The 144,179-nt window shown below is 43.1% G+C and overlaps 5 protein-coding genes across 8 annotated transcripts in view; 4 read left to right on the top strand and 1 right to left on the bottom strand.

The window, feature by feature from the left end:
- The first annotated feature begins 19,500 nt into the window (after window positions 1–19,500).
- Window positions 19,501–23,960, top strand: LOC120057194 (galectin-9-like). 3 transcript variants are annotated; one of them, XM_039005677.1, is made up of 11 exons: window positions 19,501–19,943; window positions 20,468–20,556; window positions 20,711–20,918; window positions 21,095–21,220; window positions 21,571–21,612; window positions 21,819–21,893; window positions 22,091–22,129; window positions 22,340–22,372; window positions 22,492–22,580; window positions 23,014–23,170; window positions 23,455–23,960. In XM_039005677.1, exons 1-11 carry the CDS (start codon window positions 19,914–19,916, stop codon window positions 23,599–23,601), a joined length of 1,035 nt encoding a protein of 344 aa, XP_038861605.1. In that variant the 5' UTR covers window positions 19,501–19,913; the 3' UTR covers window positions 23,602–23,960. The 3 variants fall into 3 exon arrangements, with proteins under 3 accessions (XP_038861605.1, XP_038861606.1, XP_038861607.1); XM_039005678.1 differs by lacking the exon at window positions 21,819–21,893; XM_039005679.1 differs by lacking the exons at window positions 21,819–21,893; window positions 22,091–22,129; window positions 22,340–22,372 and having other exon boundaries at window positions 19,504–19,943.
- A 9,402-nt stretch (window positions 23,961–33,362) lies between these two features.
- Window positions 33,363–117,128, top strand: LOC120057192 (neurofibromin). The gene is made up of 57 exons (XM_039005675.1): window positions 33,363–33,422; window positions 39,424–39,567; window positions 39,659–39,742; window positions 43,249–43,439; window positions 45,882–45,988; window positions 46,127–46,194; window positions 46,642–46,717; window positions 47,058–47,215; window positions 47,303–47,476; window positions 47,612–47,740; window positions 47,902–47,976; window positions 48,617–48,748; window positions 50,322–50,447; window positions 50,779–50,892; window positions 50,996–51,075; window positions 51,225–51,348; window positions 51,591–51,837; window positions 53,497–53,570; window positions 53,691–53,774; window positions 53,910–54,254; window positions 54,456–54,595; window positions 54,709–54,831; window positions 54,972–55,055; window positions 55,168–55,284; window positions 55,411–55,592; window positions 56,000–56,211; window positions 56,429–56,590; window positions 56,826–56,929; window positions 57,192–57,327; window positions 57,780–57,842; window positions 61,590–61,748; window positions 68,495–68,592; window positions 68,689–68,835; window positions 69,332–69,478; window positions 69,621–69,731; window positions 92,624–93,056; window positions 93,338–93,678; window positions 93,848–94,050; window positions 94,187–94,380; window positions 95,768–95,908; window positions 100,833–101,112; window positions 101,358–101,572; window positions 101,753–101,814; window positions 102,247–102,361; window positions 102,814–102,915; window positions 103,297–103,437; window positions 103,597–103,723; window positions 103,798–103,929; window positions 104,558–104,693; window positions 104,815–104,972; window positions 105,192–105,314; window positions 105,421–105,542; window positions 105,702–105,802; window positions 107,444–107,586; window positions 107,697–107,743; window positions 107,828–108,044; window positions 112,304–117,128. Exons 1-57 carry the CDS (start codon window positions 33,363–33,365, stop codon window positions 112,444–112,446), a joined length of 8,253 nt encoding a protein of 2,750 aa, XP_038861603.1. The 3' UTR covers window positions 112,447–117,128.
- On the bottom strand, window positions 81,358–83,370 carry LOC120057193. Its single transcript, XM_039005676.1, has 2 exons — window positions 83,270–83,370; window positions 81,358–82,768 (listed from the first exon to the last, which is right to left on the bottom strand). Exons 1-2 carry the CDS (start codon window positions 83,344–83,346, stop codon window positions 81,994–81,996), a joined length of 852 nt encoding a protein of 283 aa, XP_038861604.1. The 5' UTR covers window positions 83,347–83,370; the 3' UTR covers window positions 81,358–81,993.
- Window positions 117,129–117,635: 507 nt separating the features above from the next.
- LOC120056575 (A-kinase anchor protein 1, mitochondrial-like) lies at window positions 117,636–136,572 on the top strand. Its single transcript, XM_039004763.1, has 11 exons — window positions 117,636–117,714; window positions 121,420–122,895; window positions 123,401–123,582; window positions 133,537–133,663; window positions 133,781–133,905; window positions 133,983–134,160; window positions 134,306–134,456; window positions 135,637–135,704; window positions 135,781–135,854; window positions 135,967–136,029; window positions 136,152–136,572. Exons 2-11 carry the CDS (start codon window positions 121,452–121,454, stop codon window positions 136,212–136,214), a joined length of 2,475 nt encoding a protein of 824 aa, XP_038860691.1. The 5' UTR covers window positions 117,636–117,714; window positions 121,420–121,451; the 3' UTR covers window positions 136,215–136,572.
- A 7,396-nt stretch (window positions 136,573–143,968) lies between these two features.
- LOC120057190 (RNA-binding protein Musashi homolog 2-like) overlaps window positions 143,969–144,179 on the top strand; it is a 350,186-nt gene continuing 349,975 nt past the window's right edge. For both annotated transcript variants that reach the window (XM_039005674.1, XM_039005673.1), the window contains exon 1: window positions 143,969–144,102. In XM_039005674.1, coding sequence (XP_038861602.1) covers window positions 144,041–144,102 — 62 coding nt within the window. In that variant the 5' untranslated portion in view covers window positions 143,969–144,040. The remainder of the gene's footprint in view (window positions 144,103–144,179) is intronic.

Below are 144,179 nucleotides of genomic sequence, written 5' to 3'. Positions count from 1 at the left end.
CAAAGTGCTTCACAGCTACGGCATGATGCTAGGAAGCTGTGTCTAAGAGCCAGTACAGCGAAACGAGTCCCCAAACGAAACACCACAGATCCCCCAAAAATGTGTAAATTAGCATTTGTACCCAACCTTCACTGCCAATACAGCAACAAAGCATGGCAAAGAAAATTAGGTCAATGTCATCACACTCCTGGAGAGCAGAGGGCATGTTGTGGAGAACAGAGGCCTTGTGGTGCACCCTGACCATCCTTGGTTGGGAGCCAGCCCAGATGGGATCCTTGGTTGGGAGCCATCCCAGATGGGATCCTTGATGCAACACAGCTCCTTGAGATCAAGTGCTCCTTCAAGAGTTCCACGTCTCTGACAGAATTTCTGAGTCAGCCAAATGGTGACATCAAAAGCTTGGAGAATGGACAGTACCTAATTTGTCCTAATGGGAAAGATGGACACAACCTTCAGGTGGGTGAAAATGGACAGTACCTAATTCGTCCCAATGTAGAAAATGGATACTACCTTCAGGTGGGTAAAAATGTTTAAGAAAATAGATTAGCTCTATTATTACAAGTATTGAACATTGTATTGTAAACTCAACTCTGACTAGTATGTGGCAATGTGCTTTCTTATTCCTTCTTTCAGACACAAGTGACCATGATATACCTGGGCTTACAGAGCTGCAAGCTGGTCGTCTGGACACTAAGCGAGCAAATAGAAGTGGACATTCCATTTGATAAAGACTACACAGATGCACATGTGCAACAGCTGCAGAAGTTCTACTTTTTACACATGCTACCTCAGTTGGCTGATGATTTGGCTGAAAAGAAGATACATCTCTGCCCAAAGTACCTGGTCTCTAAGTAAATGGGGGTGAGTAGTAGATTGAATATGCTGGGCATACACAATTCAATTAGTTTGAGCGTGCACTTACTTCATGAAGTACTGTTTTAATAAATATATTAAATAATACATAAGATACTAATAGATTAGATCATCAATTTATTAAAGAGATATACCTACACAAACACAGTGTAATGATCACCAGCTTATTTTTCATAGGACAGAATCAGTTAAAATAGTCAAGTTGGTACAGGCAGTTGTGAGCTGACAAATTATTTAAAACAAATACAGCTAACAGTTGGAATAAAATAATGTTACAAATGCTGACAATGTTTTGCAGTTCATTAATAGGAATAAAGTGATGTACATTTTAGGAATACATAAACAATCAGTGCATGTTAGTCATGTTGATTGTGTTAGACATTAGTGATGGGCATTCCGGCTCTTAAGCTCCCAAACGGCTCTTTAAAAAAAAATTGTTTTGTATTTTTTCAAGTCAAACAGTTTGCGATAGTTTGACTATGATTGGTGTTAAAACAATTCTAGTTAAATGAAAAATCATACTCTACCTTAACCACAATGTATTTAAAAATGCATTGGTTTGTTATGAAAAAGAATGCTATTAAACATTTAAAGTATAACTTTATGTATATAAACAAAGTGCATATAAATCTAACCATTCAAAACCAATACAATCTGAACAGCATAATAGAATATTGCACCATATCAAAGAAAAATAAATAATGTGCAAAACTGCAGCATCCCACTTAAAACATTAAACTGGTCCCTCTTTTCTCTCTTTTATTGCCATGTTATAACCAGCAGCACACGGCAATGCTGACCATATTTTGCTTTTATGAGAGATTTGCATTCAGAAATGCAAGCTGCCTCACTTCTGAGGGGCTGATGCGGTTTCTTCTCTCAGTAATTATTTGTCCCGTTTTCGAGAAGACCCTCTGAGGGAACGGATGTGGCCACTATGCAGAGTCTCTCTGTCATGACTTTAGTAAGCCGTGTGTAGACAGAGGCCTTGTTCCATTATGGCATCTGAGAGATTCCTTCGTACTGCTTCCCCAGTTGCTCTCTCATCAAACAGCAGATGTTTGTGGCACTAATGCTGGTGCTTCTGCTCCATCTGATCCCTCTTCTTCCTGTTGCCTGAGCCAGCTGACTGCTGGGGCTGTCCCTCCCTGCTGCTGAGGTTATTCTTTGAAGAGCCTCATCAATCACTCTGGCATCACTGAAGGCTAACTTCTTAAACCTGGGGTCAAGTGCAGCGGTTTCTGATAGCACGTGATTATATTCCATTCTGTGGAACTTTCTGTCCATTGATGAAGGGTGTCCAACTCTGTCACATGTCCTGTGGTTACATTTGCTTCTCTCTGGCGGCTAGCTGTGTTTCGCTGCAGACCCTTACACAGGAGTATCATTTTTGAGGCTGTCACATAGCTGAAAAGAGAGAACAGTAACTTATTAGTTCAGGTTCATGTTTTGTCTACTGAACACTACAATCTCATCTACTGCTCATATACATATATAATACTGAATTAAACAATGTAGTAATAACTGCTTACTGTACTTCTCTCCACTAAAAGGGTTTCAGGTGTCACGACTTCCGCCGAAGTCGGGTCTTCTAGCCATCATCGGGCCACTTTTCATTTTCCATTTGTTTTATCTTGTTTTCCTCACACCTGGTTTCAATCCCCTCAATCACTTGTGTATTTAACCTTCTGTTCCCCCAATGTCTTTGTGTGGGATTGTTTATTGTTTCATGTATGCGCACGTTAGACTGGTTGCGCTGGGTTATGTCAACCCATTTTGTATTTCGTGTTCGTTGTGCCGTGTGTTTTTGGTTTCTCCTAAATAAAAGGCTCTGTTTGCTACCCAATATCTGCTCTCCTGCGCCTGACTCCCTTACAGCCATTTACACATACCTAACAGAATCCCACACCACGACATGGAGTCAGCAGGAGCAGGTACCTATGGTAGCGGAGTCGGGGAGCGCATCCAGGAGCACACGGCATTGATTCACCATCTCGGTGCCACCATGGACCGCGTCGTCCAGACGATGGACCGCTGGGAGAGACAGGGAGTTCCTCCAGCACCTCCACAACAGGGGTCCCACTACTCGTCCCTCCTGTACCCGGTCCCAGTGTCTCGCCCTTCCCGGGGAGTATGATGGGACGGCGGCACGGTGCCAGGGTTTCCTGCTACAGATGGACTTATACCTGGGCACCGTTTACCCGGCTCCCTCGGGAAGGGAGAGGGTGTCCGCCCTCGTCTGGACGAGGAGCCCCCAGGAGTTCGCGCTGGAATTTCAGACCCTGGCTGCCGGAGCGGGATGGAACGACAGGGCCCTTATCGACCACTACAGTTGCAGCCTGCGCGAGGATGTCCGTCGGGAGTTGGCCTGCAGGGATACCACCCTCACCTTCGACCAGCTGGTGGACATGTCCATTCGGTTGGATAACCTGCTGGTCACCCGTGGACATCCAGAGAGGGCTCTGTCGATTCCCTCTCCCAGCACCACCGCTCCAGTGCCTATGGAGCTGGGAGGTGCTGCGCTCAGGGAGGCCGGAGGGGCTTTCACGTGTACCATCTGTGGCTGCAGAGGTCACACTGCCCTCTAGGGGTCGAGGCAGCAGGCAGAGTACTCTGGCGTCGTCCCTGGTGAGCATGCACCACTCTCATCCAGAGCCCTCTGTTTTTGCATAATTTATTTTCCTGAGTTTTCCCCGCATAAGGCGCTCGTCGAGTCAGGCGCGGCTGGGAATTTTATCAACAGAGCATTCGCCCATAGGTTAGGGATCCCTATTGTTCCAGTGGTTAGGCCTTTCCCAGTTCACGCTCTGGATAGTCGACCATTAGGGTCCGGCTTAATTAGGGAAGCTACCATCCCCCTGGGCATGGTGACACAGGGGGGGTCACGAGGAGAGAATCAGTCTCTTCCTCATTGACTCTCCTGCGTTTCCCGTGGTACTAGGCCTTCCCTGGTTAGCTTGTCATGAACCCACCATTCATGGCAACAGATGGCTCTCACGGGGTGGTTGCGAGAGTGCTCAGGGAAGTGTTTAGGGGTTTCCGTTGGTGCTACTACTACTTCTCCAAAAAGAAGGCGACTCAATCCCCCCATCGACGGGGGGGGGGATTGTGCGATAAATCTCCTGGTAGACGCTGCACTTCCCAGGAGTCACGTGTATCCCGTCACAGGCGGAGACGGTGGCTATGGAAACATATGTCTCCGAATCCCTGCGTCAGGGGTACATTCGGTCCTCCACTTCACCCGCCTCATCGAGTTTCTTTTTTGTGAAGGAGGGAGGTCTGCGCCCGTGTATTGACTATCAAGGTCTAAACCAGATCACGGTGAGGTATAGTTACCCGCTACCGCTCATCGCCACAGCAATTGAGTCAATGCACTGGGCGCACTTCTTCACCAAATGAGATCTCAGGAGCGCTTACAACCTGGTGTGTATCCGGGAGGGAGACGAGTGGAAGACTGCATTCAGTACCACCTCAGGGCATTATGAGTACCTCGTCATGCCGTACGGGTTGATGAATGCTCCATCAGTCTTCCAAGCCTTTGTAGACGAGATTTTCATTGACCTGCACGGGCAGGGTGTAGTGGTGTATATTGATGACATTCTGATATACTCCGCTACACGCGCCGAGCAGGGTGCTTGGTCGACTGTTGGGAGTGTGACAGCTAGACATCAAAAAAATCTTCAATGAAGTGACATGTAACCGACATGTAAGAAGTAGTTACCCTTGATGTCCAGCAGTCAGTGGTAAGGCAAACTGCAGTAGCTTTTTGGACTCTTTCCCACACTGAAGCCTGTGTGCTCTCATACAGTTGTGGAATAAGTGATTTAGAAAAGGTTTTCCTGCTTGGAATTGTGTACATTGGATTTAGACTATTTCTATAATTTCTAAAACCTCTGTCCTCCACGATCGAAAATGGCTGGAAATCGGTGGCAATCATTTTAGCCAATGGAATATCAATTTGGCCTTGTTTTGCTACAGATATAGACTTTGGCATAAACTGGTCCATAGAAGACTGCGTTGCTATGGGTCGCGGAGTAGGCCTACTTGACTGAGTGGATACATCTCCACGTGTGGAGGTGCTGGCTCCACCACTATCACTAGCAGGCCCGCTAGTTTCTCGAAGCTCCGCTACAGCTAGCTTCACAGTTGGGTGCACAGTTCGCATATGCCGGTGTAGGTTGTGCGTAGAACCGGCTTTATATGAGATTTTGTTTTGGCAAATTCTACACTGTAAGAAATTGTAATAGATATTGGTAACTTGTTTTAACAACTTCTCAACACTAGCTATACTTGACACAACATGCACCCATCCCCCACTATACCCCCACTCTTCGTACCCTTATAATAACCACAGACCCACACACACTCCCCTCCCCCATGAACAGGCCCCTGTTAAAACAAACGCACATGCATTCTGCTCGAGGTTGAGACTCTAAGACAAAGAACTGTGTTAAGAGCCAATGGAACGTCGACATCAGGCCCGGACAGGACTACCCACGACCCAGATCGACCAATCAGAAGGCCAGACTACCAGATCAACCTACTTCATTCAATGCATATATAAGCTGTACAATATGTTTAGCGGTCTCTTCTCCGACGATTCCATATGAATCAGACAGAACGGGGCCGTGCTGCACGCTTTGCCTGATATTTTTACACTTGAATAAAACTGCCTTATTATACAATTATACACCTCGTCCTATGTCTCAACTTGATCTCCTGTCTCTAGTAACTGTTTTATCAACAACACTGTGCTCTAACATCGTCTACATTATTAAATTGCATCCAAATGCTACTGTGCTTCCGACTCATTTTCCAGCTATTGTTTTCACAGCTGTCCTTCTCGCTCCTCGGGTTCTAAGTGTGTGACTGAGTGAGTTGGCTCGGCCCTCCCTCACGCATCTTTGGTTCATTGTTGACACTGCGTGTCTGATTGACAGGAACAACAGGTGAGGCTGTTAGTCTGAGCAGACAGAACGAGTGTGAGCGCTTGAGCATTTAGGCCTATATTATTTTTTAGATCCTTGAATTAGTTAATTATATTCATTTTAATATCTTAATTTTTGTATATTTTTCTAAATAGATTTGGGTTCTTCTGATATGTGAGCCGGCTCCCAACGTTCACCTACAAGAGCCGGCTCTTAGAGCCAACTCTTTCGCGAACGACCCATCACTATTAGACATTGTGTCCATTTGCTAGAAATAAGCTCTCATGTTTACAAGAGCTGCACAAATGTATCTTGTCAATTTTAGGGACCAAACGAATAGGCACAGTTTGAGAGAATCTTGTACACCTTAAGAAGCCTTATTTGTCGTTACACATGAATACGGACATTTGCAATGCATTGTGTGCGAGTGACCTGCTCATTTGTCAACTGGCATTGCTTGCGTGTAAATGCTGGTAAGACCAAGCGTACACTCCGTTCCTCTAGCAAGTCCCTAATTGTGAAGCCACGGCCCCCCATCACCAGCACGCAAATGGTTGAGAAACCCTGAGTTCTGTGTTATGAACCTATCGCTACATTTCCCACCATAAGCCTCTGTAATGAACATAACCATTCCTGTTGGAGCAGTAGCACTAGATATTTTACAGTATTACTGGCATAGTAGTGACTAAGATTCAGTTCTTGAGTCCAGATGTTTAGCCTTCTGCAAAACACTTAATGTGCAGTCAATAACACAAGTTGTTTTTGAAAAATCATCCTGAAAAACATGTGGCATAGTAGCCTTTATCGTCTCACGAGGCAGCCATGGAATGAGATCCTTGGTGTGCTCAGCAATGATATCTATCCATAATTTCAATGTTTTACTGACCAGACCGGGTGACCTTTTGAAGCGTCTTGCTAAATCAGCTATAACAAAGTTTCAAGTATCAACAGAATTTGGTCTACAACCGGCATTGTTGATGTGGGGGGAAAACCTTGTAAGCAAGACACGAGTTGAATTCTAGTAGTGAAATCCCTGTGTCCAGCAGACAGTCTGCATCATCTTTCAATGTAAGCGCCAAGCATAACGTTACATAGATTAGACAACGGAGATACTCCAAAAACATCCTGCTCAAAATCCTGGTAGTTGTCGATTTTTGGACTATGTTGTCTCTATTTTGCTTTATCATTGACTAAAGGAAGACAAGCTACCTAAATGTGACTTATCGGATAGTACTGAAGCAGGACATGTTTTTGAGTTACGTTTTTTGCCCAAAGCCTTGTATTTAAGCAAAACAGCTAAAGGTAGGCAATTTTTTCAGCCTGACTGGCTGTCATTTCAATGCTAGCGGTAGCCGCGCTAGCTCGCGATTAGCATGAAGACACTGAAAAGCTCACAAAGCAAATTTGGCTAGTGACAACCTTGTAAAACCTTTGCTAACATCTACAACATGTCAGCTTTAGAACAGAGTAGACTTTAATGTGCACGTTCACTTCGTTTTTGGAATATTTAAATTCCATCGAAGCTTATTAGGGTAAAATAACAACTTCAGGCATATACCCAGTACTATATAGTACTGCTTCAAAGGAATAGGATTCCCATTCTTTCCGCTTTATTATCACACAATTGTCTTGAAGAAGGGAACCATGAAGAGGAGCTTGGAGTGGGCAAGAGAGAGGCAGATAAAGCAGCAAAGAAGACCTGATTCATCGAGTATCACAGTTAATTTCGGTGATTCTCACCTGGTTGGCATGCACAACACGGCAATGTATGCAACATTAAGCCCAATCAAATATCCAATGTTATTAAAACATGTATCTCAATCTACGGTCAAGCAACGTTTAATGTCAGTTGCGTGAATGTTATGAACAATCTATGGTTCTTGGAGTCAATGAATCAATTGAAAGCGACTAGAATTAGAAATTATTTTAAAACCACTGTGCCAGTAAAAATTACCAAAAAATCTGCTCTTATGGTTGTTTACATTTTCAGACACTTCAAACCGACACTCAATGTTTGAAGTCAGGCAAAACTTCTTCAGCCACGGTAGGATGGAGTGCCGCTGGTTGTTATTTGACTGCCGTGTCTGTACCAGGAAAGGACGTTAGAATTTTGGTCCCCATGATATCGTAGCTTCTGACAATCTCCACTGCAGCCCAGTCGATATCGATTTTAAAAACTGGAACAATAGATATCGTGTAGCACATGGTAGCTGTGAGGATATGTGTTTTATGCACTATAGCCCACCACCTCATCATTTGTGATTGAATATTGTATGCTGTATCTGCTTTGTGCATGTGTGCCTGTGTGTGCTGGAAGTAACATTTTGCCCCAGATAGTGTGCTGAGAAGCTGTGGTTAACCTTGAGCGAGAACAGTATGCTTTCTATGCAGGTGCAAATAGCTCAACAGTGTTACAGAACTGTCTGACCTCAGTCTCTAGGGTGTGGGAGCGTAATCTACACAGCAACAGCGCCGGACATCTGGAGCGCCACCGACAGGCTAGTGAGTCTAAACCACGCTAAGCCTCTACTGTGATAGGCCAACGGACGAGTTGGAACTATCACAGTATAACAAAGGTTGATTGTATCATTTCGAGCCAGTTCTCTGCTTTACCCTGCGTGGTGATACAGTGAACCCGTATATACGAAAATTGCATTTACCATTTATCGCTTGTGTCAAATAAAAAAATACTTAAAGTATATTCGGTGACTCTGAATCACATTTTATCCTGATACCAGATTTGATTGACGCAACCCTTTACATAGCAAAAATTCACTGGACCAACTCCAGTTTGTCAATTATGCATTTTACATACGTCAGAGTGCGTTTTCTTTTATAGCTCTGCTTTCAACACCATCCTGACCCACAAACTTGTTAGCAGACTCAGGCCTCGGTGTAAACCCTGTAATAACACATTTGATTTTTTACATATTACAAGAATGTGTATCTCCAGAATGGACCCAACACCTAAACATGCTGACAACACTACCATAGTACACCTACCTGATCACCAGTGATCATGAGTACATGAAGGAGCTTTGGGACCTGACATGATGGTGATAGGACAACAGCCTCAGTGTAAGCAAAGTAGATGGTGAGACTTAAAGACCATTCTCCCATCTACGGTACATGGAGATGATCAGCAGCTTCAAGTTCCTGGGCACCCTGATATCCTTTTCACCCTTAGTCACTTCACTCAAAAAGTCCCACCAAATGTCCCACCAGTGCTTCTCCACTACCCTCATCAACTTGCTGCACCACGACCTATGTATCAACTACAGCAGGTGTGGGTCATTCCAGTCCTCGAGTGTCTGATTGGTGTCAGTTTTGCCCTAGCCTCAGCTAATCACCTAATCATGATCTTCAGTTTAGAATGTAATTTGATTAATCAGCTGTGTTTGTTAGGGATGGAGAAAAAGTGTGACACCAATCAGGCCCTCGAGGACTGGAGTTGCCCACCGATGAACCACAGTGTCTGTTTTTATTGCCATAACACATGTAAATGAAATGTTGTCCATATTTACTGTAAGATTTATGGTAACATTGCACATATTGTAATATTATAGTCCCTTGACATTCATGACTTAACTACTTTGCATAATGCCCAGTTTACCCACTACTAAGAAATCATACATTTATTAAAATATTAAAGCTGCATAATGTATTACCGTCCAATTGATTCTGGTTGGTTGTAATGTTTTTGAAAACTTTCACTACACAACTTTTTTTTGCTGATGGCCAATCTTGTCGCAAACTTTCATAATATCAATAATTTTGGGACACATCACCAATTAACATTGGCTGCAGTATTCCTGAACTTTACTAGATAGTCATGCAATAAACATTTTGGATAATTCCCCTAAAATGAATTCCCTTTAAATCAAATGTTATTTGTCACATGCGCTGAATACAACAGATGTAGACCTTACAGTGAAATGCTTACTTACAAGCCCTTAACCAACAATGCAGTTAAGAAAAATACAAAAATAAATAAATAACAATAATAATTAGAGCAGCAGTAAAATAACAATAGCGAGGCTATATACAGGGGGTACCGGTACAGAGTCAATGTACTGGGGCACCGGTTAGTCGAGGTAATATATACATGTAGGTAGAGATAAAGTGATATTAAAGTGACTATGCATAGATAATAACAAAGTAGCAGCAGCATAAAAGAGAGGGGGGGGTCAATGGAAATAGTCTGGGTAGCCGTTTGATTAGGGGTAGAAGCTGTTTAGAAGCCTCTTGCGCTCCGGTACCACTTGCCGTGCGGTAGCAGAGAGGACAGTCTATGACTTGAGTGGCTGGAGTCTTTGACAATGACACCAAATGTTGGTGACTCTAGAATTCCACTCTCCATTTCCTCCCTGAAGGCTGCGTAGGGTTGGGTGAATTGGTAGCCTTAAAACAATGCTGCATGTATTTGCTTCCGGGAAGATCCTGGCAGCCTCATTCTCTTGTTTGTGTAAGAACTGTGGCTGTGGCTCCACTGGCAATCCCAGCCTAGGAATGGCTGAAGCCACGAAAGTGAAAAGGAGAACCTTCTCTAGGGTCAAAGGGTATGTGTTTCCCTCTGAAAAAAGAAGGGAAAGGGAGGGGGGGACATTAAAGTCCATAAGTAACACTTATTGGAGAACACGATACAGGGGCAAAAACAGAGTGAACCTTGCTGCTCATTAACTTCAGCAGTGTTTGGAGATCAACACTTAAAAATAGACATTCAGAATAACAAAGCTCAGATACTTCCCACTATTCATCTGTAAAAATGTTACAAGACAGCGCTGTTCACTGCGGCTATGGCTGGGGTTTGCGGCTAAGGAACATTAGCAAACGAACTAGTAACTAATTTAGCAATCCAGCCATTTAAATACCAGCATTCATTTTAAAATATATATATATATATATTACTAGCTACATATATAAAATACTCCCTTGGCCTAATCAGACTTACAATATTAGCGACACATACTGTTAGGGTTGAGTGAATTCAATCTGGTATAAGGACAAGTATGACGATGAGTCACCGATTGTATACTATATAGTTTTTATTAACTAAGCAATAAATGGTAAATGCAATTTTCGTATATACGGGTTCAATGTATCGTCACGCAGGACAAGACAAAGGAACTGGGCAACACCCCAAACCCCCCCCTATATACTCTAACAGTTGTTAGTTCCTGCTTCAGAGCAGGCCTGTTAGAGTAGAGGTCCAGTGTGGTTTTAGACTTACTGGCCTATCGCTGGTGTTGGCGCTTAAGCTAGTCCAGCCCCTTAACGCTCCGGAGGGTCCGCTGATATCTTGATAGAGTGTTGCTGTCTGGCCCCTCATTCCTGTTGTTGCACTCACAGTTCCTGTTATCGTGTCTTTTCGGTACTTTCCCATTCTTGCTACCCCTCGTGATGTGCACCCCTCCCAAGATTAAAAGTCATGCAATATGTCTAGCCACACTTTGTTGCACAATTATAACACACACACACATATGTTCAATGTGCTTATCTCCCCCCCCATACAATCAATAAAACTCAGACCTCACAATACCGTTAGGGCTAAGTTAATTGCACTGCTGTCTCAGTGTCTGAGCATCCAACATAGCTGCATAGCCATAAACAGATCCGTCCTCTGTGTTAGCTAGCTGAACAACTTTATGATGAAGTAATAATAGCATTTAAAAAGAATCAATCTTGTCAAGAAGCCGAGTGCAGTCATTTAAGATCTGTTTGCACCGGATAAGGAAGTTCCTTCTCGACATCTTCAATTGTGGTGTTGTTGCTTCAAACTGACTGTACACCGATTAAAGAAATCTGGTTGAAAGGAGGAGCTAGGGAAATTGTCTGGTAAAATTAGCATATTAAAGAATGCGTTAAGTTATCGTGTGTAGGTGTATATTTAGCAGCTGTAGGCGTTAATTTGACATGTGCAGGAGCGCTTGCAGCTGTTTATTTAGCACCTTGGACCACCTGCAAGCACATTTGCACGCTCTTATTTGATGCGTGTAGGCGTTAACTTAACGAGTGACCGCGTTAACTTAGCGCCTGCACCTGCTTACTTTACACTCATAGCATTAAAAAGATTGCATTTTTAACACGTGCTTTATGACCCAAACGACGTTCCAAACAGTTTTCCAAGTGTCGACTAACTTGACTGTAGTAATTGAAATGGTGACGCTCAGATAAGAGAGCAACTGACACCTTTTATGCAAAGTACACCTGCATTGCGCAGCGGATTTTGCCGACTGGTGATTGCAATTCACTTCCCATTGAAAAGGTTTCCTTGCATTGTATCAGTTCCTTTGTGAGAATTAATATGTGAAAGCAATATATAAATTCACCTAAGTTACTCTAGGACCAGAGGTATTTAAGGAATTTAAATTGGAAAAGGATTGCATCTAATCTGAAGGCCACCACATGGGCATACCTGGCTTCACAAAGTGCCCATTTGTACGGAACGCCATTTGGGTCATAAAGCACGTGGTCAAAACGCAATCCTTTTAATGATATGCGTGTAAAGTAAGCATTAAAAAGATTGCGTTTTGACCACGTGTTTTATGACCCAAACAGCGTTCAATACAACTGGGTCAAGCCATCCGCTCTACAGTTTCCTCCAGAATTTGTGTGCGCCGAATACACAACACTTTATGGTATTACGTGTTTTCTGGATACTGAGTCGGATGCACTCATGCACAGATATAGACAATAGCTACAAATCATTCCAAGCAAACAGTTTGAATTACACTTACTCAATCTTCCATAATTATAACAAATCGTTTATTTAATTTTTGTGCTTTATCAAAAAATACTTTGATATCATGGTTAGAGTGAGGCAGCACTAGCCTAACGGGTGATGTTTAGCAAATGTTAAATTGTTAAAGCAAGATGTTTACAGTCATGGCATACAAACACAGTACACAAACACACGCACAGCAAGATCTAAGTGAGCTTGAGTTGACACTGTAATATACAATAAACTTGTGACCCCATCCTAATTATAAATATGATTGTTGTTTTAAAAACTATTGTTTTATTAATTTAATTTGATTAAAAACAAAGCATAGTCTCCTATCCCTTCCCCTCAATGAAGGTGTCAGCGATTGTGTGCAGATATGTAGCGGAGTCAGGCGCAGGACACGGGTGTTGAGCAACACAACGGAGTTTACTCAAAATACAAGCAAAATTCCACATAGGAATAATAACAAACACACTAGCACATACAACAACCACTAACGAAACAAACAATCACAGACAGAACAGAAATGTATGCCAGAGGGTTAAATAAGGAACATGATAGGGGAATTGAAACCAGGTGTGTGTAATACAGACAAAACAAAACTGAAACATGGATCGGTGGTGACTAGAAAGCCGGTGACGTCGACCGCCGAACACCACCCGAACAAGGAGAAGGGCCGACATCGGCGGAAGTCGTGACAGTACCCCCCCCTTGACGCGCGGCTCCAGCAGCGCGCCGACACCGGCCTCGGGGACGACCCGGAGGGCGAGGTGCAGGGCGATCCGGGTGGAGACGGTGAAACTCCTGTAACATTGAAGGATCTAGAATGTCCTCCACCGGTACCCAGCATCTCTCCTCCGGGCCGTACCCCTCCCACTCCACGAGGTACTGAAGGCCCCTCGCCCGACGCCTTGAGTCCATGATGGCTCGTACAGTATACGCCGGGACCCCCTCGATGTCCAGAGGGGGCGGAGGAACCTCCCGCACCTCAGACTGCTGGAGCGGACCAGCCACCACCGGCCTGAGGAGAGACACATGGAACGAGGGGTTAATGTGATAATCAGGGGGGAGTTGTAACCTATAACAAACCTCGTTCAGTCTCCTCAGGACTTTGAATGGCCCCACAAACCGCGGACCCAGCTTCCGGCAGGGCAGGTGAAGGGGCAGGTTTCGGGTCGAGAGCCAGACCCGATCCCCCGGTGCATACACCGGGGCCTCACTGCGGTGGCGGTCGGCGCTCGCCTTTTGCCTCCTGATGGCCCATTGTAGCCGCACATGGGCAGCGTTCCATGTCTCCTCTGAGTGCCGAAACCATTCCTCCACCGCAGGAGCCTCAATCTGGCTCTGATGCCATGGTGCCAGGACCGGCTGATAACCCAGCACACACTGAAAAGGTGATCTCCGCCCAGGGGATGTAAACCGCCCACTCCCCCGGCCGGTCCTGGCAATAGGACCGCAGAAACCTACCCACATCCTGGTTGACTCTTTCCACCTGCCCGTTACTCTCGGGGTGGAAACCTGAGGTAAGGCTGACCGAGACCCCCAGGCGTTCCATAAACGCCCTCCAGACTAGACGTAAATTGGGGACCCCGATCAGAAACTACACTACTCAAAAAAATAAAGGGAACACTAAAATAACACATCCTAGATCTGAATGAATGAAACATTCTTATTAAATACTTTTTTCTTTACATAGTTGAATGTGCTGACTACAAAATCACACAAAAATTATCAATGGCAATCAAATTTATCAACCCATGGAGGTCTGGATTTGGAGTCACACTCAAAATTAAAGTGGAAAACCACACTACAGGCTGATCCAACTTTGATGTAATGTCCTTAAAACAAGTCAAAATGAGGCTCAGTAGTGTGTGTGGCCTCCACGTGCCTGTATGACCTCCCTACAACGCCTGGGCATGCTCCTGATGAGGTGGCGGATGGTCTCCTGAGGGATCTCCTCCCAGACCTGGACTAAAGCATCCACCAACTCCTGGACAGTCTGTGGTGCAACGTGGCGTTGGTGGATGGAGCGAGACATGTTGTCCCAGATGTGCTCAATTGGATTCAGGTCTGGGGAACGGGCGGGCCAGTCCATAGTGTCATGACGTAGGCCTAGGGGTAGGTTTATGACAGTCATAAATACCTCTTTCCCCCCTTTTCCCTCTCCCTACTATAACTGATGTGACATAAGAAAACCCCTTGGTTAACATAGAGATTCTGGGAACATCAGAAGTGGGGGGAAATGAACTATATTCTGGTAATCCGACCAACTGAACATATGCGGTGGTACTTAAGGTATATTATGTCAGTTCGGTTGCCCTCTGACACATTCTCATCAATGATAGAATGACATAAACTCTACTGTGGAAAGTCTAAACGTCAGAGGTATCGGATTCACATGGAATTGTTGTTTAATTCAAATGTTTGAATATGAAATTATTTGTGAAGAGATTAAATGTAATTTTAGCTTCCAAATGAGAGATTTGGGGTTTTCATAAGTTTGGCTTCTGCTCAACCAGGGGCCCGCCCCTGTGAAGAGACATGGGTTATAAACTTTTCAGACACACCCCTCTCCCTCCACTATAAAAGCCATTGACAAAAATATAACTTCCTGTTCCGGGTACATTTAGGATGACGATCCGATGTCAGAATGGTTCAGATAATAACTACAGAACTAAGCCAACATCAGCATGGACTTTGGTTGTAAATGGTATGAACTTTGAACTCGTATTCACTACAGAAGTGATACCTCCTAGCCGTTGAGTTGGCAACAGCTGCTACAAACGCAGGTTAGGAAGGACAGTCAGAGTATCCCGTCTACTACACACAACGTTACTCCAACGTATCCAGTGACCACCAGAGACATTCTTCAAAGGACAGAGGACTCGGGTTGGCGATACGGTCTTCCATCTACCACCAACCTACTGAAGCGCAGCTCAGAGTAAATATTTATTGCATTTTCCTTCTTCAAATGGGCGGTAATTTAGAATGCATAAGATACTGTATTTACGATAACACAGCTTCGCCTATGTTCCAGTCTCCCGCTCTTTCACTAAAATCCCGCCCCTTTTCTTTGTGTAACAAGCTGTCATATCTATTCCGCCCGCTAGGGACGTTTTTCTGTATGACGGCAATTTGTGATCAAGTTATGATTTAATTGTTTATGTGTGATTCTGTGTGATTAGTTAGGTATTTAGTAAATAAATAATTAAACCCAATTTTGTATTGCTGATTCAACTTGTTAGCCAGGATTCTTGCAGATAACCAAGGATTTACCACTTTCAGATGAGACTGAATAAAATGACGATTAATGTGACTGCTATGGATGTAAAATATTACTAAATCTTTAAGAGTTTATTCGGAAGATAACAGCTCTATAAATATTCTTTCGTGGTGTCCCTCTCTAGTTAATTATATTTACATGATTAGTTCAATCATTAATTACGGAGAAATTATTTTATAGAATAGCATGTCATAGCAATTAATCTGGCATAGCCAAAGACACGACAATAGCATCAATGCCTTCCTCTTGCAGGAACTGCTGACACACTCCAGCCACATGAGGTCTAGCATTGTCTTGCATTAGAAAGAACCCAGGGCCAACCGCACCAGCATATGGTCTCACAAGGGGTCTGAGGATCTCATCTCGGTACCTAATGGCAGTCAGGCTACCTCTGGCGAGCACATGGAGGGCTGTGCGGCCCCCCAAAGAAATGCCAACCCACACCATGACTGACCCACCGCCAAACCAGTCATGCTGGAGGATGTTGCAGGCAGCAGAACGTTCTCCACGGCATCTCCAGACTCTGTCACGTCTGTCACATGTGCGTGTGAACCTGCTTTCATCTGTGAAGAGCACAGGGCGCCAGTGGCGAATTTGCCAATCTTGGTGTTCTCTGGCAAATGCCAAACGTCCTGCACGGTGTTGGGCTGTAAGCACAACCCCCACCTATGGACGTCAGGCCCTCATACCACCCTCATGGAGTCTGTTTCTGACCGTTTGAGCAGACACATGCACATTTGTGGCCTGCTGGAGGTCATTTTGCAGGGCTCTGGCAGTGTTCCTCCTTGCACAAAGGCGGAGGTAGCGGTCCTGCTGCTGGGTTGTTGCCCTCCTACGGCCTCCTCCACGTCTCCTGATGTACTGGCCTGTCTCCTGGTAGCGCCTCCATGCTCTGGACACTACGCTGACAGACACAGCAAACCTTCTTGCCACAGCTCGCATTGATGTGCCATCCTGGATGAGCTGCACTACCTGAGCCACTTGTGTGGGTTGTAGACTCCGTCTCATGCTACCACTAGAGTGAAAGCACCGCCAGCATTCAAAAGTGACCAAAACATCAGCCAGGAAGCATAGGAACTGAGAAGTGGTCTGTGGTCACCACCTGCAGAACCTTTCCTTTATTGGGGGTGTCTTGCTAATTGCCTATAATTTCCACCTGTTGTCTATTCCATTTGCACAACAGCATGTGAAATTTATTGTCAATCAGTGTTGCTTCCTAAGTGGACAGTTTGATTTCACAGAAGTGTGATTGACTTGGAGTTACATTGTGTTGTTTAAGTGTTCCCTTTATTTTTTTGAGCAGTGTAGTTCCATGTAGTCATGGCTCTATCTAGTACTGTGCGCCTCCCATAGTCTGTTCTAGACTTGGGAATTGTGAAGAGACCTCTGGTGTAGAGGTCAACCGATTGATTGGCATGACCGATTAATTAGGGATGATTTCAAGTTTTCATAACAATCGGTAATCTGCATTTTTGGACGCCGATTATGGCCGATTACATTGCAATCCACGAGAAGACTGCGTGGCAGGCTCACCACCTGTTATGCGAGTGCAGCATCAAAATGACCTTATGGCTGCAAGGAGCCAAGGTAAGTTGCTAGCTAGCATTAAACTTATCTTATAAAAAACAATCAATCTTCACATAATCACTAGTTAACTACACATGGTTGATGATATTACTAGGTTAACTAGCTTGTCCTGTGTTGCATATAATCAATGCGTTGCCTGTTAATTTATCATCGAATCACAGCCTACTTCAACTTTGCCAAACGGGTGATGATTTAACAAAAGCGCATTTGCGAAAAAAGCACAATCGTTGCACCAATGTACCTAACCATAAACATCAATGCCTTTCTTAAAATCAATACACAAGTATATATTTTTAAACCTGCATATTTAGTTTTTCAAAAATCATGTTAGCAGGCAATATAGAGTCAGGGTATATGCAGCAGTTTGGGCCTCCTGGCTCGTTGCGAACTGTGTGAAGACCATTTCTTCCTAACAAAGACCGTAATTAATTTGCCAGAATTTTACATAATTATGACATAACATTGAAGGTTGTGCAATGTAACAGCAATATTTAGACTTAGGGTTGCCACCCGTTCGATAAAATACGGAACGGTTCCGTATTTCACTGAAAGAATAAACGTTTTGTTTTCGAAATTATAGTTTCCGGATTTCACCATATTAATGACCTAAGGCTCATATTTCTGTGTGTTTATTATATTATAATTAAGTCTATGATTTGATATTTGATAGAGCAGTCTGAGCGGTGGTAGGCAGCAGCACGCTCGTAAGCATTCATTCAAACAGCACTTTCCTGCGTTTGCCAGCAGCTCTTAGCAATGCTTGAAGCACAGCGCTGTTTATGACTTCAAGCCTATCGACTCCCGAGATTAGGCTGGCAGTACTAAAGTACCTATTAGAACATCCAATAGTCAAAGGTATATGAAATACAAATGGTATAGAGAGAAATAGTCCTATAATTCCTATAATAACTACAACCTTAAACTTCTTAACTGGGAATATTGAAGACGCATGTTAAAAGGAACCACCAGCTTTCATATGTTCTCATGTTCTGAGCAAGGAACTTAAACATTAGCTTTTTTACATGGCACATATTGCACTTTTACTTTCTTCTCCAACACTGTTTTTTGCATTATTTAAACTCAATTGAACATGTTTCATTATTTATTTGAGACTAAATAGATTTTATTTATGTATTATATAAAGTTAAAAGAAGAGTGTTCATTGTTCATTCAGTATTGTTGTAATTGTCATTATTACAAATATATATATATATATACAAATCGGCCGATTAATCGGTATCGGCTTTTTTTGGTCCTCCAATAATCATAATCGGTCTACCTCTACTCTGGTGGCATGTCTTTTGGGGTATGCATGGGTGTCTGAGCTGTGTGCTAGTCGTTTAAACCGACAGCTTGGTGCTTTCAACATGACAATACCTCTCACAAATACTAGTAATGATGAAGTCAATCTCTCCTCTAGTTTGAGCCAGGAGAGATTAACATGCATATTATTAATGTTTGCTCTCTGTGTACATCCAAGGGCCATCCGTGCTGCCCTGTTCTGAGCTAATTGCAATTTTCCTTAGTCCCTCTTTGTGGCATCTGACCACATGACTGAACAGTAGTCCAGGTGCGACAAAACAAGAGCCTGTAGGTCATGCCTTGTTGAGAGTGTTGTTAAGAAGGCAGACCAGCGCTTTATTATGGACAGACTTCTCCCCATCGTAGCTACTGTTGTATCAATATGTTTTGACCATAACAGTTTATAATCCAGGATTACTCCAAGCAGTTTAGTCACCTCAATTTGCTCAATTTGTGTGTGTGCTGTGTTTGTAAGTCATGACTGTGAACACATCTTGCTTTAACAATTTAACATTCGCTAAACGGCATACCCGTTAGGCTACTGCAGCCTCTGCGACCTCACCTGTGATATCAAAGTCATTTTTGATAAGGCACGAAAATATAATTTACGATTTGGTATAATTTTGATTATGGAAGATTGAATAAGTGCGGTTCAAACTGTTTGCTTGGAATGATTTATTGCTATCGTCTCTATCTGTGCATGAGAGTGCATCCGACTCAGTCTCCCTACCAGAAAATACGCGAAGTGTTGAATTCAGCAGGAAACTAAAGAGCGAATGGCGGATGGCTTGACCGCATTTCAATTACTGTAAAACAACGATGACCGCATGAGTCATTTTCAGAGAAACGAAACTAATGGAAGAGGAAACAAAAAACGAAATAATTTACGAATGCCTCGTTCACACAACTGGGAACTCGAAAATCTCCGGCATCATTTTGTTCAAAACAACTCGGAACTCGGAAAAATTACTAGCTCCGACCTGGAAAAATCGATTTGAACGGTCATCCAACTCGGAATTCCAACTGGGGAACGTGTGCCTCTTTCTAGAGTTCCGACTTTCCGACCTGAAGGTCACTGACGTCATGATTTCCCCTCGTATTTTTCCGAGTTTCCAGTTGTTTTGAACGTGGCAGAAGAGAACCGCCGGACCTCTATGTGCTGCACTCTCTAGATTCACCAAACAGTCGCACAGACATATCAGATCCACACTCGAGCATGGCTTGTCAGCAACCCTTCTTCAATCCGGTAAGAATTCTAATTTGACAGTATTTACATTTATTTTTTTAGCCCCCATTATATGTGAGTTTCAGGAGTCATTTTGGGGATTCTTTTTGGTGTAATGTTCCACCATATTTTTATATTCTGGACCCACAGATTGCACATTTTTCTTCTAGCCCAGCACCCACTAGCACATCCGGTGCAACTAAAATAAGTTTTAATGGGTCTGTTAGTGATGAGTTTAGTGGACTAGAACAGGACTGAAAAACATTGAATAGGTCTGGCTATATTTCCTGTCATTTTCATATCCACCTTTGACACCTAAAAACTTAAGTGATTGATATAATTAATGAAAGAAGGTAAGGAGAAAGGAAACTATAACCGTTTAGATTGTTGTTGGCTACACAATGCTTGATGTGGCCATTGTTAACGTTTAAAGTTTTCAACTAAGTCTATTGCAAAGTCCCTCAGGCAGACTACCTAGCTACAAGCTGGTGAACGACATTAGCTACCCAGCCTGGTCAAGTGTTGTTTTTTGCTTCATGTCCTAGAGAGTGCCATTCACTGGCCGTATCCAGGGAGCTCTGCATGAGGGGAAGACCATCACTGTGACAGGGAGAGTCCTGCCAGGATCCCAGAGGTAGACCTACCTAGTAGAACTCTAGTAGAGTCTCTTTTTGACTGTATGACAGCCATGTCGTCTTTAGCTCAGTCTTGTCACTCACTATCAGCACAGAAGGGATCTTGTTAAACCTAATCACTTTCAAATATGGCCCCCTTTTTTCTCTCTGTAGGTTTCATGTGAATTTGCAATGTGGCTCAAGAGGAAATCCCGACATCGCCCTCCACTTCAACCCCCGATATGATGGCTCCAAAGACGTTGTGGTCTGCAACACCATGCAGCACTCTGAGTGGGGCCCAGAGGAGCGTGAATACCCTGCATCCATGACCCGGGGGGCCAACTTTACCCTCATGTTCCTGGTCAACAGAGATTCATATTCGGTCAGGAGACTTTTATCACTGATGATTAGGCTACACATTTTTTTTTTTTTTACTGTGGACTCATTGAATTGCATTGTATCTCTGTTCTAGAGCAAAAAGATTCAAACCCTTATTCATTCTTTTTCCTCCATGTGCCATTGATTTTTTTGTCTCTACTAAATCCTGTCTTACCCTAGCTGATTGTGAATGGTTCCCACTTCATGGAGTACCTGCACCGGCTGTCGTTCTCCAGAGTGGACACCATCTCCGTGGATGGGGGAGTGGAGATCCAATCCATTGCCTTCGCTAACCCTGCAGTTACAGTGAGTATCTGACAGGTCCTCCGTTTGGGAGAATACTGTACATCTTTGCGTTCCAAAGGATCAGCTTTGCTGATCTTGGTCAGTTGTTTGGAATGCTACCCAGTTGGCAAAACAAGTTGCAACTTGCAATGGTCATGGTCGGCGTGTATAATGATTGTAATGATGTTTTGGGCATCTTTTTAGTGTCCAAAAAAAGTATTTCCCTCAGTTCCTACTTTAATCAAAGTCGCTACTTTAATCAAAGTTCCTACTTTAAACATTTAAATAAATAGTAATCAGACTTACATGTGCTGACCAAGATTATGTCCATATCCTACACAGAGAAATTAAATGTATTTTCTTTTCTCCAGTCACCTCCTCCCCAACCAGGATATCTTGTCCATCCACACAGTGTGAGTATTCTCCAGACAGACTGATCAACAGGATTCTTAGTTATACAAGTGTTACGAGTTTTAGTATTTGGATTTACATAAGGCCTGTAGTTGTATGGAAACACTTGTAATTAGTAATAAGCACATTACTACTAAGCACATTACTACATGTGTCCTCACAAAACAGTAGCATAAGCCATAACCCAAGAGAGACATTTTGTTTGCAGGGTCAACGGAACCAAGCCATGTCTCATCAAATTAAATCAGGTCCCAAAACTCCTCAATGGTGTAATGCCACACAGGTAGATTATAGCATGCTGGGTTGGAGGCTCATTTGGTGTATTTAGCTTTTTTCATTGTGGTGGGTGTTTTCATAAGATGACTGCATTTCATTCCATTCAGTCAAGTTTAGCTTTGAGGGTTGATCATGCTTTCCTTGTTTTCATGGTTTCCTTGTTTAATTTGATACTGGTTTGACAACTGTTTGTTTGATTTGTAGGCTTTCTCGGCTGCGTTTTGTGCCCCAGGATCTTTTCAGGTGCATTGCATTCAAATGAATCAACTTTTTAGAGTTCAAAATTTGTAGAGTAGAGGCCAACATCAGGAATTTGATTGGAGTCGTATCATTGATCTATATAAATGAATAAAGCTGAAATGAAAATGAAACTCTGACAAGATTAAAGTAGTTTAGAGACTGTACTGAAAGGTGCTATTCTTCAGATGGTAATGTACAAGGTTTATTTTATAGACACCCCCTCCATACACCCCCCAGCCATCCTTCGTAAGTACCCCTTCTTTAACCTACAGACTAAGTGTAGACTGAACAATTACATTAATTTATTTGGTATCGAAACCAATTGTTAGGGTGATATGGTGATGTTATGGATCCTGTGTTCTCAGGTTGTGCCATATAAAAATATAATGGTAGGTGGACTTTACCCAGGCAGAAACATCATCGTCCAGGGTGTGGTCAACCACAACGCTGATAAGTAAGTAACGCTTTCTCATTTTAAACACATCTTGCATTATTAATTTGCTTGTCACCTGCTATGGGTCGGAGTTGGTACTATGAATCGTGTACCTGTACATTACAGACAATACAGATAGATGGTAAGGAAAAAGGTCCTTTTTAGATTAGTCTGTCACCCTCCAAATGATTTGCATAATTCTTTCTTTCACGATTGTGTAACACTCACCTGCCAGAAAAGTTCTCCCTCTCTAGAAACAGTACATTACAGAGCTATACAGTACTATGTCATTCCTTCAGCATATCAATGGCCGACATGGGTAAGGGTGATACTCTTTGTAGGCTTACCTTTGCACACCCTTTCCTGTATCTACCACAGAGCGTTCATTTATTTGGTCACCTAACATATTCCTGGCCAAGCCTTATAACCATGATCATGGTCTTTATGGTTCCAGGTTCTGTGTTAACCTGCGTTTCAACTCGGGGGTGGCGCTCCACTTCAACCCCAGGTTTAATGAGAACATTGTCGTGCGTAATAGTCTCCTGAAGGGACAGTGGGGTCCAGAGGAGAGGAACGGGGGCATGCCCTTCTACAGAGGCCAGCCTTTTACGGTATAAACTCCATTATTGAACTGCTTTGCTTTATCTTGGCCAGGTCGCAATTGTAAATGAGAACTTGTTCTCAACTTGTCTACCTGGGTAAATAATGGTAAAATAAAAAAAATATATACCTGATTGTAGACTGTATTATGGAAGCTAACTATATTTTAATGGGTTTTTTTTGTGCATTGACAACAATTTGAGCTGAAATGAGTACTGAATGTGTTTTAGCTGCAATGGTACCGTGTGCTTTTCCTTGGATGAACTCAGCACTCATGTCAGGCTCTCTGTTTCAGGTGACCATTATGTGTGACACCAAGTGCTACAGGGTGATGGTGAATGGAATCCAGATGTTCAGCTACAACCACCGCCACTTCCTGCTCCAGCAGATAGATATCCTGGAGGTGGAAGGGGACGTGAGCCTGTCCTCTGTGCTGGTCTAAGTAATGACTCTGTCCTGTTATGGTTTGAGTCACATACACTGGGGTCAAAGGTCAACAGGGGTAGGATCTGATCAGAACATTATAAAGACCGATGAATGATAAGTCATGTCTTCTGTGTGTGGACATTTTCTGTGTTGAAAAACTGTGGCGTTTTGCTATGTTGCTGATGGCGAATGTGGATATCATGTTGGGCAAGATGTTTTCATCAATATTTGTATCTCTTTCATAAACTATTTAATTTAGAGTAGACTATGTAAAATATTGTCTTCTATTTATCAAATTCCACATACTTACTGTATGTCTGTTCTCTCTGTACCGACAATGTTTCCATAGCAAATAAACTTTAATATTGGAACTAAGATGTTGTCATAATTCTACATCACCCCCAGGGGGCAGAGAGGTTCTGATAAAATTACTAACTTTGTCCTGTTTTAGATTGTAGTGGGAGGGTTCAGATTTTTTATTAAAAGCTCAATTCTGAAGATTTTGACAAGGTAAATACTGATGACATTAATGGTGCTGTGAATCATTATAATTACATGAAGTGTATTCAAATGACTAGGAGTTCCAGGTGGTTAGAAATAGGCTAGTAGGCCGGTCGACAGATTGCTCTGGCTGGGATGTCTGGTCTAATCCATCGTCATCTACAGATTCCCCTCACTTGCTGCTACAAGCAAGTTGACAAATCTGAAGCCACCAGCAGAGGCCAATTGGTGATATACACTACAAAGACACGGCTGTTGCAACCAAATATCTCCAATTTGGTCTCCAGACTAAAGGACAAATTTCCACCGGTCTAATGTCCATTGCTCGTGTTTCTTGGCGCAAGCAAGTCTTTTCTTATTGATGTCCTTTAGTAGTGGTTTCTTTGCAGCAATTCGACCATGAAGGCCTGATTCACACAGTCTCCTCTGAAGAGTTGATGTTGAAATGTGTCTGTTATTTGAACTCTGGGGAGCTTTTATTTGGGCTACAATTTCTGAAGCTGGTAACTCTAATGAACATATCCTCTGCAGCAGAGGTAACTCTGGGTCTCCCATTCCTGTGGCGGTCCTCATAAGAGCCAGTTTCATCATAGCGCTTGATGGTTTTTGTGACTGCACTTGAAGAAACTTTCAAAGTTCTTGAAATGTTCCGTATTGACTGACCTTCATGGCTTAAAGTAATGATGGACTGTCATTTCTCTTTGCTTATTTGGTATTTTACCAAATAGGGCTATCTTCTGTCTTCTGCCTTATCCCTACCTTATCACAACACAACTGATTAGCTCCACAAATTAACTTTTAAGAAGGCACACCTGTTCATTGAAATGCATTCCAGGTGACTTCCTCATGAAGCTGGTTGAGAGAATGCCAAGAGTGTGCAAAGCTGTCATCAAGGCAAAGGGTGGCTATTTGAACAATCTCAAATTAGAAATATATTTTGATTTGTTTAACACTTTTTTTGTTACTACATCATGCCATGTGTTATTTCATAGTTTTGATGTTTTCACTATTATTCTACAACGTTGAAAATAGTAAAAATAAAGACAAATCCTGGAATGAGTAGGTGTTCTAAAACTTTTGACCGGTAGTGTATATTTTTTCTCTCACAAAGTACCTTTTAGCCATCCTTTTCATCTGTAGGCCTCCTGGCAGCCCTCCATCCTTACTGGATTAAAGGAAGAGGAGGGGGTGTGATGATTTACATTAAAGAACATATCTGATGTAAACAAATTGAGTGGTCATGTGATAATGAACTAGAATGTATTGGCCTGAACATTACACCCAAATGTATTTTACCCTTATTGGAATGTATAGGCCACCTTCCACCAAAAGTGTGTTTTTTGATCAGTTTAATAACATGCTTAGGGAATGTGATTTTGGGAAATAGGTCATCTTAATGGGAGATTTAAACATGAATTATGAAGACAAGTCTTGTTGGAAAACCCTCAAACGGATCACTAATACCTTTGACCTTACACAGCTAGTTAAAGGGACAACCAGGGTGACTTGTTGCTCTAAAACACAGATTGATTTGGTGTTCAGTAATAACCCAGAGAGAGTGACTAAATCATTCAATATGGTTACTGGGCTATCTGATCATAATCTGACACTTATAGCCAGAAAGCTGTCTAAGAGCAGGTTTAACCTCTTTACTGTTAGAAAGTCGGATCAACTAAGAATACCTAAGAGTGAATTAAACTATGAAAACGCAATTATGGGAATTAACTGGAATGATCTCTTGTCCTATACAGACGTGGAAGCTGATAGTCAGGTTTTTCTATCCACAATCCAGACTACAATAAATGGTTTCCGAAAGAAAATCAAATCCAAACCTGGCCAAAAGAGCACTCTTCCTCGGTTAAATGGAGAAATCTGGAAATTGATGAAAGAACGAGATTATGCTCTAAAAATAGCCATAAGATCCCAATTAGAGCATGACAGACGTAGGTTTACCATGTTGAGAAATAAGGTGATGAAAGAAATCAGACAGGCCAAGGCAAACGTTTTTATTAACATAATTGGTGAAGCAAAGGGAAATTCTAAATTGATCTGGGAAAATCTAAAAAAGTTAACAGGGAAAGATCATATTAACACTGCAAAAATACTAGAAATCATGTTGAATAACAATCTAACACAGGATGCAGTCGAAATAGCAATAGCCTTCCATTCCTACTTTATTGACTCTGTCAGGGTACTGACACAGAACCCCTCCACTGATTTCTTGGGCTCAGTGCTAGTGAATGACGCTCAACCCGTCTTCATCATAAGGGCGGTTTCTGAGTCAAAGGTGAACAAGGTGATTAGCTCACTAAATAACTCTAAAGCCAAAGATGTGTTTGGGCTGGACTCTACCTTTCTTAAAAACTACAAAGAGTCACTCATTGGTCCCATTACTAAGGTCACCAACACATCTATTGGTCTCGGGGTGTTTCCAAGGGTATGGAAGTCGGCCATAATAACGGCCATCTTTAAATCATGCGACCCTGCTGACGTGAGTAACTACAGGCACCTATGGTGTCAAAGGTTGTTGAAAAGTGTGTAGCAGAACAACTGATTGCCCACCTCAACAACAGCCCCTTCACATTACACTCCATGCAGTTTGGCTTCAGAGCGAAAACACTCCACAGAAACGGCCAACTGCTTTCTTCTGGAAAATGTGAAGTCCAAGATGGACAAAGGGGCGTTGTTGGGGCTGTGTTTCTGGACCTAAGGAAGGCTTTTGATACTGTTAACCATGAGATTCTCATCACAAAATTGTCCAAGTTAAACTTTTCCCCCGATGCCTTGAGATGGATGAAATCATACCTTGAAGGCAGAACTCAGTGTGTCAGAGTGAGCAATGAGCTGTCGCCCACTCTTAGCTATGATGTGGGCGTTCCCCAAGGGTCAATACTGGGGCCCCTCCTGTTCAGCCTGTACATTAATGATCTGCCTTCTGTCTGTACTGGGTCTGAAGTTCAAATGTATGCAGATGATACAGTGATATATGTGCATGCAAAGAGCAAACAACAAGCTGCACAAGAACTCACTACTGTAATGGTCCAGGTTACAAAGTGGCTCAGTGACTCGTGTTTGCATCTCAATGTGAAAAAAAACTGTTTGCATGTTCTTCACAAAGAGGGCAACAGATGCTACTGAGCCAGATGTCTATGTGTCAGGGGAGAAGCTCCAGGTGGTATCTGATTTTAAGTACCTTGGCATCATACTTGATTCCAACCTCTCTTTTAAAAAGCATGTGAAAAAGGTAATTCAAATAACCAAATTCAACCTAGCTAATTTCCGATTTATACAAAATTGTTTGACTATTGTTTGCTACAGAGGTAGCAAAACTGTACTTCAAATCTATGATACTCCCCCACTTAACATACTGCTTGACTAGTTGGGCCCAAGCTTGCTGTACAACATTAAAACCTATTCAGTCTGTCTACAAACAGGCTCTCAAAGTGCTTGATAGGAAGCCCAATAGCCATCATCACTGTTACATCTTCAGAAAGTATGAACTCCTGAGTTGTGAAAATCTTGTGCAATACACCGATGCATGTTTTGTATTCAAGATCCTAAATGGCCTGGCTCCCCCTCCACTCAGTATTTTTGTTAAACAGAAAACCCAAACATATGGCAGCAGATCCACAAGGTCTGCCATGAGAGGTGACTGTATAGTTCCCTTAAGGAAAAGCACCTTTAGTAAATCCACTTTCTCTGTGAGAGCTTCCCATGTCTGGAATACACTGCCATCAGACACACATAACTGCACCACATATCACACTTTCACAAAATGCATGAAGACATGGCTAATGGTCAATCAGATTTGTGAACATAATCCCTAGCTGTGTATTGCCACTATCCATGTTGTCTGTTGTCTGTAGCTTGTGAGGTGTGGAAACACTTTGCTGCTTTTATGAATTTTGTCTTGCTGCTTTTTGTTCTATGTTGCTCTGTCTGTATGCTACGTCTTGCTTGTCCTATGTTGCTCTGCGTGTGCTCACTGCTCAATGATTGTCTATATTGTAATTGTTTTTAATAACCTGCCCAGGAACTGCGGTTGAAAATTAGCCGGCTGGCTAAAACCGGCACTTTTACTGAAACGTTGATTAATGTGCACTGTCCCTGTAAAAATAAAATCAACTCAACTCAACTGCCACCAGTCATTTTTCACTGCGCTATTTAAGAGGTCGCTTGGTGGTTGCGTAGGGGTGCTTTCAATCTATGGTGTGCATTCGTGCATGTATAAATACATTATTTCTTGGGGGTGCTAGGCCTATTCTTTACAGGGCTTCAGCACTGTCTTGCCCCTCCCTGGAGCTGCCCATGACTGCCTGGTTGTACCAAAATGATTTAGACCAGTGCTGCACAAGTTGGCCTTTCTTTCACTAAAACAGATGCCTATGCAACATTCTTTAGATTAGTGAAATGAGTTCATTTTGCAGCATGTGATTTGATATGCTTTCTGAGGAGACCAAAATGGCATCTTATTCACAAAGAGCCCCTTCACACAGGGTCAAAGCATGGTAACATTACATGTCAACAAATTTGGATGACAAAGTATGTAAAATCAAAGTTTATTGGTCGCATACACAGTTTAGTAGATGTTAGGGTGGATTTATGCGAAATGCTTATGTTACTGGCTACTAACAATGCAGTAAAATGTCAATCAAGTACACAAATAATATAAATAATTAAAGAAATTTAAAACGAATCTAATTAACAACCCAAATAGCACTGTAAAATAATTTAATTTACAAAATACAAAGAATGGTATGTACAGCAGTAGATACAGTGAGCTCCAAAAGTATTGGGACAGTGGCTATTTTTTTGTTGTTTTGGCTCAGTACTCCAGCACTTTGGATTTTAAATTATACAATAACTATGAGGTCAAAGTGCAGTCTGTCAACTTTAATTTGAGGGTATTTTCCTCTATAGCGGGTGAACTGTTTAGAAATTACAGCACTTTTTGTACATTGTCCCCCATTTCAGGGGACTAAAACTATTGGGACAAATTCACTTATATGTGTATTAAAGTAGTAAAAAATTCAGTGTTTGGTCCCATATTTCTAGCACGCAATGATTACATCAAGCTTGTGACTCTACAAACTTGTTTGGTTGCATTTGCTGTTTGTTTTGCTTGTGTTTCAGAATATTTTGTTCCAATAGAAATGAATGATTAATAATGTATTGTGTCATTTTGGAGTCACTTTTATTGTAAATAAGAATAGAATATGTTTCTAAACACTTTACATTCATGTGGATGCTACCATGATTACGGATAGTCCTGAATGAATCGTGAATAATGTTGAGTGAGAAAGTTACAGACGCACAAATATCATACCCCCAAGACATGCTAATATTAATGTTCTCAACCTGCCCTCTATCGGTAGCACCATAGTGATGCCCTAAAGTGGTGATAAACACAGTCATTCTGGATTGAGGATACTGTTTAGTCGAAATTAAACTATAGTGCCTGGAAATACGCTGACGTTGCTCAAATAGTCAAATATACAAGGGCTGCATAGCGAACATAACAAATACAACTGTTTATATGGATTCTAATGACAATTTAAATTGGCATACGCTGCAGTGTATGGGAATTGACGCTGTTGACTGCGTCCCCTCTTGTGGTTTTGAGTGCTTCGAACACACCGACAGCTCATTGCATTTTGGTACACCAGTATTACATTCATTTCCAATGAAACGCTGCGTTTTCCTTGCAGCATTGCGTTGCAGAAGCAGTTGCAGTGCGTTCGGTGTGGTGCGTACGTTGACGTATGCGTCAAACTGTATGCGTAGACGTCTTGACAGAAATGGTAGCAGAAGGTGAATGTTGAACTTTTGTGGCATACATATCCAGATGATGCTGCGTACTATTTTGCGCAATGTCGGTGTGTTCGAGTGGCCTGCTTTCAGTACGTTTTTAATGTTCTGGAATGTTCAATTGAACGGAAACGGTGCTGTACTGAACTACCAGTTGAAAACCAGAGAGGTTGGGGAACGTTGTCAGCATGGTCACTTCCCCTTAAATGCATCACTTATTGTTTCAAGCCACACCCACCAAACGGGAGCAAATGCACCTCCACGTCTGTTCAAGAACGTACAAGAACGTTTTGGGGAAATGTGTTGTTCAGTTCAAACCGTTCTGCAACGTAGCAAACGATCAAGCGAACTGAACACACTTCTGATTTTATAGACTAGTAACATAGTAAACGTAAATCCGGGACACTCAAATGGGTATGTAATGTTCGGTGTGGTTACATAAGATTGATAGAAGGTTACTTACTAGCAACCCAAAAGTTACTGCTTGAATTTCACCACGGACAACTTTAGCATTTTAGCTAACTACTTACTACAACGCAAATCTAGCTTTGGCTTTGATAAATGCAACATGTAAAGTGTTGGTCCCATGTTTTATGAGCTGAAATAAAATATCCCATACATTTTCCATGTACAAAAAGCTTATTTCTCTTAAATTTTGTGCACACATTTTAGTGAGCATTTCTCCTTTGTCAAGATAATCCATCCACCTGACAGGTGTGGCGTATCAAGAAGATGATTAAACAGCATGATCATTACACAGCTGCACTTTGTGCTGTAGACAATAAAAGGCCACTCTAAAATGTTCAGTTTTGTCACACAACACAATTCCACAGATGCCTCAAATTTTGAGGGAGTGTGCAATTGGCATGCTGACTGCAGGAGTGTCCAACAGAGATGTTGCCAGAAAATTGTATGTTCATTTCTTTACCATAAGCCACCTCCAAAGTCATTTTAGAGAATTTGGCAGTACATCACAAGCACATGTAACCACACCAGCCCAGGACTTCCACATCCAACTTCTTTACATGCGGGATCGTCTGAGACCAGCCACCCGGACAGCTGATGAAATGGAGGAGTATTTCTGTCTGTAATAAAGCCCTTTTGTGGGGAAAATGCATTCTGAGTGGGTAGGCCTGGCTCCCAAGTAGGTGGGCCTATGCCCTCCCAGGCCCACCCATAGCTGCGCTCCTTGACCAGTCATGTGAAATCCATAGATTTGGGCCAAATTAATTAATTTCAATTGACTGATTTCCTTATAGGAACTGTAACTCAGTAAAATCATTGAAATTGTTGCATGTTGCATTTATATTTTTGTTCTGTATAGGTAAACAATAATTGTTCTTATGCAATGGATAGACTGTATCATAAGGTTGTCATAAGAAACACTATGTATATTATGTAACACTAGATACAGAACTTCCGACTTTACCAATTGGGGCGGCAGGTAGTCAAGTGGCTAGCCTCTTAAGGATTCGCCCTTTTCCCCCCAATTTTGCCTAAAATTACATACCCAAATCTAACTGCCTGTAGCTCAGGCCCTGAAGCAAGGATATGCCTATTCTTGGTACCATTTGAAAGGAAACACTTTGAAGTTTGTGGAAATATTAAAGAATGGTAGGAGAATATAACACAATAGATCTGGTAAAAGATACTACAAAGAAATAACCAACCGTTCTTTTGTATTTTTTTGTACCATCATCTTTAAAATGCAACAGAAAGGCCATAATGTATTATTCCAGCCAGGTGCAATTTAGATGTTGACCACTAGATGGCAGCAGTGTACGTGCAAAGTTTTAGACTGATCCAATGAACCATTTAATTTCTGTTAAAAAAATTGTATCAAGACTGCCCAAATGTGCCTAATTTGTTTATTAATAACTTTTCATGTTCAAAATTGTTCACTCTCCTCAAACAATAGCTGTAATAGCTACTGTAAATTGGACAGTGCAGTTAGATTAACAAGAATTTAAGCTTTCTCCTAATATCAGATATGTCTATGTAACAGTATAACTTTAAACCGCCCCCTCGCCCCGACACGGGCGCGAACCAGGGACCCTCTGCACACATCAACAACTGACACCCACGAAGCGTCGTTACCTATCGCTCCACAAAAGCCGCGGCCCTTGCAGAGCAAGGGGAAACCCTACTTAAGTCTCAGAGCAAGCGACGTAACTGATTGAAATGCTAGTAGCGCGTACCCGCTAACTAGCTAGCCATTTCACATCCGTTACACTCACCCCCCTTTCAACCTCCTCCTTTTCCGCAGCAATCAGTGATCCGGGTCAACAGCATCAATGTAACAGTATAACTTTAAACCGCCCCCTCGCCCCGACACGGGCGCGAACCAGGGACCCTCTGCACACATCAACAACTGACACCCACGAAGCATCGTTACCCATCGCTCCACAAAAGCCGCGGCCCTTGCAGAGCAAGGGGAAACCCTACTTAAGTCTCAGAGCAAGCGACGTAACTGATTGAAATGCTAGTAGCGCGTACCCGCTAACTAGCTAGCCATTTCACATCCGTTACATCTATGTCCTGGGAAATGTTATTGTTACTTGTTTAGCGACGGGACTTGCAACCTCATGCTAATCGCATTAGCCTACGTTAGACTGACTTGCCTAGATAAATATAGGTACAACATTAAAAAATATATATATCATTAGCTATTAAGGAACTCCCTCCCCTTTTCTCGCGCATTCAGCCCCCCACTCCTCACTCCACAGACACATTCACAAATAGCAGCCAGTAGGCTACTCTATTCATACTGTAGGAACGAAAGGCTCATCTGTAGGTGAATGAGGGAAATATATTTTCTAAAGAACAATCTGCTAAGAGATCATTCATAGGTTGAAAGGCAAGCCCATTATCCTTTCTTAAATATTAACAATTAAATATTTCCTAGGAGAAAAGAGGCAGGGAGGGACATAACAGGAAAAAAAGGTTACACAACAGCGTAGAATACCAGCACATATTACGGACTGGAGTGTTATATTGTACATATTGATGATGTACACAGATCGAATGGCTATCTGGTCTACTGTTACCATGCATTTTTCTTATAATGTAACTGCAAAATGTTTATGGTTCTGTTTCTTCTGATCTAAAATCACAAGGCAGTGTGACATCACCGTTTTGTTATCTAAAGCCTGTCATTGATGAAAACACACGGCATTGGTCCAATCCCCCGTTTTTACATTCATACTAGTCGCCGCAAAGATTCTTGCAACGCACGCGCAGTAATGTTAGCTGTTTCTCAAAGCAGCATCAGTGCCTGCTTCATTTCATTGAGAAGGAGGATTCAAACTTCCGGTACTGTCATGGCGACATGGTGGTGTGTCTGCTAAAATAAAGAAAAATAACCCCATCAACATCGGATTTTGAGCATTAACTGGTTGCAAATTGCAGAGGAATCATTATTTATACGGATAATTCAGGTGGCCCATCGCGGCTCGCACCCGGCCGGCCATGGCGGCGCATAAACCCGTGGAATGGGTTCAGGCCGTAATTAGTAGATTCGACGAGCAGGTAAGAATAACACATCGTATCAGACATTGTGCCTCTGCCTTGTCCCTGTAACATCATGGAGGTCGTGGCTTTAGCGACGGGATCATTTGAAGAAAGCTGCAATGTCATGACTGGTGTGTTTTGTGGGGATCTAGCTAGCTAGCTCGCCTGCTCAACACACCGCTCCTGCAGAGCCGCATCATCACACACAGGACTCGGGAGCAAGTGACAGCGACAGAGAGGGCGAAATAGCACATGGGCAAATTTATCCCAAACATTTGAGATACCATTTAAAATCCATAAGGATAATACCACGAGGATGTACTCTCTATATAAACAAAGGAGTCGACAGAGTACGCCTTTTGCTGTTTAAAAGGAAGAACTAGCTAGATGTAGACTTAAGCAGCGAGTTGTTAGCTTGGTTAGCAATGCATTCAGCTTCTGCCAGTAACACTGTGCTAACTATAGTTAGCTAGCTAGCCACTGCGAGCTTTGTTGCTAGCCAATTTGTCAACCTGAAGCTAGTGTCCAGTAATTAATGTGCAAATGCAATTTCCATTTACCTACCTAGTAACTCATCGTGGACTACAAATCAAATTGTTTGTCTATACTATAAGTTGTTTGTTTATAGCCTGTTAGCTATTACAGTAGCAGCTAGCTAGTCATATCCTGTGTTATTTTAGCTGCGTCCAGTTTGTTTAGCCTACAGTGTGTGTGTGGACTTTTCTATGCAGACTGACAATCAGGTCTCATCCATTGTATTGGGAAACATTGGTGATGATGGGTATCGAAGCTTGTTTCTGAATGAATTTATTGATCTACTTTACTCCCCTCGCAAAATCTCACCAATGTCTTAATTTTCCTTCTCGTTCATCATAGCTATCCTATATGATGCAGTATCAGTATGGGCTATGGTTGTACAGTACTAGGCTTGTATGCAAAGCAGTGATTTCATTGTATTATCCTTACATGTGTTGCTTTCCCATGTTGACGTTTACATTGTAATGTATAGGCCTAGTTAGTCTGTGTAATTCTGATCAGTGACGTTTGTAGTATATTGCAGTATACACGGAGTGTACAAAACATTAGGAACACCTTCTCTTTCCATGACAGACTGACCAGGTGAAAGCTATGATCCCGTAATGATGTCACCTTCAATCAGTGTAGATGGGTAGGAGACAGGTTAAAGAAGGATTGTTATGCCTTGAGACGTGGATTGTGTGTGTGTGCGCTATTCAGAGGGTAAATGGGCAATACAAAAGATTTAAGTGCCTTTGAACGGGGTATGGTAGTAGGTGCCAGGCGCACCAGTTTGAGTGCGACAAGAACTGCAACGCTGCTGGGTTTTTCACACTCAATTGTTTGAGAAGCATTGGAGTCAACATGGGCCAGCATCCCTATGGAATGCTTTTGACACCTTGTAGAGTCTATGCCCCTACAAGTTGAGGCTGTTCTGATAGCAAAAAGGATGCACTCAATATTAGGAAAGTGTTCCTAATGTTTTGTTAACTCGGTGTATATGTTATGCCTACATGATGAACCTATGGGATGGTAAATTCCATATATTTCATATGTGAAAGTAAATATAGGCTAATGAACCTTATCAAATGACAAGTTAGTGGATTAGCGAACCGGAAATCTCAGCCCTGGGAGCATTCGTTTTTGTGCTTGTTCATTGTTGCAAGAGGAAAGTGACTTGTGTGACCATATTGGCACACACTTCTAATTTGTTTACACATTCAATTACTATCAACTATTTCTTTAGTATAAAAACTCCAGTGGATATGAGAGATTAGTAATTGTAGATGTTTAGGCTACTGTGTCCAAGTTGGTTTGTTTTGGGTATGTGGTTACTTCAAACCTCCATGCAGGGTAGGCTAATCGGATGAATGGTTAATTTTAACAGTTCTATCTAAGCTGTTGGTATACACATCAGTGACATTCCTACAGTGCATGACATGAGGAGGTTAGACAGTATGCAACAGGCTGGATGTCTAGGTTATTGAGACAGTATCACAACACTTGGTTTCTGAGATCCGCTATTCATAGTTTTGACAGGGTTTGCGGTAGCATAGTCCTAACTAGTCCAATGTCCCCAGTAATCTCCGTCTTCCAGGGTTGGGATAGTCTGAGGACTGTTCCACCTAACATCAAGCCGATAGGCCTACCTGTCCCTTGTAGCAGATATCCTGTTGAAGTTCTGCCCCCCCCCCTATCCATTAGCTCACTGTTCTGGCTTGGAAGGCCAAGTGGCTGGGTGTGGCTCATTGCACTTTGATGAAGGTTTAATGGAGATTAGGCCTAATTTGCTGTTAAGCCTATTGATACCACTTTGTAATCATTAAAGAGGGTTTTGTATGTTGGCTTCTGGTTGGATTGAGACTGCTTTCTGTCAGAATCAGCTTTGAGATTAGCAGCTCAACCCTCGACTGTGACGTTATAGGTTAGGCTGTATCACCTTTCCTTTTGAGCTTGACCCGTTGAGGCCAGAGCAGAGCATTGGGGCGGCAGGTAGCCTAGTGGTTAGTGTTGGACTAGTAACCGAAAGGTTATCCCCGAGCTGACAAGGTAAAAATCTGTCGTTCTGCCCCTGAACAAGGCAGTTAACCCACTGTTCCAAGGCCGTCATTGAAAACAAGAATTTGTTTTTAACTGACTTGCCTAGTTAAATAAAGGTACATATAAAAAAAAATGGATGTTATTACCGTATAAATAATCCAACCCTCACTTTTCTAAATCCAAGGTAGGCTACTTTCCTCATGCGAAATTCAAGAATAATGTAGTGTGTAAATGTGTGAAGGGGATTCCAGTCAAGCAGATTATTTTCCCCTGTTGTGTAAACAACATATTTGTAAAAGGTTATTAATCGCATACACATATTCAGCAGTTGTTATTGCAGGTGTAGCGAAATGCTTGTGTTGCTAGCTCCAACATTATGCCCTATAATGTATTATCTAATAATACTTTCTTATACTAGTGCTAGCATGTATTGTGCTTGAGCTTGTAACACCAAAGCTCCTAAGGAAAGAGGATGGAGTCTTTCTGACCTTTTCATTGAAAATCTGATGTTGATCCCTGATGCTGGTTTACAAGCACTGACCTGGAAAGAGAAGCTCAGCCAAGTGAAGAGCCATGTCTTTTTTTAGATGGCATCTCAGATGGAAGCTCATAAATATCTCCTAATGGTGTTTCTGTGCTCGCCTAAATAGTGTTTCTATGTTGGCAGCACTCAGGAAAAATGTCTTAAACCGCGTTTGTGTATCTTCTGGCGTTATGTCGACAAGGGAAGTGTACTCTTCCTCTCGTCCCCTCTTTGTGTTCAGTGCCCTGTTGGCTGGTGCCAAAGCACTCATTAGGAAAGGGATTGACCTTAGAGGAATTTCAGACTGTGCCTGTGAAACAAAGTGGCCCTGTGTCTGTTGGCCTGAATATAGATGTCAACAAGCCATACTCTGTGTGCATGTTCGCAGGGAAGATGCTTAAGTCTCGGGACTCTCATTTCATGCTCATGTCTCTGAGCCAGGAGAGGAGCAGCCCCTCTCTGGTCTGTTGTGGTGACCTCTGGCCTTTGCTGGAGGACATGGTATTAGGTCCTGCTATAGGTGAGGAATCTCCTCTGGACCTGTCGGATGGTTGGGATTGGTGTGTCCACCTCAATCTCCATACCTTTATATGTTTAGCATACTTATAAGAAGTCATAGTACAAAACTGGGTCAAGTTGGACTTTCTTTGCACTTTGCAGACTAAGTAAGTTTGTTTTCATTAGTAGTCCTACTTGTGAATTGTGTGTGTGTGTGTGTGTGCGCGCGCACACGTTTGTATGTGGGCGAGCAGCAGACTGCCGCAGGTGTGCAGCTGTGGCCCAAATGGGAGCGGCGCAGCGCCAAAGGCCTCTTTGTTCCTACGGAGCGGAGCATGGCGCATGGAGCATGGCCCGTAGTGGGTGTCTGTGAGCTCAACCCATCCACCCCCTGTGTGTGTGTGTGTGTGCATGTGTGGTACTATATACTCAGGGAGGGGCCACCCAGCCACCTTCCAGGCTTCCCCAGTACTCTACACTCCTCCCTATCCCTTTAGCCTCTTCCACTCAAGGTTATTATAGCTTTGTGTTTTTATATATATATTTTTTAATTTAATTTAAAATTAATGTTAAGTTTAATTTACTTTTAGTTGTGTACAAATATATATTTTTATTTCGTTTTTATATTATGTAGGTGTAGTTTTAGTGTTGGGGACAGAAGGCATGCATTGGGGGCTAGGAGCTTAGTTTTTTGTGTATTTGTGATGTCTCTTCTTTTGGCCATATGTGCTGGTATTCTACGCTGTTGTGTAACCTTTTTTTTTCCTGATGTCCCTCCCTGCCTCTTTTCTCCTAGGAAATATTTCATTGTTAATATTTAAGAAAGGATAATGGGCTTGCCTTTCAACCTATGAATGATCTCTTAGCAGATTGTTCTTTAGAAAATATATTTCCCTCATTCACCTACAGATGAGCCTTTCGTTCCTACAGTATGAATAGAGTAGCCTACTGGCTGCTATTTGTGAATGTGTCTGTGGAGTGAGGAGTGGGGGGCTGAATGCGTGGGAAAAGGGGAGTTCCTTAATAGCCAATGATAAAGTCGGAAGTTCTGTATCTAGTGTTACGTAATATACATAGTATTTCTTATGACAACCTTATGACACAGTCTATCCATTGCATAAGAACAGTTATTGTTTTACTATACCGAACAAAAATATAAATGCAACAATTTCAATGATTTTACGGAGTTACAGTTCCTTTAAGGAAATCAGTCAATTGAAATGAATTCATTAGGCCCTAATCTATGGATTTCACATGACTGGGCAGGGGCACAGCCATGGGTGGGCCTGGGAGGGCATAGGCCCACCCACTTGGGAGCCAGGCCTACCCACTCAGAATGAGTTTTTCCCTGCAAAAGGGCTTATTACAGACAGAAATACTCCTCTGTTTCATCAGCTGTCCGGGTGGCTAGGCTCAGACGATCCCGCATGTAAAGAAGCAGGATGTGGAAGTCAGGGGCACTAAAAGGCTACCTTAGGTGATGGGTCAGGTCATAGGTTTAGTTACAATTATAACGTCAATCTCAAGCGACTTAGATTTAAAAGGAATTGCGCTGATGCTGGTGCAAAAAAATATGATGGAAGGAAACTATCGCTTATGTTTACACCAATCCAATGCTTTTTAACTTTTGTAGTACATAAGAAGAAGAATCAGTTTGGCTACCTAGACCGTTTTTTCCCCTGTTAGCTCGTTCTAGCGATGCACTAGTTAGGCCTACTGTACAGTTCACCCCCCCAGACCTGGAACAGGCCTCCTTGAAAACATATTGAGTACGTTTACATGTACACTGATTCATTCGATATTAAACTGTTTCATAAATCCAACATATGCACCACATAGAACACACTGCAACTGCCTCTGCAATGCAATGCTGCATTGAAAATGAATGTGCTTCTGGTGTATACAATGACGCTGTTGGTGTGATCGAGGCGTATGTGCGGGTGAATTGAGTTCGGAAAAACTGAAAGTATGCATCTTAGAAATAGTTTTCACATACAAATTTAATATGTCCGAACTCAGAATCAAATAGGCTTTGCAAAAATAACATGGTCGCTGTTGTAGAATGTTTATTTTGATTGATGATTTTTGGCATTATTTAAGTCCCATCGGGTAGCTTGGTTTCAGATGTCCAAGTAAACAGGATTATTAGGAAAAATTGTTATTTTTGCAAGGCATGTAAATGTTTTAAATAAACTATTATATTAATCTGACTATCTGCAATAATCGTATTGTTGTGTGCATGTAACCACGCTCTCTGATGAACTTATTGACAGGAAATGGTATACACAACACTTGGCTATTCCTGTACTCCATGCTCTTGACATTATGGTTAGGGTTATGTATATTGGACACAAAGTGAAGTTACCAACTTCGATGAATGCACCAACATCAAGGATTTTCACACTGTATAAGCCTAACTCCCCCACCCCGTCCCCTCTGCAGCTTCCAGTTAAAGTGGGCCAACAGAACACTCACACCAAAGTCAGCACGGAGCACAACAAGGAATGTCTGATCAACATCTCCAAGTATAAGTTCTCACTGGTGATCAGTGGCCTCACAAACATACTGAAGAATGTGAACAACATGGTAAGTGTGTGTGTGCAAGCAACACCAGTTGTAGCCTATAGAGACATGTACAGTGTTGCATATGTCTCAACCATGTCTCCCTCTCCCCTAGCGAATATTTGGGGAGGCTGCGGAGAAGAACCTGTATCTCTCTCAGCTCATCATCCTGGACACACTGGAGAAGTGCCTTGCTGGGGTGAGGAACCTTTCTTAAGGCTGTCTACATTTTATACCCTTTATTTTTTCTCTTAAACTTTCCCCTTAATATATATATTTTTAAATTATGGATACATGTCGCTTTTATTTCTCAGACTCTCCCTTCATCCTTCTTTCCTCCCTATGTCTCCTTCCTGATTTGTTTCATTTTCTCATGCTGGCCTAAGACACTTTTTTTATCAGTAGATTTCCATTGGATATCAGCATAACACAATAGGATGTGGTGGGCTGTCTGTGGTTGAGATGTTTTGTTTCAGTTGGGACAGTGGCCTTTGCCCTGGATCTGGGCCCTTTCCTCTCCCCACACAAATGAATTGTGTGTTTGAGTACTGTCTCTCTCTCAGGCTCAGTGAACTCTGTTAGTAGCCAGTATTCCCCTGGTTCCTCTCCCTCCTCTCCTCAGTAAAGATGTGCTCACTGCCCACTTCTGAAGATTGCTTTTCCAGGTGCTTCCTCATCTTGACTTCATATTCGCAGCCTCCAAGTTTCCGGCCTTTTTTTTATCACTGGGAGCTGGCGGATGGAGGACAGCTGTTAGTGGGTTCTTCAAGTCCTCCTTGTTCTTGAAATGTGAATGCTTTTTGCTGACTATTTTACCTTTGTAAATAGTTTATTTACACATAGGGCTGTGATGGTCATAGAAGTTTGGATGACTGTTATTGGTCAGCCAAATGACGGCGGTCATCATTCTAATTGTTTGAATAGCAAAACATTTATTTGTATTTTTTTAAAGCACATTTTGTACTCTCCTTCACTCCTGACTGCATGTGCTGCTGTGCAGGGAGAAGGGTGCTGCCTAGGCAAACAAATACTTATTTTATACAACACCTTGTTTGTTTCAGCAAGGAGCAACCAAATTTCATTACGTAAAGAGTCTGCAGAAATGGACTCAACCGCAAAAATGCCCGGCCGCCCCGTCTTCAGTCAGCTGTTTGTATATTATATTTAAAAAATTACGATGGTATTTATTCATAATCGTCAGTTACATATACGGCTTAAATATACAGCTTTCCTCTTTCAGTTTCCCATGTCACTGCCAGTCAATTTAAAATCATGACATTAAACCCTTACTTAATTAGAAAATCCTTATCTTTTCTATGAAATATTTAACTTAATGATCCACCATTACTGTCCCCAAGTAGAACCCTCTTTGTCCCAGTCCTCCCACGGTGTGCTGGGGTAATGGCAGATCCCAGGTTGAAAAATGCAGAACAAACTCTATTTTGGTGCCCTCTGGTACATTCTAATGCCTTGATTCCGTCTGAAATACACAGCTAAATTATTGAATACTTTAACGACTACCTCCAATGTTGGGGAAATTAGTTGTGGTATTGAGTAGAAATACCTGACTTTACATTTAAAATAGCAGAAAATTTAAGAATTCAGTGTGTTGTAAGTTGTTTTGGATATGGTCTAGGCATATATGTTCTAGGGCTGTGACGATACCAATATCACTATTGTTTCCATGGCAACAATGAGAACAAGCAGGCAACTCTCTGGTCCTTTAAAACCTGCTGTATGCAAAATATTGTGCTAAAGCTTGGAAAATAAATAAATGTGACTCTGGATGACAACATAATGATTTTGTTTCCAACATTGGGGCTGTTCTCCTAAAGAAGTTAAATCCGCTTCTTGTTTTGTTACCTTGCCATGATACTAACAAGTATTGTGATACTGGTATCGTCCCGGCCCTAATATGTTTAGGACTGTTTTCTAAGTAAGATAACCTTTTTTTTTTTTTTCTTTTTTTTTTAAACCTTTTCTGCTAGTTTTACTGCAAGATATGAATTGCCACAATGTTTGTTCTTCAAATTATGTATTTTATTGGCTCTGACTGGTGGACCCTAATTTGGGTGAACTATCCCTTTAACAGTTTGGCCTGTCAATCAATCACTGTGGGTGGGATTGTCAGGGGAAGGAGCAGGTTGCTTGTGAGTCACAGAGTTGGTAGGGGGTCAGACCTGTCAATCAATCACTGTGGGTGGACTTTGAGGTAAGGCAGTAGATTAGTCAGAAAAACTAGTGTAGTCTACTCTTTGAATTTATTGTGGCAAAAACTTAAGACAAAAGGTTGTGTTCTGTAAAGTAAACATGGATTCCTTGTTGAGAAACAATATAGAATTGCAGGAACATTTTTCAAAGGGCAAACATTTTCAGGGGGATGACCCACAGATTGTGCACCCCCATTTTATGCGAAGTCAGGGGCCCATTATAGACCTACAGGTATGCTTGAAGAATGAAGCAGGTTAAACATGTGCTTTGCTACACAGAAAGCATCAGCAGTATTTTGGACCAGAATGAGGCTCTCTCTCTCTGCTACTTATTGTTCCTGCAGTGAGGATTCAACATCTTAATTAAATGTTTTCATAATTTATCTGCAGATAAATGCCAAAAAGCAGTAGTAGCCTACCACTATGTAAATTAGGGAGCCAAATGAACAGCTCTCTCTCCGACTCAGTTCCGACATTCACCAAAAAGATCCGTTCAAAAATAGCTGTCTGTTTGCGAACAACCCATCACTAGGCTACACTGACAAGTCACTTTAGCGGTCACTGGCAAGTCTCGACATGGACTTCAAATCTTAGGAAAATAAAAACAAGATTTGGTTTACTTGTCCCGATGCGATACCATGGACATTTAACTATGTTGTATGAATAGCAAAGGGATATAGGATATTGACTTTATTCAGTCAGTTCGACACCTTTTTATAAACTAGTCTGCTGTTAAAACTTGCTATTCAGTCGTCAATCAAAGCACAGTAAATGGCCTTTGCGCCCTGACTCCTTGGCTGGCTATATGAAACACGCTAAATAAGTTAAATGAATTTGCCACAAAACAATAATTAAGTGGATTTCAACAAATTTTTACCACTTACATGACATGGGACTTGTAAATTCACTCACAGGGGATGATGAAGCGTCATGCTCTCCCTGCTCCGTGAAAATACATTTTGACTGCAGCCAACCACAGCACACATAAATAACACGGGTACCGAGAGGCAGGACAGACAGCAGACTGACAAACCAGCAGTTTCACTGTCATCGCTTACTTTGTGACTGACAGGCGCCTGTTCTATCAATAGATTACTAGAAGATGCACTGTATATCGTTCATTCTAGCGGGAGAAGGCTATACAGACTTTTCTGACGAGGGAATTGAACCTTTTAAATGAAAATAATCCTAGTTAATTTATGAAGGGGAAAAAGTAGGCGCTTAGAGAACACTGAATGTGTGACTTAATTTTTATGCAGAGCTCTCTCTGCTTTTGTGGTGCTCGGCTCTGTCCATGGTGTAGTTGTTCAGGGATGCCAGCCTTGTCACTGGAGCCTGACTGACCATTCTCTGTGTGGGATGGCTTTGATCCTCATCCTCAGTGGTTTCTCTCCTCTGGGTTAAGAGGGCAGTGCAGACATAGATTTAAAGGTTTTCTTCTTTTTGACCACTAACCTTTCCTTTCCTCCTCTTCTCCCTTCCCTCCATCCCTCAGCAACCGAAGGACTGCATGCGTCTGGACGAGACCATGCTGGTGAAGCAGCTGCTGCCAGAAATCTGTCACTTCATCCACACCTACCGCGAGGGCCACCAGCACGCCGCCGAGCTCCGTAACTCCGCCTCCGGGGTCCTATTCTCCCTCAGCTGCAACAACTTCAACGCTGTGTTCAGCCGCATCTCCACCAGGTGACATTAACCATAAACACCTCACAACTCTCCCCTCAACCCAACCTGCTCTAAGCAGGAACAGGCCAAGATGGAAGGCATCAGGCTGCACATAGAGGATGGGTTACTAAATGTATGTACATTTCATTCGGAAAGTATTCAGACCCGTTGACTTTTTCCACATTTTGTTACGTTACAGCCTTATTCTAAAATTGATTAAATAGTTTCCCCCCCCTTATCAATCTACACACAATACCCCATCATGACAAAGCAAAGACAGGTTTTTAGACATTTTGGCACATTTATAAAAAATATATACAAGTATCACATTAACATAAGTATTCAGACCCTTTACTTAGTACTTTGTTGAAGAACCTTTGGCAGTGATTAGAGCCTCAAGTCTTGGATATTACGCTACAAGCTTGGCACACCTGTATTTGGGGAGTTTCTCTCATTCTTCTCTGCAGATCCTCTCAAGCTCTGCCAGGTAGGATGAAGAGCGTTGCTGCACAGCTATTTTCAGGGCTCTCCAGAGATGTTCGATCAGGTTCAAGTCTGGGCTTTGGCTGGGCCACTCAAGGATATTCAGAGACTTGTTCCGAAGCCACTCCTGCATTGTCTTGGCTCTGTGCTTAGTGTCGTTGTCCTGTTGGAAGGTGAACCTTCATCCCAGTCTGAGGTCCTGAGTGCTCTGGAGCAGGTTTTCATCAAGGATCTCTCTGTACTTTGGTCCGTTCTTCTTTCCCTCGATCCTGACTAGTTTCTCAGTCCCTGCCGCTAAGAAACATCCCCACAGCATGATGCTGCCACCATGTTTCATTGTAGGGATGGTGCCAGGTTTCCTCCAGATGTGACGCTTGGCATTCAGGCCGAAGAGTTTAATATTGGTTTCATCAGACCAGAGAATCTTGTTTCTCATGGTCTGAGAGTCCTTTAGATGCCTTTTGTAAAACTCCAAACAGGCTGTCGTGCCTTTTACTGAGGTTTCCGTCTGGTTTGGTGGAGGACTGCAGAGATGCTTGTCCTTCTGGAAAGTTCTCCCATCTCCACAGCGGAACTCTGGAGTTCTCAGAGTTCTTGGTCACCTCCCTGGCAAAGACCCTTCTCCGCGCCGATTGCTCAGTTTGGCCAGGCGGCCAGCTCTAGGAAAAGTCTTGGTGGTTCCAAACTTCTTCCATTTTAACAATGATGGAGGCCACTATGTTCTTGCGGACCTTGGGTTTTGCTCTGACATGCACTGTCAACTGTGGGACCTTTATATAGACAGGTGTGTGCCTTTCCAAATCTTGTCCAATCAATTAAATTTACCACAGGTGGACTCCAAGTTGTAGAAACATCAAGGATGATCAATGGAAACGATGCACATGAGCTCAATTTTGAGTCTCATAGCAGGGTCTTAATACTTATGTAAATAAGGTATTTTTAATTTTTAATACATTTGTTAATTTCTAAAAACACTGTTTTTGCTTTGTCATTATGGGGTATTATTGAGGAAAATGTTTAATTTTATAAATGTTTGAATAAGGCTGTAACGTAACAAAATGTGTTAAAAGTCAAGGGGTCTGAATACTTTCCAAATGCACTGTACACCAGTTCAGGCCTTTAGGCTTCAATGAGAGTGAGGGGGAAGAGAGAAGATAGCTCTATCACCCACCTAAGATGGAGTAAATGGAGAGAAAGGAAGGGAGGATGAATAAAGGTAGTCTCTGTCAGCAGCCTTCATAAAGAGGGTCTTTGTCCGGGTCTGATGGAGCAATGTTCCACTGTGAGCACCGTGCTCCATAAGGACCTGGGCCTGAACAAGGCGTGTGGGGAGATAACATCTGGTGTAACCATTAACCACTAGGGTTTATGAATTATTTATAGAAGCTTAGAAAGCACAGCTTTTTGTCTCCCTTCTTGTTGCACTGGTGTACTATTTGGTTCTGAGGCAGAAGAGAGGAGTGCTGCTCCACTCGTGTATTTATCATGTCTGTGAGTCGCAGTCTGCACTTGTTAACCAAGCTGTGCTGTGGTCTGATTGGTCCATGACTCGCAGGCCCCAGACTGATGAAATAGCTGGTTATTAAAACATGAGGTTTTGATATGTGATGTTAGGACAGGGAGAGTATGTTGACCTCAACCACTCCCCAGTGTCACTCACCTTTTGCTCTTCAGAGCTTTTACCTTGAAAGCATTGCCCAGTCATCCAAACTATTTGATGTCAGTTAGTACTACGCGAAGGCAAAGCACTATATGACCCTTAATTTGCTACTTAACCTTGTTCTTGGAGGCTCTAGTAGTCTTACTCACCGACCCACCTCATTTAATTATTACATTTCCCATTGGGTTTGGTTTTCACCATACGCTAGTGTATGTATGTTGATCTAATGCTACTTATGTGATTCTATTGAACGTGAATATTTGATGAGATGAAAAGGATGGTCTTTATTAAATATCCATCTCTGCTGTGTTTCCCCTCAGGTTGCAGGAGCTCACCGTGTGTTTGGAGGACACAGTGGATGTCCATGACATTGAGCTCATCCAGTACATTAATGTGGACTGTGTCAAGCTAAAGAAACTGCTCCAAGGTATAGGCCTATTCTTATCAGTCACATTGCTTTATTTAGGACAACAGATGTCACATTTTGATTGAGCTACAGACGTTCTGTTTCTTTGGAGTTGTTCTCTGTTATTGATGTTCGGTGTTGACTCCCTATCTTCTGCAGAGACGGTGTTTAAATTCAAAGCCCTCAAGAAGCCTGCCCAGCTAAGTGTCATCAACAGTTTAGAGAAGGTGAATGGCCCTCTGTGTCGCCCTCTGTGTCGCCCTCTGCAGTGTCTGTCTATAGACTCACTGTCTCCTCCTAGTGGTGTCTCTCCTCCTGTAGCCGTGTTCCTCCTGCTCTAGTGTTTGAGTTTCCATCTCGATACACAACTCGGTGCAGTCAGGATGCTAGTGTTTACACAAACTGTCTCTGGCTCGCCAGAAACCCCAGTCATGAAGCTGGAGTGTGGCTCCACTGAGAGGACCTGTAAACACATTAACTGTTTTATGGAGTTTTACATTTAAACAGTTTTTATCTCTCGTCATCAGAGCGTGACATTAGTATCTGAATAGTTTAGTTGGCTGAGGATAGGGAAACATCCTTGCAAGTTGGTGTGTTGATAGTTTTCCTGTGAGTTGAGGATAGGGACAGTGCTTTCCAGGCAGTTGATGTAACCCTCTTCTCTCCCCCCTCAGGCCTTCTGGAACTGGGTGGAGAACTACCCTGATGAGTTCACCATGCTGTACCAGAGGCCACAGACAGACATGGCCGGTGAGGATGCTGTTACACTTCTAATGTTACAATCAGAGATGAATCCTGTGTTATAGATTGTTGTTTCTTGGCCGGGTCTCTCCCAGACTGTGTGTTGTTGCTTGGCCGGGTCTCTCCCAGACTGTGTGTTGTTGCTTGGCCGGGTCTCTCCCAGACTGTGTGTTGTTGCTTGGCCGGGTCTCTCCCAGACTGTGTGTTGTTGCTTGGCCGGGTCTCTCCCAGACTGTGTGTTGTTGCTTGGCCGGGTCTCTCCCAGACTGTGTGTTGTTGCTTGGCCGGGTCTCTCCCAGACTGTGTGTGTCATTGACTGTGTTGTTGCTTGGCCGGGTCTCTCCCCCAGACTGTGCAGAGAAGCTGTTTGACCTGGTGGACAGTTTTGCTGAGAGTGCCAAGAGGAAGGCAGCCGTGTGGCCACTGCAGATCATCCTCCTCATCCTCTGTCCCGACATCACACAGGACCTCTCCAGAGAGACCGTGGAGGACACCAAGGTCAACAAGGTCCGACACAAAACACACACACACCAGTGTTTTAATTAGCCATGTCTTACTCTCCTCTCGTACAGTACTCTTCTGTCTGCCTCACAGAAACTGTTCCTGGAGAACCTGAGGAAGGCCCTGGCCGGCCACGGGGGCAGTAAACAGCTGACTGAGAGTGCTGCCATCGCCTGTGTCAAACTCTGCAAGGCCTCCACCTACATTAACTGGGAAGACCACTCTGTCATCTTCCTCCTGGTGCAGTCCATCGTGGTGGACCTCAAGGTGAGCACCAGCCACAGATGGTCCTCTGATGATCACTGTTATGGGACAGTATTATAATCGTAGTATACAGGTTGTCACCAGCGATAGCATCAGCTGTGACTGGTTATCTACCTTGTCTCTCCCTTCTCCTGTCAGGCCCTGCTCTTCAACCCAGCCAAGCCTTTCTCCAGAGGGGCGGGAAGCCAGAACGCAGACGTGGACCTCATGATCGACTGCTTCGTCTCCTGTTTCCGCATCAATCCCCACAACAACCAGCACTTTAAGGTCTGGGACTCCTGTTGACCTCTTGACTGTAGTATTCCATATAAATGTTGATAACCATTTATCATTAACTGATGTTGTGCACATACTGGTGTGTTGAAGTAAGGACTGTGTTTGATCTCTGTTCAACGTCTCCCTCTATTTATTTCTCTCTCCCATTATAGGTCTGCCTGGCATCATCCTCCCCTCCCACCTTTCACTTTGTCCTGGTCAACTCCCTACACAGAATCATCACTAATGTAAGTGTGTGGTGTCGTGGCCCAACTCCGAGTTAAGGGATCAATCAACACACCCAATACTAATATCCAGTGGCACCATCCAAAGTATATAAAAGTGACCACACAGTGCCCATCTACAATGACCAGTGGTGACCTTATCTGTGGTGACTCGGTATAGATGATGTCACTACTGTAGGAATGGCTCACACTCTGTACACACTGGGCTTAATTACACAGCATTAGATGGACTACCATCTCACTCTGGCTGAGCCATGCAGGGAGAGGAAGTGCTGCAGACACTTATGTGGTGTGTGTGTGTTTCAATGGGATGTGCCTGAGGGCAGGTTTCATACAGAGCCCTTTTTATTAGCTCTCCATGTGCCTGAGAGACTGTGTAAGAGCGATGGAGTGGGAGTATTACTGGTCTCTCTCTCGCCCCCCTTACCCAAAGCACTTCCTGATTGTATTCTTGTGTGTATGTCTGGGTGGGTACCATCAGATGCCCTCTTTCTCCCCTCCAGGCTAACAGAAGAAGTCAATTTCTCCACCCTAACAAATCCTAATGTTATCTGAGAAAGTTTTGATTGGGATAAGACCGTAAACACCCACCTTAATCAACCTACAGGATTGAGTTTAAACTCGGTCCATTCCTCTGTTGCAGTCTCCGTTGGACTGGTGGCCTAAGATTGACGCTGTGTACTGCTACTCAGGAGAGCTGAGGGTCATGTTTTCTGAGACACTGGGTCACGTGATGAGGGGCTGCAGTACACACGCTCCCCTACGCTTGACTACGGTAAGACGTTCACACAGCAAAACACCCTCGCCGTCTGTGGGCAGACTGACCACACACACACAGCTCTACACACTCTTGGAAACAAAAACATGCTCAACAAACCCCAAATATTATCGGTGTGTGCGTGTGCATGATTGTTTTTTCCGTAATGGGCCGAGATGTTAACAAATGTCAGACAGCAGTGACTGTGTATGGTTGAACTGTAGAGACCAGGAGATCCACAGCAACGGGAGACAAATCCTCCTGTCCACTTGACACAGCCCAGACACTACTGGAGAGTCATGCAGGAGAATATTTGAACATCTCTGATAACTCCTCACATCCCTGTCCTTTTGTGTGAATGCGTGAGTATGTGTATGGGCCTGTGTCACCTCGCTGTCATCGGTGTGTTCAGTCATCTCATGGAGGTGGAGGACTGCAGAGGGAGCTCTCTGACATCACTGACGTGGTGGTGCTTCTTTTCTCTTTCCTCGTTCTTTCCTTCTCCTCCTTCATTTTGAACTGGCTGCTGCTCACTCACTCAGATGCCAACTTGTCACTGTCACTGTTTTGCATGGCAGTGGGCATCTGTTGCTGTAAGTATAACTGCCACCCCTTCCACTCCCCTTGCCGCCGCCTCCTGAACCTTCTGCAGCTGACCCTCTGACCTCTAACCCCTAACCCCACCCCCAGGCTACCACAGATAAGAGAGAGCCCCTGTCGTCGTCCACCTCCTCTGTGCTCTGGTTGAAGTGAGCCTGCCTCCGGCTCCTCCCTCCACTCCATCTCCTCTGTATGCTAGGCTAGCTGCTGGAGCATGCTTCTCAGCCTGTTGAGGCTGGGTCCTCCACTCCATCTCCTCTGTATGCTAGGCTAGCTGCTGGAGCATGCTTCTCAGCCTGTTGAGGCTGGGTCCTCCACTCCATCTCATCTGTATGCTATGCTAGCTGCTGGAGCATGCTTCTCAGCCTGTTGAGGCAGGGCCCTCCACTCGCACACTCAGTCTTTGGATGGTACATCTCCTTTATTTTAAGCGTTGACATGCCTTCATACTAGGTTATATGGATGGATACTTGGTTGGGATCTCATCACCTGTGAAGAAATGGGAGGCCTGTAGATTGTGTTGGTGCATAGTTGAATATTTCCTTCAACCTCTACTAGAGTTGGTTATTATTTCCTCATCCATAATCTGGGTTTGCCGTGTCCTGATGTTGTGTGTTTGTGTGTGGGCCTGACTCCCTCATGGTGGGCAGCCCGTCATGGTTTAGGCATGGCCCCATGCTCCTGTCTGTCAGTCTGGTTGCCCACCTCCTGTTTCATGGCCCACCCATGAAGGGCCCTCATGAAACAGTCCCTCTCTATCTTTGACCCCTGATCCCTTCTCTCCTGGTGGCTCTCCTGATCCCTGTGCTGTGGGTCTCTGCTCGGAGGGAACTTGTTTGTCTGATTACAGTAGAGAGACTCTGCATCTGTTTCCGTCTCTTTTAGTTCCCTTTTCCACGTTTTCCTTACCCTCACTCTTTTTTTTATCACTCCCCTCATCTTGAAAGAATGCTCCTGCTCACGGCCAGTCTCTACTGCTTGTTCCCTTCAGAGTCTGACCTTCAAGGAGAAGATGACCAGTCTGAAGTTCAAGGAGAAGACCACAGATCTGGACACGCGGAGCCTCCTGCTGGCCCTGGTCAAGCTCATCCACTCTGACCCTAAACTCATGCTGCATGTTAGTATTTACTCTGTTTATTTCTGGCCAGGAGACCTAAAGTAATGTGTGTTTTGCTGTTTGAGGATGGTCTGTGTAACACAGTAGTTTTACTTATCCTTTAATTCTACATTTGTTGTGTTGGGTTAAGGGATTATCGTGATTAATTCCACTTGCAGGGTTAGATTTAGACAAATAAGCCAAGTGTTTGGTTAGAGACTGTAAATCCCAAACCAGCTTAAGACTTTCTAAATCAAAGACTTATAGGCAGACTGGTCCAGAAAAGCCACTCTTGGCATGTTTGTACATGGCTGTGTAGTCGTGTACTGTAAGTTTGCTTTGTGTGTGTCAGAACCCGGGTAAGCAGGGTCAGGAGATCCAGAGCAGTACAGCAGAGCTGATCACCGGCCTGGTGCAGCTGGTGCCTCTGGCCAACATGGGAGAGTGTTCACAGGAGGCCATGGAGGTGAGCCCCATCTCTCTTTCTCTCTCTCTCCCCTTTTTCTCCATTATGGTTACATTTGCCACAGTGGCTAATAGATACTGCTCCCGTTCTCTTCCTTTTGTAGGCCCTCTTGGTCCTGCATCAACCTGAGACCATAGAGCTGTGGAACCCAGATGCTCCCATTGAAACCTTCTGGGAGATCAGGTAGCCTAAATGCCCCAATTGTTTAACCACCTTTGCTTATGCGTGGTCCTCTACATTAGATGCAAGGTGAAATTGAGTGTTGATTGATGCTGATTGGTTAGCAGAGATGGTCACCCAAGTTGACTCTGATTGACTTTTGTACCCTACAGTTCCCAGGTCCTCTTCTTCATCTGTAAGAAGCTGGTTGGCCACCAGATGATCAACAGCACAGAGATCCTTAAGTGGCTGAGGGAGATCCTCATCTGCAGGAACAAGTTCCTCCTCAGGAACAAGGTAGGTTACTGCCTTGTGTGTTATGTATTCCTTATACCTCTGTGTCTCATCCAGGAAGGCACAAAATTGTATAATGTTCAGGAATATTCTTTGTGTAACAGATATATACTTCTGTCATGCAGAGTAGGGAAAAATGGCAGCTCTATGTATGACATTTCTATATACATTCTGAACACCCTCCTGAACGTGACCTCGTTTAGATCTCCGTTGTTCTAACCGTCTGTCCTGTCTTCCTCCCCCAGGAGCGGGCCACGGTGGGCAGTGGCATCCCCATCTGTAGACAGGCCCAGACCAAGCTGGAGGTGTGTCTCTACATGTTCCTGTGGAGCCCTGACATGGAGGCCGTTCTGGTGGCCATGTCCTGCTTCAGACACCTGTGTGAGGAGGCTGAGGTCCGCTGTTGCGTGGACGAGGTCCCGGTACAGACTATCCTGCCCAACTACAACACCTTCATCGAGTTTGCCTCCGTCAGCAACATGATGTCCACAGGTTAGTCATGAACGCACGCGCTAATGACCTAAGATTTCGTCGTCTGGGTCAGTTCAATAATCCTGAGGGACCTTGGGGAGAAATTATGGCGCTGTACCTTACAGTTTATTGAGTACCACCTCTAGAGCAGTGGCGGTCGGTGCCGTTTAAGATGAGGGAGGACGATTATTGAATTTTTATGAGCATGGCCTTTTTTCTATTATACCCGTATATTTTCCCTATACCCGTCATGAGGTTGCTACAACCTACACTATGAATGAAAGTTTACAACGTAGGTGCATAGGTCAAGAGAAATATGTAAGTAATCAAGACCGTGACACGTTCAATACCGTCTTGCACATTCTTGCCTGCATCTAGCTGATCTAGGGTGTAATCATTAGTCCAACAGTTGCAAACGAGAGTTTCTGTTGGACAAATTCAGGTATGTTTATCCCTGTTTTGTTCCCTTTGCTTCCGTTTAAGAAATGTTTTTCAACAGAATCGGTGGAACGAATACACGCAAACACAGTTCACTTTCATAGCTGCCACATACAAACAGCATGATCTGCTCATTATGTAATTCCTACGCGCTCTCCTCCACCTTTTCCCTTCACTTATGGACTAGAGTGCACAACACATTAGCTTTTTCCAAGCCGAACATCCATATCATAAATGCTAACCACAGCCTACATCATTGCTAACATACTGTAGCATCCCTCCCTGTTTGAGTAGGCTAAACTAGCTAGCTGCAATCACTAGCTAAGTAAGTGAAAAAAATATTACAAAATATAGCTAGCTCGCTCTCTTACGTCTCCTTTATTTTAGAAGACATTTCTTCAACTGTTGTCTTTCTCTTTGAGTCATCTACTCACCACATTTTATGCACTGCAGTACTAACTAGCTGTAGCTTATGCTTTCAGTACTAGATTAATTCTCTGATCCTTTGATTGGGTGGACAACATGTCAGTTCGTTCTGCAAGAGCTCTGATAGGTTGGAGGACGACTTAATGTGCAAGTCTATGGAAGGGGGTGAGAACCATGAGCCTCCTAGGTTTTGTATTGAAGTCAATGTACCCAGAGGAGGACTGAAGCTAGCTGTCCTCCGGCTATACCATGGTGCTACCCTACAGAGTGCTGCCGAGGCTACTGTAGACCTTCATTGCAACATAGTGTGTTTTAATCAATGATTTGTGACGTGAATATATTTAGTATAGTTTCATCTAAAAAGGATAACCTTTGTAATGTTTTAAATTGTCTGAAATTCACTGAGGAGGATGGGCCTCCCCTTCCTCTTCTGAGGAGCCTCCACTGCTATAGAGGACAGTCCCACCATGAGAACTCAGAAGGTCATGATGCTCAAATCAAATGATAACTAACAGTGAAATGCTTACTTCCGGTTTCTTTTCCAACAATTCAGATGTAAAGATAAAATAATAAATACACAGTGAATAACAAATAACAGGTAAAAATAACATGGCTATATACACGAGGTACCAGTACCGATTCGATGTGCAGGGGTACGAGGTAATTCAAATAGCTATGTACATATAGGTAGGGGTAAAGTGACTAGGCAACAGGATAGATAATAGACAGTAGCAGCAGCGTATGTGTTGAGTGTGTGTGTGCTGGGGCTGTCAGAGAGGTGAAGGCTCCTGTCATAGTGTGTTTGTGTGTTTTCAGGCCGCTCAGCCCTGCAGAAGAGAGTGATGGCTCTGTTGAGGAGGATCGAACATCCTACTGCAGGAAACAAAGAGGTGAAAGAGTGGCCTGCTGCTGTGTTCCTGTTCATACCCTGATGCTTCAATAATGGAAGGATGTTTGTGAAGCACGATATTGATATCAACTCAGCATTTGTTTTATGATATTCCCCACAGGCATGGGAAGACACGCATGCAAAATGGGAGCAGGCAACCAAATTAATCCTCACCCATCCCAAAACTAAGCTAGAGGATGGCCAGGCAAGCACACACCCAGTACCTTGTTCTTATGCATTCCCGTTATGCAAATAAAAAATACACTTCACATATTATTTGGTTGTGGATTGATGTTGTCTCTCTGTTCTCTCATTGGTCCTCTCGCTCTGCTTCTGTGTTCAGGAGTGGATCAACATGACGGGCTTCCTGTGTGCTCTGGGAGGTGTGTGTCTGCAGCAGCGCAGCGCCCCAGGCCTGGCCACCTACAGCCCCCCCATGGGGCCTCTCAGTGAGAGAAAGGGCTCCATGATCTCCATGGGCTCCTGTGAGGGGAACACGGAGACGCCCCTGGGCCGCTTCCTGGATCGCCTGCTGTCTCTCATGGTGTGCAGCCATGAGAAGGGTGTTCAGATCCGGACTAATGTTAAGGACCTAGTTGGCCTGGAGCTCAGCCCGGCTCTCTACCCCATGCTTTTCAACAAACTCAAGAACAGCATCAGCCGCTTCTTCGACGCACAGGGGCCGGTGAGAGAACACACAAACACACGCACGCTTAGAAAACGTCATCGATTATCTGTTTGTCATAGTATAATCACATTGGTGTGATCACTCTTGCTTCTGAAAAGGGTTATACATTTATATCCAAAGTCACTGAAGGAATATAGAAGGTAAGAACGTCTTTGTTAGCTTTTGTGGTAAAATATATTTTTCTTTGTTTCTGTTTAGGTCCCCATCAATGACACGAACACCCAGTTTGTGGAGCAGACCATCGCCATCATGAAGAACCTACTGGACAACCACACTGAGGGCAGCTCAGAGCACCTGGGACAGGCCAGCATAGAGACCATGATGCTCAACCTGGTCAGGTAAACCTCCTGTCCTCTCCTCTATGCCGACCCTGGACCATGAGAATGTTGGTGAGCTGCTGTGAGCCCACTGCCCACTCTCATCCTCCACATGCCCTGTGTTGTGTTGGCAGGTACGTGCGTATCCTAGGCAACATAGTGCATGCCATCCAGATCAAGACCAAGCTGTGCCAGCTGGTGGAGGTGATGATGGAGAGACGAGACGACCTGTCCTTCTGCCAGGAGATGAAGTTCAGGTGAGAATGTTCTCCTGGAGTTTTGACTGTCTGTTAAACTGTACTGTCCAGGTTTACTGCAACATATTGATACGGAGTAATACAAAAACCGTGTCATTTAGTTGACATACTGTAAAGCAATGTCCATTCATCCCTGGCAGGAACAAGATGGTGGAGTACCTGACAGACTGGGTGATGGGCACCTCAAACCAAGCGGCTGACGATGACGTCAAGTGTCTTACCAGGTACTGTTCTACTACCCCCTGCTTGGATTGTACCCCCCTCACACAGCTGATGTGAACATGACCTCTGTGACCTCTAACCCCTGATCTATACCCTGTGCTGTGTGATATACAGGGACCTGGACCAGGCCAGTATGGAGGCGGTGGTGTCTCTGCTAGCTGGCCTGCCCCTCCAGCCTGAGGAGGGAGATGGAGTGGAACTGATGGAGGCCAAGTCCCAGCTCTTCCTCAAGTACGCCAGCCAATCTCTACTACTATTGAATTTTATTACTTCTGTACATCACAATTCTACAGAAAGCAAAGTCTGGCATCATTACTCCCACTAGCTTTGTAGTGATTGTGTGTGTCCTCCTCCCAGGTACTTCACCCTGTTCATGAACCTGCTGAATGACTGCAGTGAGGTGGAGGATGATGGGCAGCAGGTGGCAGGGAGGAAGAGGGGCATGTCCCGACGTCTGGCCTCCCTCAGACACTGCACCGTCCTGGCCATGTCCAACCTCCTCAATGCCAACGTGGACAGCGGCCTCATGCACTCCATCGGTCAGTCTGGAAACCTAACATCGGAACTTATCAGGAATGAAGCTTGGGCTCGCTCCTTGGTTGGCTGCTTCATGTGTCCCTGTTTTTTTAAAGTGCTTCACTGCACATGCGAAAGAAGATTAACAGTGGAAGTGGCTTTAATGGGATCTCTGTGAATTACATCTAATTCCTCATTTAGTGTAGGGTCGTTAAAACGATACTTTCCCATGGTCAATGATATTCCCTCTTGTCCCACGTAGAGAGAAATGCATTATCTTACCTATTGCGTTCTCTCGGTGTGTGTGTGTGTGTGTGTGTGTGTGTGTGTGTGTGTGTGTGTGTGTGTGTGTGTGTGTGTGTGTGTGTGTGTGTGTGTGTGTGTGTGTGTGTGTGTGTGTGTGTGTGTGTGTGTGTGTGTGTGTGTGTAGGTCTGGGCTACCATAAGGACCTGCAGACACGGGCCACCTTCATGGAGGTGCTGACTAAGATCCTGCAGCAGGGAACAGAGTTTGACACACTGGCAGAGACGGTGCTGGCAGACCGCTTCGAGAGGCTGGTAGAGCTGGTCACCATGATGGGAGACCAGGGAGAGCTGCCTATCGCCATGGCTCTGGCCAATGTAGTGCCCTGCTCCCAATGGGTATGTAGTCTACTCACCACCCACTGTCCTTTATGTGTGACCTGACATCTTGACCCTGGTGTTAGATCTGGCGGTGTAAATGGAATAACATTCAACGCAAATGGTTTCCTACTGTTCATAGGTGTGAATATGAATATCAGTGTTGTGTTAGTGATGTGTAGACTGTGGGTGTCAGAGTGTGAACTGTGTCACTAACGCTGTGTCACTATCCTGTCAGGATGAGCTGGCGCGGGTGCTGGTGACTCTGTTTGACTCGCGCCACCTCCTGTACCAGCTGCTGTGGAACATGTTCTCTAAGGAGGTGGAGCTGGCGGACTCCATGCAGACTCTGTTCAGAGGAAACAGTCTGGCCAGCAAGATCATGACCTTCTGCTTTAAGGTACACAGCATGATTGGCTAGGTGCCCAGTCCTGTCCTGATCAACCCAGGCACGAAAGTGTGATTGAGCTCTTTTACGGCTATGCAAAATACCTGCTCTCTGACAAGGGTCATGACACAATATGGTCTTAGGCTTTCAAAGAAACGTGGCGCCTGCTTTCTAAAATGAGTTCTAGTTTAGGTTGTCAGTGTGTTTATGCCTGTATGTCCACCCCTCCCTCCCTCTGCTGTTTCAGGTGTACGGGGCCACGTACCTGCAGAAGCTGCTGGAGCCTCTCCTCAGAGGGGTCATCACCGCCCCAGAGTGGCAGCTCATCAGCTTCGAGGTGGATCCCACCAGGTAACTTACCCCACAGACACTATTCAACTCATTCACCCGCTTTGTTTTCCAGCTGTGCTTTTTAAACCAAGACAGCAGTGCTAGTCAATTAACTGATAATCTGCTTGTTTTGATTTCAGTTAGGACCTTCGTAAAATTCTAATATTCTCGGCAACATGGAAGAAGTGTTGCGTTGTCCCATGCTCTCTTGCTGTCTCTGGTTATGACTGACTGGTTCTGTGTCTCTGGTTATGACTGACTGGTTCTGTGCCTCCGGCTGCAGGCTGGAGCAGAGTGAGATCCTGGAGGAGAACCAGAGGAACCTGCTGCAGATCACCAACCGCTTCTTCCTGGCCATCATCAACTCCTCCACAGAGTTCCCCCCACAGCTGCGCAGTGTCTGTCACTGCCTGTTCCAGGTACGTATTCGACCCCTCAACTCCCAACTCTAACCCACTCCACCGGCTGGAAACCCTCATCTGACTGACAGGGTTCCTTTTATCTCAGGAATTATCTGAGCTTTTTCTGCAGTGGTCACCATTTATGTTTCCAGGGTGGTTATTATCAACTAGGTAAATGTACATCACAAGGTAAGCTTTGATGGCATAGGAATCATTTGCACTTTTGTGCAGGTTCTGTATACGATTGTAGTAGTTTTTATGCAGGTTCTGTATACGAATGCAGTAGTATTTATGCAGGTTCTGTATACGAATTCAGTAGTATTTGTGCAGGTTCTGTATACGAATGTAGTAGTTTTTATGCAGGTTCTGTATACGAATGCAGTAGTATTTGTGCAGGTTCTGTATACGAATGTAGTAGTTTGGTATGTGTGTTTGTGGTGACTTTTTTTGTGCCCATCTCTGTTCTGTAGGCAACTTGCCACTCTCTACTGAATAAAGCCACAGTTAAAGAGAAAAAGGAAAGCAAAAAAGCAGTAAGTTCAGAGAACGTTCTCCCTGGCCACTCTGTTGAAAGAAAGGGAAGGTCATTTACCCTCTTGCTGTTCTATCACCTTAAACTACTTTATACTCCCGCCCTCCTTACGATCACCACCTGAAATCCCACTACTAATACTTTTACTTCCAAACAAGTTTCTCTCAATTTCAATGTATGCTCACCACAAACTGGTGGGACTGTTGTAGCTACAATGTTCCTATCCACTGCTCCTCTGGTCTCTTACTGGTGTGAGGTTTTTGGGGTTGGTGTTGAAAGGAGTTTGGGGGTCTATGATAAGGGGCTTGTATTGCAGGTCACGTAGCACTTTGGCAGATAGTTATGTGGTGCTACTCTGTGTCCTGGGATCCACTCCGCTTTTTGAAAAGCTTTCCTGGAATTTGGAACTCTTGTGAAGACTTAAGGTTTCTGTGCCGTTCAGTACTAGCTATGTTTCGCAGTGCAGAAAGACGTCCACCCCAGGGATGATCTGATGACCACACCCTCAGTTCCCTCTACTGCATTTTTATAGATGTATTTTTTTAGAGGTCGACCGTTTATGATTTTTCAACGCTATACCGATTTTATTGGAGGACCAAAAAAAGCCGATACCAAATAATCGGCCAATTTTAATTTTATTTGTAATAATGACAATTACAACAATACTGAATGAACACTTATTTTAATTTATGTAATACATCAATAAAATAAATGTAGCCTCAAATAAATAATGAAACATGTTCAATTTGGTTTAAATAATGCAAAAACAAAGTGTTGGAGAAGAAAGTAAAAGTGCAATATGTGCCATGTAAGAAAGCTAACGTTTAAGTTCCTTGCTCAGAACATGAGAACATATGAAAGCTGGTGGTTCCTTTTAACATGCGTCTTCAATATTCCCAGTTAAGAAGTTTAAGGTTGTAGTTATTATAGTAATTATAGGACTATTTCTCTCTCTACGATTTGTATTTCATATACCTTTGACTATTGGATGTTCTTATAGGCACTTTAGTATTGCCAGTGTAACAGTATAGCTTCCGTCCCTCTCCTCACTCCTACCTGGGCTCGAACCAGGAACACATCGACAACAGCCACCCTCGAAGCAGCGTCACCCATGCAGAGCAAGAGGAACAACTACTTCAAGTCTCAGAGCGAGTGACGTTTGAAACGCTATTAGTGCGCAACCTGCTAACTAGCTAGCCATTTCACATCGGTTACACCAGCCTAATCTCGGGAGTTGATAGGCTTGAAGTCATAAAGCATTGCGAAGAGCTGCTGGTAAAACGCACGAAAATGCTGTTTGAATGAATGCTTACGAGCCTGCTGCTGCCTACCAGCGCTCAGTCAGACTGCTCTATCAAATCATACTCTTAATTATAACAGGTCATTAATATGGTCGAATCCGGAAACTATCATCTCAAACAAAACGTTTATTCTTTCAGTGAAATACGGAACCGTTACGTATTTTATCTAACGGGTGGCATCCATCAGTCTAAATATTCCTGTTACATTGCACAACCTTCAATGTTATGTCATTATTACGTAAAATTCTGGCAAATTAGTTCGCAACGAGCCAGGCGGCGCAAACTGTTGCATATACCCTGACTCTGCGTGCAGTGAACACAAGAGAAGAGACACAATTTCACCTGGTTAATATTGGCTTTCTAACCTGGATTTCTTTTAGCTAAATATGCAGGTTTAAAAATATATACTTCAGTGTATTGATTTTAAGAAAGGCATTGATTGTTATGGTTAGGTACAGTCGTGCAACGATTGTGCTTTTTTCGCGAATGCGCTTTTGTTAAATCATCCCCCGTTTGGCGAAGTTGGCTGTCTTTGTTAGGAATAAATGGACTTCACACAGTTCGCAATGAGCCAGGCGGCCCAAACTGCTGCATATACCCTGACTCTGTCTCAAGAGAAGTGACACAATTCCCTAGTTAAAAGAAATTCATGTTAGCAGGCAATATTAACTAAATATGCATGTTTAAAAATATATACTTGTGTATTGATTTTTAAAAGGCATTGATGTTTATGGTTAGGTACACGTTGGAGCAACAACAGTCCTGTTTCGCGAATGCGCACTGCATCGATTATATGCAACGGAACTTATGCTAGATAAACTAGTAATATCATCAACCATGTGTAGTTAACTAGTGATTATGATTGATTGATTGTTTTTTATAAGATAAGTTTAATGCTAGCTAGCAACTTACCTTGGCTTCTTACTGCATTCGCGTAACAGGCAGGCTCCTCGTGGCGTGCAATGTAAAGCAGGTGGTTAGAGCGTTGTACTAGTTAACCGTAAGGTTGCAAGATTGAATCCCTGAGCTGACACGGTAAAAATCTGTCGTTCTGCTCCTGAACAAGGCAGTTAGTTAACCCACCGTTCCTAGGCCGTCATTGAAAATAAGAATGTGTTCTTAACCGACTTGCATAGTTGAATAAAGGTGTAAAAAAAGAAAAAGAAGCCAAATCGTTGTCTCAAAATACCGATTTCCGATTGTTATGAAAACTTAAAATCGGCCCTAATTAATCGGCCATTCCGATTAATCGGTCGACCTCTAATTTTTTTATTGAATCATTATTTGGTATTTTTATTTAATAATATTTTATTTAATTGACCCCTTTTTCTCTCCAATTTTGTGATATCCAATTGTCCCATCGAACGGACTTGGGAGAGGCGAAGGTCGAGAGCCGTGCGTCCTCTGAAACACGACCCCGCCAAGCCGCACTGCTTCTTGACACAACGCCTGCTTAACCTGGAAGCCAGCCGCACCAATGTGTCGCAGGAAACACCGTACACCTGATGACCATGGCAGCGTGCAATGCGCCCGGCCCGCCACAGGAGTGGCTTGAGTGCGATGGGACAAGGACAACTCGGCCGGCCAAAACCTCCCCTAACCCGGATGACGCTGGGCCAATTGTGTGCCGCATTATGGGTCTCCTGGTCGCGACCGGCTGCGGCACAGCCTGGGATCGAACCAGGATCTGTAGCGATGCAGTGCCTTAGACTGCTGCGCCACTCGGGAGGCCCCCTCTACTGCATTTACCGTATCTGAAATAAACAATGAAGTGAGCTAGCAGCTTGTTATCATGAGTAGTTGTGCCTCCTTCATCGGTTGAGATGTCATATTGGCATCATGGTTAATATTGCTAGCGGTCAATATGCTGTGTTCATGAGACTGAGGAGTAAGCTGTAGAGGCCTGGTAATTGGCTGACCTTCTCAAAGCAATCTAATACTGCAGGCTGTTAATAACAGCTTGTGGTGTTGCAGCAGCAATGAAACAATTATTTTCATTTTACAGCCTAGTAATTCTATTGCTGCGATCTCCCTATTAAAACACACTTGTGTTACAGCTGAGGACATTTTAGTATGCAGACATGTAGAACGTTTGTTCAGTTCAGGAGATGGATTTACCTGAACATTGCCCAGTGCTTTCTCAGTAGCGTACAGTATCAAGTCTACACTAGTAGTTAGGACTGGTCTACGATTCTCCTCTCCCCTTAATCTAGATTTCCAGGCGCCTTGCTTTCCTTTTTTATCTCTAACTCAGTTTTGAAGCGGGCCTAGTGGTGTGAATGTGGTTTGGTGATGACGTGGCCATCTTGTGTCCTCTAGCCTGTGGAATACTTTGTCTCCTCCTACACTCGATCTGCTCCAACCCATGCCCTCTCCTCCTCTCCCTCTCTCCTCCTCTGAATCATCCCCTGTTCTTACTATCCCTCCTCCAACACCCTCACATTCAGGTGGTCAGCCAGCGTTTCCCCCAGAACAGCATAGGGGCGGTGGGTAGTGCCATGTTCCTACGTTTCATCAACCCTGCCATAGTGTCGCCCTATGAGGCAGGCATCCTGGATAAGAAACCTCCTCCCAGGATAGAGAGGGGATTGAAGCTCATGTCCAAGGTAAGAGGACAGGACACCCATGCCTCATATACAATATGGCTTAACACTATGTGACTGGATTCAGGATCGTAGGCATTTGATGCTATTTCCTAGTTCACAGTAGGGCTGTTAAAAAATTAAATAAGCATTAATATGCCTTAATTACAAACTTGGAGCTGATTGTGGACTACAGGAAAAGGCGGGCCGAACAGGCCCCCATTAACATCGACGGGGCTGTAGTGGAGCGGGTCGAGAGTTTCAAGTTCCTTGGTGTCCACATCACCAACTAACTATTATCGTCCAAACACACCAAGACAATCGTGAAGAGGGCACGACAACACCTTTTTCCCCTCAGGAGACTGAAAAGATTTGGCATGGGTCCTCAGATCCTCAAAGTTCTACAGCTGCACCGTGCAACTGCTCGTCATCTGACCGTAAGGCGCTACAGAGGGTAGTGCGTACGGCCCAGTGCATCACTGGGGCCAAGCTTTCTGACATCCAGGACCTATATATTAGGTGGTGTCAGAGGAAAACCCCATAAAATTGTCAGACTCCAGTCACCCAAGTCATAAACTGTTTTCTCTGCTACCGCACGGCAAGCAGTACTGAAGCGCCAAGTCTAGGACTAAAAGGCACCTTAACAGATTCTACCCCCAAGTCATAAGATAGATGAACAATTAATCAAATGGCCACCAGACTATTTACCTTGACCCCCTCCCCCCACCCACCACATTTGTTTTTACACTGGTGCTACTCACTGTTTATTATCTATGCATAGTCACTTCACCCATACCTACATGTACAAATTACCTCAACTAACCTGTACAGCCGTGCATTGACTTGGTACCGGTACCCCCCTGTATACCAGTACCCCCCCTGTATATAGCCTCACTATTGTTATTTTATTGTGTTACTTATTTGCGGAGGCTGCAGGGGTGCGTGCTACACCACTGCATAAGTTAAGTTTAGCTATGAGGAATCTAAGATGTATCAAGAAAATGATATCCAGCTCAGGGCTCCAGCTACGCTTTCGGTTTGCTAACTTGCTAGCTAAGTGGCGAGATTAAGCTTCTTGGTTACAGCAGTGACATTCAATCCCGTTCTGGATCAAGATCCCTGTTGCCTAAATAGTTTTGTGCGTCCCCAAAATGTGTATAAATACACTAAACAAAAATATAAACGCAACATGCAATAACTTCAAAGATTTTACTGAGTTCCATATGAGGAAATCAGTCGATTTAAATATTCATTAGGCCCTAATCTATGGATTTCACATGAATTGGAATACAGATATGCATCTGTTGGTCACAGATACCTTAAAAAAAGGTAAGGGCGAAAACCAGTCAGTATCTGGTGTGACCATCATGCGGTGCGACATCTCCTTCGTATGGAGTTGATTGTGTCTTGTGGAATGTTGTCCCACTCATCTTCAATGGCTGTGCGAAGTTGCTGGATATCAAATCAGATGTTATTTGTCACATGCGCTGAATACAACAGATGTAGACCTTAGAGTGTAATGCTTACTTACAAGCCCTTAATTCTTATGGCTGCAATCCCGTTAACGGGATGATATGACAACAGTCAGTGAAAGTGCAGGGCGCCAAATTCAAACAAATCTCATAATTAAAATTCCTCAAACATTTTAAAGGTAATCTTGTTGTTAATCCCACCAAAGTGTCCGATTTCAAGTAGGCTTTACAGCGAAAGCACCACAAACAGTCATTTTCCCAGCCAAAGACAGAGGTCACAAAAAGCAGAAATAGAGAGAAAATGAATCACTAACCTTTGATCTTCATCAGATGACACTCATAGGACTTCATGTTACACAATACATATGTTTTGTTCGATTAAGTTCATATTTATATCCAAAAACCTCAGTTTACATTGGCGCCATGTTCAGAAATGCCTCAAATTGCAGATTTTTTTTAAAACTAAACTTTGATGAAAGATCCATGTTTTACATAGAATTAAAGATACACTTGTTCTTAATGCAACCGCTGTGTCAGATTTCAAAAGCTTTACGGCAAAAGCACAATATTCAATAATCTGAGAACAGCGTTCAGCCACAAAAGGAAGCCATACAGTTACCCGCCAAATTGTGCAGTCAACAAAACTCATAAAAAGCATTATAAATCTTCACTTTGCTGATCTTCGTCGGAATGCACTCCCAGGACTCCCACTTCCACAAGAAATGTTTGTTTTGTTCGGTAATGTCCATCATTTATGTCCAAATAGCTATTTTTGTTAGCGTGTTTGGTAAACAAATCCAAAGTCAGGAAGCGCGTTCACTAAAAACAGACAAAATGTCAAAAAGTTCCGTAACAGTCAATAGAAACATGTCAAATGATGTATTGAATCAATCTTTAGAATGTTTTTAACATAAATCTTGAATAACATTCCAACCGGAGAATTACATTGACTTCAGATGTGCGATGGAACAGAGCTCCCTCTCATGTGAACGCGCATGGTCAGGTCATGGTAGACCTGACTAATTCCTGTCTCCTTCGGCCCCACTTCACAGTAGAGGCATCAGACAAGGTTCTACAGACTGTTGACATCTAGTCTAAGCTGTAGGAAGTGCAAACTCATCCATATCCCACTGTGTATTCAATAGGGTCTTGGTTGAAAATCGACCAACCTCAGAATTCCCACTTCCTGTTTGGATTTTTTCTCAGGTTTTTGCCTGTCATATGAGTTCTGTTATACTCACAGACATCATTCAAACAGTTTTAGAAACTTCCGAGTGTTTTCTATCCAATGCGAATAATAATATGCATATATTAGCAACTGGGACTGAGGAGCAGGCAGTTTACTATGGGCACCTCTGTGCACCTTTCATCCAATCTACTCAATACTGCCCCTGCAGCCATAAGAAGTTTAACCAACAATGCAGTTCAAGAAATAGAGTTAAGAAAATATTGACTAAATAAACAACATTTTTAATATAAAAAAGTGACACACTAAAATAACAATGAGCCTATATACGGGGTGGCGGTACCGAGTCAGTGTGCGGGGGTGCAGGTTAGTAATGAAGCTATATACAGGGGGTATCGGTACCGGGTCAGTGTGCTGGGGTGCAGGTTAGTAATGAGGCTATATACAGGGGGTATCGGTACCGGGTCAGTGTGCTGGGGTGCAGGTTAGTAATGAGGCTATATACAGGAGGTAGTGGTACCGGGTCAGTGTGCTGAGGTGCAGGTTAGAGGTCATTTGTACATGTAGGTAGGGGTGAAGTGATCTACACATGTATAATAAACAGCGAGTAGCAGCAGTGTACAAAACAAAGGGGACTGGAACGCTTTATTGTCCATGTCGATCCAGAGCATCCTTAACATGCTCAATGGGTGTCCTGTCTGAGTATGCAGGCCGTGGAAGAACTGGGACATTTTCAACTTCCAGGAATTGTGTACAGATCCTTGTGACATGGGGCCTTGCATTATCATGCCGAAACATGAGGTGATGGTCGCGGATGAATGGCATGCCAATGGGCCTCGAGCTCGTCACATTATCTCTGTGCATTCAAATTGCCAACGATAAAATGCAATTGGGTTCATTGTCCGTAGCTTATGCTTTCCCATACCATAACCCCACCACCCACCATGGGGCACAACGTTGACATCAGCAAACCGCTCGCCCACACGATGCCGTACACGCTGTCTGCCATCTCCGTTTCCTGTACAGTTGAAACCGGGATTCATCCATGAAGAGTACACATCTCCAGTGAAGGTGAGCATGTGCCTACTGAAGTTGGTTACAATGCCCAACTGCAGTCGGGTCAAGACCCTGGTGAGGATGATGAGCTTGCAGATGAGCTTCCCTGAGACTTTTTCTGACAGTTTGTACAGACATTCTTTGGTTGTGTAATCCCACAGTTTGATCAGCTGTCCGGTTGGCTGGTCTAAGACCATCCCGCAGGTGAAGAAGCCGGATGTGGAGGTCCTGGGCTGGCATGGTCTGCGGTTGTGAGGCCGGTTAGACGTACTACCAAATTCTCTAAAACGACGTTGGAGGCAGTTTAAGGTAGAGAAATGAACATTCATTTCTCTGGCAACAGCTCTGTTGGACATTCCTGCAGTCAGCATGCCAATTCCCCGCTCCCTCAAAACATGAGACATCTGTGGCATTGTGTTGTGTGACAAAACTGCACATTTTAGAGTGGCCTTTTATTGTTCCAAGTTCAAGGTGCACCTGTGTAATGATCATGCTGTTTAATCAGATTCTTGATACGCCACACCTGTCAGGTGGATGGATTATCTTGGCAAAGGAGAAAGTGTGTGCAAAGCTGTCATCAAGGCAAAGGGTGGCTATTTGAAGATTCTCAAATATAAAATATTCTTTGATTTATTACTACATGATTCCATATGTGTTATTTCATAGTTTTGATGTCTTCACTATTATTCTACAATGTAGAACATAGTAAAAATAAAGAAAAACGAGTAGGTGTTCTAAAACTTATGACTGGGGGGGGGTGTGTACAGTGCTCTCGGAAAGTATTGAGACCCCTTTACCTTTTCCACATTTTGTTAGTGTAACAGTATAACTTTAGACCGTTCCCTCGCCCGACCTCGGGCGCAAACCAGGGACCCTCTGCACACATCAACAACAGTCACCCACGAAGCGTCGTTACCCATCGCTCCACAAAAGCCGCGGCCCTTGCAGAGCAAGGGGCAACACTACTTCTAGGTTTCAGAGCAAGTGACGTAACTGATTGAAACGCTAGCAGCGCGTACCCGCTAACTAGCTAGCCATTTCACATCCGTTACACTAGGTTACAGCCTTATTCTAAAAATGCATTCAATAAAAAAAAATCCTCAGCCATCTTCACACAATACCCCATAATGACAAAGCAAACATAGGTTTTTAGAACTTTTAGCAAATGTAATAATAAAGACCCTATTTACATACAGTGAAAGTATTCAGACCCTTTGCTATGAAACTCGAAATTTAGCTCAGGTGCATCCTGTTTCCATTGATCATCCTTCAGATGTTTCTACAACTTGATTGGAGTCCACCTGTGGTAAATTCAATTGATTAGACATGATTTGGAAATGCACACACCTGTCTATATAATGCCCCACAGTTGACAGTGCATGTCAGAGCAAAAACCATGCCATGAGGTCGAAGGAATTGTGTCGAGGCACAGATCTGGGGAAGGGTACCAACACATTTCTGCAGCATTGAAGGTCCCCAAGAACATAGTGGCCTCCATCGTTCTTAAATGGAAGAAGTTTGGAACCACCAAGACTCTTCCTAGAGCTGGCCGCCCGGCCAAACCTGAGCATTTGGGGGAGAAGGGCCTTGGTCAGGGAGGTGACCAAGAACCTGCTGGTCACTCTAACAGAGCTCTAGAGTTCCTCTGTGGAGATGGTAGAACCTTCCAGAAGGACAACCATCTCTGCAGCACTCCACCAATCAGGCCTTTATGGTAGAGTGATCAGACAGAAGCCACTCCTCAGTAAAAGGCACATGACAGCCCGCTTGGAGTTTGCCAAAAGGCACCTAAAGGACTCAGACCATAAGAAACAAGATTCTCTGGTCTGATAAATCCTAGATTGAACTCTTTGGCCTGAATGCCAAGCATCACGTCTGGAGGAAACCTGGCACCATCCCTACGGTAACGCATGGTGATGGCAGCATCATGCTGTGGGGATGTTTTTCAGCGGCAGTGACTGGGAGACCAGTCAGGATTGAGGGAAAGATGTACAGAGAGATCCTTGATGAAAACCTGCTCCAGAGCACTCAGGACCTCAGACTGGGGCAAAGGTTCACCTTCCAACAGGACCTCGACCCTAAGCACACAGCCAAGACAATACAGGAGTGGCTTCGGGACAAGTCTCTGAATGTCCTTGAGTGGCCCAACCAGAGCCAAAACTTGAACCCGATCGAACATCTCTGGAGAGACCTCAAAATAGCTGTGCAGCGACGCTCCCCACCCAACCTGATGGAGTTTAATGGATCTGCAGAGAAGAATGGGAGAAACTTCCAAAATACAGGTGTGCCAAGCTTGTAGCGTCACACCCAAGAAGACTCAATGCTGTAATCGCTGCCAAGTGTGCTATAACAAAGTACTGACTAAAGGGTGTGAATACTTATGTAAATGTGATATTTCAGTTTTTAATTTTTAATAAATTAGCTAACATTTCTAAAACCCTGTTTTTGCTTTGTCATTATGGGTTGTGTGTAGATTGATGAGGAAAAAAATGATTTAATAAATTTCAGAATACGGTTGTAAGTCAAGGGGTCTGAATGCTTTCCGATGGCACTGTATGTACTGTTTTTTGTTGAAATAGTGCACATTCAGGAATACTGTATACCCCGGTATTGTACTGAAACGATATGACTGTATGAAATGCCATCCTGACTCATGCGTTTACGTGTGAATCATTAAAGTTACCCGGAAGGTTGCTAGATCGAATCCCCGAGCTGACAAGGTAATAATCTGTTGTTCTGCCCCTGAACCTCGGCCGTCGTTGTAACTAACAATTTGTTCTTAACTGAATTTCCTAGTTAAATAAAGGTTTAAAAAAAGTGCCTGGGGCGACAGCTTAAGAGGATGAGAACGATGCTGAATGGGTGTAAACTAAGAAAATATATAATTTAAGGGCTTTTTCTCCTACTTGTCTCAAGTTCTTCGTTTATTTTTTTTTACACTTTTATAAAATGTTTAAAATTTTGGTAAGCTCACCTTCCTGAATTCAGTCACATATGGTGTATTCTATTTGAGGATCTTGCCTTGTTGTTGACATGTTTTTATTTGTCTCTTACAGATCCTGCAGAGCATTGCCAACCATGTTTTATTCACCAAAGAGGAGCACATGAGGCCTTTCAATGACTTTGTCAAAAGCAACTTTGATGCAGCTAGAAGGTATGATAAAATAAGGATCTCTTCCCTCACTGAAATCTATTGGATGTTTTTATTGGATACTCATTAACCTTGTTCATTTGTCCTTTTGTGTTGTAGGTTTTTCCTGGACATTGCATCAGACTGCCCTGCCAGTGACTCCGTCAACCACAGCCTGTCCTTCATCAGTGATGGCAATGTTCTGGCCCTGCATCGGCTGCTGTGGAACAACCAGGAGAAGATAGGACAGTACCTCTCCAGCAACAGGTGAGTGGGCTGAACAGTCCAACAGAGTTGTATTGCTTGGGATGACTTCGATGTTTAAGAGAGATATCTGTTTCTATGTAAGATGTTTTACATAACCCAGATCTTTAGGATGAACTGAAGCCCACATTTGTTTACACCAATCTGAGAAGCCCAGCTCACAGGAAGCGTTGTTTGAAACTATTGTACACCTCTGTACCTGCTGCGTGTGGAAGAGGCTTATCAGAGAGTTGACTGGATCAAATAACATTTTATTTGTCACATGCGCTGAATACAACAGGTTACACTGAAATGCTTACTTACAATCCCTAAACCAACAATGCAGTTTTAAGAAAAATACGTGTTTAGTAAAAGATGGATAAGTAAAAAAACGAACAAATAATTATAGAGCAGCAGTAAAATAACAGTAGCGAGGTTATATACAGGGGGTATCGGTACAGAGTCATTGTGCGGGGGAGTACACGTCTGCCGTGCTAACCACTTCCTTGTTCTTCTTCAGGGATCACAAGGCAGTAGGGAGACGGCCGTTTGACAAGATGGCTACCCTCCTGGCCTATCTGGGGCCCCCAGAGCACAAACCTGTGGCTGACACCCACTGGTCCAGCCTCAACCTCACCAGCTCCAAGTTTGAAGAATTTATGACAAGGTAGACACATCAAGTTACTATTAATCACATAGATCTCACTGTCACAAGCCGGTCTCATAAAACTGGATATGATAGTATCTGAGGCAGGGGTTGTTTTATTATTAATCTGAAAGTACCTCCAATCTTGTATTTGCTGCCTCAGACACCAGGTACATGAGAAAGAGGAGTTCAAAGCCCTGAAGACCCTCAACATCTTCTACCAGGCTGGCACCTCCAAGAACGGCAACCCTGTCTTCTACTACATCACACGCAGGTGAGGCCTGCAGACTGTCACATTTCAACAGAGTCACAAAATGCTCTATTCACTTCATGATGGATTTATTCAGAAACATTGATGCTGGAAACATTTTAAAACGAGGCATTGAGTTGGAGCACTCAACATAAAAAGGCATAGATTAATTTATTTTAGCTCACCTTAATTGTACAGATGAGAACAGGTGACTGACGTTTTGACGTCAAGCTGATGTCTTTCTCAGTGACTTGACAGTTGCACTTAGGCCACTAGGCTATAAATAGGAGCTATTTAGACACAACAATGTAAGAAAATAATGTTTCAAGGTAAATGGCAAATTAATAACAATAATAGGAGATCATGTCTGGTTAATCAATAGCATGTCTGGTTAATCAATATGGAATCATGAAATAAGCAAAAAAGTGTTTAACAAATCAAAATATATTTGAGATTCTTCAAAGTAGCCACCCTTTGCCTTGATGACAGCTTTGCACACTCTTGGAATTCTCTCAACCAGCTTCATGAGGTGGAATGCATTTCAATTAACCGGTGTGCCTTGTTAAAAGTTAATTTGTGGAATTTCTTTCCTTAATGCGTTTGAGCCAATCAGTTGTGTTGTGACAAGATAGGGGTGATATACAGAAGATGGTAAAAGACCAAGCCCTTATTATGGCAAGAACAGCTCAAATAAGCAGAGATAAATTACATTCCATCATTCCTTTAACACATGAAGGCCAGTCAATCTGGATTTTTTTTGTGTCACTGGCTTACACACAATACCCCATAATATCAAAGTGGAATTAGGTTTTTGGAAATTTGACAAATTAATAAGAAATGAAACGCTGAAATGTCTTGAGCCAATAAGTTTTCAACCCCTTTGTTTTGGCAAGCCTAAATCATTTAAGGTGTAAAATTTGCTTAAGTCATATATAATGCGCTGCATGGACTCACTCTGTGTGCAATAAGTGTTTAACAGGATTTTTGAATGACTACCTTATCTCTGTACCTCACACATTGTCTGTTAGGTCCCTCAGTCGAGCAGTGAATTTAAAACAGATTCAACCACAAAGACCAGGGAAGTTTTCCAATGCCTCGCAAAGAAGGGCACCTATTGGTATGTGGGTGAAAATCCCTTGGAGTATGGTGAGGTTATTAATCACACTTTGGATGGTGTATCAATACACTCAGTCACTACAAAGATACAGGCGTCCTTCCAACTCAGTTGCCTCAGTGGAAGGTCAATGGTGACTTTAAAACAGAGTTAAAAAAATAGTTTAATGGCTGTGATAGGATAAAACTGAGGATGGATCAGCAACATTGTAGTTACTCCACAATACTAATTTAATTGACAGAATGAAACGAAGCAAGCCTGTACAGAATAAAAATATTCCAAGACATGCATCCTGTTTGCAACAACACACTAAAGTGATACTGCAAAAAAATGTGGCAAAGCAATTCACTTTTTTTTCCCCTGAATACCAAGTGTTATGTTTGGGGCAAATCCAATTCAACACATTACTGAGTACCACTCTTAATATTTTCAAGCATAGTGGTGTCTGATTCATGTTATGGGTATGCTTGTAATTAAGGACTGGAGTTTTTCAGGATAAAAAAAGAAATGGAATTGAGCTAAGCACAGGCAAAATCCATGAGGACAACCTGGTTGTCTGCTTTCCACCAGACATTGGGAGATGCATTTACCTTTCAGCAGGACAATAACCTAAAACCCAAGGCCAACTCTATACTGGAGTTGCTTACCAAGAAGACCGTGAATCTTCCTGAGTGTCCGAGTTACAGTTTTGACTTAAATCTGCTTGAAAATCTGTGGCAAGACCTGAAATTGGTTGTCTAGAAATGATCAACAACCAATTTCACAGAGCTTGAAGAATTTTTGGAAAATAATAATGGGCAAATGTTGCACTATCCAGGTATGGAAAGCTCTTAGAGATTTACACAGAAAGATTCACAGCTATAATTGCTGCCAAAGGTGCTTTTACAAATTATTGACTCAGTGGTGTGAATACTCATGTAAATGAGATATTTCTGTATTTCATTTTCAATAAATTTGTAACTATTTCTAAAAACATGTTTTCAATTTGTCATTATGGGATATTGAATCCATTTTGAATTCGGGGTGTAACGCAACAAAGTGTGGAATAAATCAAGGAGTATGAATACTTTCTGAAGACACTGTATGCAGTCAAAATTATTTTGTACCTGTGTGGCATAGGATGTGAAGTCTGAAACCACTTGAAGCTGGGATGTCCCTCCCTCCATTTAATTTGGTGTTCCGACTGTCCATCAACTCCTGGCTAAACCCTACGTCACAGCCACTGACAAAGCACATGCCTGCCATCCTTACATCGTAGTGCAGAATGAGAGAGAGTGGTTACTATTGCATACTCAGAGATCGATTTATAGCCATTCATCTAAATTATTTCATAGATTTTTTTAACCAACACTTTCTCTTTGTCATAGATATAAAATATTGATATGAGTTCAGGAATCCAAGCTAGAGCTCCGTGTGACGTTCACAGCGATGGGGGCAGACATTTTGATCAAGAGATCTTTAGAAATTATGCACATTTTCTCTAACACTAAATATACAAATATGTATTTCATAGTTATAAGGAATGTGAAATCGTATAGTTATTGGTTTTATACTTTGATTATACAAAATTGAAAAAGCATATGTCATTTCAAGACTTATTCATACAGTTTTGTTGAATAGGAAATGCATCATATGATATTTTTATATTTGTACTTGAGCTTGTATCCCCAAAAGTGACTACACCTCAGCAATTTATAACTATTTTTACCAGAAAGGTTAGATTTGAACCTTTCTTGGAGTGTGCAGCCTTACTAATTATTGTTTATGGCCCTCTCATGATGAAGTTGTTTTCAGGGATTACGTAGATTACATATAGTTACATTTATGAAGTTTTAAGGTCACTGTACATTTTAAATAACTGACTTGAATGCAAGTAAACTTACTGCAATTAACATCTCACCAATTATAACAGGACCACCAGCACCATTCAAAGATCTTTGCCACTTACCTGTTGTTATGAGCAAAGTAAACCCTCTCACCTGCAGTGGTTTGTGAACAAAGTAAACCCTCTCACCTGCAGTGGTTTGTGAACATAGTAAACCCTCTCACCTGCAGTGGTTTGTGAACAAAGTAAACCCTCTCACCTGCAGTGGTTTGTGAACATAGTAAACCCTCTCACCTGCAGTGGTTTGTGAACAAAGTAAACCCTCTCACCTGCAGTGGTTTGTGAACATAGTAAACCCTCTCACCTGCAGTGGTTTGTGAGCAGCGTAAACCCTCTCACCTGCAGTGGTTTGTGAACAAAGTAAACCCTCTCACCTGCAGTGGTTTGTGAACATAGTAAACCCTCTCACCTGCAGTGGTTTGTGAGCAGCGTAAACCCTCTCACCTGCAGTGGTTTATGAGCAGCGTAAACCCTCTCACCTGCAGTGGTTTGTGAGCAGCGTAAACCCTCTCACCTGCAGTGGTTTATGAGCAGCGTAAACCCTCTCACCTGCAGTGGTTTGTGAGCAGCGTAAACCCTCTCACCTGCAGTGGTTTGTGAGCAGCGTAAACCCTCTCACCTGCAGTGGTTTATGAGCAGCGTAAACCCTCTCACCTGCAGTGGTTTATGAGCAGCGTAAACCCTCTCACCTGCAGTGGTTTATGAGCAGCGTAAACCCTCTCACCTGCAGTGGTTTATGAGCAGCGTAAACCCTCTCACCTGCAGTGGTTTGTGAGCAGCGTAAACCCTCTCACCTGCAGTGGTTTGTGAGCAGCGTAAACCCTCTCACCTGCAGTGGTTTGTGAGCAGCGTAAACCCTCTCACCTGCAGTGGTTTGTGAGCAGCGTAAACCCTCTCACCTGCAGTGGTTTGTGAGCAGCGTAAACCCTCTCACCTGCAGTGGTTTGTGAACAAAGTAAACCCTCTCACCTGCAGTGGTTTGTGAACAAAGTAAACCCTCTCACTTGCAGTGGTTTGTGAACAAAGTAAACCCTCTCACCTGCAGTGGTTTGTGAACAAAGTAAACCCTCTCACCTGCAGTGGTTTGTGAACAAAGTAAACCCTCTCACTTGCAGTGGTTTGTGAACATAGTAAACCCTCTCACCTGCAGTGGTTTGTGAACATAGTAAACCCTCTCACCTGCAGTGGTTTGTGAACATAGTAAACCCTCTCACCTGCAGTGGTTTATGAGCAGCGTAAACCCTCTCACCTGCAGTGGTTTGTGAACAAAGTAAACCCTCTCACCTGCAGTGGTTTATGAGCAGCGTAAACCCTCTCACCTGCAGTGGTTTGTGAACAAAGTAAACCCTCTCACCTGCAGTGGTTTGTGAACATAGTAAACCCTCTCACCTGCAGTGGTTTGTGAACAAAGTAAACCCTCTCACCTGCAGTGGTTTGTGAACATAGTAAACCCTCTCACCTGCAGTGGTTTGTGAACAAAGTAAACCCTCTCACCTGCAGTGGTTTGTGAACATAGTAAACCCTCTCACCTGCAGTGGTTTGTGAACAAAGTAAACCCTCTCACCTGCAGTGGTTTGTGAACATAGTAAACCCTCTCACCTGCAGTGGTTTGTGAGCAGCGTAAACCCTCTCACCTGCAGTGGTTTGTGAACAAAGTAAACCCTCTCACCTGCAGTGGTTTGTGAACATAGTAAACCCTCTCACCTGCAGTGGTTTGTGAGCAGCGTAAACCCTCTCACCTGCAGTGGTTTATGAGCAGCGTAAACCCTCTCACCTGCAGTGGTTTGTGAGCAGCGTAAACCCTCTCACCTGCAGTGGTTTATGAGCAGCGTAAACCCTCTCACCTGCAGTGGTTTGTGAGCAGCGTAAACCCTCTCACCTGCAGTGGTTTGTGAGCAGCGTAAACCCTCTCACCTGCAGTGGTTTATGAGCAGCGTAAACCCTCTCACCTGCAGTGGTTTATGAGCAGCGTAAACCCTCTCACCTGCAGTGGTTTATGAGCAGCGTAAACCCTCTCACCTGCAGTGGTTTGTGAGCAGCGTAAACCCTCTCACCTGCAGTGGTTTGTGAGCAGCGTAAACCCTCTCACCTGCAGTGGTTTGTGAGCAGCGTAAACCCTCTCACCTGCAGTGGTTTGTGAGCAGCGTAAACCCTCTCACCTGCAGTGGTTTGTGAACAAAGTAAACCCTCTCACCTGCAGTGGTTTGTGAACAAAGTAAACCCTCTCACTTGCAGTGGTTTGTGAACATAGTAAACCCTCTCACCTGCAGTGGTTTATGAGCAGCGTAAACCCTCTCACCTGCAGTGGTTTGTGAACAAAGTAAACCCTCTCACCTGCAGTGGTTTGTGAACAAAGTAAACCCTCTCACTTGCAGTGGTTTGTGAACATAGTAAACCCTCTCACCTGCAGTGGTTTGTGAACAAAGTAAACCCTCTCACCTGCAGTGGTTTGTGAACAAAGTGAACCCTCTCACCTGCAGTGATTTGTGAACAAAGTGAACCCTCTCACCTGCAGTGATTTGTGAACAAAGTGAACCCTCACCTGCAGTGATTTGTGAACAAAGTGAACCCTCACACCTGCAGTGGTTTGTGAACAAAGTGAACCCTCTCACCTGCAGTGGTTTGTGAACAAAGTGAACCCTCTCACCTGCAGTGGTTTGTGAACAAAGTAAACCCTCTCACCTGCAGTGGTGACGATTGTAGGAGAGCCAACAGTTTGGGATGAGGGATTTTATTGTACCTGGCTAATGACATCATTATAGTTGACCATTGGCAGCGAACCTCAGGGGTATGGCCAGTATTTTTGTTGAGCCTTACCAATTGAAGTTCACAATGCTGTCTCTACCTGAGATCCACTCATCTACAGCCCATAGACATTCACACACACACACACACACACACACACACACACACACACACACACACACATACACACTGTGGTGCCAATAGAAACAAAGGTACAGTATGGTGCCACCTGCTGCTGAGTCAAGGTCATAGCCTATAGAATGTTTGGAAATAACTCTGTTTAATAGTCAAGAAACAGGCAAATACATCTCGGAGGTGAAGTAAGGGCCATTAAGGAACTATTCAAAGTTAACGATGAAAACAGAGTTATGCAGATAGTGAACACTAAAGCATATTTTTTCAACATCCCAATAATGATGTGTACAGTGGTAGACTGGTAGTGTAAAATGTACATCGATGCTACCTGTGCATGTCATATGTTATTGATTAGTCATGCAGAAGAGTGCATTTGAGAGATAGTAAGTGTCTGACACAGTATTCAGAATGGTAAGAAAACAGAATGTTGGTTTAATGACACTCATTCGTGTATGTTTGTGCAGTTGTCCAATAGACTGACAAGGACATTAACTCCAGACATTTTAATTTAACTTTCAGAGAACGTACAGGGTGAGAGTCAGGAGGAGCCACAGGTTCAGTACTAGTGGGAGTGTAGACCTGGGGGCTGGGCTGGTGTTGTGGTCCGGGGAGCCACCCTGGTTGGCTCTCTTGACACTCCTGGTGCGGAGGGTGGCCGTTCTCCTTGTGATGGTAGAGGGGTTGTTAGTGGTGAAGGCTGTATCTGTGGTGTAGATGCTGTCAGTAGTAAAGGTTGTGTCTGTTATGTAGGTGTCGTCTGTGTTTGATGTGCTGCTGTCGGTGTGGGACCTGTCAGTGGGCAGGGTGGAAATGGCCAGAGGGGTTGAGGTGAACGGGTAGTGGTCTGTGAAGAGGTTGTTGTTCTCTGGTCCACTGGGGCGTCCTGGGCCTCTCCTGGTGTGGAGCTGGGTGTTGAGCAGGGCAGACTCGGACAGGTACCAAGGCCACCTGGTGAGGGCCTCTGGGGGAGGAGGGTGGCTCAGCTCCTCCTGAGTACCAGCAGCCAGGGGAGGCTGAGTGTAGGAGGCAAAGTGCCACCCACCAGTCCTGGCCGGGTGGGGCTCTCCACAGACGGGGTGAGTGTGGCAGGGGCAGCCAAGCACACGGGTGAAAGTGTGCTGGAGCCAGGCCAGCAGGTGGGTGATGTTGGTCTGGTGCTCACAGGCCCAGGGGTTGTCCCCCAGGGAGAGGAGGCTCAGGCTGCCCAGCTGGCTGAAGGCCTCAGGGCCCACAGAGGAGAAGCGGTTGGAGTGCAGGTAGAAGGTGGTCAGCCTGGACATCCGGTTCAGCGTGCCAGGCAGGATCTGCACCAGGGAGTTGTGGGACAGGTCTACGGTCTCCAAGCTGGCGGGCATGTTGGTGGGCACGGTCCAGAAGTGGTTGTGGCTGAAGTTGAGCAGGCGTAGGCTGGTCAGGGTGTTGTTGATGAACACGGCCCGCTCCAGCTTATTGTTGGACAGGTCTAGGACCCGCAGGTTCCACTGGTAGGCCGTGTCATTCTTGTCCAGTAGGTGGATGTGGTTGGCTGCAGCGTGGAGCTCCCACAGTGCCTTTGGCAGGTCGGTGGGCAGGCGGACCAGCCTGTTGTGGGACAGGTCCAGGGTTCGGAGGTGGGCGAAGGTACTCAGCTGGCCGTCCAGGTCATGGATGCGGTTGTGAGACAGGTTGAGGGAGTGCAGGTTGTGCTGCAGGCCCAGGGGCAGTGTCCTCAGGCCCCTCCAGGAACAGTCCACCTCTCTGTGGCTGCGGTTACAGGTACACATGGGGGGGCAGACAGCCAGGGCCTGGAGACACAGCAGCATCAACAGCCATAGCACGGCCACACAGTGGGGAGGGCCACTGGGGGGCATCAGTAGCACACGCCTTGAAACACAGGAGGAATGGGTTAGAAACATGATGGCAAACCCACTTTATTAGCTAGGCTACATATCAGCAGCATCTAGTAGTAAAACCCTATAGTCCACGTAGGTAGTAGACCAAGAACTAGCAGTGTGAATGAATGAGGCAGACTGCAGTAGTGGAGTAGAGGCTGCTGAACAGACTAGAGACCACAGTTCAGATCTCATTCTCTCCCATTCTGCTCTGCCCCTCTCTCTCCCATTCTGCTCTGCCCCTCTCTCTTCCATTCTGCTCTGCCCCTCTCTCTCCCATTCTGCTCTGCCCCTCTCTCTCCCATTCTGCTCTGCCCCTCTCTCTCCCATTCTGCTCTGCACCTCTCTCTCCCACTCTGCTCTGCATCTCTCTCTCCCATTCTGCTCTGCCCCTCTCTCTCCCATTCTGCTCTGCATCTCTCTCTCCCATTCTGCTCTGCATCTCTCTCTCCCATTCTGCTCTGCCCCTCTCTCTCCCATTCTGTTCTGCACCTCTCTCTCCCACTCTGCTCTGCACCTCGCTCTCCCACTCTGCTCTGCACCTCTCTCTCCCACTCTGCTCTGCACCTCTCTCTCCCACTCTGCTCTGCACCTCTCTCTCCCACTCTGCTCTGCACCTCTCTCTCCCACTCTGCTCTGCACCTCTCTCTCCCACTCTGCTCTGCACCTCTCTCTCCAACTCTGCTCTGCACCTCTCTCTCCAACTCTGCTCTGCACCTCTCTCTCTCCCATTCTGCTCTGCACCTCTCTCTCTCCCATTCTGCTCTGCACATCTCTCTCTCCCATTCTGCTCTGCACATCTCTCTCTCCCATTCTGCTCTGCACCTCTCTCTCTCCCATTCTGCTCTGCACCTCTCTCTCTCCCATTCTGCTCTGCACCTCTCTCTCTCCCATTCTGCTCTGCACCTCTCTCTCTCCCATTCTGCTCTGCACATCTCTCTCTCCCATTCTGCTCTGCACATCTCTCTCTCCCATTCTGCTCTGCACATCTCTCTCTCCCATTCTGCTCTGCACCTCTCTCTCTCCCATTCTGCTCTGCACCTCTCTCTCTCCCATTCTGCTCTGCACCTCTCTCTCTCCCATTCTGCTCTGCACCTCTCTCTCTCCCATTCTGCTCTGCACCTCTCTCTCTCCCATTCTGCTCTGCACCTCTCTCTCTCCCATTCTGCTCTGCACCTCTCTCTCTCCCATTCTGCTCTGCACCTCTCTCTCTCCCATTCTGCTCTGCACCTCTCTCTCTCCCATTCTGCTCTGCACCTCTCTCTCTCCCATTCTGCTCTGCACCTCTCTCTCTCCCATTCTGCTCTGCACCTCTCTCTCTCCCATTCTGCTCTGCACCTCTCTCTCTCCCATTCTGCTCTGCACCTCTCTCTCTCCCATTCTGCTCTGCACCTCTCTCTCTCCCATTCTGCTCTGCATCTCTCTCTCCCATTCTGTTCTGCCCCTCTCTCTCCCATTCTGTTCTGCACCTCTCTCTCTCTCCCACTCTGCTCTGCACCTCTCTCTCTCTCCCACTCTGCTCTGCACCTCTCTCTCTCTCCCACTCTGCTCTGCACCTCTCTCTCTCTCCCACTCTGCTCTGCACCTCTCTCTCTCTCCCACTCTGCTCTGCACCTCTCTCTCTCTCCCACTCTGCTCTGCACCTCTCTCTCTCTCCCACTCTGCTCTGCACCTCTCTCTCTCTCCCACTCTGCTCTGCACCTCTCTCTCTCTCCCACTCTGCTCTGCACCTCTCTCTCTCTCTCTCACTCTGCTCTGCACCTCTCTCTCTCTCTCTCCCTCTGCTCTGCACCTCTCTCTCTCTCTCCCTCTGCTCTGCACCTCTCTCTCTCTCCCACTCTGCTCTGCACCTCTCTCTCTCTCCCACTCTGCTCTGCACCTCTCTCTCTCTCCCACTCTGCTCTGCACCTCTCTCTCTCTCCCACTCTGCTCTGCATCTCTCTCTCTCTCCCACTCTGCTCTGCACCTCTCTCTCCCATGGAGGCACCCTAATATCTGGCACATGGAGGCAGTGCATGCACTGTACCACCACACCTGAACATGTATGACTGTGACCTCTATAATTATGCAGGTATAGTAATCAGGCAGTGTGTGTAGAGATGCACTCAGTCACAGTGCTGCAGATATACCTTCTCCAGCATGCTCATGCATGCAACACAGTATGTGAGTAGGGTTTAAACGTTTGTCTTCAACGGCTACAGTCCGGGACCTATTTATTTAGGGAGTTCCCCCATCCTCCCTAGCAACAGACTAGTGGGCAGTGTCATGCTTTGACTACAATGGCTTGTAGATTGTTTTGAAGAGGATGTTCTGATTGGCTTGGGTTATTAGTCTGTAGGGGATACCTTTTAGAAGATGGTTGTAGTTCGCTTGAGGTGGGAATTCCCTGCTGTCCGATTTCACTGATGTTAATTAGCCTGTTCAATATATAGCCCAGTTAGTGAGTGTCAGCTATTGAGCAGGGAGTTGTTCCTACTAGAACAGGCTGACTAGATGGGTATTATAAATTACTATGGAGAGGACTGAGACACCGGCCAGTCCCACAGCAATGATGTATTGTGAGTCCCACAATCATGATGTATTGTGAGCAGTGCAGATATTGTTACTGTAGCACCACGGTCATGTATGTAAGGTTGTGTGTGTGTGTGCATTGCTACTTTCTTGATTTTTCTATTTGATTCCATCGGTGTGTGAGAGTAGAGACACTCACCTTTTCCTCATCTTTGCATTCCAGTCTCTCCTCTCCTCTGTGGTCCCCAGCCCAGGCTGATCTCCTGCCTTTGTCTCCTGAAACACTGGAGTGGCTGCTGCAATGCTGATGAGGGATTTTCCTGTGTTTGACCGGTTTTCGCTCATTCACTGTTTTTAACGCTCTCTTCCTTTTCCCTTCTTACCTTTTGAGGCTGTTTTGTCCCCTGGTTTTGTCCTTCATCCCTCTTTCTTCTCTGGAGGATGGACTGTTAGGAGGATCTGTCTCTTCTTCTATCCTTTAGGTTCAGTGATGCAGGGAGCATTAAACAGTGTAAGCTCCTACTGCTTGAGCAGCCACTGCCGGCTCTGTGCAGGGAAGAGTGTGTGTCTTGGGGAGGGGGAAAGTGGGAGGGGAGTAGAGTAGAGGGATGCAGAGTGGCTCATAGCTATTGATGACTGAGGAGCTGGGGACTGCTGACGCCAATGTTTCATAATCACTATCCTTTCACTCATTCAAATAAATCTCTTCCTGTCTCTCTCTCTCCCCACACCTTCCTCTTTCCATTTCTCTGTATTAAACTAGCACTACCAATATAATTCCACTGACTCACTGCACCATGGAAGTGAATTGATTTTGTTATGGCACAGCAATGTTTTTCATATTTACTATAATAGTTATGTACCCAATTTGAAGGCCCCCCCTACAAATATTGCTGTAATGGAAAACCTTTGCATCTGGATTGATGTTAGTGTCAGTATTATGTCATCACGGACAACCCATTTTAGACTTGGCATGCAATACATCCACGCATTCATCATGTTGTCAGCCATAAGTAGCTGAATAAATATCTCGGAAAGACGCTGGGAACACAAAGAAGGGATCCGTGGCGGTGTGGAAGTTTAGAATGGGGTTTTGTGCTGCTTCGTTGTTTTTTTCCCTCTCTGGTCAGTGAAAACAGGGCATTCTTTGAGATCCCAGTGGTACTGCCCAGCAGAGAGACGGACTCACTCTGCTTACTAATGCCCAGCCTCACACGCTCTGTAATGGATGGTCTTGCACACTCTCTCACACACACTCACACACATTTAGCTGTCTCTCAGACACACTCTCTGTAGCAGAGAAGCACTCAGGAAGCACTTGACAAGGTGTCGTAATGCTTTATTGTTGTATACAAAGGATAGATGGAGCTAGAGTAGAAACATGTGAATTCTTCTTTACTGTAGAGAAAAGACCAAGAAAGTGATGTTGAATTGTAGTAATACATTGTGAGAGTGTTTCTGGAAGAGCTTTGTTGCTTAAAATCCTCTTAATGCAGTCTCTTTACTTGACCTGATACTGCAGTTCAGTGCTGGTGGTGGTGGTTGTTTCTGCTTTTGTAATATTAACAGCATTTCTATTGCATTTAGAATGTCTAAAAAAGAAGTGAGGGAAATGGGAGATGAAATGTGACAACAAGCAAGCTGTGATATATCCACTAGACAAAATACGAGTCCTCTGATCAGTGACACTGAGGAATGCTCTACATTTGAACAAATATTTATTTTTGTTTTTCAAAAATACAAATTAATACAAATATCAAACATTCACATTATAGTCAACTTCTTCTTGTACATGAATGTGTATTACATTATCATAACAGTAATTATTTCATAAGTTTTGAATGAGAATGCAAACATGGTGTATAAAGCTACTGTGGTATTGAAAAATCACTCTATTTGTCTACACAAACACCTGTCAGTGCGAAAGCAGATGGTCTCTTTAGGGCATGTCAATAGAAGCTGGTGTATAAAACTGTGCTGTACCAATCAGTATGCGGTCTGAGAAGGTCACCATGAGTGCGCCACTCACCCCACCACCACATCACTGAAGGCCTGGGAGGAAGGAGAGGCTGTTGTGGCTGCGGGGTCAGAGGGCTCTGCAGGCTGGTTGTTGGTGACTGGGCTCTCCTGGCTGGGGGTCGACGCTCCATTTTCAGCACTTCCTGACGTGACGTTAGCTGTGGCTGCCGCCTCCTCTTTCTTCTTGGGCGTGGCTTTCGCCGTCTCATGTTTCCCTTGCTCCTTGACTTCCTTCTCTGGCTCCTCTTCCTTGCCCCTCTCCCCCTCCTGCGTCTGTCTGAGCTCTGGCATCATCAGGCTGGTCTCACTGGGCTCAGAGCCAGGCCTCTCCTTGGTCTTCTGCCCAGTGCCCCAGTGCCCAGAACCACTCACCAGGTCTACGTTGCTGCGGGTGGGGTGGCTGCTGATGGTTCTGCTACATAGCTGGTGTTTCAGGTGGAACACCTGGTATAACAGCACCACGGTGGAGACCAGCAGGATGGTACACAGGACCACCAGGCAACCCGTCACTATCAGCAGGATGGTGGCATCCATCTCTTTAAACAGACAGTCGGCACAGGGATTGGGATTGGCCTTAGTGTAGGCTCTGGATGGTGTGTTGGTGGTTGCTGGGATGTTGGTTACAGATGTTGCCCTAGTGGAGTGTGTTGTTGAGGTTTGATTTGTTGCTGTGGTTAAACCTGTAGTTACAGATGGTCCCATGGTTGTGTCAGGGTTAGCCCCATATCCCATTAGTACTACACTGTACAGCAAGAGGCAGACCTGGGAGCCATTCATATTTCTATCGGGAAAGAGTGAGAAAAAGAGTGAGGTTGACTGGTGACTCTCAAAGTATAATAGGATCTCAATTTGTGCTTATTTTCTTTGTAACAGTTCCTATTGTGATTTCATGTGAGTCAGTTTCCATACTGTCTGATTCAATCAGCAGTCGGAGATCAATGCTCTCATCTGAGATTTCACGTCTTGATTCATCTGAACCATTATCATTCAGAATATATTTTAGATCATTGACGATCAATGTTCACTTCCAGTTTAGGCCAGCACATTTTATTTTTTTTTACTGATATTATACAATTTCTATCTCCCAGAAAATGTAGCTCAAGCGATTCTGGTCAATATAGACCGTAACCTATACATTCTGGGTATGATGAACAAAATCTCACTATTGAATTTCCTTATAGTTAGGTTCTCAAAATAATAGACTATACAATTTTGTATAAAAAATTTAAAAAAGACTATTTCCAAACTTTTTTCTGTTCTTAAATATGTTAATATCACTTACCTTGACGGAGTTGACAAGTTTGTTTGTGGTACTTCGTAACACAGGAGAAGCCAGGCAAGATTTTTTTTAAAACACATGTATCTGTGAGCAATTTTATAGAAGAGAAATGTCTGGGGGGGAAAAAAGGGGTGTGAGAAGCATTCAAGCCTTCGTCACGCTCGCACAGTAATGATATGTTTCCTGTACCGCTCTTACTTCTCCTTTGCTGCTTTATTTGAAGCTAACTGTAACTTCCAAAATAACGGAAACACTTGAGTAAACGAAGGATACAAAGTATATTGAAAGCACTTGAATCTACACAGGTGTCCTTCCTGATTTAATTAAGCAATTAACACCCCCATCATGCTTAGGGTCATGTATAAAAATGCTGGGCAGACCATTATCTTTCCCATTATTTTGGCTACCATGGCTATGTCCCCATCCACAGGGCACGAGTGGTCACTGAATGGTTTGATGAGCATGAAAATGATGTAAACCATATGGCATGGCTGTCTCAGTCACCAGATCTCAACCCTATTGAACACTTATGGGAGATTCTGGAGCCGTGACTGAGACAGTGTTTTCCACCACCATCTACAAAACACCAAATGATGGAATTTCTCGTGGAAGAATGGCGTCGCATCCCTCCAATAGAGTTCCAGACACTTGTAGAATCTATGCCAACTTTACCAAGGTGCATTGAAGCTGTTCTGGCCCAATGCCCTATTAAGATGCTTTATGTTAGTGTTTCCTTTATTTTGGAAGTTACCTGTATATCAGTTTGTGTGTGTGTGATGATTAGCTTGGTCACACAGAAGCCAGAGAGAAAGCACTATGGTTAACACCCTACAACAGGTGGGCTGTTGAGAGGAGTGGAAACATGCTGTGTTGTCTTGGAGACGAGAAGTGTTTGTTATAATTACTAATCAAATTGTATTTGTCACATGCGCCAAATACAACGTGTAGACCTTACAGTGAAATGCTTACTTACAAGCCCATAAACCAACAATGCAATTTTAAGAAAAATACCTAAAAAGAAAATAAATAAAAGTAACAAAGAGCAGCAGTAAAATAACAATAGCAAGGCTATATACAGGGGGTACTGGTACAATGTGCGGGGGCACCAGTTACATTTACATTTTACATTTAAGTCATTTAGCAGACGCTCTTATCCAGAGCGACTTACAAATTGGTGCATTCACCTTATGATATCCAGTGGAACAACCAGTTAGTCGAGGTAATTGAGGTAATATGTACAGTCGGAAGTTTACATACACTTATGTTGGAGTCATTAAAACTCGCTTTTCAACCTCTCCGCAAGTCGGTTAGGACATCTACTTTGCATGACACAAGTCATTTTTCCAACAATTGTTTACAGACAGATTATTTCACTTATAATTCACTATCACAATTCCAGTGGGTCAGAAGTTTACATACACTAAATTGACTGTGCCTTTAAACAGCTTGGAAAATTCCAGGGAATGATGTCATGGCTTCAGAAGCTTTTGATAGGCTAATTGACATAATTTGAGTCAATTGGAGGTGTACCTGTGGATGTATTTCAAGGCCTAACTTCAAACTCAGTGCCTCTTTGCTTGACATCATGGGAAAATCAAAAGAAATCAGCCAAGACATTCTAGGCATCCACAAGTCTGGTTCATCCTTGGGAGCCATTTCCAAACACCTGAAGATACCACGTTCATCTGTTCAAACAGTAGTACGCAAGTATAAACACCATGGGACCACGCAGCCGTCATACCGCTCAGGAAGGAGACGCGTTCTGTCTCCTAGAGATGAAAGTACTTTGGTGCGAAAAGTGCAAATCAATCCCAGAACAACAGAAAAGGACCTTGTGAAGATGCTGGAGGAAACGGGTACAAAAGTATCTATATCCACAGTAAAACGAGTCCTATATCGACATAACCTGAAAGGCTGCTCAGCAAGGAAGAAGCCACTGCTCCAAAACCGCCATTAAAAAAAAAGCCAGACTACGGTTTGCAACTGCACATGGGGACAAAAATGTAACTTTTTGGAGAAATGTCCTCTGGTCTGATGAAATAAAAATAGAACTGTTTAGCCATAATGACCATCGTTATGTTTGGAGGAAAAAGGGGGAGGCTTGCAAGCCAAAGAACACCATCTCAACCGTGAAGCACGGGGGTGGCAGCATCATGTTGTGGGGGTGCTTTGCTGCAGGAGGGACTGGTGCCCTTCACAAACTAAATCAGCATCACAAGGCAGGAAAATTATGTGGATATATTGAAGCAACATCTCAAGACATCATTCAGGAAGTTAAAGCTTGGTCACAAATGGGTTTTCCAAATGGACAATAACCCCAAGCATACTTCAAAAGTTGTGCCAAAATGGCTTAAGGACAACAAAGTCAAGGTTTTAGAGTGGCCATCACAAAGCCTTGACCTCAATCCTATAGACAATTTGTGGGCAGAACTGAAAATGTGTGTGCGAGGAAGGAGGCCTACAAACCTGACTCCGTGACACCAGCTCTGTCAGGAGGAAATTGGCCAAAATTCACCCAATTTATTGTGGGAAGCTTGTGGAAGGCTACCCGAAACGTTTGACTCTAGTTAAACAATTTAAAGGCAATGCTACCAAATACCATTTTGAGTGTATGTAAACTTCTGACTCACTGGGAATGTGATGAAATAAATAAAAGCTGAAATAAATAATTCTCTCTACTATTATTCTGACATTTCACATTCTTAAAAGAAAGTGGTGATCCTAACTGACCTAAGAAAAATAACATTTACAAGGATTAAATGTCAGGAATTGTGAAAAACTGAGTTTAAATGTATTTGGCTAAGGTGTATGTGAACTTTTGACTTCAACTGTACATGTAGGTAGAGTTATTAAAGTGACTATGCATAGATAATAAACAGAGTAGCAGCACTGTAAAAGAGGTGGGGGCAATGCAAATAGTCTGGGTAGCCATTTGATTAGATGTTCAGGAGTCTTATGGCTTGGGGGTAGAAGCTGTTTTTTAGAAGCCTCTTGGACCTAGACTTGGCCCTCCGGTGCTGCTTGCTGTGCAGAACCGTTAATGACTAGGGTGGCTGGAGCCTTTGACAATCTTTAGGGCCTTCCTCTGACACCGCCTGGTATAGAAGTCCTGGATGGCAGGAAGCTTGGCCCCTGTGATGTACTGGGAGGTACGCACTACCCTTTGTAGTGCCTTGCGGTTGGAGGCCGAGTAGTTGCCATACCAGTCAAGATGTTCTCGATGGTGCAGCTGTAGAACCTTTTGAGGATATGAGGACTCATTCCAAATATTTTCAGTCTCCTGAGATGGAATAGGTTTTGTCGTGCCCTCTTCACGACTGTCTTGGTGTGCTTGGATGTTTGTTTGTGATGTGGACAACAAGGAACTTAACTCTCAACCTGCTTTGCTACAGCCCTGTTGATGTGAATGGGGGTGTGTTTGGTCCTCTTTTTCCTGTAGTCCACATTCATCTCCTTTGTCTTGATCACGTTGAGGGAGAGGTTGTTGTCCTGGCTCCACACGGTCAGGTCTCTGACCTCCCTAAAGGCTGTCTCGTCATTGTCGGTGATCAGGCCTACCACTGTTGTGTTGTCTACAAACTGAATGATGGTGTTGGAGTCGTGCCTGGCCACGCAGTCTTGGGTGAACAGGGAGTACAGGAGGGGACTGAGCATGCACCCCTGAGTGGCCCCTGTGTTGTGGATCAGCGTGGCGGATGTGTTGTTACCTATCCTTACCACCTGGGGGCGGCCTGTCAGGAAATCCAGGATCCAGTTACAGAGGGAGGTGTTTAGTACCAGGGTCCTTAGCTTAGTGATGAGCTTTGAGGGCACTATGGTGTTGAATGCTGAGCTGTAGTCAATGAATAGCGTTCTCATATAGGTGTTCCTTTTGTCCAGGTGGGAAAGGTCAGTGTGGAGTGCAATAGAGATGGCATGATCCGTTGGGGCGGTATGCAAATTGGAGTGGGTCTAGGGATTCTGTGATAATGGTGTTGATGTGAGCCATGACCAGCCTTTCAAAGCACTTCATGGCTACAGACGTGAGTGCTACGAGTTGGTAGTCATTTAGGCAGGTTACCTTGGTGTTGGTATTACAGACTCAGATAGGGAGAGGTTGAACATGTCAGTGAAGACACTTGCAAGTTGGTCAGCGCATGCTCGGGGTACACGTCCTGGTAGTCCGTCTGGTCCTGCGGCCTTGTGAATGTTGACCTATTTGAAGGTCTTACTCGCGTCGGCTACGGAGAGCGTGATCACACAGTCTGATGCTCTCATGCATGTTTCAGCGTTACTTGCCTCGAAGCGAGCATAGAAGTAATTGAGCACATCTGGTAGGCTCGTGTCACGTGTTACAAGCCCTGCCACACTCGACGAGCATCGGAGCCGGTGTGGTACGATTCGATCTTAGTCCTGTACTGGTGCTTTGCCTGTTGGCTGGTTCGTCGGAGGGCATAGCGGGGTTTCTTATAAGCTTCCGGGTTAGAGTCCCGCTCCTTGAAAGCGGCAGCTCTGCCCTATATCTCAGTGTGGATGTTGCCTGTAATCCATGGCTTCTGGTTGGCATATGTACGTACAGTCACTTTGGGGACGACGTCATCGATGCACTTATTGATAAAGCTAGTGACTGATGTTGTGTACTCCTCAATGGCATTGGAAGAATCCCAGAACCTATTCCAGTTTGTGCTAGCAAAACAGTCCTGTAGCTTAGCATCTGCTTCATCTGACCACTTTTTTTTATTGACCGAGGAGGATGGAGGGCGAGGGAGAGCTTTGTACTGCTCTGTGTGGAGTAAAGGTGGTATAAAGTTTTTTCCCCTCTGGTTGCACATTTAACATGCTGGTAGAAATGAGGTAAAACGGATTTAAGTTTCCTTTTAATTAAAGTCCCCGGACACTTTGAGCGCCGCCTATGGATGAGCATTTTCCTGTTTGTTTATGGCTGTATACAACTCATTGAGTGCAGTCTTGGTGCCAGTATCGGTTTGTGGTGGTAAATAGACAGCTACAAAGAATATAGATGGAAACTCTCTTGGTAGATAGTGTGGTCTGCAGATTATCATGAGATACTCTACCTCATGCGATCAAAACCTCGAGACGTCCTTAGATATCGTGCACCAGCTGTTGTTTACAAATATACATAGACCGCCACCCCTTGTCTTACCATAGGCTGCTGTTCTGACCGTCCGATACAGTGTGTAACCCACCAGCTGTATGTTATTCATGTAGTCGTTCAGCCACGACTTGGTGAAACATAAGATGTTCGTTTTTTAATGTCCCGTTGGTAGGATATACGTGTTCGTCCACTTTATTATCCAGCGATTGTACGTTGGCCAATAGTACCGATTTGGGGGGGGGGGGGGAGTTTAGCCACTCATCGCCGGATCCTTACAAGGCACACCGATCTCCTTCCGCGATATCTAAAAATAAAAAAATATCCTGCGAATGACGCGGAGGGCCTGTTCGGGTGTCTGGAGTAACTCCCTCTCGTCCAACTCATTAAAGAAAAATTATTATATATATCATTGTTGGTTAAGAGCCCATAAAACGGCAGTCATCCTTCCGGTGCCATTATCACATACTAATGCTACTGTAGGTAAGCGTTATTCAACAAATGAATGTCTTGCATGGTCAGATTAATTTAATTATTTATTAATTCTGTTATTAACCAAATATTTAATTGAAAGCTGTATTTTACTGTACATCAGTCATTCCTCCTATCTGTTTCTAATTTCTGTCTTTGCAGACTCAAGTTCCAAGTTTGTCACGTGCTCAAGTACAGTGAAATGCCTTTCTCTCAAGCTCCAAACCCAACAATGCAGTAATCAACATCAATGTAGCACTACAAATAACACAAGGGAGAACAAAAATACACACGAAATAAGAACACAAGAAAGTAAGAAGCAAAATACAGGGTCAGTTCCAATACCATACATTGTTTACAATGTGCAGGGAAATGTGTGTGTGGAGTCCTATGAGTGTGCATAGAGATGGTGCAAAAATAAAATACAAGGGTTAACTCAGTCTGTGTAGCCATTTTGTTAGCTATTTAGCAGTCTTATGGCTTGGTGATAGAAGCTGTTCAGGAGCATGTTGGTGTCGGTACCACTTGCTGACTGGAAGCAGAGAGAACAGTCTATGGCTTGGGTGGCTGGAGTCTTTAACGATTTCCAGGCCTTCCTTTCACACCACCTGATATAGATGTCCTGGATGGCAGGGATATGTACAGTCGTGGCCAAAATTGAGAATGACACAAATATTAATTTTCACAAAGTCTGCTGCCTCACTTAGTATGATGGCAATTTGCATATACTCCAGAATGTTATGAAGAGTTATCAGATGAATTGCAATTAATTGCAAAGTCCCTCTTTGCCATGCAAATGAACTGAATCCCCCCAAAATATTTCCACTGCATTTCAGCCCTGCCACAAAATGACCAGCTGACATGTCAGTGATTCTCTCATTAAAACTTCTTACGGCTGAAATCCCGTTAACGGGATCGATTTGACAACAGCCAGTGAAAGTGCAGGGCGCCAAATTCAAACAACAGAAATCTCATAATTAAAATAACTCAAACATACAAATATTATACACAATTTTAAAGATAAACTTGTTGTTAATCCCACCACAGTGTCCGATTTCAAAAAGGCTTTACGACGAAAGCACACTATCTGATTATGTTAGGTCAGCGCCTAGTCACAGAAAAACACAGCCATTTTCCAGCCAAAGAGAGGAGTCACAAAAAGCAGAAATAGAGATAAAATGAATCACTAACCTTTGATCTTCATCAGATGGCACTCATAGGACTTCATGTTACACAATACATGTATGTTTTGTTCGATAAAGTTCATATTTATATCCAAAAATCTTAGTTTACATTGGCGCGTTATATTCAGTAATGTTTTGCCTCCAAAATATCCGGTGATTTTGCAGAGAGCCACATCAATTTACAGGAATACTCATCATAAACGTTGATAAAAGATACAAGTATTATGCATAGAATTAAAGATATACTTCTCCTTAATGGAACCGCTGTGTCAGATTTCAAAAAAGTTTTATGGCAAAAGCACACCATGCGATAATCTGAGTACAGAGCTCAGCCACCATACAGATACCCGCCATGTTGTGGAGTCAACAAAAGTCAGAAATAGCATTATAAATATTCACTTACCTTTGATCTTCATCGGAATGCACTCCCGGGAATCCCAGTTCCACAATAAATGTTAGTTTTGTTCGATAAAGTCCATTTATGTCCAAATACCTCCTTTTCGTTCGCGCGTTTAGTTCAGTAATCCAAATGCACAACGCGCGAGCACTAAGTCTAGACGGAAAGTCAAAAAAGTTATTACAGTTCGTAGAAACATGTCAAACGATGTATAGAATCAATCTTTAGGATGTGTTTATCATAAATCTTCAATAATGTTTCAACCGGACAATTCCTTTGTCTTTAGAAATGAAAAGGAACAGAGCTCGCTCTCACGGCCGCGCGCGAGACTTAGCTCATGGCATTCTGCCAGACATCTGGTTCAAACAGCTCTTATTCGTTCCCCCTTCACAGTAGAAGCCTGAAACAAGGTACTAAAGACTGTTGACATCAGTGGAAGCCTTAGGAAGTGCAATCGGACCAAATTTACACTATCTTGGATAGGCAAAGACTTGAAAACCTACAAACCTCAGATTTCCCACTTCCTGGTTGGAATTTTTGTCAGGTTTTTGCCTGCCATATAAGTTCTGTTATACTCACAGACATCATTCAAACAGTTTTAGAAACGTCAGAGTGTTTTCTATACAATACTAATAATAATATGCATATATTAGCAACTGGGACTGAGGAGCAGGCAGTTTACTCTACTCTGGGCACCTTATTCAACCAAGCTACTCAATACCCAGCCATAAGAAGTTAACACGGGTGTGAGTGTTGATGAGGACAAGGCTGGCGATCACTCTGTCATGCTGATTGAGTTCGAATAACACTGGACACTTCAAAAGGAGGGTGGTGCATGGAATCATTGTTCTTCCTCTGTCAAACATGGTTACCTGCAATGAAACACGTGCCGTCATCATTAATTTGCACAAAAAGGGCTTCACAGGCAAGAATATTGCTGCCAGTAAGATTGCACCTAAATCAACCATTTATCGGATCATCAAGAACTTCAAGGAGAGCGGTTCAATTGTTGTGAAGAAGGCTTCAGGGCGCCCAAGAAACTCCAGCAAGCGCCAGAACCATCTCCTAAAGTTGATTCAGCTGCGGGATCGGGGCACCACCAGTAAGGAGCTTGCTCAGGAATGGCAGCAGGCAGGTGTGAGTGCATCTGCACGCACAGTGAGGCGAAGACTTTTGGAGGATGGCCTGGTGTCAAGAAGGGCAGCAAAGAAGCCACTTCTCTCCAGGGAAAACATCAGGGACAGACTGATATTCTGCAAAAGGTACAGGGATTGGACTGCTGAGGACTGGGGTAAAGTCATTTTCTCTGATGAATCCCCTTTCCAGTTGTTTGGGGCATCTGGAAAAAAGCTTGTCCGGAGAAGACAAGGTGAGCACTACCATCAGTCCTGTGTCACTTCTCCCAACCATCCAGGAACAGTTTGGTGATGAACAATGCCTTTTCCAGCATGATGGAGCACCTTGCCATAAGGCAAAAGTGATAACTAAGTGGCTCGGGGAACAAAACATCGATAATTTGGGTCCATGGCCAGGAAACTCCCCAAACCTTAATCCCATTGAGAACTTTTGGTCAATCCTCAAGAGGGGGGTGGACAAACACAAACCCACAAATTCTGACAAACTCCAAGCATTGATTATGCAAGAATGGGCTGCCATCAGTCAGGATGTGACCCAGAAGTTAATTGACAGCAGGCCAGGGTGGATTGCAAAGGTCTTGAAAAAGAAGGGTCAACACTGCAAATATTGACTCTTTGCATCAACTTCATGTAATTGTCAATAAAAGCCTTTGACACTTATGAAATGCTTGTAATTATACTTCAGTATTCCATAGTAACATATGACAAAAATATCTAGACACTGAAGCAGCAAACTTTGTGGAAATTAATATTTGTGTCATTCTCAAAACTTTTGGCCACGACTGTACTTGGCTGTCCGCACCACCCTCTGTATCGCCATGCGATCGTCATACCAAGCAGTGTTGCAGCCAGTCAAGATGCGCTGAATGGTGCAGCTGTAGAACATTTTGAGGATTTGAGAGCCCATGTCTGCTGTTAATCCAGTTCACACTGTCATTTTCCAACCGAGTTAAGTGTTGAACTGTGACGCAATCAGTTGGCATGACATACACTTCCTGTCTCGTGCACCTTATTTAAATTACAATGAAAACCACCAATGCTTCTGTGACGTCCCCCTCTCCCTCTTTACCCTCCCAGATTCAAGACGGGCCAGATCAACGGTGACCTTCTCATCTACCACGTGCTGCTGACCTTGAAGCCCTACTACGCCAAGCCCTATGAGATCGTTGTGGACCTGACCCACGCCGGACCCAGCAACCGCTTCAAGACCGACTTCCTGTCCAAGTGGTTTGTGGTGTTCCCGGGCTTCGCCTACGAGAACGTGGCTGCCATCTACATCTACAACTGCAACACGTGGGTGAGGGAGTACACCAAGTACCACGAGAGACTGCTGACAGGCCTGAAGGGGAGCAAGAAGCTGTTGTTCATTGATTCACCAGCGCGGCTTGCTGAGCACGTTGAGCCTGACCAGCAGAAGCTGCCTGCGGCCACGCTAGCCCTTGAGGAGGACCTCAAGGTGTTCCACAACGCCCTCAAACTGGCCCACAAGGACACCAAGGTCTCCATCAAGGTCAGGACATGAGGGAGTCAGTAGATTTATAATGTTATATGATTCCTACATACTTTTTGGGCTGTGGGATGTAATTGAAAGTAATTAGGGGCACAGACAGGAATGACAGGAATGTCTGAGACGGATTGAATGCTTGTCCCCCGGAAGTAGATGTGGTCTGAAGGGTCAACCGCTAAACCAGACTCCGGCTGATAATGGATGTTTTTTTTTACCATGTTACTCTTTTGTGGGCCGTATAGCATAGTGACTCAGTCTCAATGAGCTGTCTCTGTTGTCCCCAGGTGGGCTCCACAGCAGTCCAGGTGACGTCAGCAGAGCGTACCCGGGTCCTGGGTCAGTCGGTCTTCCTCAACGACATCTACTACGCCTCAGAGATAGAGGAGATCTGCCTGGTGGATGAGAACCAGTTCACGCTTACCATCGCCAACCAGGGCACGCCGCTCACCTTCATGCACCAGGAGTGTGAGGCCATCGTCCAGTCCATCATCCACATCAGGACGCGTTGGGAGCTGTCCCAGCCGGACTCCATCCCCCAGCACACCAAGATCAGGCCCAAAGACGTGCCGGGGACCCTGCTCAACATTGCCCTCCTCAACCTGGGCAGCTCTGACCCCAGCCTCAGGTCAGAAACACAGCTGTGGAAAATAGTCATGTGATTAGTATAGATTTTGATGGGACTATGAGAGCAGACCATTAGGCTTCTTAGGGATGATTGAATTATACATCTATGATGCTTACTTACGTACTATTTTTTTATTATCTCCTTCCCTCTCTGTCTGTGCTGGTTTCAGATCGGCGGCCTACAACCTGCTCTGTGCCTTGACCTGCACCTTCAACCTGAAGATAGAAGGCCAGCTGCTGGAGACGTCGGGCCTGTGTATCCCTGCAAACAACACCCTCTTCATAGTGTCCATCAGCAAGACACTGGCCGCCAACGAACCACACCTCACCCTGGAGTTCCTGGAAGAGTGTATCTCTGGCTTCAGCAAATCTAGTCAGTATCCTTGTTCCTGCCCTCCACACACATACGCAAACGTTCACTCACACGCACATATGCGCTGACATGCGCACACACACACACACACACACACACACACACACACTAACATCCTCTCTGATGTGTGTTTTAGGTATTGAGTTGAAACACCTGTGTCTGGAGTACATGACCCCCTGGCTGCTCAACCTGGTGAGGTTCTGTAAGCACAATGACGACGCCAAGCGCCAACGTGTCACCGCCATCCTGGACAAGCTCATCACCATGACCATCAACGAGAAGCAGATGTACCCTTCTATCCAGGCTAAGATCTGGGGTAGTCTAGGACAGGTGGGGGTCTCTCTCTCCTCTTTGTATGCGTTTTAGCCCATGTATCAACCAGTATTTCAAATCAAATCACATATTTTCAGATGTAATCGCAGGTACAGCGAAATGCTTTTGTTTCTAGCTCCAACAGTGCAGTAATACCTAGCAAAACCATGCACACAAATCTTAAAAATAAGAAATTAAGAAATATCAATAAAAATAGTGTGTATGGACAGTATATGAATAGAAAAGGTGTGTACAGCAGTAGTGATGAGCCATGACTAGAATACAGTACACATGAAGTGGGTAAAACCAGTATGTACACATTATTAAAGTGACCATTGTTCATTGACTATGTACACAGGACAGCAGTCTCTTAGGTGCAGGGTAGAGTACCGGGTGGTATATTGAATATTACTGAGCCTGTGCAGTGTCTGTTATTGCCTTAATGCTACTGCTGATTCATGCACTGGGAAATGGCTGAAGGATTCAGTGGACCCACTGTTCAGGATGTTATAGACACTGGACAGGGACACCCTATGCCAGGGATCATCAACTAGATTCAGCCATGGCCTGTTTTTCTTCTTGAGCGGATGGTCAGGGGCCCGGAACATAATTTATCGACTGTAAATTGACTGCAAGAAGCCCAAACAGATATAATGTTTGACTAAAACATAATAATTTAAAACCTTGCTTACATTTGTATATAATCACATGTCTCTCTATTATGCGTGGGAATACTTGGGAACAGATTTCTTAAATTAAAATCACTTGGCGCTTATTTCTAGGTGTTTTTACAGTCTTATGTCCAACAAAAAAAGTATTATTTTGTTGAACACACTTTTGCACACAGTGAGTCCATGCAACTTATTTTGGGACTTTAAGCACATTTTTACTGCTTAACTTATTTAGGGGGGTTGTATACTTATTAACTAAATATATTTCAGCTGTTCATTTTTAAATAATTTGTCAACATTTTGAAAAACACAATTCCACTTTGACATTATGGGGTATTGTATATAGGCCAGTGACCCAAAATCTAAATTTAATCTATTTTAAATTCAGGCTGTAACACAGCAAATTGTGGAAAAAGTCAAGGGGTCTGAATACTTTCTGAAGGTAATGTATGTAGTCATTACAAATGATTCTGTCTTCTGTGTCCGCGTCTCTGTACTTTTCAGCTCTCACCAGTTATCATGCTTGCCACTGAAAGCTTTGTGTATTGAGAAGTCATTCTGAAAGAGAAATTACTTGAGACAGAAAGAAAAGCATACGCTGAGGCCGTTGTGCAAGTCCCAGTATCTATAGGTCTACTGTGGGAACTTCGGTGAAGGTTCTGGGTTGCATCACACCTCTGTGGGCTATTAATGGAGATGAGTTTATGGTTTGTCCTGTTGTCCCTGTTCTGTAGATAACGGACCTGCTGGACGTGGTGCTGGACAGCTTCATCAAGACCAGCGCTACAGGAGGCCTGGGTTCCATCAAGGCTGAGGTCATGGCCGACACAGCTGTGGCGCTGGCCTCCGGGAATGTCAAGCTGGTGTCCAGCAAGGTGAGAAACGCGCACACAAACACAATAATTACCAGTGCGACATACAATACATTACCAAAAGTATGTGGACACCTTGTTGAACAACTCGTTCCAAAATCATGGGCATTAATATTGGTCCCCCATTGCTGCTATCACAGCCTCCACTCTTCTGGGTATGCTTTCAACTAAATGTTGGAACATTGCTGCGGGGATTTGCTTCCATTCATCCACAAGCATTAGTGAGATCGGGCACTGATGTTGGACGATTAGGCCTGGCTGGCAGTCGGCGTTCCAATTCATCCCAAAGGTGTTGAGGTCAGGGCTCTATGCAGGCCAGTCAAGTTCTTCACACCGATCTCAACACACACATTTCTGCATGGACCTTGCTTTGTGCATGGGGGCATTGTCATACTGAAACAGGAAAGGGTCTTCCCCAAAGTTGGAAGCACTGGAAATAAGGGGCCTAGCCCGAACCATGAAAAATAGCCCCAGACCATTGTTCCTAGTCCAACGAACATTACAGCTGGCACTACAATTGGGCAGGTAGCCTTTTCCTGGCATCCGCCAAACCCAGATTCGTCCATCGAACTGCCAGATGGTGAAGCGTGATTCATCACTCCAGAGTCCAATGGCGGCGAGCTTTATACCACTCCAGCCGAAGCTTGGCATTGCACCTGGTGATCTTAGGCTTGTGTGCGGCTGCTTGGCCATGGAAACCCATTTCATGAAGCTCCCGACGAGCAGTTATTGTGCTGACGTTGCTTCCAGGGGAAGTATGGATCTCGGTAGTGAGTGTTACATCCGAGGATAGACGATTTTTACGCGCAACGTACTTCAGCACTTCGCGGTCCTGTTCTGTGAGCTTGTGTGGCCTACCACTTCGCGGCTGAGCCGTTGTTGCTCTAAGACGTTTCCACTTCACAATAACAGCACTTACAGTTGACCGGGGCGGCTCTAGCAGGGCAGACATTTGATGAATTGACTATGACGGTGGCACGTTGAAAGCCACTGAGCTCTTCAGTAAGGCCATTCTACTGCCAATGTTTGTCTATGGAGATTGCATGGCTATGCGCTCGATTTTATGAACATCAGCAACGGGTGTGGCTGAAATAGCCGAATCCATAAATTTACATTTACATTACATTTAAGTCATTTAGCAGACGCTCTTATCCAGAGCGACTTACAAATTGGTGCATTCACCTTATGATATCCAGTGGAACAACCACTTTACAATAGTGCATCTAAATCTTTTAAGGGGGGGGGGGGGGGTTAGAAGGATTACTTTGTCCTATCCTAGGTATTCCTTAAAGAGGTGGGGTTTCAGGTGTCTCTGTAAGGTGGTGATTGACTCCGCTGACCTGGCGTCGTGAGGGAGTTTGTTCCACCATTGGGGTGCCAGAGCAGCGAACAGTTTTGACTGGGCTGAGCGGGAAATTAAGGGATTTCCACATACTTGTGTATATTTTTCACACTCTTAAGATCGATTCTGTGACTTGAGTCTAGACAAGAAAATATGCTAAAAAACATCAATACAGATGCTCCACACATGTATACATTCTTTCCAGATGTCCCTTGTTCTATCAAATGCCATGAAAGATCCGTTCTGTACATTTATTGTACTGCTTTATGGCAAGATGTGATTGTGTAATGTCACTGAATTAATTGGAGTAGCTAACATATTAGCCAATGTTACAGATTACATTACACAGGTCTGCGGGTCCTTAAAAAGTCTGAAATTAATTTATCTGATTTAAAGGCCTTAAGTCTTCATGTCTTAAATTCAGTTTTCAAAGGTCTTGACGGAGTAACTACAGTGTTTCCATTATATTGTGCCGCTGCTTAATACCACCGTGGCAAAACAAATGAACAAATAGAGATGCATTCTGACAGCTGAGCAACATTTCAAAATGTACAGTGCCTTCAGAAAGTATTCACACCCCTTTTTCCACATTTTGCTGTGTTAGAGCCTGACTTTAAAATGCATTACATTTAGATTGTGTCACTGGCCTGCTCACAATACACCATAATGTCAAAGTGCAATTAATTGTTTTATTGCATCTTTTACAAATTAATTAAAAATAAAAAGCTGAAATGTCTTGAGTCAAGTATTCAACCCCTTTGACTCTCTCTGTGTACAATAATGGTGTTTAAATTTTTGAATGACTACCTCATCTCTGTACCCCACACATACAATTCTCTGTAAGGTCCCTCAGTCGAGTAGTGAATTTCAAACACCGATTCAACCACAAAGACGAGGGAGTTTGCCTCGCAAAAAGGGCACCTTTTGGTAGATGGGTAAAGAAAAAAGCAGACATTGAATATCTCTTTGAGCATGGTGAAGTTATTAATTACACTTTGGATGGTGTATCGATACACCCAGTCACTACAAAGATATAGGCGTTCCCGGAGAGGAAGGAAACCGCTCAGGGATTTCACCATGAGGCCAATGGTGACTTTAAAACAGTTACAGAGTTTAATGGCTGTGATGGGAGACAACTGAAGATGGATCCACAACATAGTAGTTATTTCACAATACTAACCTAAATTACAGTGAAAAGAATGAAGCCTGTACAGAATAGTTTTTATTCCAAAACATGTGCAATTAACTCATATGTCCTGAATACAAAGTGTTATTTTTGGGGAAATCCAACACAACACATTACTGAGTACCACTCTTCATATTTTCAAGCATTGTGGTGGCTGCATTATGTTATGGGTGTGTAAAACTAACCTGGTTGTCTGCTTTCCAACAGACACTGGGAGACAAATTTACCTTTCAGCAGGACAATAACCTAAAACACAAGGCCAAATTTACACTGGAGTTGCTTACCAAGACGACTTTGAATATTCCTGAGTGCCCTAGTTAGTTTTGACTTAAATCGGCTTAAATCTATGGCAAGACTTAAATGGCTGTCCAGCAATGATCAACAACCAACTGGACAGAGATTGAAGGATTTTAAGAATAATGTGCAAAATATTATATCATCCAGGTGTGCAATGTTCTTAGAGACGTACCCAGAAAGACTCGTAGCTGTAATCACTGCCAAACATTATTCTAACATGTATTGACTCGAGGGGTTGAATACTTCTGTAATCAAGATATTAATGTTTTTTTATATATATTTTTTTACTAATTTTCAAATTTATCTTCTACTTTGACAGAATATTTTGTGTTGATCATTTACAAAAAATGACATATATTTTTATCCCACTTTGTAACGTAACATAATGTGGAAGACGTCCTGGGGTGTGAATACTTTCTGAAGGCACTGTAATTGTAGGAAAGACCATTGTTAAAATAGAGGAGAGCTTCATGTGAGTATGAATGATTTATCAACTGTCAATATAGAGGAAATAACACCACTTTACAGAGTATGTCATTGAGATGATGTGCCAGCGGAACGGAGATGAGCGTGCCATTTACGGTGAATATATCAGGAGGCCTATATAGGCCTACCAATGGAACGTTTTTGCGTGGCTATCTAGCAATAATAGCATATTTAGAGTTAGCAATCTAGCTAATGGGTTTTAAATTCCCACTTCCTCAATTTGTAAATTATGTAGCGTTATAGCCCCTAGGCCAATATGCACAAAAAACATTCAGGCAAATTAATTTCTAAAGATATTGGATTACTCTGGATCCTATTTTGACATGTTGCACATAAAAATATCCATCATGCATTCCCTGAACTTGTTAGATTAAATGTCTGTTCATGTCTTACTTGGCACTGGAAAAAGTCAGTCAAGAGCCCTCCCGCTTAGCTACCCTGCTTTCGAAGTACATCCGTTTGATACCTGATTCACTGAATGAGGGAAGGACCTTGTGTGTTTGAGCAGTGCTGGATCAAAAGCCTGCACACCCAGAGTTGACCACTATTTTATACAGTAACAGTGATGTAAATTTGACTTTAAGGCATTTTTTCACATTGGTATTGTTTTGGTATTGAGTATAATTTTCTGAATACTTAAGAGTTTGTGATCCAGCTATTGATTAGCCCATTGAGGTAGCCTTAACAAATGCAGATGGGCAACCCCATGCTTCAGCCATCTATAACCTAGCCACTATGCTACTACTCCGTTAGTCTACAGGTGAATGCTTATGGTTAAAATAGCACATCTGCCTGATTTAATATGCTCCATGTAGGCTATAGTCTTTGGGGAAAGAGCCAGCCCTAAAAATACTACTTTTTGCTCATTTTGGCTCATTTCTGGAGGAGAATATTAGCAGATGTGTGCTGCATGCATACTTCAAAATTGGTATTAAATTGCATTTCAAGTGGTATTAAAAAAGAGTTAAATTAAACTTAATAACCTGCAGATACCCTGATTACAGTTAGATGTTGAACCATACCACTACAGTATGTATGAAAGCCTGTTTTAAACATCTCACAAACCGAACATACAAGCAGACACATTTTAAAAGTGCCTACCCTATTTATGTCACATGTGGTGTCCTTCCTTTACTTGTCTTTTCCTTTTGACTGTTGAGCTACTTTTCTCCTAAAGAGAGCATTGAGTGTATTGCCCAATGAAGTATCCATAACTTACCTCACAAAATGCTGATCATGTGATCTAGTACCAGGAACAGTATGGCCACTGAATACAAAGGCCAGTCTGTGTGGGGTGACGTCTCTTTTCTCTTCTATCTGTACTTGTATGTCAAGGCAAAACACTGAACACAGGTTTAAATTGTTATTGCACAATTGATTAACACCAGACTGGGATATAAAACATTACTTGCTGCATAACCAATTCTGCCTGTAACCTTTAACTACAGGACAGTGATGCTAGCTAAATGACATGAAAGAGTCCTGAATCATCCTGCTCTTTATCATCGGTGGATGGGAGAGATAATAGAAGATGGGGATGTCAAATGTGGTAATGTGATGTGCTACGTACCAGACCTTTGATGTAACCTTAACTCTATCCCTTGTCTGGTCTGCAGGTGATCATCCGCATGTGTAAGATCATCGATAAGACGTGTCTGTCTCCCACGCCCACCCTGGAGCAACATCTGATGTGGGATGACATCGCCATCCTGGCCCGTTACATGCTCATGCTGTCCTTCAACAACTCTCTGGACGTGGCCACTCACCTGCCCTACCTGTTCCACGTGGTCACTCTGCTGGTGGCCACCGGCCCCCTGTCCCTCCGCGCCTCCACACACGGCCTGGTCATCAACATAATCCACTCCCTCTGTACCTGCTCCCAGCTCAACTTCAGTGGTGAGGAGGCCACACACAAAACATCCTGGCCCTGGCTGTAGAGAGAGAGGACAGACAGAGAGACAGAGAGAGAAGTGAAACAATTTAAAAGGCAGAGGGTTGATGAGTGTCATGTCTTGATTCAGTGTTTTGAAAGTAGATGGATAGCTAGAGATGTACACTTTTGGGAGAGTTTTCATTGATGTACTGTATAGCCTTGCTGAAACTAACTGATAACTATTCCCCTGTGTGCTGCTCTCTTCCAGAGGAGACCAAGCAGGTCCTGAGGCTGAGCCTGACAGAGTTCTCCCTGCCTAAGTTCTACCTGCTGTTCGGTATCAGTAAGGTCAAGTCTGCTGCGGTCATCGCCTTCCGCTCCAGCTACCGCGACCGCTCCTTCTCCCCCGGGTCCTACGACAGGGAGACCTTCGCCCTGTCCTCCCTGGAGACAGTCTCTGAGGCCCTGCTGGAGATCATGGAGGTCAGGAGATAACCACACTGACATCGTCACTCATTATTCCATCGTCTCTATGAAACTGTACCGGTTTAGATGCTGGGTGAACACCAACCAAATGTAATATTCTACTTGCCCAGTCTAGCAAACAAAATATATATATATATTTTTTTGAATTTGCTCAAACTGTTTCCTCTTTTCCACAAGGCCTGTATGAGGGATATCCCTGGCTGTAAGTGGCTGGACCAGTGGACAGAGCTGGCTCAGAGGTATGGTAACAACATTTACACTTTTCTAATGAACGGAACCAACCACACTGTTTGCTCTAAATCAATTATCTGATGCTTATATTACTATTGGTGCTAATGTCAGAGCAATGTAGAGAGGCTTCAGATCATTTACATTTAAAAAAATATATATATATTTTTTGTTATTTAGCATACGCGCTTATCCAGAGCGACTTACAGGAGCAATTAGGGTTAAGTGCCAATTAGGGTTAAGTGCCTTGCTCAATTGCACATAGAAAGATTTTTCACCTAGTCGGCTCTAGGTTTCGAACCAGCGACCTTTCAGTTACTGGCCCAACTCTCTTAACCGCTAGGCTACCTTCCGCCGTCAACTTGACTGACTTTTATAAGGCATGCGTGTGAATGGAGTCTGTGTATTCATCCGTGCTCTCTCTTTTTCTCTCCCTCTGTCAGGTTTGCGTTCCAGTACAACCCGTCCCTGCAGCCCAGAGCCCTGGTGGTGTTTGGCTGCATCAGTAAGAGGGTGACCCACGGCCAGATCAAACAGATCATCAGGATCCTCAGCAAGGCCAGCCCCCTGCTCAGCATAGACCGGGTCTGTGTCCCATCACTCTGCCCTGTTCCTCGCTACATTCTGTCATACATAGAATCAGGACATGCATCTCATTGAAACCACTTGAATGACTGTACTGTATCTTGTAAAAGACAATGGTCAGTGCAAATTTTTTTTTTAAAGCATCGCTATTGTCAAAATAGAATCTATCACTTCAAGTAACTGTGCTTCCATCTCGTGCACTTTTTATCTGCCAATTGGCGTTCTAAATCTACAGACATGACCGCTACTCTCGCGGGAACGTTGCAAGTCTTTGAATAGATTCTGCTACAAGTTTTGGAAGTAGTTGTGAATGCTGGAGCAGTGTCTGATCCTGTCTCATTAGGGTCTGTCTGTTGAAAGATGCTGTGTGTAGCATAACCTGTGCTGCGCAGACTGAATTGACCTGTTGTCTTGTCTGTCAATAGGGTCTGGAGAGCTGTCTAAAGGGACCTGATAACTACAACAGCCAGGTGTTGATAGAAGCCACAGTAATCGCTCTCACCAAGCTACAGCCTCTCCTCAACAAGGTACACACACGAAGACACAGATGGCCGATCTCAAAGGATAATTTAAGAGATGGATGTGTTAAATGTTCTGGTGAGCTAACTTATTTGTGTGTGCGTGCATATGAACCGCATTCTAAAAAGTAGAACCCAAAGCTCCTTCTGACACGCAGAGAGGAGGGAAGTTATTTTGGGCCTGCCTGTATGTGGTAAATAGGCTGCTGATAGATGGTAGATGGTGGCAGTAAATGGTCGTGTGAGACTCGCTCTGACTGCAAGTGTGTTTGTTGGCGGCTCGCCTACGCACAGGGGCCTGTGTGTGTGTGTGTGTGTGTTGGATTGTGTGTCTGTGTGTGTTGGATGGTAATAGTGGTGAGGCTAAATAACAGCCTCTGTTTCCTCCAGGACTCCCCCATGCACAAGGCTCTGTTCTGGGTGGCCGTGGCTGTGCTCCAGCTGGACGAGGTCAATCTCTACTCTGCCGGCACCGCCCTGCTGGAGCAGAACCTCCACACACTGGACAGCCTCAGGGTCTTCAACGACAAGGTACTAAACACACAGACAACTTTTCAAAAGGATGGTCTTCTACAAATCTTCAGCTCAAACATTCATACTTTTTTTTTGGCCAGGTCTTCTCACAGTTTCACTTTGATTTAATTATTTCCAAAAAATGTAAACCCTATCTGCGCCTCTTTTCCCCTGTAGAGTCCAGAGGAGGTGTTTATGGAGATCAGGAAGCCTCTGGAGTGGCACTGTAAACAGATGGACCACTTTGTGGGCCTCAACTTCAATTCCAACTTCAACTTTGCACTAGTGGGTCACCTGTTGAAAGGTAAGTGGGCGGGGGTGTCTAAGCATTGGGTCGGCATGGTTGAGCTCTCTCTAACCAACCACGTCTCTGTTCAGGGTACAGACACCCCTCCCCCAACACAGTGGCGCGGACCATCCGGATTCTCCACACACTGCTAGCCCTGGTGGGAAAACACCTCAACTGTGACAAGTTTGAGGTGAACACCCAGAGTGTGGCCTACCTGGCAGGTGAGTTCAGGAGGGATCCTCAATGAAGCCATACTAGGAATATTCATGATTGTTGATTTTTATTTATTTTTAACCCCCTTTTCCTCCCCAATTTCGTGGTATCCAATTGTTAGTAGTTACTGTCTTGTCTCATCGCTGCAACTCCCGTAAGGACTCAGGAGAGGCGAAGAGGTTGAGAGCCATGCGTCCTCCGAAACACAACCCAACCAAGCCGCACTGCTTCTTGACACAGCGCGCATCCAACCCGGAAGCCAGCCGCACCAATGTGTCGGAGGAAACACTGTACACCTAGCGACCTGGTCAGCGTGCACTGCGCTCGGCCCGCCACAGAAGTCGCTAGTGCGCGATGAGACAAGGATATCCCTGCCGGCCAAACCCTCCCTAACCCGGACGACGCTGGGCCAATTGTGCGCCGCCCCATGGGCCTCCTGGTCGCGGCCGGCTGCGACAGAGCCTGGGCTCGAACCCAGGATGCCCATGTTCATATTGACTTTAAACAAAAGTGATTTTCGTTCCGGCCTCCCGGGTGGCGCAGATTTTCATTGATATTCTTAATTTGCATGCCAATGGTTTCTGCGTCGAAAACAAACTGATCTCGTAGTGAAATGACGCCTGTCTGTGTGTGTAGCTCTCCTCACTGTTTCAGAAGAGGTCCGCAGCCGCTGTAGCCTCAAGCACAGGAAGTCCCTGCTCCTCTCGGAAGTTACCATGGGGAATGTTCCCATGGACACGTACTCTGTGCACCACAGCGACCCCTGCTGCAGGTGAGTCTACAGGGCTGACAGAGCAGCTGAATGAAGATTAGTTTCAGCTCTCTGTATTGTACAATGTCAAAAAGGAATTGTTCACCTTTCATTAATGTTTTTTTTCCCCCTCCTGTGTCAGGACTCTTCGGGAGAGTCAGCCGTGGACGTCCCCCAAGGTGTCAGAACGCTACCTAGTGGCTCACTACTCCTCGGTGGGGCAGATCAGCCCCCGCACACGCAAGTCCATGAGCCTGGACATGGGCCAGCCTTCCCAGGCAAACACTAAGAAACTGCTGGGTAAGACACCTGTCAATCATTCTGCACTGCTAGAGACCAACAGAAGCATTTTAACATGAGAGAACTGGTCAGAGGGAGTTAGCCTATATAGACATGCTGACCTAGATATCCATAGAGGATCCACCAGGTCTGTGCTAATTTAGGTATTGTTAGTGTTTAAGTGAATTGACCTGTGTGTTTAACATGGCCATCATGTATTTTTCTATGCTGGCTCACCAGGCACTAGGAAGAGTTTTGATCACTTGATATCAGACAACAAAGCACCAAAGAGGCCAGATATGGAGTCTGGCATCACTACGCCTCCAAAGATGAGGAGGGTGGCGGAGAACGATTATGAAATAGGTGAGTGTCCAGGTCAGTGTCTGTCTCCTGTTCACCTGACACTTACATGTTTGTGGCAGGGATGCTAGAGGTTTGACACTGACTCATGTCTCTCTCCATCCCACAGAATCGACCCAAAGAATCTCCCACCACACCCTGAGGAAGGTGTCTGTGTCGGAGTCCAACGTGCTGCTGGATGAAGAGGTTCTCACAGACCCCAAGATCCAGGCTCTGCTGCTCACGGTCCTGGTGAGACCACTCGCTCTCCTCCACCACCTCTGTCTTTCTCTGTCTCTCTCTCTTTTAAACTCCCTCTCTCACAGTTCCTCGTCATTAGTTTGTGCCTATTTCTAACATGCTGGTATAAAGTATCTCACTGTTCCTTCCTGTCTTGCCTCTATGCTACAGGCTACGTTGGTGAAGAATACAACAGATGATTTTGACCAGAGAATCCTCTACGAGTTTTTAGCTGAAGCTAGTGTTGTCTTCCCTAGGGTCTTTCCAGTTGTGTAAGTATTTCATGTCAACACAATAAAGCCATGAACAAATATATACAGTACCAGTCTAAAGTTTGGGCACACCTACTCATTGAAGGGTTTTTCTTTTTTTTGACTATGTTCTCCATTGTAGAATAATAGTGAAAACATCAAAACTATGAAATAACACATATGGAATCATGTATTAACCAAAAGTGCTAAACAAATCAAAATATATTTTAGATTCTTCAAAGTAGTCACCCTTTGCCTTGATGACAGCTTTGCACACTCTTGGCATTCTCTCAACCAGCTTCACCTGGAATGCTTTTCTAACAGTCTTGAAGGAGTTCCCACATATGCTGAGCTCTTGTTGGCTGCTTTTCCTTCACTCTGCAGTCCAACTCATCCCAAACCATCTCAATTGGGTTGAGGTTGGGTGATTGTGGAGGCCAGGTCATCTGATGTAGCACTCCATCACTCTCTTTCTTGGTCAAATAGCGCTTACACAGCCTGGAGGTGTGTTGGGTCATTGTCCCAACACACGCAAACCAGATGGGATGGCATATCGCTGCAGAATGCTGTGGTAGCCATGCTGGTTAAGTGTGCCTTGAATTCTAAATAAATCACACAGTGTCACCAGCAAAGCACCATCACACCACCATCTCCATACATCACGGTGGGAACCACACATGTGGATATCATCCGTTCACCTACTCTGTGTCTCACAAAGACACGGCGGTTGGAACCAAAAAACTCAAATTTGGACTCATTAGACCAAAGGACAGATTTCCACCGGTCTAATGTCCATTGCTCGTGTTTCTTCACCCAAGCAAGTCTCTTCTTATTATTGGTGTCCTTCAGTAGTGGTTTCTTTGCAGCAATTTGACCATGAAGGCCTGTTTCACGCAGTCTCCTCTGAACAATTGATGTTGAGATGTCTGTTACTTGAACTCTGTGAAGCATTTATTTGGGCTGCAATCTGAGGCTGGTAACTCTAATGAACATATCCTCTGCAGCAGAGGTAACGCTGGGTCTTCCTTTCCTGAGGCAGTCCTCATGAGAGCCAGTTTCATCATAGCACTTGATGGTTTTTGCGACTGCACTTGAAGAAACTTTCAAAGTTCTTGACATTTTCCAGATTGACTGACCTTCATGTGTCTTAAAGTAATGATGGACTGTTGTTTCTCTTTGCTTATTTGAGCTGTGCTTGACATAATATGGACTTGGTCTTTTACCAAATAGGGCTATCTTCTGTACACCACCCCTACCTTGTCACAATACAACTGATTGTTTCAAACACATTAAGAAGGAAATATATTCCACAAATTAACGTTTAACAAGGCACACCTGTTAATGAAAATGCATGCCAGGTGACTACCTCATGAAGCTGGTTGAGAGAATGCCAAGAGTGTGCAAAGCTGTCAGTAGCAAATGGTGGCTACTTTGAAGAATCTAAAATATATTTTGATTTGTTTAGCACTTTTGGTTAATACATGATTCCATATGTGTTACTTCATAGTTGTGATGTCTTCACTATTATTCTACAATGTAGAACATATTAAAAATAAAGAAAACCCCTTGAATGGGTAGGTGTGTCCAAACTTTTCATTGGTACTGTATATTCCTGTTAGTGTGTACACAAGCCTTCATATCATGTTGTGGTCTTCTTTCCAGTCACAACCTGCTGGACTCGAAAATCAACACCCTCCTCTCACTGTGCCAGGACCCTAACCTCCTAAACCCCATCCATGGCATCGTGCAGAGTGTGGTTTACCATGAGGAGTCACCACCCCTGTACCAGCCCTCCTACCTACAGAGTGAGAGTACACCCACTCCTCCCCCTCTCCACACACCATTAGTTAGAACTATGGGTTCTGTGGTGATAATGTCGATTTATTAATAGTTGTTTCTTCACTTTCTCTCTCAGGCTTTGGGTTTAATGGTCTATGGAGATTCGCTGGGCCCTTCTCAAAGGTGAGCAGACAAATTGTTTGCCTCTTTAGAGTATGGAAGGTTTATTGTCTGTTTAACTTCCTTTCCATTCTGCTGTGCACACAGCAAACCCAGATCCCGGACTACGCTGAGCTGATAGTGAAGTTCCTGGATGCTTTGATTGACACGTATCTGCCGGGGATCGACGAGGAGACGAGCGAGGAGTGTCTGCGTACGCCCACGTCGCCCTACCCCCCGCCGGGCCAGAGCCAGCTCAGCATCACAGCCAACCTCAATCTCTCCAACTCCATGACCTCACTGGCCACCTCCCAGCACTCCCCAGGTCTGCACACAGATACAGTACACACACACACACACACACACACACGGAGAGTTAGCCAAATCTAGCCCTTCTGTCTCTTAACAGTTTTTATTCTTTCAAATTAACTAGCTGTGATGCTTTACAGTAGCCTCCATCGCAAACTAAATAGACCTTTGACCTATTTGCGTTTTCTCGTCATCATAATAATATTCTGGCCTGTTTAGTCTTTCCATTTGACCAATCAGGAGAATCAACATGCACTAACGAATACATAGAATTAAAGAGAGATATAAAGTATCCATCCATTTCCCACTGAATTCAACCTCACCTGAAAAGTTCCATCCACTATATTTAAGCAATAAGGCCCGAGGGGGTGTGGTATATGGCCAATAAACAACAGCTAAGGGCTGTTCTTCCGCACGACGCAACACGGAGTGCCTGGATACAGCCCTTAGCCGTGGTATATTGGCCATATACCACAAACCCCTGAGGTGCCTTATTGCTATTATAAACTGGTTACCAACGTAATTAGATCAGTAAAAATAAATGTTTTGTTATACCCGTGGTATACAGTCTGATATACCACGGCTGTCAGCTAATCAGCATTCAGGGCTCGAACCACCCAGTTTATATGTAACGTTACATAGTGGGTTCACCAACTTGGTCCATGTGTAAGGCTGATTCTCTCTCTAACCTTGCATTATGTTTTTAGGTCATATTTTATTATTTAGTGTTCATCATAGACATTCCATTTCATGTTTTTGTTAACTTTTCTTTCGCCTCATTTGTTGTGCTGGATGCGGTGTAGTTTATAGACGATCTCCAACTTTGTCCCGTTTGAGGTCCCCCAAGGTGGTGCCCCCCAAAATGATGGATACAATTAAACTATAGAGCTGCAATGGCAAATAGTGTCTCAGCCTATAATATGTGCATTAGTGGTAACAACTTATTTATGTATTGTAATGTCATACTGTATGTCTTAACCATTTATTCAATTTTATACTTTTGGAAATGTTTCATTATTTGTTTTCTTAATTTAAGACATTTTTGTCATTTCTGCTATTTGGATGAAAGAATGAGCCCCCTTTTTCTATATCACTTTTCTCATGATTTATTTCTGTCACTCCTTTGTTAAGTTGGGTTAAGTGTTGTTTTTGTTAATCGTGTTGCTCTTTGTTTGATGTCATTCCTCTTTTTGGGTTGCCATGGACACTCACTCCTGTTTCTTTCTCACTCTGTGTCTGTGAAGCTTCTCTGCCTTGCTCTAAGTCCGCTGTTTTCGCCCCACACCACGTCCGGCCAGGTATTACAGCCCCTCGTCCCCATGCTGCTCCTCACTCCCAGGCACACGACACAGCCTCTCAGAGGTGTGTGGGGTAGCAGAGGCCCATCACAAAGCCCAACAACACTACGAGTATTTGTGATGGAAGTTGATGTACATCATGTTTCAATGCCCATACACCGTATGTCCTGTTTGAACAAAACCAGTGGCGAACCGTGACTATAGGACCTAGGCCTTCAGAGGGACAAAAAATCTTCCAATACGTTGTATCAAAATCAAGAAAATAACAGAAAACATAGCATCTCTTAATGCGCCCGACATTATATATTTTGTAGTCAGACCGTTCTAGTTGTAGTGAAGGAGGAGCAATGCTTTTTGATGATATTATGAATGAATCAAATAGGCCTGGCCGCGCTTTGGGCTCCTGCACACACAGAGACAGAACCAGCATGGACAGTGGACACAACATAACACAAAGCATAAAATAATGTAACCAGCAAAACCAAAAACACACTGTTTACACAACCTATGGTAGCCTAACACCACTATCACCAATAGCGACAACAACAGTGTTGCATCAAAGGTGAAAGGCTTGTGGTGCTGAAAGGACAGCGACCGTCATACCTGTGCACTCCATGGCGCTGAAGGAGAGCTCGTTTTGGTGAAACACCGACACGGCTGATAGACAGGCTGCAGTCACACACACAATCAAATAATGTTAAAGAATAAGCAGCCCATTCACTCTAGTAGGCCCCATGAAATCAGAACAATACAAAAGCACAACCATTTAATTTAAAAAATGTAATTAACAAACCAGCTATTACTTCCACGTTCATCACACTAACCGGTGATCTAAAGTTTAAATGCAACACTGTTTTACAGTCATTATTTTCAAATAGATAGCGAACAGCAAGCGAGCTGCAACCAAAAACGGTGCCACTGCAACGAAGTTTGAGAGTTCATCTTGAAATGGGGAATATTAACGAATTAACAACAACATTCACCTTGAAGTTGATAACAGCTGCTGCAGCCGCCGTTGTCACACTACCACAACACAAGCTAGCTAACATTGTCACACTACCACAACACAAGCTAGCTAACATTGTCACACTACTACAACACAAGCTAGCTAACATTGTCACACTACCACAACACAAGCTAGCTAACATTGTCACACTACCACAACACAAGCTAGCTAACATTGTCACACTACTACAACACAAGCTAGCTAACATTGTCACACTACCACAACACAAGCTAGCTAACATTGTCACACTACCACAACACAAGCTAGCTAACATTGTCACACTACTACAACACAAGCTAGCTAACATTGTCACACTACTACAACACAAGCTAGCTAACATTGTCACACTACTACAACACAAGCTAGCTAACGTTACTAGTGTTACACCTCGATCACACCTACAGGTTATTGCGTTTTGGTACACCAGAAGTACATTAATTTCCCATGGAACGCTGCCTTGCAGAATTGCGTTGCAGATGCAGTTGCAGTGCGTTCTGTGCAGTGGTGGAAAAAGTACCCAATAGTCACATTTGAGTGAAAGTAAAGATACTTTAATAGAAAGTGACTCAAGTAAAAGTCACCCAGTAAAATACTACTTGAGTCAGTCTCAAAGTATTTGGATTTAAATATACTTTATTAAAAGTACATGTAATTGCTAAAATATACTTAAGTATCAAATATACTTAAGTATCAAAAGTAAAAGTATAAATCATTTCAAATTCCTTATATTAAGCAAACCAGATGGCACAATTTTCTATTTATTTTATTTACAGATAGCTAGAGGCACACTCCAACACTCAGACATCATTTACAAATGAAGCATTTGTGTTTAGTGAGTCTGCCAGATCAGAGGCAGTAGGAATGACCAGGGTTTTTCTCTTGATAAGTGTGTGAATTTGATTATTTTCCTCTCCTGCTAAGCAATCAAAATGTAATGAGTACTTTTGGGTGTCAGGGAAAATGTATGGTGTAAAATGTACATACTTTTCTTTAGGAATGTAGTGAAGTAAAAGTTGTCAAAAATATAAATAGTGTAGTACAGATGAACCCTAAATGTCTTTAATACTTTAAAGTATTTTTACTAAGTACTTTACACCACTGGTTCTGTGTGGTGCATACATTGGATTTTTTTAAAGTATGCATCAAAATCTATGCGTAGATGGCTTGACAGAAATGGTAGCAGAAAAGCTGAATTTTTAACTTTTGTTGCACACATCCAGATGATGCTGCATACCATTTTGTGCAATGACACTATAGGTGTGTTTGAGGCATTAGTATGGGAAACTACTGCTTGCACCGCAAGATTTTCTCAACGGTCCCACCATTTGCAAGCCAAATTATGATTGGTTCATTCCACTGTCACTCCAAAATTCTGCTCTGATACAGTTGAATGGTAGAGGCCTTATGTACAGCTTTTTAAGACTTAGCCAATGGCTGGCTGAGCTAGCTAGATTTTTCTACCCAGAGACCACCAAAGAAAATCCTGATTGGATATTTCTTTCTCTTCACCGTTAACACTTCTCTTTCCAACACAAACTGAAGAGATGAAATCAGAAGATCATTACATTTATTGTAAAGATTAAATAGAAATAAAAAATATATATTTCAAAGAATATATATATTTTTTATAAATCCTTAGGCCTTCCCTGAAGGCCCTCATGGTTCACCACTGTTCAAAATACAGAGCAATCCTTTGCAGAAGTCGGGGAACTTAGGTCAGAAATGGTGCATTTGTTTTCAGCCATTGGTACATGGGTTCACTGCTCCCCCTGCTGTTGGATTTGTAGCTTTAGAATCCCTGTGTTTTTTACAGTATTGATAGCCATATAAAGGTAGATTACATTTACATTTAGTTTTTCAGGTAGATAACTTAAAAGCGTTTGCATTACTTTAGAATTATAGAATAGTTTTAATGTATTAGTGTGACACATTATACCTGATGGCCTGTGTTTGGCGTGTGTCCTCCGGCAGGAATCGACAAGGAGAATGTGGAACTCTCTCCAACCACGGGTCACTGCAACAGCGGACGCACGCGCCACGGCTCTGCCAGCCAGGTGCAGAAGCAGCGCAGTGCAGGCAGCTTCAAACGGCCCAGCATCAAGAAGATCGTATGAGAGAGGCCCACCACTAGGACCACTTACTGGGGTCGCCCACGCCAGTCATCATGCTGCACTTTTACTCCAACTCTCCTCTTCTCTTTTTATCTATCTATCTCAGCCTTGATTCTCCTCAGTTTCCGTTGTTTTTTTTGTTTTTTTACCCTAAACTGTCCAGTCAGCCATATTTGCTTGACGATCAAGAACTTTGAATATGATGCAGTTTTGTTTATGAAACAGTCAGTGTATGAGATGTCATTGAGAAAGAGTCTGGCGGTTTTTATGTTTTGTGTATTTTTGTGTCACATACTGAACCACATCGGAATCTTTTTTTTAAAACAGCATAAATTGAAAGAAAGCATTGACATTGACAACACAGCAGTAAAAGTAGGGAACATAGTGTCTGAAGCCATTTTGTTGTCTTGCTTCTTTCTGGTTTTAATTTTGTTTCATAATGACAAAGTATTACGAGAAGACCATTTCTGTGATTTGCACAATTTTCTGTAATTCAACATGCTTGTACGTTTGTTTTGGTTTTGTTGCCTTTTCTAAGTGGTGTTAGTAGGAAATTTTTCTTCAAGCTGAGAGAGCTTTGCCAATGGGGCTGAACTAGATCAAAGGACAAGCTGCAGATGCATCTCATTGGGACACATAGCCATGAAGAGGCATTGTGCCTTGGGACCCAGCGTTGAGGAAAGGGATCCCTCTCACCCACCAGAGAGACGCTACAGAGGGAGAGCAGTACCCTGACACACACACACCATTGTGGAGGAAATCGCTGAATGCCCTAAACCCTCCTGTAGTAGCAACATCTGTGAAAAGCATGACCAACAATAGACATTAGTGGTTTACTGTGCTATTGAGGGCTGGACTATCAATTGGCCCTGTTTTGAGCTGTGTCAGGGACAATCTAATGATGGCCAAGCCATGTGTCTATTGATTAGTGATTGTCAAAGCTGTGGGGATTTCTGTTAGGCAGTATTTTTATTCCCACATGAGTCAGAGAGGGCCAACTAGGCGGCAGGTTGATGTTTATTGTCATAAGCCTTGTCCTGGAGGCAGAACTGAGCGATTTCCCCTTAGATAGCCCAGCTGTAAAGTCAAAATTGGCTATATTGTAAAAATTCATGAAAACAAAAATGTGCTTTTTGGTCTTAATTTAAGATTAGGGTTAGCAGTGTGTTTAAGGTTAGTGCTAGATTTTATGATTTTGTGGCTGTGCCAGCTAGTGACCACTGTGGGGCTGCCTCTAGAACAAGATTTGTGATGTAAAAAACGCTAACCTGCCAGGTGGGCCACTGGTGTTGGAGAACAGCAGCCCTGCAGGTTTCAGAGCGTTCGCTTTTAATCAGCACCCTATTCACGTTTTATAACACTATGTCAAGGAAAGTAAAGGAGGAAAATCTGGAAAACAGGAATAGATATTGTCCAATGTTGGACATTTGGATTGGACATTTGAAATTGTCCTTAGCTTTGAGATTTGAAATATATCTATAGTGGGAGTCTTTCTCAGTAATAATTGTTTCATTCTTGCCCCAATTTACTGTAAACACACATACAAACCATACACTTGGGAGGTTGTTTTGTTCATTGTGTGCCTTTTCTAGGGTTTTCAGATGTTTATAATGAAATGAGAAATGAAAAAATTGCTTCATACAGCATTAAAGGTATTGTAGATGGTTACTCTGAATAAATGTATATTTATATATACAGTTAAAAGTATTGTAAACAATACCTTATGAATGACAAGCATACAGGCATTATTAATCTGCTGCCTGATAATTGCCTTGTATGGTTAAATATTTATGTAAAACATTAACATTCGGTACCTCTTGTCAAAACAAGTATTCACACACAAATTCCATGACACTAGGGACCAGATTTGCTGAGTAAGTGCATGTGCAAATGTTGCACCTGTTTTTTCAAGAGTGAATGAAATGTTGAAGTCAGAACAGTGATGGCTTTTATGTTTGTTTTTATCTTTGTTTTAGGAAAATTGGTGTCAATTATGTTCTGGTTCAAAAGCTTTAGTAAATCTGTCCCTGTTCATGATGTAAATAGTACAATAAGGTATTTGTTATATAGTAATGACATAGTTGTGATTTGTTTTAGTGAGCTTTGAATTTTATCATTGCAAAAAGTCTGATTTAATTTGAAAGATTTGAAATATGGATTAATTAAAGAAACTATGGTTGTAATTAATCACCTCAAGACACACACCTGCTGAATAGTGTTCTCCATGTTTAAAATCAGCATAAGGAAATGATGCCAAAAAATAACTTTGTGCGGGATTGAGACTATGGTTAGGCTGTCTGTTCGCAGATAGAACTGTGTGTATTGGGAGTACAGCTGTACAGGGTGTTATTGGCTCTTTTGCCATTGTCTTCCCCTCATTAGTCTGTAGTGTGGCATGTGTAAAGGTCTAGGCAGGCATAGGGGTCAGTTCCATGATGCAGTGCGGCAGGCCCTGGGATGTTGCACCAAAGACTAGCAAATCTGTTCGGTAGTTTTATCATTGTTGACTTTCTCTCAGCCTTTGCAGTTGGTCCAGTAGGCCTTGCACAGATAGATGTGTGGCAAACAGAGACGTTCCTTTCTCTAACAACATGGTGCAGTTTGTTAGGCAGCAGAGGAGTTCTCTGGTCACCCCATTCCATTTCCTCGTGGAGCCTGGTTCCTAGTTTCTGCTGTTTGAGGTTGTGTACCAAGAAACCAACCAGTGCCATACACAGAGTCTCTCTGAAGTCATGGTTGTTTTGGAAGCTTGTGCCAACTCCTTCAGAATGTTTTTGTAAGTGTGCTTGTTAACATTGATGTTAATCCTGGGGTCAAACACAATTCCATTCGCAAAAGCAAGTCAAAAATATCTAAGGCCAGCATGTGCATTAAGTGAATTATGTAAATTGAGTAGGAGTCAGTGTATAGAGATGGGGGAAGGGAGGATATGAGGATATGAAGACTGACAGTTTTAGTTTTTCACCTACATCCAGACATTTTAACAATTAACAACCATGCTTAAACTTACATTTGTTTTCTTATTCTATTAATCTGGTTTAGATTGGACATGATGACCACAAGAAAATGAACAATGTGCGCACTTAGTTTTTTCCAAAATCAAAGTGTGTTGGTGCTGTTGAGAGGTAATGAACCTTGTGTAATGAAGTTGATTCCAATGCCTAGATTTTGTTTACAAACGTTAATATACTTGAATCAGGAGGCTATATGTCTAGAAGAAGCACTTCCTCATCATGGAAAGGGAAAAAATTACATTTTTAGAAGTCAAATGGAACAAGTTTACCAAACACAACATTTTAAAAGATGAAAGGAAACCAAAGTTTAGGAACTGCAATATAGTACACACAAACTCGGAAACTACTGTGTTTGATAAACAGTCCTCTGAGAGAAGTCTAATGTACTAATCCACAACTTAGTTTGCTTTCATATGGGGGTGAGAGATGATTCAAGTAGTGAAAGAGATGGACCAAGCTATGAATCAATGCAAACCACAATGTTTTCTTTTTGTATGTGCTTTTTGTACAGTTAATGATAATTATAACCACAGCATTCTTCATAATGTGCTATGATGTGTGTATTGTAAAATTATTAATTATTTAGTTCTGGCCTCATCAGACTTTAGGAACTACAGATCTCTGTTTCTAGCTCATGCTTTGAAGGGTAAACCCAACCAACTGTTTTTATTTGTATTTATTTTAGTGTATACCAGACAGAGCACACTTTGTATATTCAATGGATCCCTTTTTCTCAGTGTCTCTTCATAAAGGGTAGTAGGCCAGAGGGAATGTGTTTGCCTTGCTTTTACTTCATGGAAATGTGCCACTTTAAAGAACTGAAAAGAATTGTCCTAATTTGAGTGAATTGAACATTTTTCTGTTCATGTGAAATTGAAAATGGTCACTTAAAGGCCCTAAAATGTACTAGCAGTAGCTCAGGAGAGACAGTATTATAGATATCAGTTAACCACTTTGTTCAATGCAAGGATAAAACAATGTCAAAATAGCTTTTCTTCTCAAACATTGCTTTAATATACAGTAATGGCCAATCGGTCTTCCTTTTAAGATGATAAAGCATAGAAATGAAAGCTGAAAAGTTCTGGATGCAGAGCACCCTACCACCTGTTATCACACCATTAACAGACAAAAGTATTGGGAGCAGAAACGGTCTCTGAAAGGTAGACTGAGCTCTCTGTAAATGTATTGTAGGTTTTCATCATTCTCAACTGAAGTCAATTGTGTCTTGCGCTGGTGTGATATCTCCTAATTTGGCACATCTCAAGGTTATGCAAAATATGTTTAACCATTGGCCACTGTTTTACTGTTTCTTTCCCTCATTTTTTATGCAGTAAGCTCCATCTCTGTAAATAATTTTGTGTAAAAATTGATAAAGGTATATTTACTACACTGTAAATACATGTGATGATATATTGTATTATTTAGCTTTTTGTAAAGCAGTTAGTTGCTGTACATGTAAAACATACAAATTGAATGATTCTAGTGTTAGTAATGATAACCTCTGTCCATCATGTCACTGCACTGTGTCATTAAATATATTGAGGAAAATAAAGGTTTAAATCGAGGATATAGATGACTGTGTACTCTAAAACCTCCACTGTATGATCGGTTGCTGTCCTCATCTGACATTTACAGATGTTGCCCTAATAAAGAATTTCTGTCCAAACTTTGGCTGCTGGTGTCATACTTGTAGATCATAGCATTTGTGTGCGTTTGATGGTTGTTTAATTCATTATTTAAAAAATTACTAACCTCTACCTCTGCACCTCATTGTCATTAATAGTAAAATAAAAGGTGTAGACTACCTGCCACTCCACCATTATGCTCATCTGCATGAGCATGAAACCGGTCGTCACTAGTTACCACAGCCACAAAGTCAGAATTATGACTAAACCCAAACCCCCCTATTTCTACAAATTATATTCTTAAACTGTGATTTTAAACCTATCCTTAACCACACTGCTAATCTTATGCCTAACCCTTACCTTAAATTCATGATGTTTTTTTCCCCATACATTTTTACGGTAGGTTTTACCCAATTTTGACTGGTTGTGGAAGTGACAACCTATGAAACCATGCAGTCTCCCTCCCTGGGCAATACTATCGCGAGGGTTGATTGGCTGCTGTATTTGGAGCAAAGCTGCTGGACTTCTAAGAGTGACTGTGTGCTGAAAGAAACAGGTGGACATATCCAAGAGGTAGCTAGAGCAATTTACTGGTGTGTTGTTATATAGCTAAGCGGGATATTAAAAACGTGGTGAGTAGATATCTAGCTACCTTAACATGTTTGTTTGGCTAACTATCAACCTGATCTTGCACCATTTTCAAATGCATTGTATGTCAATGGGGAGAAACCAGAGGAAACGTTCGATTGTTGCAAGCAAAGATGATCGCAAACATCTCTGCTCTGGTAACTGGCTAACTTATCTGTATTTACCTAGCTAGTTACTTCTAACTGCGGTAATTAAAGTGGGAGCTAGCTAAGGTTAGCGCTGTATTAATTAGTAACAATCTAGCTAACTAACTAGCGAGTGGTCCAACGCACCTGATTCCCATGTAACACATTAGCCGGTCAGAATGACAACTGCGGAGGCTAACATTTGGTGATAGTTATATTTCGGCCGTGCAAACGAAGGATGAAATGTCAGTGTCGTTTTGGGGGGAAAAAGTGATGCTGATAGTTGGATAGCTGTTAGTGGAATATGGATGCGTTTACCACAGGCAGCCCAATTATGATATTCTTCAAAAAATATATTTGAATCGGGCTGCCTGTGTACACCAATTTGAGTGCCAATCAGTCATGTTTAGTTTTTATCAGCCTCATCATAAACTCGGACCACAGGTTCTCTTGGCTTTTAAAACATTGGCTAGTCAGACCATTTGGGGCGGCAGGTAGCCTTGTGGTTAGGTTAGAGCGTTGGACTTGTAACCGAAAGGTTGCACGATCGAATCCCTGAGCTGACAAGGTAAAAATGTCGTAATGCCCCTGAACAAGGCAGTTAACCCACTGTTCCTAGGCCGTCATTGACAATAACAATTTGTTCTTAACTGACTTGCCTTGTTAAATAAAGGTCAAATTTAAAAAAGTTATACTGTTCCAGCTGGCTAATAGCAGCTGATATCTGTTAGCGCCTTTAGGAACAGTTGGGCTGTGGTAAATGGCAACTGAATTGCGAGAAAATTCGCCTTCCTGCGGTCCTGGTTGTCAGCTCAGCTTGAATGTTGTCATTAAAACATTGATTGGTTGACAAGATGAACTCTGCTCATTGGTCAACCATGCGCTATGGGGGGTGATATGTGCCAGAATTAAGCCTCATAAAGCTACTGATACTTCTCACGAAGTCACTGGAGGAGCACCACGAACCGTGCTGCTTGCGAAACTGCGGCCGTCTAACTGCCCTTAGGTAGTGTAAAGCATAGCACAGTTAATTTTCGACCAGCCTTTACTTGGCGATACTTCCTCAATTCCGGACTTGGAAGACAACGCATGTCTTCTAAACTTCCATGGCTAGTTGCAGATGGTTTGTCTCATTGATTGAGACAGGTGGATGTCCACACCAAAGTGCTGTATGTCATGAGCGCTATCTAGAAATCAAGCGTTGCGTTTAACAACACTAGCCTGTCTTGACAAATGAGAAGATTTGAAGTAGACAAGATGGCGACGTACACATTGTTTGCTTACTTCATGGAACAAAACAATTATTTTATTTAATGACCACCTGACCCAACTATGTTGTTTTCCAAGTCGGGAAATGAGGAAGTATAGCCGGAAATTCTGTGCTATGCTTTACTCTGCCTACGGCTATCAGCCATCAGTAGTAATGGTCTGACTAGCCAATGTTTTTAAAGCTAGTTATTTCAGTGGGTCCATGCTTGCTGACTTGACTTTTTGACCTAATGCAAATAGCTAGAGGTCCCTCAATCCTGTTAGGGTAATTAGCTAGGCATTAAATACAAACTGTTTCGATGTGTACCATTGCTATTTTCCTATGCCATGTACTGTCTCGTCTTTTCTGACACCACCTTCAGTTTAATGTTACATTCATTATCAAAATTGAACAGCAACATAACTTCTAGGAGCATGTTAATAATTTACTATTCCTTACAAGGATTCAACCAATGTTATCGATTCATAAGTTTAGCCTAGAATTCAATATAAACAAACATACTTTAGTCAAAGACCACAGTCGGATTACTATTGACTGTGTTGTGGTCATGCTGTGCAGCAGAGGGGAAATTATGCACTTAGGACTAAGGTTCTATCTGTATTCTATCTGTATTTTTTAGTTACTTTTTGTTATTGACATAGCTTTGTTCTGTTCAATATTCTCTACCTGACATAGTACTTTAAATACCCTGATTCATGTTCAGAAGAATACAAGATGAAAGATTGCTGACACATTAAACCAATGAGGGTTCTGAACTTTAAAGGGATACTTTTTTGGCAATGAGGCCCTTTATCTACTTTCCCATAGTCCGATGAACTTGTGGATACCATTTTTATGTCTGTATCCAGTATGATGGAAGTTAGCATTGACTCGCGAAACTACCTCTAACTAACTAGCGTTACCCAATGACTTCCAGTCAGTGCGCTATCTGCTAGCATGCTAACTGGGGAAGTAAAGGGCATCATTGCTAAAATCCTGAAGTATGCCTTTAAAACCAATTATCTCCATATTTTTGCAGATAGAACCTTTTATAATCCCTAGCTCTCAATGTCTGCACTGAGGGCTAGTTGTTGAGGGTAGATATTGCTGAGCATGGGACGTTAGGCCTATCACTCCCCTTTCCTGTTGGTTGTGGAGAGGATGCCCTGCAAATGGAAATGGATATTGAGCATAGCTTTGGAAATCCTCTGAGGAATACTAAGACAGGACTGTCACATGAACCTGCTTGTTTGTCAAACATTTAGGCTACTCCTCTTCTCCAGTCTCTAAGATCACGTTCATAAATGAACTGCTATAGCCTATAGGCATTAGTTTTCAGAACCATACATTTGCGTGGCTCAGATGTTTGATGCTATTAATGGTTATTATTCCGTTGTTCAGTGGAACTTGAAACGAACTCTAGGAAATAAGAGCTTTCCTCCTTGAAGATGAGTACTAGAGTATTTGCCACAACACACCCTGCCTGGCACTTCTTCCATGAGGGTCAAAGTCAAGTCACACAACGGCCCTCTGAGACTTTGCATATGTCACGGTAGGGCTGGCATGCCTGGCGAGAGGCGTAGCCAACTTGTCCGTATGCCAAAACCTGAAGGTCACAGGCTTAAGTGGAACTGCAATGTAGCCCATTGCATTGTTTCATTGGACTGACCGGATCTGTGAAGGAATGGCATGCCTTTCATGCTCACCTCTTTTTATAATTCTCTACCAAAAGGTTTTGGGTCAACCTGCATGTAGGACAGCCGGTCAGGGACTGGCCAAACTGCAAACAATACTTCTAGCTTGCTACACTGTATAATCTTCTGTTCTGTGGCAAAAAACTATTGGGCAACATAATTACTGATATTTAGCCTATTGTTTAAACACAGATAATGAGGGATAGTTGATTCTCCCTCCACAGTAGGTAATAATGAGTGAGTTTCTATTGGTAATGCACCACTCTGGACAGTGGTGCATTACCATTGTCCTATCAGGGCCCGGCCCCTTAGCCCCAGACCAAGCTTCCCAGAGTGAACTTCTGCAGAAGGTAACGTGACACGTGTGCTTTGTTCGCTGCAATTAGATGCTGTCACTATGGCCTGGCTGGTAATGGGATTGCTGCTCAGAGGGGTGGTGTGGTGGAGACAGAGGGTTTTTTTCTCTCGCTAAACTAGAATAGTGTGGCCATGCCCCCTTAGCCGTCCCCTCAATGGAGTTGTATCATCAGTGCTTCACACCTTTCTAGCCCAGCTAGAAGTAAAGAGACGGTGCGTGTTGTGTTTAGTTTCTATGTTGTTAACTTGTGTATGTCTTCTCAGGTGTTGCTGTTTTATCAGCAGGAGATTAGGTGATGGTGCTGAGGCTTCAATCCGTTCTGGTCCTCTCCCTGTCGGGAGTGTTGGCTTTCCTAGGCCTGTGGTGGTACACCTCTCGGAAGAGAGAACAACCCACTGACAAGGATAAGACGACCACAGACCAGGCGCACCTGTCCTCCTCTACCAGAGACAGAGGTATCGGTGTTGTGGAGAACGGACACTCCACTGGGACAGATCGGGACAGGTACGCAGTGAGGAAGAGGTTGTTAGTGGAACAGGAGCTTGTTGATTGTACAAACACACAAGCGGCAGCAAAGCTGGGTAACGTCCCACTCTGCCAATCACAACCGGAGGAAAGGGTTGTGGCTGCAGAGTGTCTGAGTAGAGGCCTCGATACTGCTACTGTGAAACCCGTTACGGAGAGAACTGAGTCTTCAGCTCAAGTAATCCCAGAGACTGCACCTAAGAGCCAAGCCCAGGAGGGACCTGAGAAGGCTTTAGCATTACAAAGGAAACACCAGCCATCCTCTGATGAGGAACAAGTTTCCTCTATCTTTGACCTAGGCTCTAATCCTAACCCTGGTGAGAGTGCAGGCCTAAAGCCACACGCACTGCCACTCTCTGAGACGCTGGAGGACACTACAAACAGAATTTTCAACAAAGAGGCTGCAGAGGAGGTTCGACTAGACCCAGGGGAGGTTAGACTGGACCCAGAGGGAGAGGTTGGAGAAGACAAGATTACATTTTGTTTTGCAGAGATGAAGCCTCAAACCAATCTGGCTGAGAACTGCCTCCTCTCCAAAGACAACCTATCTATCCTGGCTGCTGTGGAAGAACCAACCAGTGAGTTAAGTCTACAGGATGACTCCTGTCTGGCTTCCCCCATCAACCTCCTTACCAGTCAGGTGTCCCCAAGGCAGCCATTGGGCATTCTGAGGTCACCTCAGAAGAAAGACCAGTCTGAGGAGTGTGAACTTAGCAGGAGTAACACAGCGGAAATTAACCAGCTGGCGTCAAGTCTGATTACTGACGTGGTCTCAGTAGCAGTGAGTCAAGTCCTGAAGGAAAAGACCCTGCTAGAACATAATGTTGGGCCTCTCCGTAACAGGGACCCCTTCACATCCCCAGATATCATCTCAATGGGTAACAGTGAGACTGGGAGAGAGATGCCTGGTCTATTGCAGGAAGATCAGTGTTCAACAACTGGCAGGGAGAACATATGTTCATCTCCTGTAGTCTATGAGGATGTGAAACATGACTGCAGCAGTAGAGCTGAGACTGAGCAGGCAGAGCTAGCAGAAGAAGATTCTGCAGTAAGTGATTCTGGCTCCAGCTCAGGTCATTCTGAGGAGAGCTCCAGTGGCGAGGACTCGAGCCCAAGTGTGAGCCCGCAACCACCCAGGGGACCCGCTGAAGGACTGTGGGCCACCAGCATGGCCCTCCCTAACGGTCACATGACAGAGGAGGTGGCTGTTCCAGGTGAGTCGCCTCATAGCAGATTTTCAATTTCTCACTATGTCAGTATCTTTCTGTCCAAGCTGACCTGTCCCTTTTATTTCTTAGTGTTGCTGTGTAGCTGTCACACACCAGTGATTGGTGTCCTGTTTTAGCTGTGCCTTATGAGTTCAGGATGGATTTTACTGCAGTGAAGACATATCTTTATTTTGCATACTCTAGCCTGCAGCTGCTAGAGTTCCCATACAGAATGTGAACCTGGTTTAGTCCCAGTACTAGCTAGACACCATACCGTAGACCGTTTTTACAGCTGCTGAGGGAACATTCCCCTGCATGCTAATTTAACTTTTTCTATTGCCTTCTTGGTGCAGTATTTTCAGGTAAGAGAACTCTCGCCATGCCAGAATGTTTTCTCTTTCTTCCCTGTTACTGCTGTATGTGGGTGTTTTGTGTGCTGCTGTGTTTGCGAGGTTACATTGTGTACACAACACAAGTGACTGTTTTTAGTGACTGATCCGTACTGCCCCAGGCTCTGGTGTGAACAGCATGGACTCTGTAGACCGTTACGTTGAACACGAAGCCAGGGACAACCAGCATATCAACAGTCCAAGTCCGCTAAGTCAACTGCTGAACACCGATCAGCAAATTGAAAAATACGTCCAGAGTTACAGCAGCCAGCCACCGACTGTTTGGGACATAGAGGTGCCAAAGGTGAGTCTACCTCCCCTGTCTAACCCTCTCATCACCTCACCACATTATTGATAATATATTTTCTCTGGCTACTGATTGCCATGTTAGGTTCTCTAATGTAGGTATTTCTTGGGCTTGTAGTAGGGACTTCAAATGTTGGACGCTATAGTCTTGAGCACCTAGTTAAATTGTGCTTAGGAACATTTTTTTAAATCTCTACATAGTTGAACTAGTGAGAAATATACACTATATATACAAAAGCATGTGGACACCCTTTCAAGTTTGTGGATTCGGCTATTTTAGCCACACTCGTTGCTGACAGGTGTATAAAATTGGGCACACAGCCATGCAATCTCCATAGACAAACATTGGCAGTAGAATGGCCTTACCGAAGAGCTCAGTGACTTTCAACATGGCACTGTCATAGGATGCCACCTTTCCAACAAGTCAGTTTGTAAAAGATCTGCCCTGCTAGAGCTACACTGGTCAATTTTAACTGTTGTTATTGTGAAGTAGAAATGCGGCAGGCTACACAAGCTCACAGAACGGGACCGCCGAGTGCTGAAGCGTGTAGCGTGTAAAATAAATAATCTGTCCCTACAGAGTTCCAAACTGCCTATGGAAGCAACGTCAGCACAATAACTGTTCGTCGGGAGCTTCATGAAATGGGTTTCCATTGCCGAGCATCCGCACACAAGCCTAAGATCACCATGCGCAATGCCAAGAGTCGTCTGGAGTGGTGTAAAGCTCGCTCCCATTGGACTCTGGAGCAGTGGAAACATGTTCTCTGTAGTGATGAATCACTCTTCACTGTCTGGCAGTCCGACGGTTCGGGTTAGGCAACTTATTTCCAGTGAAGGGAAATCTTCTTGCTACAACATATGACATTCTAGACGATTCTTTGTTTCCAACTTTGTGGCAACAGTTTGGGGAAGGACATTTCGTGTTTCAGCAGCACAGTGCCCCCATGTACAAAGCAAGGTCCATACAGAAATGGTTTGTTGATCAGTGTGGAAGAACTTGACTGGCCTGCACAGAGCCCTGACCTCAACTCCATCGAAGACAATTCATCCCAAAGGTGTAATCGCCCAACATCAGTGCCCGACCTCACTAATGATCGTGGCTGACTGGAAGCAAGTCCCCGACGCAATGTTCCATCATCTAGTGGAAAGCATTCCCAGAAAAGTGGAAGCTGTGATAGAAGCAAAGGGGGGACCAGCTCCATATTAATGCTTATGATTTTGGAACGATATGTTCGACGAGCAGGCGTCCACATACTTTTGGTCATGTAAAAGTGTGTTTATTAAAAACACATACTACAAAAATCTTACTAAACCTAAGATATTTTATTTTTCTATATCTAATACATTTTTATTATGCTACATTCCATGATGTGGACAGTATGTGATACTACATTACACAAGCTGCTGTTTTTGACCACATCAAATTGGGGGGAAATACACCCTTTTTACCTCCAATTGGGGATGTTGGTATAAAAGTTTATAGTCAACATGATCACACGATCAATTGCTTAAAACAGATCAATATTATTATTATACCTCCCTGACCAAGGCCCTTCTTCCCTGATTGATTTGGCCGGGCGGCCAGCTCTAGGAAGAGTCTTGGTGGTTCCAAACTTCTTCCAGTTAAGAATGCTGAGGCCACTGTGTTCTTGGGAACCTTCAATGCTGCAGAAATGTTTTGGTACCCTTCCCCAGACCTGTGCCTCGACAATCCTGTCTCGAAGCTCTACGGAGTGTTCCTACGACCTCATGGCTTGGTTTTTGCTCTGACATGTACTGTCAACTGTGGGACCTTTTTATATAGACGAGTGTGTGTCTTTCCAAATCATGTCCAATCAATTGAATTTACCACAGGTGGATTCCAATCAAGTTGTAGAAACATCTAGAAAATGAACAATGGAAACAGGATGCACATGAACTCAATTTTGGTTCTTATAGCAAAGGGTCTGAATACTGAATACTGCTTATTTTAAATTTGCAAACATTTCTTAATTTGTTTTTGCTTTGTCATTATGTGGTATTGTGTGTAGATGTAGGAATTATTAATATTTAATCATTTTTAGAAAAAGGCTGTAACAAAATGTGGAACATGTCAAGGGGTCTGAATACTTTCCGAATGCACTGTATAGGTTATTCCAAGTTTCCCAGTGGCTTTTGTATAATGTATGTTTAAACAGAACTTTTTGGTTAAATGTGTTGCCCCTGTTCTATTGTTTTCAACGTGTAATGATATGAGTGATTTAACAAAAGTTTTACCAGGTATTGTTCAGAACAGGTTTTTTACATGGACGATACATTTGAGGTAATGTACGACAACTAATAGAACAACACGAAACATCTAAGAAGCCAGACCTGGTATTCATAGCAGATTTTGAAAAGGCCTTTATATATAAAATCCAGCCTTAGTATATTAAATGCCTGGATTTTTTTCAATTTCGGGGAGTCTCTTATTCAATGGGTAGAAGTAATGTATAGCAACCCCAGCTGTAAAATAGTAAATGTAAATGGAGGCTATTTCTCAGAGTTTAACTGTCGGAGTTAAACAAGGGTGTCCGCTGTCACCATATCTATTCATTATAGCGATCGAAATGCTAGCTATTAAAATCAGATCAAATAACAACAAAGGATTAGAAATCCATGGCTTAAAAACAAGGTGTCCATGTATGCCAATGACTCAAGTGCTATATTAAGTCTGGATGCTAGATCCCTGCAATATCTCATTGAAGATCTAAACTTTTTTGGCCTCTGGACTAAATTAATTATGATAAGTGTACCAACTTTTGCATTTACCCTGCACTTTACCTATACAATGGGCTGATGGTGAAGGAGACATACTTGGTATTCATATCCCAAAATATATAAATGAGCTCTCCAATGAATTTGAATAGAAAACTAGTAAAATAAACAAGATCCTGCCATGGAGAGGTAAATACCTGTCTAACTCCTTAGTCATATCGCCGTTTACTCACTTACGTATGGTGCTACCTACTCCTGATTTTTTTTTTTGTTTTTCAAATCATGTGAGTAAAAAGTATTTTGCCCATCTATATAATGAATATGAACTGGGTGGGTTGAAATTTATAAAAGCACTAAACCTCTCTCTAAAAGCTTCACAAAAGTTTTACTTGAACCCAAAATGTGACTCACCACCTAAATTTGATCTTATGTAGCAACATTTGAATGTCTTTTTTTAATTATTTTTTTACATTGGATAAAAGTAGAGACTCTGAGCTAGAAAATGGTATATCATACACTGCATTTGTGGAAACAATGGGAAAGTAATTCTGCTTTGAAAGTTGAACAAATTTTAAACTCACTTTTGCGAACTGTCTTTCAATGTTTTGGTACAACTTTTGGAGAGTCCTTCTGTGTTTACACCCATTCAGTATTTTTCACACCCTCTTAAGCCTTAGTCCCACCCATCTCTTTAAGGGTTGATCCAACCATCCTGTACCATCTTGCCAGCTACTTCCAGACATCAGAGAGCGAACAGCTCATTGAACATTACTCTCCCTATTGCTCTCTGTGGTTTTGCGCTCAGAGCACACGCTGAATCCTCTGGCCAATAAGTACAGTTGTCCGGAAAGCTCTGACATCACAACTACAGTCAAGCATTGGCTAGCTACTTCCAGACACATAATAAGAGAACACCCCACTCTGACCATTTTACTCGCCCTAGCAGAGCTAGTTAGGCTTTTTTCATGTTATCTAGAGCGTTGGTGACGAACTGTGCTGCAGGCAACAATTGAATTACGCTTTGTTGCCGACGTTTACTGACACCGGACATATTCAACGGGTGTTGAGCATTCAAAAATGCATCAGTTATTCTGCGCTCTTGCACGCAAAGACGAATCTTTTGTTAAGAAATGTAGCTAGCTAGGTAAACGATGAATCCCAACGCATGACGTAACTTTAGTTTAGTTAGCTAACAGTACACTTTAACTTGACATAAATGCTTTGTCAAATTTAGTGGAGTCTTTTGTTAAGACATGTTGCTAGCTAGCTAAATAATGGACCATAATCACAACTCATGACGTTACTACCCTGCATGAATCAGCAGGTAGCTAACCAACCAGGTTATATGGCTATAGCTAGTGTCTGAGAAACGAAGAATAAGATCATATACATAACATTAACTAGAGAACCAGCCAGCTAACGTTAGCCAGCTAACAGTACACTTGAAATGAAACCACTGTGTGTCAAAATTAGAAACGTGTAATATCTGAATCTTACCAGTATACATCATGGTTTGACGCATCTCCGGTCTGATACCATGCATCGTTGCCTTAGTTTGACCATGTAATCCAGACTGGTGTTTTCTCCTTAGCTATCATACTCGAATTCCACTTTTTCTTTGGCTAAACAAACTAAGCTTGTAATTGAACAATTTTATTCGTATTTACAGATGGCATACAAGTTTGATATTAAGGCACATCAAAGTTGTTCGAGAGTGCATTTCTGCCAAAAGAAACGCATTTTGATAAAACATTGTTTACGTTCAAACAGCTCTCCTGTGACTTGCGACATACGCCTAGTTTCTTGAATCGTGTCACAAATGGCTCTCAAGTAGATTACTAAGAAAAGCTCATCCATGGTTTAAAAATCATTTTCGATTTAATTAAATTAAATATTTTTCAAAGTATCTTTCTTTTTCAAACAAGTACTGCAGAGCTGCTTTCAATTTCATCCCCCAGAAACGATAGAACAAATTATGGTTGAACTCAAATGTACTTGTTGGTAAAAGACCTGTATCTATGGGAAATGTTTGTTTTTAAATTGGAATGGTAGTTGTCTTTTTCATGGAGTTATCGTAAGGTCTGCTCAATCCAATATATTACAACTAATTGATTACAGCATTACCCCAAAATGGAGGAGGCAGGTGGCAGCGAGAGGAGGTAGGGAACTGGGCCCAGATTCACAAAACCTTAAATGTCTTAACAAAAAAATGGCAGTTAACTGTAGCCTTAAGAAGAAAGTTAGGCAAAGTTGCTATTTCTTAGGTTTCTCCTTAAACAAGAATTTAAGAAGAAATGATATTCTTGGAAATAAAGTTATTAGAAATGTTGTTAATTCCAAGATGACTAAACCCTTGTCTTAAACTCAGGGCAGTGAGAGAATAAGCTCATGAAAGCAATTGAACATGTTTAATTCACTCAAACTTTATCTGAAAGTTTCAGTACTGGTTCTTTTAAACCCAAGCCCAGTATTCTCAGTACAAAATATGCTAACATGATTGCTTAGATGGCCAGCTAAATTGGGTGCCTAGCAACAAACATCTTAAGCAAATTCGTAAGAAAATATTAAGATATTGTTGAGGAATTGCACTTACAAACTACCTTATGAACCAATTTATTAAATTTTTTCTTAAGCTTATTAGGTTTTTGAGTAAAGTGTTTTGTGAATCTGGATCCTGGTGTGTGTGGATCAAAACTGCATTCAAACGCACACATGTGCGTACATGCACTCAAATGTATACAGTTGGCTTTTTTTGTTAGCTTTTTGTTTTTGCATTTTTTTTATTTCTCTCTTTTGTAAATTGTTGGTTTGTGCATGGGGGGGGGGGGAGCTTGGGCCGGTGGCTGGTAGGTCGCTGGTTTGGGTCGCCCTTTTTGACTTGGTGGGAGATCTGTCGACATGCCCTTGGGTGGGACACTTGACCCTGGTAGCTCCTGTGGGTCACTTTGGATGGGAGTTAGTTAGATCACGTAATGTAAATGTTGTGGCTTCACTGCAGGTAGATTGTATGCTGGCGACCCACTTCAGAGGTTGAAAGACTGGGGCCCTAGTCAGACTGCGTCTTTCATACCATCCACTGCTTCCGAGTATATTACTGGCTAAAGTTTATTCCCTGGACAATAAAGTAGATGAGCTCAGGGTCTCCTTCCAGAGAGACATCAAGCACTATAACATACTGTTTTATGGAATCATGGCACTCTCCGGATATATTGCCCCGTCCATTCAGCCAGCAGAGTTATCCGTCCATCACATGGACAGAAAGGACTCTGGGCAGAATAAGAGAGGCGGAGGAGTTTGTTTCATTACTAACATTCATGGTGTGATTGTGATAACGTACAGGAACTCAAGTCCTTTTGTTCTCCCAATCTGGAATGCCTCACCATCAAATGCCGACAGCATTGCCTCCCGAGATGATCATTTTCTTTGGTCATATTCCCCGCCCACCCCACCCCAAGTCGACACGACTGCTCTAAAGGAACTGCACTGCACTGTGCCAACTGGAATCTGCATATCCCGAGGCCACATTTATTGTAGCTGGGGACTTTATTAAAGGAAGTCTGAGGAAAACACTACTGAAATTCTGTCAGCACTTCTCCTGTGCAACACGGACCCTGGCTCATTGCTACTTTCCCTTCCTGGACAGAAACAAGGCCCTCCCTTCGGCAAATCACGCCTCCATTCTGCTCCTCCCCATCTATAGGCAGAAAGTTAAACAGGAAGCTCCCGTGGTAAGGACTGTTCAACATTGGCCTGACCAATCAATCTGTGATTTTTTTTTTAGATAAAATGTTTAAAAAAGGTATACTCTTTGTAAATTATATCATAAATAGGACTGGTGGAGTTACAGTCACACATGCAGCTAACACAGACATATGGACAGAAATGTCCATATGTCTGTGTTAGCTGCATGTGTGACATACTGTAACTCCACCAGTCCTATTTATGATATAATTTACAAAGAGTATACCTTTTTTAAACATTTTATCTAAAAAAAAAATCACAGATTGATTGGTCAGGCCAATGTTGAACAGTCCTTACCCAAAATTACAACTAATTGCAGCATTACTACAAAAATGGAAGAGGCAAGTGAAGGGCGAAAAAGTAAAGAACTTGTCTGTATATTTGAGTTTAAACCACAATATTTCTTGTATTATTTGTTTTGTCTTTTTAGGTGGATTAAACTGAAATTGCAACCAACTTTCTATGGCTTGTTTTAAAAAAAAAAGAAAAAAAATATTTTGGAGATTCATCTGCATTAAAGACCAAAAATGGTTGAAGAGAATTGCGATAAATACAAATATACTAGTTTCATTTAAGGACCCAAAAAATTGACAGCTGTGCCATTGAAATGGCAAAATAGTTGGGAAGAGATTTTCTATGTACCGATTCCATGGCACATGGTTTATGAATTGACACGCAAAATGACGCCAGATTCAAAACTTAGAATTTTCCCATTTTTAAATGTATTATACTAAATTCTTGCAACCAAAAGAATGTTATATGGGGGATACAATCTTCCCAGCTCTGCAGATTTTGCTGTGAGGAGGCAGATCATTTTGGTACAGTCCATATGTACTGTAGCTCGTTTTTGGTCACCGGTCCAGGAATGGATGAAGAATTACAACATTTACCTAGAACTAACTTTGCAGATACTGGGTGATTTTGAAAAGTCCTAGTCAATCGATCAACAACATTATTTTAGAAAAAAAAAATATTTTAATTTACAATCTGTAGAAACTATGAGAATATAAAGGTTCAGTACTTTTGTGAAGCATCACAGCAGAGTTGGCAAATAGAAATCCAAAATGGATGGATGTCAGAAATGGGACTAAAAACAAAATATAACTATTGTAAAATAGGCTTCTACTTTCAGTTTATACATAATCTAAGTGTTATTAGTTTACTCCAATTGAGGGAGGGGTGGTAGGGTTTGCGGGGAATAATAAAGGTATATTTTTAAAAAATAAAGTTTTTTTTACCCAACAAATATATGGGGGATTGGAAATGATGCAGACAATTACATTGATGGAAGCAATAATCTATCCACAATATTAAAGCTGATACACCCCCTAAACAAAAATCAAATGTATTTATATAGCCCTTCTTACATCAGCTGATATATCAAAGTGCTGTACAGAAACACAGCCTAAAACCCCCAAACAGCAAGCAATGCAGGTGTAGAAGCACGGTGGCTAGGAAAAACTCCCTAGAAAGGCCAAAACCTAGAGGAACCAGGCTATGAGGGGTGGCCAGTCCTCTTCTGGCTGTGCCGGGTGGAGATTATAACAGAACATGGCCTAGATGTTCATAAATGACCAGCATGGTCAAATAATAGTAATCACAGTGAACAGGTCAGGGTTCCATAGCCGCAGGCAGAACAGTTGAAACTGGAGCAGCAGCACTGCCAGGTGGACTGGGGACAACAAGGAGTCATCATGCCAGATAGTCCTGAGGCATGGTCCTAGGGCTCAGGTCCTCCGAGAGAGAGAAAGAGAATTAGAGAGAGCATACTTAAATTCACACAGGACACCGGATAAGACAGGAGAAATACTACAGATATAACAGACTGACTGAAAAACATGAAAAAGATAAAAAATTATATTGCATCAGGGGTGTGGATACTTATGTAAATTAGGTATTTTTGTATTTAATTTTCCATAAATTAGCAAACATGTTTTCACTTTGATATTATGGGGTATTGTGTAGATGGGTGAGAATCTTATTGGTTTGGGCTGTAACACAACAAAATGTGGAATAAGTCAAGGGGTATGAATACTTTCTGAAGGCACTGTACATAGTCATTGAATATTGGTCACTTTAATAATGTGTACGTCCTTTTTTTTTTTTTTTTTACCCACTTTATACCGTATTCTAGTTAAGGCTTATCCTATATAATGACTGCTGTACACCGTTTCTATTCATATACTGTTTTACACCATTATAATATATTTATGACATTGCTTGTTCTGATATTTTTTTATTTTAGAATTTTTCTGTATTGTGAGTATTTATTTAGCTAGGTATTACTGCACTGTTGAAGCTAAAAACACAAGCATTTCGCTGCACCTACAATAACATCTGCAAACCTGTGTACACGACCAATACACTTTGATTTGATCAAAATGCAACACTTCCAAATGTAGCTGGCTGTCTTCTAAAAGTTGTCCTTTACCAGTGATATATAAATTATTCCCAGATTCCGTGTTTTTTTATTTATTATTATTATTATTTTTTATAAACAGGATGTGCAACCTGTATCTTTTTAAAATATTTGTGTCACTCTATTGATTTCAATGTGATATCGATAGAAGTCATTTACAAAAGTGTTGCGTTTCTGTTTTGGTGACCCCCGTATCACAATCCAACATTCTGGATTTTGATCATTGTCATCTAACCAGTGAGGTAAAAGATTTCTCCCGTTTCCATGTTTTTTTGTTGTTGTTGTGGGGGTGTACAACCAGATTTTCACCCGCTAATCAATCTGAATGACTTATTGACATTTGTCAAAACAAGTGGTTGGTGCTTGTGCTTTAAAAAAGAAATAAGACTGAAATACTATTGATGCATGTGTAGATGTTACATTTTAGGTTTTCAATATCACAAACTGTTTCTGCATATTGGTTATTGATTTGGACACCTTTTAAAGCTGTGCTTTGACATGGGTTATTTATCTAAATGTGTGGTCCACAGGAAGTTTTAGGAATAAACTATGTAAATGTAACTTTCAATATTCATTTCCAATGGTATTGTACTTAATCAAAAACTGCTGAATAATTCAAGTGCTGCAATATTTATTTATTTTGATATACCAGAAGTCACCGACTCAGCTGAACTGGGTACAGCTCTCTGATTCGTAGTGCTATGGGAAACGGTGGTTGGGGCTGTGGTCTGGTAGTGTGTAATGGGAATCCTGCTGCAAGCCTGCTGATGCCATACTGTCCTCATGTTCTCACTCAAGGACATGCTGCCTGACTCTGATCTGTGACACACACACACACACACACAGACCTCTCCTTCCAATTACTCTGAGAGGTGCTTGGTGGAATTGGTTACATCTGAGCAAGCTGAGCACATGTTATCAGAGCAAGCCATGCAAAGGGTGACATGGACAGACTATATGCCACTCAGAGAAAAACACACACACACACACACCTAGTATGGTATAGGAATTTATGCATGATTATCTCTCTTTGAATTCTGTTTCACTGTCCGACAGCATCTTGTTGGGAGATTGATTGGGAAGCAGGGGCGATATGTGAGCTACCTGAAGGAGACATCTGGAGCAAACATCTTCATCGCCACCCTGCCTTACACCCAGGAGTTCCAGATCTGCCATATAGAGGGTGAGTGCATGAGACGCTGGCTCTCCACAACAGGACATCACTTGTAGTCAGGCACCTAGGCTTTGGTAGCTGCATTGCCCTTGTGGCTTGCTCATTTTGTCCCTCTGTTTCCTTCAGGGTCAAAGGAGCAGGTGGATTGTGCTCTGGATCTGATCAGGAAGAAGTTCAAAGATCTGGATGTGACCAGCTGTTATGTCCATCCTCCAGTGGCCAGCCTGCCCTCTCTCCCCATCACATCCTGGGTAAGTAGTATCTTCTGGTTTGCTGAAGTAGTGTGGAACTGTGGGTAGTGCTTTGACTAAAAGCCTCTCTCTCTCAGCTGCTGCTTCCCCATAGGGTGACAGTTGAGGTAACCGTGATCCAAGTAGCCTCTGGGAACTATGTGTTCCTCCAGCAGCACACACACCCCACCTTCCATGCTCTCCGCAGCCTGGACCAACAGATGAGCTTGTGTTACTCTCACCCAGGGTGCCCTTCCTTGCCGGCCCCAGTGGAAGGTAGGCATGCACAGCCAGGGCATTGGGACTCCTTACCCTCCGATGATAAAGTCTCTTTCTGTAGTGTCATTTCCTTTCTCAAATGTTTTCCTCTCTCACACACACACACACACACACACACACACACACACACACACACACACAGTGGGAGTGATCTGTGCTGCCCAGATGCCTGAGGGAGCCTGGTGGAGAGCGCAGGTGATGGGTTACTATGAAGAAACAAAGGAGGTGGAGCTCTGCTATGTGGACTATGGAGGCTATGTCATGGTGAAGATCGACACCCTCCGCCAGATCAGGTGACACACTCACTGTGGGGAGTCTAAATATAACTGGAATAGAAGTTGATGTTGGAATTTACCAGTGTTTCCATTACCTGGTAAAACCGTCTTTTGGATGATTTTATTTATTTTTATGCATACAATCCGACCAAATAAAAACATGTCCAGCAGAAAATATTCTATTGAATAATCAACATTCTCTATAAATTACATTGGTTATTCATGGAGGTTGGTTCAGGTTCTTTCAATAGAATCATCTCTCTACTCTGCCGGTCGGTTTTGAGAGCACACTCTCGCAAACACACTTTCAATGTATCAACTGGTGCTGGCCAGCAAAGTTTCCCTCGCCTGTAAGTCTGTGACTGACACAGAATTGTCCACCAAAGAGGAGTATTTAGATCAGCATTTCCCAACTCCAGTCCTCCAGTACCCCCAACAGTGCACACAGCCCTGGACAAGTGCACTCAACTTGTCAACTAATCATCCTGCCCTCAATTAGTTGAATCAGGCGAGTTTGTCTGGTGCTACAAAATACAATTGTGCTGTTGGGGGTACTGGAGGACTAGGGTTGGAAAATGCTGATTTAGAGGAAGTAAAATTACTTCCAATGCCTCATCGTGTAGTTTGCTTAAATTATTTGCAGTTTAAGCAATCTAGCTAACTAGCTACTGTACCAAGGATGGAAGCACAGATAAGTGGGTAAATAGATTGACACTGAAACAGAATATTTACAAGCCAGCTGGACAAAGACATGCATTTTGCAAGGAGCCAACGTTCACTTGGTAGGCTCATTCCTCCTTGCATAATTATTGTAGTCATTTCCATATGGTGTCAATGAATCGGCAGTGGGTAGTCCTAAAGAAAGCATTACCTTACACGTCAACTAGGCAAGTCCGTTAAGAACAAATTCTTATTTACAATGATGGCCTACACCGGCCAAACCCGGACGACACTGGGTCAATTGTGCGCTGCCCTATGGAACTCCCAATCACGACCGGTTGTGATAGCCTGGATTCGAACCAGGGTGTCTGTAGGGACGCCTCTGGCATTGAGATGCAGTGCCTTAGACCGCTGCACCACTTGGGAGCCCCAAGATTTTGAATATGATATTTGTTATGGCCAGTAAAGCTCAATTTTGATCTGCACATTTTTTTCCTATGGAAACGTGGGATTGACTTTGCTGTTGGTCTTCCCACAGATCAGACTTTGTTGCCTTGCCTTTCCAAGGATCTGAGGCGATCCTGGAACATATTGCACCCCTTCCAGGTATGTTTCAGCTGTATTTAAACATCAATTAAAGTTCATGCTCTCATATCACTGACATCTCTTCCCTATCTACTAGGAGAAGAAGGGTTCTCCGCTGCAGCCAAATCTGCACTGGAGGAAATGACACAAGGATTGCCACTACTTGCACAGGTAGAGAAAAGAGAAGTGCATGGATATGTCTCCTTCTGCTGGTGTACAGTCAGCACAATGACAATAAGGAAAGGTAGTCTCTGTTCTTACCCTGCATCTGCACACTCCCCAGGTCACAAACTGTCACACCAGTGGCATTCCCTTGGTACAGATATGGAGAACTGAAGGAGAAGAGGTATGCAATACTTTTTATTTTTTAAAGCATCCACTGTTTGTAACTATGTGTATGTTAAACCTCTTAATTTATAAAAGTATTCTAATGGGTTCATGTTGCTAATGTTTCTCTTGGTCTTCCAGTTGGTGTCTGTGAACCGTGCTCTGGTGGATAACGGACTGTGTAGCTGGGTAGACTGCCTCTGACTGTGAAGACCAATCCTGGCCCTGTTTGGATAGTTTTCAAATGTATCCTCTCTCCCTTTTAAGCACAGATCTCTAAGGGATTGGACATGTGTGAGTAAGGTTACCAGCCCTATTACCCTCACCAATCTACCAATTTAGATCTGTGATTACTTCTAGGAAGGAACATTGGATATCTGAAGTATTCAAACATGGCCCCTGTCTTGCAGTCTTTCACCGTTCTACCCCCTCAGTACCATCCTCTGGACTGCTGCCCTGTTGGGGCACAACAATGTCTTCCTTCTCAACTCGACTGTTCATGCTTGTTTCTTTATCATCATGTACACTTTCTGATGTATTTATTTGTGAAGTTTTATTTACACCCCCCCCCCCCCCCCCCCCCCTCCCCCCACCCTTATATAAATGTTTGTTAATTATGCTTACATGATTTTTGACCAATATTATTAATGATTAATCAAATTACTGTTTTGTTTTCAATGGATCCAATCCTATTAAGAAACTAAATAAAGATGAACTGTCCTTTCTGAGGTCTCCACTTTGACCATAGCCACAGACTGTTATGTTGTAAGATGTACAGTATAATGTAGCTACAGTCTGTATTGACTTCAATCAGATCTCATTAAATTAATGCATATTGTGTACATTTTGTGAGTTTGTTAGATGATACACAAATTCAGGAACCTTTTGTATATTGACCTCGATGTCCAAACTAAATATACACCGTGTACTAAACATTAGGAACACTTTCCTAATATTGAGTTGCACGCCCTTTTGCCCTCAGAACATCGTCAATTTGTTGGAGCATGGACTAACATTCCACAGGGATGCTGACCCATGTTGACTCCATTGCTTCCCACAGTTGTGTGAAGGTAGCTGGGTGTCTTTTGGCTGGTGAGCCATTATTGATACACATGGGGAAACTGTTGATTGTGCTACCATACCCTGTTCAAAGGCACTTAAACATTTTGTCTTGCCCCTCTGAATTGCACACATACACAACCCATGTCTTAATTGTCTCAAGGCTTAAACATCCTTCTTTAACTGGTCTCCCCTTCATCTACACTGATTGGATTTAACAGGTGACATCAATAAGGTGTCAGTTTTCACCTGGATATACCTGGTCAGTCTGTCATGGAAAGAGCAGCTTTTCCTAATGTTTTGTACATTCAGTGTATTGTGGCTCTGTAGAGAAGGACATTTTGACTTGGTCAACCAGTGCCCGTGAGGAACTTGTCTGGACTGTTAAACTCACTGAGGGTTATTGTGCTTCAGCTTTGATCCATGTTTTAAGGGAGAGCTTCAGTTATTTGTATGTCTCTGATGTTAGTTATGAGTAGTTTTTGAAGTGGATGTTCTGGGGAATGATGGAATGAGTAAACAAGAACCTAGTGAATTCAGTAGATGGCGCCAAAGGCTTAGTTTTTGCTATTCCTATTAGTCAAGCACTAGACCGGGAGTGTTACAAATACAGAGAGCACCTGTTGTCTTAATAAGCACAGACAAATGTTTCAGTCAATTGAGTACTGTGTAAAGAATGAGCGTGTGTGACTACTAAATGTTATATATAAACTCTGCAGTTACATTTGTAATCAAACATTGTCTACTTGTGAGGCAACTTGGTAGGCCCATCGTTCAAGGCAGCTGAAGACTTCGTTATTATTTTGCAGCTAACTACTCATCACATTCAACTGAAATATGGAATATGGACCAAATTAGAGCCATTCTGAATTAATACTGTATACAGGAAACCATGCCAGTGTCTGAAGGAAAACTAAATGAATTTGTAATCCACTTCTGTCTAGATTCATCCCATGTTTGAATTTAACACAGTAAAAAAAAAATGGTATATATGTGTGAAGATGTTCTCTGTTTCTTTGCCTTTACATCCTTCGATTGTATCTTAATTCTGCAACTCCTAGTCTTCTCTTTCATCAGCTTCTATCCAGGTTTTTTTTGGGGGGGTCATTACTTTTTTAGTTTAAGGGTCGTTTCAACACAAATTTGTTACGTTATTTGAGTTGGAACTGAATGAAAATATTATATACATATGGTAATTATTTTTTGTTCTATTCACTATAATTGTCAGTGGTGTACATTGAAGACTGAGTGACAGTTGTGTCTTCCAGCATGCCGTCTGGGCATTTCAGTTCAGAAGTCAGAGTTGTTCTGCTGATAGGATAATAGGGAGGGAGTTGGGGAGGATTTCAGAAATCACCTGTGGTGCACATTAATTTTCCAGCAAAGGCCCCATAATAATGCAGCAGCATGCACTCCTTGGTGTCTTTGATGAGACTAATTAAAGGCATGAGGCATGTAAAAAAAAAAAAAAAAAGATATATATATAAAAAAGATAATCGGAGGGCAGGACTATGAGGAGGCTCATCCAAGACCCCTATTGATTAATGAAGTCACACTGTCATTCCCCATTATCTTCGCTGCTTATAATAGCACACTCACTCACCCACCAACAGTGGAGAGAGATTGAAGGATTAGCAAAGGTCTCCTCACGTTGCTCTCCATAAATGCTCTCTTTAGTCATGATGCTCAACTCAAGTCAGTGCTATACTTCATGTTTTGATTGTGCTGCTGAGTGCAAGGATTCATTTGTATTTTATGTTACATGTCAGTTCTATTTTTATAATATGTAATATTATTTCTTAAAAGAGTAATGTTAATTTGTGATAGTTGAAACAGAATACAAAGCTTGCCTTTTCATGGAAGAAACTAGTGATCTATTTAGGGTTATGAATGACTCCCAACTTTATTGTTGAATAGTATTTTTCTTCTATCTATATTTTATTTCTATATTAACCAAATTGCTATATTGTTGTAGGCCTATGTTACGTTATCCTGCAAATGATTGTACTGGATATTTCGGTGAAGTTGTGTGGGTGGCTAACCAACACAGGTGCAATTGATTAGTCAATTATGGGACCTAATGTAGGACACAGGTGTGCTGGGAATTAATAGGAGGGTGGTAAAGGTAAAAACAAAATATATCATCCAATCACAGGTATTGCTTTTTAACGGTTTAAAATCCTCTGGTAAAAATAACTTTTATATCCCCCTGTATTTGGCTTGACACATTTCCTCTTTTAAAAATACAGTAATAATATAGCAAGACAGAGCAATCACTACCAAATAGGAAGATTATATCTGCTATTTAGGCTCCTCTATTTATTACGTAAAATGGCCTTTCAGGTTAAAGGTTGTTGAATCACTCCTTTTTGTTTTTAATAAATAATATCAACATTAAGAATTGACATGCATGGCATCAAAACCATGGTTGTATCTGGGGAATACTGCAGACCAGGGCAATGTTTTGAAGTAAATGTCATCATTACAATATGGGTTGAATATGTGAAGTCATTATTAGGGATTAGACAGCAGCAGAGCCCCCTAACACAGAACAGCAGAGCCCCCTAACACAGAACAGCAGAGACCCTAACACAGAACAGCAAAGCCTCTGACTGTCACTGAGATCTATGCATCGATCTCTGCTGGAGCTCGCAGTAGGAGGACAAGGGACTGTGTGACAGCTGCAGCAGACAAGGATGTTCCCAGCTGTCCTCTCACTCAACTTCCCTTCTGCTCTCCTCTCACACTAATTTCTCCTTCTTTCCCTTTAGATCTCCAATAGCTCCACGCGATCAGCATCCACAGGCCTGGTTATCTCTCTGCCGTCCTGCATGCTGAGTGCCATCACTACTGAGGAGCTGTGTGAGACCAAAGTCTTCATGTTGAATGCTTGTCAATGCTATGTTCAATATATCAATGCTCTCAGGACAATGTTTCCTTGTCTCTAGGCTCAGCTTTCTGGGTGGAGGGGTTCACTTTATTGAGCTAGTGTTACATTTCTTAGCTTCTTGTTTTAACCTTACTAGATGGAGACAGTCCCCACATTTTCCTCAATGAAAGATGCATCAGTAACTTCTGGGAGTTTTTTAAAAGTGTATTTCATGGTGCAAAACAGGAACATATATGTTTCACATTTCAATAGGAATCGAGTCATAGATGTTTTGATGTGCAAAAGTATCACATTTAAATGTTCAAAGCATGTAACAGATGTGAGATATAAAAATATAACCGTCCTTTAAATACTTTATGCGTTCATTAATCAAACACAGATGCTATTGTGACTGCAGGAGCACGCACAGAAGTGTCCATGCCGTAGAATGATATAATGCAGTTTCTTCACTGTTGTCAAGGGTATTCCCATGCATTTTACGTATTGTATCTAACCTTGATCATTAAAAGACCAATATTTTCCCATTACTTTTCAGCACTGAACAAACCTTTGACTGTGTGTATTGTTAATTACTAGGTAGGGATTGATTACATGAATATGTAGAGAGGAAGGGTTTATCATATATCATCATGACTGGTGAAAGGGATCTCAGCTGGTAGGCTGGAAAGCAACATCGCCCATGTTGTTTGAAGGCTGAACTGCATCTCAGACATGCTCACTTAACACTAGTGGCTGCTCAGATTAAAGGGAATGCTCCACCACTCCATAAACCTTGGCTTGGAGTGTTTGCATTTCATTGAATACAACAGCTGTCACAATTACTGCGATATATCCACATTGTGATGTTTACTTGCCTTGTGTAAAGTACTTTGATGTATTTGGCTGTTTAGAGCTCAGCTTAACCGTGTGCGTGCCTGCTAGAGAAACACAGAGAAGAGAATACGATAAACAGTATAAATTGACTCATTTACCAGAGTAAGCATCAACATTTAGTTGTTGTAATATTGATCATTTCAAGTGGCTTTTTCCTCTGAGTGGTGGTTCATACAAAAATAATCAATTGCAGCGCCTTCAGAAAGTATTCACACCCCTTGACTTTTTAAACATTTTGTTGTTACAAAGTGGAATTAAAATGGATTTAATTGCCATTTTTTGTCAATGATCTACACAAAATACTCTTTTTTTTATATATATTTTTACAAAAAAAATAAACCAATATATCTTGATTATATAAGTATTCAACCCCCTGAGTCAATTCATGTTAGAATCACCTTTGACAGCGATTACAGCTGTGAGTCTTTCTGGGTAAGTCTTTAAGAGCTTTCCACACCTGGATTGTGCAACATTTGCCCATCATTCTTTTCAAAATTCTTCAAGCTCTGTCAAATTGGTTGTTGATCATTGCTAGACAACTGCAACATTCACTGTCTTCTAGGTAAGCAACTCCAGTATAGATTTGGCCTTGTGTTTTAGGTTATTGTCTTGCTGAAAGGTGAATTTATCTCAGTGTCTTAGCTCCATTCCATTTTTTTTACCCTGAAAAACTCCCCAGTCCTTAACGGTTATAAGCATACCAATAACATGATGCAGCCTCCACTATACTGGAAAATATGGAGAGTGGTAGTCAGTAATGTGTTGTATTGGATTTGCCCTAAACATAACACTTTGTATTCAGTACAAAAAGGGCATTGCTTTGCCACATTTTTTGCAGTATTACTTTAGTGCCTTGTTGGAAACAGGATGCACGTTTTAGACTGTTTTTATTCTGTACAGGCTTCCTTATTATCACTGTCAATTAGGTTAGTATTGTGGAGTAACTGCAACATTGTTGAGCCATCTTCAGTTTTCTATCACAGCCATTTTATGGGGTATTGTGTGTAGTAGACCAGTGACAAAAAAATCTCAACAAAATGTGGAAAAAGTCAAGGGGTGTGAATACTTTCGAGAGGCACTGTACATGTGAAAATAAATTCTACCTACCAATGTTGTACGTTTGGTTTCTGTCTAGGAATAAGAGCAGGTTCAACATTGGTTAGAATAGCTTCATATAAAATCATGTTTATTGTAAAAAAAAAAAAAAAGAAAGGTTGACCTGTGTGACTTGTGACCGACACTGAAACTAGCTCTCATAGACAAACCAGTTCAAAGTCAGCAATGACCACTTTGCAACCGGTTCTAAGTGCCTTACAAGGGTTCTACTGAAGAAAAAAAAACGATTCATTCCAGGAACTGAGTGTGTGTGACATGCCTTAAAAGTGTTCTTCTTCTAAAACAAAAGATAAATGATTGTGTGTCTGTGCGTCTTCCTCCCTCCGTCTCAGGCCGCAGTAAGGAAATAAACAGCAATCACTGTACCATGACTTGAAATCCACTGAGCATCCAGCTTTAATTGAGCTCTCACTTGTGTTCAGATTTAATGGAAAACAAGGCCCGCTTCCCTCAGTTACTGAGTAATGAACATGCATATTCAGAGGTTACAATTAAATCCTACCTCTCTTTTTTCTCTCCTTTTTCATCTTCAGGTGGACTGTGTTTCTTGTACTGTAGTGTTTCAACATTCAACATGGAATACAATGCTAAAATGTTTTCCTATTAAAATAGTCTTATTATAAGTGATTATAGGGGATGTGAGGTAACACATTTCTGAAACAATTTTGAACACCATTTGAACAAAATATCCCCCTTCTATGCATAGCTCTGCAGTGTACCTGTGGTTATTAGAAATATAGCCCTTTTCTATACAGTATAATACAACACATATTGCAGGCTAATACTGTGGTACCGTAGACCTACTTTAACCTGTCTCTGCAAGAGTTAAATATTAACAATCTACTGCACACGTTCATACAAACATGAATCAAATATTAATGCATTTATTTAGGTTAAATAATGATAATATTGGTAATTTAAAGGCGCAAACAATTAGTTATTCACAATATATATCAATAGTATAGTTTAACATCTGTAATAGCCAATATGCTTATTTTGAGCCACAGCCTGTTCACCCCGCTACCATCTAGGCTGAGACAGTACAGGTGCATCAAAGCTGGGACCGAGAGACTTTTAAACAGCTTCTATCTCCAGGCCATCAGACTGTTAAACAGTCAGCACTAGCCGGCCTCCGCCCAGTACCCTGCCCTGAACTTAGTCACTGTTACTAGCCGGCTACCACCCGGTACTCTACCCTGCACCTTAGAGACGGCTTTGTCCTATGTACATAGTCATTGAATACTGGTCACTTTAATAATGTTTACATGCTGTTTTTCCCACTTTATTTATATGTAAATACTGTATTGTATAAAGCTGCTGTACACACCTTTTCTATTCATATAGTGTCCATATAGTCTATCTATATGTGTGTGTGTGTGTGTGTGTGTGTGTGTGTGTGTGTGTGTGTGTGTGTGTGTGTGTGTGTGTGTGTGTGTGTGTGGTGTGTGTGTGTGTGTGTGTGTGGTGTGTGTGTGTGTGTGTGTATATATAATTTTTTATGGAATCTGACATTGCTTGTTCTGATATTTTTTAAATTATTTTTACTTTTTGGCTTATGTGCGTATTGATAGGTATCATTACTGCACTGTTGGAGCTAGAAACACAAGCATTTCGCTGCACCTGCGATAATCTGTGTACACGACCAAGAAACTTTGATTTGAATTGAATTGATTTTTTGCAAATATCATTAATCGTTTCTCTAATTGCATGTGCGCCCTGGAAGGAAATGATGCATTGAATAAAATGTTGCCATTAGGGAATATAAAATATCTATATCGACATTGTAACTAATCAATTGTTACATTGTCATAGGAACGTTATGACCAATATGGGGAGTGGTTTTCTGAATTTTATAGGCGGGTTTAGTGTATTGACGTCAATTGGATTGGTTAGGTGACGAGCCCTCGCCCCGCCCAGTGTGGGGTAAGGGAGGGTATGCAGTGAGAGGGAGGGAGCTAGACTGAGTTGATCCCACGTGTGACGATTCCATTCCCGGCTCAGTAATATTCTCATAGCGGGGCTTTGCATAGCTTTTGCCGTGTCTGTGTGTGTGTGTCTGTTACTGTAGTTACTGCCTATAGTTTGGTTAGCTATGGAAGGAGACGGGAGTCAAGCCACATCTGGAAGCCCAAATGATTCACAACATGACCCGGGGTAAGATTATAACATTTTCGATTTTTATTTATTTATTGGATTTTTCATGTGAGAATATCTGGCAGAGGATTTAGCGC

The sequence above is a fragment of the Salvelinus namaycush genome, chromosome 12 (assembly GCF_016432855.1).
Source record: "Salvelinus namaycush isolate Seneca chromosome 12, SaNama_1.0, whole genome shotgun sequence".
Lineage (NCBI taxonomy): Eukaryota > Metazoa > Chordata > Actinopteri > Salmoniformes > Salmonidae > Salvelinus > Salvelinus namaycush.
The sequence above is the reverse complement of the archived record's forward strand: the minus strand, read 5'-3'. Positions and strand labels throughout refer to the sequence as shown.

What these genes read in the sequence shown, in the direction of transcription:
- LOC120057192 (XM_039005675.1), top strand. Translation starts at nt 33,363, where the DNA reads ATGGCGGCGCATAAACCCGTGGAATGGGTTCAGGCCGTAATTAGTAGA. An exon ending in CCATCGTGGTGGACCTCAAG is followed by an intron (nt 47,477 to 47,611) that starts GTGAGCACCAGC and finishes TTCTCCTGTCAG; the next exon opens with GCCCTGCTCTTCAACCCAGC. An exon ending in TAGTGCCCTGCTCCCAATGG is followed by an intron (nt 56,212 to 56,428) that starts GTATGTAGTCTA and finishes CTATCCTGTCAG; the next exon opens with GATGAGCTGGCGCGGGTGCT.
- LOC120057193 (XM_039005676.1), bottom strand. Translation starts at nt 83,346, where the DNA reads ATGTGTTTTAAAAAAAATCTTGCCTGGCTTCTCCTGTGTTACGAAGTA. An exon ending in AACTTGTCAACTCCGTCAAG is followed by an intron (nt 82,769 to 83,269) that starts GTAAGTGATATT and finishes CTTTCCCGATAG; the next exon opens with AAATATGAATGGCTCCCAGG.
- LOC120056575 (XM_039004763.1), top strand. Translation starts at nt 121,452, where the DNA reads ATGGTGCTGAGGCTTCAATCCGTTCTGGTCCTCTCCCTGTCGGGAGTG. An exon ending in AGAGGAGGTGGCTGTTCCAG is followed by an intron (nt 122,896 to 123,400) that starts GTGAGTCGCCTC and finishes GTACTGCCCCAG; the next exon opens with GCTCTGGTGTGAACAGCATG. An exon ending in GGGACATAGAGGTGCCAAAG is followed by an intron (nt 123,583 to 133,536) that starts GTGAGTCTACCT and finishes ACTGTCCGACAG; the next exon opens with CATCTTGTTGGGAGATTGAT.
- LOC120057194 (XM_039005677.1), top strand. Translation starts at nt 19,914, where the DNA reads ATGGCTTGTCAGCAACCCTTCTTCAATCCG. An exon ending in AATGGTGTAATGCCACACAG is followed by an intron (nt 21,894 to 22,090) that starts GTAGATTATAGC and finishes TTTGATTTGTAG; the next exon opens with GCTTTCTCGGCTGCGTTTTG. An exon ending in ACACCCCCCAGCCATCCTTC is followed by an intron (nt 22,373 to 22,491) that starts GTAAGTACCCCT and finishes CTGTGTTCTCAG; the next exon opens with GTTGTGCCATATAAAAATAT.